Below are 140402 nucleotides of genomic sequence, written 5' to 3' on the forward strand. Positions count from 1 at the left end.
TTGCAAAATGTTTTTGCTATGAAAGATCTAGGCAATCTTGGCTACTTCCTAGGGATGCAAGCCACTCGTGATTCTACTAGGTTACATATCCGGCAGTCCAAATACATCATGGACTTATTGCACAAGTCAAAAATGATGGGTGCTAAGCCATATGCTGCACCTACTATTTTTGGTTCTAAACTCTCGGCAACAAATGGTGATCCACTCCTTGAGGCTGACGCCGCCATCTATCGCCAAGTCATTGGTGCCTTACAATACTGCACTATCACTATACCAGATCTCTTACCCAGTAAATCAACTATGTCAATTCATGCACTCACCAACCACTGTTCACTAGGTGGCAGCTAAGAGGGTTTTACGCTATCTTAAAGGAAGTGTGGATCATGGTTTGTATTTCCAAAAGGGTTCTCTTTGCTTAGAGGTATTCTGTGACTCGGATTGGGCTGGTGATCCCGAAAGTTGTCGTTCTACTACAGGCTTTGGTATTTTTCTTGGTCCTTGTCTAGTGTCTTGGTGTGCCAAGAAACAATCAGTGGTTGCTTGTTCCAGTTCCAGAGGCTGAGTATCGTGCTATGGTGATTGCCACTGCTGAGGTCTATTGGCTCCGAATGTTGCTCAAGGATCTTCGTATTTCACTTCCAGCTCCTCCTACATTGTGGTGTGACAACATAGGCGCTTTTGCTCTCGCATCTAATTCGGTCTATCAAGGTCGTATGAAGCATATCTAAATCGATTATCACTTCACTTGTGAAAAGGTAGTAAACAAGGATATTCTTGTTTAGTATCTCTCCACACATCATCAACTAGCCGATGTCTTCACCAAAGGTCTCACATCAGCTCGATTTTGCATGCTGCGTGACAAGCTAACGGTGATTGCACCTCTCCTAAGCTTGAGGGGGGCTGTTAAAGATAAAGATCAGAGTCATGTACAAGATAAACCACAAGAGGAATCTAGATATAGAAGGAGATAATATTTATCTCATAAGAGTTTACATTGTATTATAATTCTTAGACTAGTTCATATCTGTTAGCTAGATTAGATATAGTTTAAATATTATATTATCTACTCCTAGAGTTAGAGACGTAGTCATTGTATAGATACCAAGATAATTACAAACTCTATACTCTATAAATAATATACGTATGATGTGCTGCTAGGTATTGAAAACCTAAGCACTTTCACATATATTTACAAGTGAGACAGAGCTACTTCAGTGGAGTCTTTTGGTCGGACAGAGTTAGTTGTTGTGGTCGGAAAATTGAAGCATTTGACTGCTTATTAATAAACATCAATTGCTTCATCTGTTTGCAATTGAGTTTGCTTTGGAAGGAAGAAAGGATGGTATTCTTTTCTTTTCTTTTCTCTCAGTTTTTATTCTTATGCAATGTTCATCATGAAGGAAAAGACTATGTAAGTCTGTAAGATAACGATATTCAAATTGAAGGAAGTATAGTACTACAAATGGTAGATGCACTTTAATCAAATTGATAACATTCTTTATGGTAGAAGGGTGTTCAATCCAAACATGGATTTAATTTCCTTATAATCAAAGAAATATGAACATAATTTAGATAAACATAGTCATAACAAATAGATAATCTTAAAAAACATGACATCACATGTTTTCACCCTTTTTTTTTTTTTGCTTACCCTTTACTGTTCTTCTGAAATTAATTCCTTCACTTTTTAAAAGTTCGGGATTTTTTTCCTTTCATTTCAGTTTTCTCTCTTTGTGCCCTCACTTATTCATTTTTTTTTTCACTGTCTAAGCCTCTCATGTGTGGTTCCCAGCGAATATGTGTTATTATGATTATGTTCAGGTAAAATAATTACAGTTGATCACTCTGCATGCCTATTCTGAATTTTTTTGATTCAATGTCTTTTTTCCTTTCAAATTAATTCTTTTCTTCACAACTAAGGTGTTAGAAGAAGGGGAATATTAAATAATAATATGGAGGCATTCATGGTTTGAAGTATCAGCTGCTTTGCATTCTTGTCAATGAGTAGTACAATAGATGCTTTACTAAGCAATACTTTTCTCAACTTTATAAAAAGCATTTGTATTTTTATATGCATTGATTCTTCCAAGCTAATGCAAAGCAAAACCCTTGCTTATCCGATATATTGCTCCTATTGTTTCAGATAGATGCTTTACTACCTTATCCTTATAGAACCATCTATATTTATTATTACTTTATTCTTCCTACCTAAAGCAAAACCCTTGCCTAGGTGCACGATTCCTTGCTCTAATTCCGCCTTGTTAAAATATTAATTAAATGATTAAACTAATTATTTATTTATAAATTTAAGTTTTATGGAAAAATGGGTGATTTATAGAATTGCGTTCGAAAATAGAGCTTTTAAAGTCAAAAATAGTTTTTTTTTTTTTTTAAAAAAAAGCTTCATTTTTATAGCATGTTTGGAATTGCGTTAGGGTGGTAAAAAGTACTTTTAATGCATAGAAAGTTATGTGCAATGCTATGGGTACCAAAATTTTTACAAGATGCTTACTAAACTGATGTGTATGAAGAAATTCATAATCAAATGGAAAAATAAAATAATAGCGGAATTTAAATAAAAGAGACACAAAGATTTTAACTTGGTTCGGTCAACGACCTACATCCATAGATAAAGCCCAAAGGGCTACATTAAGCTCTTATTTAATGATTTGTTTACAATCCATAATGCTCTATTTATAGATTTCACACATAAATGTAATTTTAATCAAATCCCCTAATTTAGGGTGATCAAATCATAATCAAATCCCCTAAATTAGGCTAATCTAATCTTCATCAATCATAATCAAATCTCTAACTTTAGAGTCATTCAAATATACTCTAACATCCTCCCTCAAACTCAAGGTAGAAAATCCTGAAACCTTGAGTTTGACTTTTTTTCTTTTTTTTTTTGGAGATAACAAAACAATACAAAAAAGGGTCATCTATGAGCCAAAAAAGAGAGCCAACTTTGGGCTAAAATGAGAGCGAACTATGGGCTGAAGAGGGCCTAGGTTTTAAACAATACCATAGAGCTAAATAAAAAGATAGCCAACTTTGGGCTGAAGAAAGAGCCAACTATGGGCTGAAATAGTCTAGGTTTTAAACAATACCACAAAGCCGAGCAAAAATAGGCCAACTATAGGCCAATGGATGGACAACTTTGCCTCTTTTGATTTTTGATTTTTGATTTTTTTATGGGCAGCTTGGCCTCTTTTGAATTTTGATGGGCAACTTGGCCTCTTTTCATTTTTTTTTCTTCAACCGAGATTCTTTTCATTTCATTTTTTTTTCTCGGTTTTTTTTTTTTTTTTTTTTTTTTTTTTTTTTCAAGAATATCCTGTTCACAGATTACATAAACAGGGATAAGGAATACCTTAATCCCGTAACCAAACAGAACTAGGTTAAAAACCTAAACCAAGATAACATATTCCTAAAACTAGAATAAGAGAATCTACAAACTCGAATAAGGTTAAATGAAACTTGTAGCCAAACACACGTCTTCTTCTACAAAATCTTCTCAGCACACACCAACACCTCTAGCGATGGGCTTTGGACAACCAATGGAGGAAGCTGCAGATCGAAGACACGAACAATGCTTAGAGCGATGGAAGTCGGCGCTTGGAAGGCTGCAGATGGAATGAGGACGGCAACAGAGAAATCCAACCCGGCTGGACTCGACATTGGTGGATCGCCGGTGAAGAAATCCATTGAAACAGGAGGTTGAGGCTGAGAGAAACACTGCCAGCGCGGGCGCTGGGATGAGATCGGATGTTCTAAACGGCGCGGAGGTTCACGGTGATGGATATGTTCGTGAGATGAGGTGGACAGTGGCTGGATGGTGCAGGTTCGACCTTGCGGAGAATGACGTTGCTGAATACGCTGAATTTTTTATTTCACAAGAAGCAAGAAGCAAAAAGAAATTGAAGAAAAAAAAAGAAAAGAAATACATAGGACCATTGGATCGTATAATGGCATTAGACTATCGCTATGATACCATGAAGAAATTCATAATCAAATGAAAAAAATAAAATAATAGCGGAATTTAAATAAAAGAGACACAAAGATTTTAACGGATAAAGCCCAAAGGGCTACATTAAGCTCTTATTTTTAATGATTTGTTTACAATACAGAATGCTCTATTTATAGATTTTATACATAAATGTAATCTTAATCAAATCCCCTAATTTAGGGTGATCAAATCATAATCAAATTAGTCCTTCCTAAGGTTTCTCTCGTGAAACCCTTAGCGGTAAGGGGAAGTCTTCGGCCGGTGTACCGGACGTGGAGAGCTAGGCAGAAAGAGAATGGCAAATGATCTGGAAGATTTGTGTGGCCGAATATCACTCACAGGAGGAGAGAAGGAAGGCATCACAATCACTGAAGGAGAAATAGCGGACGGGCGTGAGCGTGGGGAAAGGTGCTTAATCGGGAAGATTGGTGGGGAAAGGAAAGTAAACAAAGAAGCTTTCCAAACTGTCTTATCCAGAATCTGGAGAATCGTAGGGAGTGTTGTGTTCAAGGAGGTGCAGGATAATGTATGGATCTTTGAATTCTCTGAAGTGGATGATAAGCGACGGATTATGGAAGGAAGGCCTTGGTCTTTTGACAGACAAATATTGATCCTTAACAATCTGGAGGGCAGTCTACCACCTTCACAGATTCAGTTCACTCATTCTCCTTTTTGGGTCCAAGTTCATGATATGCCTCTTCTATGTATGACGAAGGGTATAGGGTGGTGCTTGACCTGCGTGAACCTCTCGAACGTGGACGTGCTCTGATTTTGAACGGGATCTCTCATTGGGTCACGTTCAAATATGAAAACTACCGATGCTATGTTTTGATTGCGGCAGGTTCCTTCATGGTGCAAAAGGATGTCCCATCACTCTCGACTTCTGGAGGAATAATGACAAAGGGGTCAAAGATTGGGGAGTCTGGCTTCGAGCAGATTCAGGCAGGTGCCAAAACAACGTCGACAAGCACACCAAGGAGGAAACGGAGGGGTGGTGGAAGTCGTCGGAGGATGACGACAAGAGGGGACATGAGAAAGAGCTCAGTAAAGAAACTAGCGGAACTCTAGGAAAACCTAACCAGGTGGACCAATCGCGAAAATCTGCTAGTAACGGACATTCGGGCACTTACCTTTCTGAGGGTCAGGGCGCTTCCACCAAAATAGCAGCTGTTAACAAAGGAGATATCTTTCCATTTGCAGATGTGGACGTTTTGGAGTCTAATGAGTATATTCCTTCTGGAAGGGTGGATGCTGACACGAATATGGAAGGTGCTACATCTCACGTGCATGGAAAGTCTAAGCAAGGAAAGACTCCAGCTCTTGAGGAGCATGTCAGTAACAAGCAGGGGGAATTAAATGACATGTTCGAGAATATCCCAGGTGGGCCCTTCTCCATTGGGCCCAAATCACGTATGGGGACTGAAGCTGACGTAAATAGGGCCCCACTGAAGCCCGTAAAGACAACCTGCATGGATTATGCCCTTAGTTCTATGGGTGAGGTACAGGAAGGCTCATGCCCAACTAATATCCCCATTCGGAATTTGAAGAAATGGAAACGAGCAACTCGGAATAAGCCTCCTGAGGATGGTGCGCTTAATCATGAGGACCCGCATTCTAGAAAGAGGAAGGGTAACATCGAAAAGGGACAGTACGATATAGACGGCAGGCAGGGAAAGAAGCAGAGACAAGCAGAGGAGTCTTTCAGCTCTGAATACCAAATGGCGAAGGCTGGTACACAGCCTCGCCAGTCCCCATGATTCTCCTCAGTTTGAATTGTCGGGGGCTTGGGAACCCTCGTGCAATTCGGGACCTTTGCCGCTTGGTGAAGGAGAAGAGACCCACCATTTTCTTTCTCATGGAAACAAAATGTAGCAAACACAAGATGGAACGAGTGCGCCTAAGATTGGGCTTTGAAGGCCTTTTTGTTGTTGACCCAGTTGGACGAAGTGGTGGATTAGAGCTTTTATGAAAGGAGAAAGATGAGATTGATATACAAAATTATACTCGTAGGCATATTAACGCCGTGGTTAAGGAAACAGGCAGCACCTTTCATTGGAGACTTACGGGTTTTTACGGGCACCCAAATTGGACAAAACGTCATGAATCATGGTCTCTCCTCAACCATCTCAAATGTTTTGGTCCGCAACCCTGGCTTTGCATTGGAGATTTTAACGAGGTGATTGATCAATCTGAGAAGTATAGAGGGGCTTTGAGACGAGAGGGGCAGATGCTACAGTTCCGCAATGCACTTATGGAGTGTGGTTTGAGTGACATTGGCTTCAAGGGTCCACGCTTTACATGGACAAACTGCCATCACGATGGAAGCTTCATTAAGGCGAGGTTGGATCGAGCTGTTGCCAATGCAGATTGGTGTCGCATGCACCAGACAGCTGAAGTCAGTGTTCCTGCGGCTGTTTCCTCGGATCACAAGCCGCTCATGTTGAATTCTGGTGGTTTAGCACCTGCACGAGTTCGTTTTTAAAAAAGCTTCAAAGTAGAAGCCAGCTGGATGCATGATGATGATTACAACAAAGTTGTGGAGGAGGCGTGGCTGGAAGAAGAGCATGATGACCCAGAGGCAGTCTCGGTGCTACACAAGCTTGCCAGGTGCCAACGTTAGCTCACCAATTGAAGCAACAGGAAATTTCAGGGTGCTGATAAGGAACTTAAAAAGAAAACAAAGCTCCTTGAGGAGCTCCAGAGGCAAGAAGGGATTGAAAGTTGAGAGGATATCAAGAGATTGCAGGGAGAAATCGACTCCATTCTAGAACAAGAAGACATAAAATGGAAGCAAAGAGCGAAGCAGAATTGGTACCAAAACGGAGACCGCAATACGCCTTTTTTCCACGCCTGGGCTGATCACAGACGGAGAATTAATCACATTCGCCAGATTAAGGATGAGGCGGGCACGGAGTTGAAGCACATTGAAGAAATCAGCAATGCTTTCATAGGTTTTTATCAAAACCGTTTTACGGCTGAGTTCATTTCTGGGGTGGACATTTGTTTGGCAGACATGGGGAGGCGTGTCACAGATGCGATGAATGTTGATTTGTTGAAACCTTTTGTGGCTGAAGAGATTGTAGTAGCTCTTGGGCAAATGCATCCACTTAAGTCTCCTGGTCCGGATGGTTTCTCCGCTTGCTTTTATCAACAATCTTGGGACACGGTGAAAAATGAGGTATGTCAATCTGTTCTTGATTTTTTAAATCATGGCATTTTTTATCCTTCTATCAACTCTACTTATATTGCTTTAATCCCTAAAGTTAAAGCTCCTTCCTCCCTGACTGACTATCGCCCCATTAGCCTCTATAATGTGCTCTACAAATTAAGTGCTAAGGTCTTAGCAAATAGGCTTAAGAAGGTGTTGCCCCACATAATCTCCCTTAACCAAAGTGCATTTGTTCCTGGGTGACTTATCACTGACAACATACTGGTGGCTTTTGAGGCTATGCACACCATGGACAAAAAAATGAAAGGTAGAGAGGGGTACATGGCCATGAAACTGGACATGAGTAAGGCTTTTGATAGAGTTGAATGGGACTTTCTGGAGGTAGTTATGCAGAAATTGGGGTTTGAGGCCAGGTGGATTCACTTGCTCATGACGTGTGTCCGTACAGTGACTTATTCCATTCTTATTAATGGGCAGCCTTATGGTAACATCACCCCCTCACGAGGAATTCGCCAAGGGGACCCGCTTTCTCCTTATTTCTTCATCCTATGCGCGGAGGGGCTTAGTTCCCTTCTACATAAGGCTGAAAGCGATGGGAGGATCTCGGGGATTCCAATTGTACGAGGGGGAATGCGGTTGAACCACCTTTTCTTTGCAGATGATAGCCTCCTTTTCTGCATAGCTAATATTCCTGAATGGCTCAATATCCAAGGTATCCTCACAATGTATGAACATGCTTCGGGCCAAAAGATCAATAAAGAAAAGACTTCCATATTCTTTAGCAGCAATACAAAGCCAGAAACAAAAAACCACATTCTCTCAGTGGTTGGGGTGTCCTTGACTACTCACTTTGAGAAATACCTTGGGTTGCCTGTTTTGATTGGAAAATCGAAGGTTGCAGCTTTCTCAGGGTTACAAGGCAAAATCTGGGGTGGATTAAATGGCTGGAAAGAAAACATTTTATCTCAAGCAAGGAAAGAGGTGCTCTTGAAGGCGGTCATCCAATCCATACCCACATATACGATGAGTGTATTTCAACTGCCTAAAGCGGTGTGCAAAGAAATTAATTCTATGATGTCAAATTTCTGGTGGGGGAAAAAAGACAAGGAAGCAAGAATTACGTGGATGAGCTGGGAAAGATTGGGTAGGGCCAAAGAACAAGGCGGAATGGGCTATCATGACTTGGAAATTTTTAATCAGGCTCTACTTGCCAAGCAGGGATGGAGATTATTAAAATTTCCTTACTCTTTGATGGCGAAGGTTTTTCAGCAAAAATATTATCCACATGACTCTTTCCTCAATTCTACGTTGGGTCGCGCTCCCTCCTATGCTTGGCGCAGCATTTGGAATGCTAAGAAATTACTCGATGAAGGTTTGCTATGGAGAGTGGGGGATGGGAGAACTATTAACATTTGGGGGGACTGCTAGATACCATCCCCATCAACTTATGCCATTCAAACACCCAACCGACTCCTGGATACAAGCTCAAAAGTCAGCTCTTTAATAGATGAAAACACAAACTGGTGGAAGCTTTCCCTGATCAAAGAGCTCTTTAGTGCGGAAGAAGCCGCCCTCATCGGGAATATTCCAATTTGTCTAGCAGGGCAGTAGGATACACTGGTATGGCTGGGAACTAAGAATGGGACTTTCACAGTCCGGAGTGCCTACCACATGGCTAGAGCTAGTATGGAGGAGGATAGCGGCAGAGGCTCCAACCCAACCAAATGCAAAAGTTTCTGGAAGGAGGTCTGGAAAATTAAGGTTCCGGCAGTTGTAAGGGTCTTTCTTTGGAAGGCCTGTAACAACATTCTACCAACACAGCTCAATCTTCGGAGGAAAGGTGTTGTGGAGGACTCTTTATGTCCTATTTGCAGGTTGGAAGAGGAATCAGTGGAACATATTGTATGGAACTGCGAATCGGCGCGAGACATGTGGGCTGCTTGCAACAGGAAAATCCAAAAAACTCCTAATATGGAGATGACTTTTCCCAGCATTTTTTCATCACTGATTGAACGACTGGAAGAGGAGGAACTGCAGTTGGTGGCTACTATGGCTAGATGTTTGTGGCTGCAGAGAAACAGTGTAGTTTTTGGTGGTGCCTTCACATCGCCATCCCATGTTATTGAAACTGCAACATCCCAACTTGAAAATTTCCATAAGGCAGAGAGAGGAAGAAGAATGGAGAGCCCACCGCGTGCAGAGCAACCAATCAAGAAATGGGAAAAGCCTCCCCTAGGTATAGTGAAGCTTAACTGGGACGCGGCCATTGACGTTGGGAAGCAGAAAATGGGAGTTGGAATCATAGCACGTGACCATACTGGTAATGTCCTGGCAGTTTTATGTGCATCGAGACCTCTAGTCACATACCCAGCCGTCGTAGAAGCCATAGCCGCATGGAAAGCCACGGATGTCTGCATGATCATGGGATTCTCCAAGGTCATCCTTGAAGGAGACTCACTTGAAGTGGTTAAAGCTTTGTAAGGAGATGATTGGTGTTGGAGCAGATTTGGCTCTCTAATTAATGGTGCAAAGTTTACTCTCAATAGTTTTCAAGGCTGGCATGTTTGCCACACAAAGCGCTTGGCCAATTCTACAGCTCACTTGCTAGCTAAGCACAGACTCACAGTATCGGAAGACCAGCTCTGGCGGGATGATTTCCCTCTTTGTATTCAACATTCTGTTCTCCTTGACAAAGGTCTTCCTTGAGTTTTGAGTAATGGAATACCAATTCAAAAAAAGAAAAAAAAAATCATAATCAAATCCCTAAATTAGGCTAATCTAATCTTCATCAATCATAATCAAATCCTTAACTTTAAAGTCATTCAAATATACTCTAACAGTGTAACTCATTCATTGGAGAGAAACAAAATAATTAATTAAAAGAAATATAACGGGTACCAATGAATGAACTACACATCAGTTTGATAAGACTCTTGATCAAATATTTAGTACCCCTAGCATTTTTCTTTCCCAAAAGCGAGTTTCGATCTTCTTTTTTTTAGTGTAAAAAAGTCTAAAAAATACGTTTGAAATTTTTTACCAAACAAACTAATTTTTGTTTGACACAGGTTTTTAGGTATTAAAAATACATTTTTAAGTTTCCTAACACAATTTTAAGCAGCTCTAACATGGTATCATTGCCAAAGTTTATGAATTCGAACCTTAACTTCACATTTTACCCCTTATTTTAATTAAATATTCTATGTGTTAGGTTTCATTTATAAGTTCCCACAACGATTTAACATGATATGTTGAGAGCCAAAATCATAAATCCAAACTTTGTCTATTGGGCCTCACTTTATTAAAGTGATGATTTAAAGCCTATGAGAAGATGTTCCTCGTACTATGCTTTGATTCATAGTAAAAATTCCCTTTGTTGGAGAACACAAGTGCGGTTATGACCATCCTCTTTGGAATAAATGCAAATATTGCATTATCTTTTTCAAAAATCGTTGGTGCCATTCATGTACATATTCGATTCTTCTAATTGAAAAAGGATCAAATGTCATGCTCAAGGCTGATTTTGTATCTGCCAGATATCAGAGAAAGCAATGAGGAAGTTCGGTCCTCTTTTTTTTTTTTCTTTTTTTTTTTTCTTAAAAAAAAATAAAAAATTATTTTAAAGGTGTGAAATATAATTTTAAAATAAAATGTAAAAATATATTTTTAACGCTTTATTAGATTTGTTGTTTTTTAATGTTTTGCTTAAAAATAACGAAAAATAGTTTATGTAGGCCTTTTGTTTTCTTTTGGTTCTTTTTTGAGTTCAAACTATTGACTGATAGCGAATGAGTTATTAAGTTTATGGAAGAATTGTCATTGATGAAAGAGACAGAAACCAAAGACGTGATTCGACAATTTATACTGCAGATTTATATACTGATTGTGATGATAACATTTATAAGGTGTTGTTTTGTAATGGCCCTACAGGCTATTGGATATGTCATAGACAGTACTAAGGCCGTAGGGTTTTCCATTTGTATCTTTGGTATTGTATGATGGAACATTTTGCTCCATATTGATTTTGCTTCATATTGATTTCGCTTTATCAGGTTTGGGGGTGGCTGAAACCACCCCCAAACCCACTGGGAGTGGTTTCAGCCACCCCCTGGGCTCGAGCTACCCCCATCCGGCCAAGCCACCCCCAAACCAGCCAGATGGGGGTGGCCTGGCCACCACCATGGCCAAAGGGGGTGGCCATCCACCCCGCCAAATGGCCAAGCGGGTGGCAACAACCACCCCCAAATTTTTTAATTTATGTTATTATTTTTTTAAAAATATATATAATTTTTTAATATTTTTAATTCTTTTTTTTCTTTTTAAATTAAAATTAATTATAGGACACGTGATGCAATTTGGTTGGTGTTGACGTAGCGTTTTGTTAAGTTTTGGACGGAATTTTAACGGAGGTACCATCTCTGTCTTTATGAAAACCACAGGTACCTCCTATGATAAAAATGAAAACCTAGGGGGCAAAAAATAAAGAGTTCAAACCTTAATGGGTTTTTAGTATTTAACCGTACTACTTAACATTTCAGCTAACAAAGTAACAACTTTGAAGAAAAACCGAGTTCACCAACCGCCATGGGAGTAGGGAATTTTGGTTCCCTCCTCCTCCCCCTTCCCCCCTACTCCCATTTTTTCTTCCACCTCCTTCCCTTCTCACCTCTTATGATGCTCAAACCACCTCTTTGGAGGCCCTATCTACTTCTTTGGAGACCCTATCAAACGCCCTTGACGTTTTATCCGTGTTCAACAGCTTAGTCGTCTCCTCCTCTACCGTCAACCAGTTCACTTCCTCCTCCAGTCATTCACAACCTCAGATCTTCCCCATTTTTAAAATTTTGAGATTTGATTTTTTCAAAACCATATCTATTCATTTCAAGAAGCCCCAACCATGCACCCGCCACCCCATCAAGCTCCTAGGTCTTGTAGCTACAAGATGCCTCCAACCGCCTTCATCCGGCCACCATGCGCTAGAGCGTGTTCAACATGCGCCGACGCATGAAGACTGCATCTTGGCGTCCATTGCTGGTGCGTGGCTCACACATGTCACCACGGGTTTCTCGTATTCTATTATCTCTAGTGAACTCCTTGCTATGTTGCTAGAATCTCAAGATTGCATTTATGTCTTTTCTATTTCGTTTGTTATTTGCTTTAATTATAGTGCATTTTATTGTGCACAATGTGTAATTAAATGGACCGCTTCTAACCTTGTGTTCGAAAGTATTTTTGACTGGTCTCTCATTATCTCTTTCTTTCGGATAAAAAATGAGAACAACCCCCTTTGTAACATTTTCCATATTTGCTTTTAAAAAAAAAAAAAAAAACTCTGAAATCGGTGTAACTATCATTCTTTTTTCTAAGCCAACGAGAAAAGTTTAGGAAATCTAAGTATTACTTGAATGAACCTAGCTCTCAATTAACCTGATAATAGCAAATGGGCTTCAACTACTCAGCCAAAATACCTATACTAGACTAAAATGAATGGGCTCCAAATCGGAGATGAGCCACTCCTCTTGGTTAACTTTGGGTTAACACCAAATATGCAACTTAAACTTGCATGTAAAAGGAAAAAAAAAATAATGAGAAAGAACAACAAAGGAACAAACCATTCAAGTTCATCCATCATCCATCAACCATCATCCATGCAAGAAAAATAAAGGCAAAAGCCATAATTAGAAACATCGAACTCCATAAGATATATTCTCAATAGACTAATGTTTGCATGTTCCTGACTCATTATTGTCTCCCATGTTCTGACAAATTTTAAGCTGTGAAATTTGATCTGGTTGCCTTTTTCTTGAGAACAATGGCCAAACAAGTGTCTCCTACTAGTTCATCTGTGCCAATTCCTTCACGGTGTTGGCAAGATGTTCCTCTTTCTGAACACTTAAAACCCAATTTGCATTAATGGAAACCCGCTCAATGCTCTGCCTCAAGTTTCTAGCCATCGACGGCTTAGTACGGCTTGCAAAAAACTCCTCTATTTCTCTGGCCTTCTCAAATGAAGTAAACTGGGGGGAGGGATGAAACAAAAAAAACCATAAGCATCAACAATGACTAACTAATTGCATGTGAATTAAAATTCAGGCACAACATTTTATGATACAAAGACAAAAATTGATACTTGTGGAACCAACAACACAAAGAAGGATTTTGTAATAGGTGTTCATTTGTTGATCAATAAAATTCTAATCATTCATCAAACCAAAAAAGAAAAAAGAAAAAAAACAACAGAAGAAGAAAGAGGGAGGGAGAGAGTGAGAGAGACAAACCGGCGAGACAATTGCACTGACAAAACGAGTTATTAGATATCCGGAACCCCAGGTTTTGAAAATATGCTCCCACTTATCCTGTATTTTAATCATATATAAGAAGAAAAAACTAAGGCATTAGATAACAAAAGTGGTTTGTTGCCCATCCCTCGATAGTTTCTTAAAACCAACCCTGTGGGAGATTATAATTATGATGAATACAAGAATAGACTAACAGGGGCTAACTGCCACAGAAAATCAAAAAACAAGTTTCTCTTCCCTTCATGTTATAAATAAAAAGAGAAAATGCACTTTATCCTCTGAAGTTTGATAAATTTTTCAATTTGAACCCTAATATATAGAAATTTGTAATGTACCCTCATAAAATTACAAAATTTTGCAATTCAAACAATCCATTAATTAATTCGGTTTGAGAAGACGAAAAGTTAACCACGTGATTCTAGTCATTCACCTTAAGCATACGATATTCTAGTCGAACTTCATCTTCTTAGGAACTCAGTTATCTGATTTTGATCAGTCATATGATATTTCACAAATACTCGAAGTTCATAGCAACGCTTCCAAAACTTGTCTTCTTGGGAGTCGTGGAAAATGTCTAAGGTCTACATGTTACCTTTGTGTAAAACCCACTTTTTCTCTACCAGATTAACGTACATGCTACAAAATACATGAGAAGCACCATGATGCTAGTTTTTCTTTTTAAGGAAAGAACGTGAGTGCCATGTCCCCTGTATCTAGATAAGTGATCTCGGACCATTTCGCTTAATTGTGCATGAAATGTTTGCTTTTTACATAGCTAAATTGAGTCTTACCTTCAGCCATGTCCAAGCTGTTTCACGTCCTTCTCTACTAACAGCAAGTCCAAGAACAGCATCCTGGCTACGAACCTAGATCAAATGGGAAATAAAGCCAGCATCAGTGGCCCAAGCCAAATCAGACCATAATAAAAATGTTTTGACCTCCACAGTCATAAAATTCAGATACCTCAGAAGACAACAAAAAGTTAAGAGCTTCAAGAATTATCTTGGGATCAGGAGAAGATGCTAATGAACCTACAACCACACAAAGATACATGATTCCAATATACCAAAGATACTCAGATGCTTTGCATCAATTTAAAATAATGATATGTTGTTACTTAGAATGCGTGTTTTCTCCTGGCTCAAATCAGTCTCCCGGTAAACTCTTAGAAGAGATTCATAACCCAGTCTGTTTGAGCTGGTGACTCTTTGCATTACAGCCACATAAGCTGCCTGCAACCACAGTTCTTTATAAATTTCAGTAGGGATTGTATATGGAGAAATGTTAGCAATTGTGCAATGCTTCTTTTACCAACCTTTCTTAAGTCAGGAGGGAGGAGTGGTGTATTTCTGTCATCTAAGAATGCAAGAAAACGCCTATTTGCCTCATTTAGTGTCAGTTCATGTCCAAACACAGCAAGCGCAGTCAAAATCTCTCCTCTCAACATTGCATCTAGATGGTTCTCACCTTGCTTAGGCTCCCATCCGAGCTTTCTGAAAAGAATTCAGATAGAATATATATAAACAAATCGAAGAATGATAAAGAACCACTATCTGCTATTTATTAGCCCTTAGCAGCTCTATTTAGGAAAGAAAAAAATTGACATAATTCAGAATATATATAATTCATAGGAGCATCATAATCACTATTTTCATTATATAAGAAATGACAATCTCGTGCTCTGTAGTTGTATTTTGACTATTTTTCATACCTTCAGTACCTTAAATTGCATAAAAATAATACTTTCCAAATCAAGTAGAATATAATTGACATCAAAGAGATCATTTAGACTCCGTTTACTTCGACGTCAAATGGTTTTTAGAAAATGATTTATGTATTTTACGGTGTTTACTTCGACGTAAAATAGTGGTCAATGGAAAATATTTTCCGTTTAACCGAAAATTCTTCTTTAATTTTCGGAAAATGGTTTACGGTTTTGAAAATCATAAACCATTTTCCGACTATGAGCATCTTATTCTTAAATCGATGGACCTTGCCAAGACCCACCCAAAACCTCGCCGGGACTTGTCCGGGACCCGCCCGGGACTTGCTCGGGACCCTCTCGGGACTTGATCGGGACCTGCCCGGGACTCGCCCCGGACCTGCCCGGGGCTTGCCCGGGACTTAACTGGGACTTGCCCGGGACCTGACCGCAACCCCCCGGTACTTGATCGGGACCTGCCCGGGACATGACCGGGACCCGCCCAGGACATGCCCGAGACTTGACCGGGACCCGCTCGGGACTTGCTCGGGACCCCGACGAAACCTGCCCGAGACTTGACCGGGATCCGCCTAGAACCTAACCGGGACTTGCCCGGGACTTGACTGGGACCCTCCCGGGATTTGACCGGGACCCGCCCGGGACTTGACTTGGACCCGCTCGGGACCTGACCGGGACCCACCCGGGACCCCAGCGGGACTTGCCTGGGGCTTGCCCTGGACCTGACAGGGACTTGCCCGAGACCTGCCGGGGACTTGACCGGGACCCGCCCGAAACTTGCTCGGGAACCCGGCAGGACCCGCCCTGGACTTGATCGAGACCCGCTCGGGACTTGATTGAACCTGCCCGGGACCTAACTGAGACCCGCCGGGACTTGATCGGGACCTCGCTAGGACTCGCTCGAGACTTGACCAGACTTGCCCAAGACCCGCCCGGAACTTGCCCGGTTGAGTCCCGATCAAGTTCCGTCAGGGTCCCGGGCGGATCCCGTCGGGGTCCCGGGCAGGTCCCAGTCAAGTCCCAGGTAGGTCCCGGGCGGGTCCCGGTCAAGTCCCATGCGGGTCCCAGTCAAGTCCCGGGCGGGTCCCGATCAAGTCCCGGTTAGGTTCCGAGCAGGTCCCGGTCAAGTCTCGGGCAGGTCTCGCCAGGGTCCTGGCTAAGTTCCAGCGGAGTCCCGGGCAGGTCTCTGCGGGGTCTCGAACAAGTCCTGTGCAAGTCCGGGTGGGGACCTTATTGGAAAAAATATATATAAAAAAAGATATTAAAAAAAAAATTATTTTCCGTGTGCAAGGTAAACGCCATAAAATGTTTTCAACGGAAAATATTTTTAGGAAAAATGGCTTTCCTGAAAATATTTACGAAGGAAACAATTTTACGTTGAAGTAAACGGAGCCTAAATTGCAAAAGAAAAGTAGATAGACTAGATCCAATGGCTTATAAACAAAGACCAACCTAGGAGTTTCAATTATTTATTTATAAGATTACTTACTCCGCAGAATACTGGAAAAGGCTAATAAAAAACTGTTTAACGTAGTCCAGTAACTCAGGGGTCGCATCGGCTGCAATTGTTGCAACTTTTTGACTCATCTGTGAATAGAGGGACTAGGATTAGGCCTAAGATCATAACTGAAATTAACTTAGACAAGATAAGGATGTGAAAATTACACTAATCAAATTAGATAGCACGATATATTCAGTCTCCTCCCTGTAAGCACCCATCAAGGTAAGCAATGTGCATAAAGACTGCTGGCGAGCCATACAAAGTGCAAATGAATCATCCAGAATTCCTGTTAAAGGAAGACGTTGTTAACTGCTCTTTTTTTGCTGTCAATAGGAAAATGCAAGTATGAATGAGTACTAATATCCCAATTACCAAATCTGTCTGTTGCAGATAAGAATTTGTTCTCTATTGCATATCTAAGTCTGGCTGCCAGGTCCTCATCATATTTCACCCTATAGAAACCAGTCTGATCCACATTAAGTTTTATCCAAGTAAATGTGGCTTCCATTTTATCACCCAGGATTTCCTTGATATCAAGAGTTTCAGACTTTGTTTGCAATAGAAAATCCTTTTGCAAATCATATGCGCCACAACACAATGTTATCGGGATACTCCACTGTCCATCCCCGTGGGAACCACTTGACAAAAATTGTGACTGCCATTATTATATTTATCTCATTAAGTTCTCAAAATATTGTTAAGTGAAATATTACAAAATGAAACAACTAACGATGCAATCGAGTTAACATATGTTAGTTCAAGATAAAATAGGTGGAAAAGATAAGACACAAGAAACCTGTTCGAACTCCAATTTGTTTTCTTTGACTTTGACAGAGACAACGGGGTATCCTTTTTGCTTTGTCCACGAATTCATTAGCCTTTTCACAGGCTCACCAGATCCCTCCTCAAGGACAGCCCATAAATCTTCTGTCTTTGCATTCGAGCAAGCATATTTTTTGATATACGAAGCAAGGGACCTCTGATTGCATAAATGAATTAGAAAAAAAGAAACTAGCAAAAACAGCCAATTAAAAACAAGGAAAAAAAAACAAATTTAGAAATGTTAGAAAAAATATAATTAACTGACTGACAGTTACATCAGAAATATTTCTCAAATGAGGAAGCCATATTGTGTTTCTTAATTTCTTTTCATAATTATCTGTAGAACAACTACTTATCACAATAACTATCAGATCTCAAAGTCCAGCTTTGCACAGACCTTATATTTTCTTACCAAGCCATCCAAAGACAAAAATGAGATACTTTCTCTCTGTCCCCCACAGAATTGATCCCATGTTCGCAAATACTGATGTCATCTTACCTTATGATATGAATTCATAGTGGTGATCTCAATTATTCAAATAAAAAACCATCATATTCAACTCAAATAAGCATTATCAAGTAGAAATACTTTCTACTAATTTCTTATCAAGATGAGTATCACAATTTTTTCTATATATGTAGAATTGATTACTTCATCAAATAATTAATTGCTAGCATCCAACACATTAATCAATATCTCCTAAACCTCTTTCATGAACTATATTTCTATAATTCGACATCACCATCCAACTATTTTATAAGTGAAACCTGTCTAACCTCTTCAGAACACACAAAAATATTGTCTATTTTTTATTTTTTTTTATTTTTTATGTTTGGAAGTATTAGTTTTTGATGGTTTTCTATGACATAAATTTCACGTGAATTTTGTTAATCAACTTCGGACAGCAGCAACAGCTTCCATGACAGTAGCAACTACTTCCACTTCAAAATTCAGCAACAACAGTTTCAAGTTCCAAATCCTCTGCCAAAGATCAAGTTTATTCAAATGAGGGCTCTCAGTCAAAGAACCAGAATGATTCAAGAGCTGAACAACAGCCCCAGTTGTAGCCTTGTAATCTTGTTATCGTTATACCTTTTCAATTTAAAATTTGCCACTAAAACTCCATGATATGTGGAGATTGTTTTGTAAACAGTTCTTTATATATACAGTAATACTCAGCTTGGTATGGTATTGAGCAACCAAACCATTCTTTTCACAAAGGATAGATTTCATACAAATTTGATGCAGAGAAAAAGGAAGTTAAAACCACACACATAGTTTTCTTCAATCATAGGAAAAGTCTCATCTTGTACAAAAAACATTACAAGTAACAAACCTAACAACCAACCTGAAAGCATTCAGCACCGAGATAGCTTTGCAACATCCGAATGACAGATGCACCTTTTCTGTAACTTATTGCATCAAAAATCTCATTGGTCTCGGCAGCATGATTTATCTCCACCTAGAAAAGGTAAACTTAAATTGGGATAAACTCAAACAAGTACTAAGGCTAATTCCTCAAAGAAGATTATAACAGGGAAAAAAACTTAACCCATGAAAAATTACCTCAATGGGATGGGACTCTGCAAGCCCATCCAGCTTAAGACCCTCTGTAAGTTCATCAAGAAACTGAGTCCATATATTCCATTCTGGGAACAAGCTATCAGTTGCTAAATAAGAAACCTGCGCAAATGCCATAATCGGTATATAATTTTAGAATAAAGTGGCGCAATTAGGTACAATAATATATAGACATGTGACCAATGCTACATACCCATGTTGCAAACCCCTCATTCAGCCACAGATGTGTCCACCATTCCATTGTTACAAGATTGCCAAACCACTGGTGTGCCAGTTCATGGGCTACGACAATCACAACCTTTACAGTGGCCAAAAATAATGATTAAACAATTTGTGGGGGATTATTATTAGAACAATAGCTCCTTATAACATTACCCCCACTAAATTATACCAAAAAGAGCAATATTCACAAGTGCACATTACCCTCTGTTTATTGGATGCCGCGGAATGCTGATCATCATAGAGCAATGCTGTTTCACGGTATGTGACTAAACCATAATTCTCCATGGCCCCAAAAGCAAAATCAGGGATTGCAACCATATCCAATTTGGGCAGAGTGTAAGCCACAGCAAAGTAACTGTAGAAGTTATCATGATCAATCCAAATTCCAGATAATGCAGCATAGACACTAAAATAATGCAAATTAAGGAATCACTAGTAACCACAATCCAGTGTCCAATTAGATGTTCTGTTAAGGTAAAGAATCGTAATTATGTGATTAGTGATCAATAATTTGGCGGTGATTGACTGTAAAACTTACTTTTTGTATAATTCAAGTGTCCTGACGGCAACACCCAGAGCAAATTTCCCTTGATTTGCCTTACCAACCTGACAGTATACTCGAACTTTGACCCCTGTATGGAGATGTAGGATTGATTACACTTTCAAGAACAAGGGTCGTATCACCACAAGAAACAATGGGCGTAGAGTATGATTTTACCATCAGATGTACGATCTTCCACATAATCAAACAAACCGACAACAACTGCCACCAAATATGTGGACATTATTGGCGATTCTTGATATGAAACTGTCTTCAGATGCCCATCAACTTTTTCTTCAATAATAGGCATGTTGGAAAGAGCTACTAGTTCAGATGGCACATCCAATGTAATTTTGAATGTAGCCTGCAACTCTCAATGCCAGAAAAAAGAAGGGCCGAATAAGCTTTTGCTTGCATTCATTTGAAAACACAATTACATCTGCATGAGAAGCAGATACTTCCTTTTTTTTTTTGTGGACTTTCTCAAACATGCATTATTAAAGTTCATTTTTTTTCTAGGTTTTCTCAAACATGCATTTAGGAATTAAGAAATGATTTCAGCAAAAGATGAAAAGACGTATAATATCGTAAATCAGCTAAACGAGAGAGAGAGAGAGAGAGGGAGAGGGAGATTGCAAACACCTTGCAAGCAGGTTCATCCCAACACGGAAAGCATCGCCGAGCATCAGCCGATTCAAATTGTGTAACGGCCATGTTCTTCTTCTCACCATCATGCTCATATGTGCTGGAAAGCAAAACAACTACTTCAGTACATAGAAGTAACTGATAAAATTGTCACTTAACAGAAAACACAAGAAATTTAGCTCCATTTAATAGCTGTGGAAAACCAGGTAAAACAAGTTGCAAATGGCGACTTCGAAAATCTTTTATTCCAGGCCCATTGGACTGAAAGCTACGCCATCAAAGTTGTATCACTGATCACACAATATTAACTGAAAATTCTAATTGATTATATCATTCAGCATTGGAAATAAGAATTCAATCATTTTAAGAGTATTTGATTACATCTCAGAAAGGGTAAACTGTGTCTCATCTTTTGCGAAACACAAAAGATTGTTCAAACCTAGCTAGTACTTATGTTGGACTCAAATTTATTCCAAAATTTTCTTTAATTTATTTTAATAAGTGCAAAGTGGCATCTAAGATGTTTAGGCTTTTTCAAAAATTAACGTTTGGATTTCTAGATTCTATACAATAAATAATTGTTAAGAATATTAAAAAAAACATGTAAGAAATGACACTTATAAAGATTTTGTTTTTGGTTTTTTTTTTTTTTTGTGAAAATTCTTATGACGGCCAACCTAAGACCGAGTCCATGACAGTTTGTCTATACTTTGAGGATGTAAGTAAAATTTTTTCTACACTTGTGGACATTAAAAAAAAAAAAAAATTCCAAAAAGAAAAAGATGTAATTTCCTTTTCTTTTTTCTGCTGCCTCTTTAAAGTTTTTATAAGAACATTGTCAGCAGACTCCCTAAAAGGGGAGTCTGTCCCCTATGTATAGGGAGTATGTCTTAAAAATCACAAAAAATGTTCCACAGTAGACTCCCTAAATAAGCCTCAATCATCAGGATTACTACAGTAGAACCCAAAGTATAGAGTTCCTCTATTGCAATCCTTATGATTATTAAAATAAAATAAAAAATAACGTTTCTCTCTCTTCTCTACTCTCTCCTTTCTCCTCTCATATATATATATATATATATATATATATATATATATATATAATTAAAAAAATATTAAAATAAGGAATGATTAAGGAAAGTTATTAGGGTGTATTTTGACATAGAAAAATACAAAATAGTTTAGATTCTTAAATGTAGAAAAAATGATGAAAAAACTACTGAAAATGCTGCAAGTATTGCAGTTTTGTCTTCAGATTGATGTGGATTCCCCCTTCCAGTTAGTTCCAGTGCGGCTTGTTCTGATGCGTCGGGTCAAGATTTTTATTAGGCTGGGCCTTTGGCCCATTTCCATTGTTTTCACCGGCACTATTCATGCTAGATTTGTGTTATCGATAGGGTTTACCTTTATTGTATTTTTTTGTGTGTATTTTGTCTTGCTTATTGTTTTGTTTGTTCTGCAGTTAGTGTAATCTTATCTTACACAAAAACACACACCAAAAAAAGAAAAAAAAAAATTGTGAATTTAAACAACGGTTTCTGTTAATTAAATAAAACTTTACATGTCCTATTATTCTTTCGTTTCATTGGAGAGTACGGTATTGTCAATTAGGCTTTACTTAGCTTTTCTTATCCCACTATGCATAAATGTAGAGAAATGTTATAAACAATCTTACTTCTATATTCTTAAGCACACACATGGTACTAAATTTTGGATGACACAATATTAAATTTTGAATTTAGTGTCACGTAAAGAAATGTGCATTTGAAAATAAATGAATGAGAGTGCATGTAATGTTTCTTTAGCATTGTTAACTAACTGAGACTGGGCAAATTATTCATCACCGCAACAACAAATGCTTATAACTTTTGCACTATGATTCAGCTTTACTGTCGTTTTAGTTGTTATATATATCAGATAATCTTTCTCATCAACTTAAAAATTAATATATATATATTCTACCTTCTGTAGAATCCCTTCATTTTGTCGTTCAAAGTTCCTTCAAACCCGATTTTCAGAACTCCGATACCAATCGGAAGTGTTTTAGCGAACGCCAAAACCAAAATGTCGTCGTTTTCAACCAAATCAATGTTTAAAGGCCTCAACACCTGCCCAAAATTTCACTCATTATTAAGCATCAACGGCAGTGCGTTTGGACGCAGACGAAAACTCAGCCTCGCAGAAAAAGGTGGGGAATTAAGCAAAATGGCTGTGAATGATCAATATATAGTATCCACTTTTTCTTAGTAATTTTGATAAATTCCAGCAACCAAATCAAGTTCAATTAGACAGATAGGGGATACCTTAGAGAAGCCCTGGTTCGTGAACGAAACGGAGCCGTTGGTGATGGAGAGCTCGGCCGCATTGAGGACGATGAACTTGGTGTTGGCGACGATGTCGAGGTCGATGGAGACAAAGCCGGCGAACTTGCAGGCGGAGAGGTCCGGTTTGAGGCGTATGTCGTAGTGTTTCGGGACGGCGAATTTAGGGAGGCGAGGTTGGCCCATGAACTGCTCCATAGCGTTTCTCTGGTACGTGTTGTAAAGATCATGAGATGAGTGAGAGTGATATGCAGAAAGGACTAGAGCTCAGCAATGGGTTATATAAGTGGCTTATCAGTAATGACTTTCAAGAGAATTTTATTTTAATTATTAAGAAAAAAGAAAGAAAGTATTATTCACTTAAAACACATCATATTAGCTCATGGAAAGTTTGTGTAAAAATTTAGTGTGAAAAGTAGCTTTACTCTGTTTTTATTAGAAATGAATATAGTAAGTGACATGGCATTTTCTTTTTTATAACATTTATATTATACCGAATGGTGTGACATGTTTTAAGTGATTTTTTATGTTATATACTTAAAACAAATAAAAGTATAAAAATATTAGGGGTCAATAAGTTCTCTATATTTGAACCATAATTCTCTTATAAATTCAATAGATCAACTATTAGATTTGTAGAGTCATTATTGACTTATGTGGGGTCTTGAATCTAACTCACTTAACTCATGAATGATCCGTTTGACTTGTATAATTATAAAATTAGATTTTTGTAATCCTATTTGCAAAAAAATAACCTAAACTTTCTTTCTTAGAGTCTTCCAAAGAATTAATGTTGTGAAACTTGATTTAATTTTTTTTTTTCCTTTTATTTATTAGTGATATGGTTATTCATTTATATGAATTAGTATCAAATAACAAGTCAAATAAGTTGTGTTTAGGTTAACCCAACATGACTTATTTATTAAATAGGTTATGTGGATCGGGTTAGTCAACTCAACACTAACTTTTTATCAAACAAGTCAATTTCATATTGTGTCAAAATTGACCCATAACAGGTTGTCAAATTGGTCGACCCGACACAACAACCTAAATTGCTAGTCATACCTGACACAAACCCCATCTTCTCAAAATTTCCTTGCCAAGCTACATGAAAATGATGTACAGTTTTGTAGAGTGGCAATAAGGGTGACTAAACGTGGCTCTATCACTTATTTTGAATCGGGACTTCTAGTAATATGGGCAATATTTGTGAGAAAGCTCATATGAAATTTATAAGTAGAGATAAATTTTATATTTGTTGTAAGAAAAAGTGAAAAAGTTATGTTTTGTATTGTGTTTTTTGTTTGAATAATAATAAAAAGTGATTGATATGATATAAAAAAAAAAATATTTTAAAGTTGACTTTTAAAAAAAAAAAAAAATTGAATTTCCCGTCAAAAGGAGCCACCGATCTATAAAGTCTCTTTCACAATTATTGTGTAAAAGCAAAATTAGTGGCTCTTTCTTTCCACTTATTTTGTAGAGAAAAATGTTTGTTAAAAATTGTGGAACAGATAGCAAGAAATAACTTTCATACCAAACTACGACGACGCTTGGATTGGATAGTTGTATAAGAGACAAGAGCGACGATGGACCCAATAACGAGGGCGCCGGCGCCGACAAGCAAAGCCACATAGGTTGACATCTTCTACAAATTTCAGAAATGATATTTTCCGCAAATAGGAAACAACTGCACGTGAGTAAGACAGAGCTACTTCAGTGGTGTCTTTTGGTCGGACAAAGTTAGTTGCTGTGGTCAGAAAATTGTATGGGCGGCGGGCGAGTGAATGAAGAGAGAATGAAGCATTTGACTGCTTATTAATAAACATCAATTGCTTCATCTGTTTGCAATTGAGTTTGCTTTGGAAGGAAGAAAAGATGGTATTCTTTTCTTTTCTTTCCTTTTCTTTTCTCTCAGTTTTTATTCTTATGCAATGTTCATTATGAAGGAGAACACTGTGTAAGTCTGTAAGATAACGAGATTCAAATTGAAGGAAGTATAGTACTGCAAATGGCAGATGCACTTCAATCAAATTGATAACATTCTTTATGGTAAAATGGTATTCAATCCAAACATGGATTTAATTTCCTTATAATCAAAGAAATCTGAACATAATTTAGATAAACATAGTCATAACAAATAGATAATCTTAAAAAACATGACATCACATGTTTTCACCCTCTTCTTTTTTTTTGGCTTATCATTTACTGTTCTTCTGAAATTAATTTCTTCACTTTTTAAAAGTTCAAGATTTTTTTCCTTTCATTTCAGTTTTCTCTCTTTGTGTCATCACTTATTCATTTTCTTCTTTTTCATTTCACTGTCTAAGCTTCTCATGTGTGGTTCCCAGCGAATATATGTTATTATGGTTATGTACAGGTAAAATAGTTACAATTGATCACTCTGTATGCCTATTATGAATTTTTTTGATTCAATATGTCTTTTTTCCTTTCAAATTAATTATTTTCTTCACAACTAAGGTGTTAGAAGAAGGGGAATATTAAATAATAATATGGAGGCATTCATGGTTTGAGGTATCAGCTGCTTTGCATTCTTGTCAATGAGTAGTACAATAGATGCTTTACTAAGCAATACTTTTCTCAACTTTATAAAAAGCATTTGTATTTTTATAAAGTTGATTCTTCCAAGCTAATGCAAAGCAAAACCCTTGCTTATCCCATATATTGCTCCTATTGTTTCGGGTAGATGCTTTACTACCTTATCCTTATAGAACCATCTATATTTATTAATACTTTGTTCTTCCTACCTAAAGCAAAACCCTTGACTAGGTGTGTGATACCTTGCTCTATTCCGTATTGTTAAAATATTAATTAAATGATTAAATTAATTATTTATTTATAAATTTAAGTTTCATGGAAAAGTGGGTGATTTATAGAATTGCATTCAGCTTTTAAAGTAAAAAATAATATATATATATATATATATATATATATATATATATATATATATATATATAAATGCTTCATTTTTATAGCATGTTTGGAATTACCTTAGGGTGGTAAAAAATATTTTTAACGCTTAGAAAGTTATGGGCAATGCTAGGGGTACCAAATTTTTTACAAGATGTTTACTAAACTGATGTGTAACTCATTCATTCGGGAGAAACAAAACAATTAATTAAAAGAAATGTAACGGGTACCAATGAATAAAATACACATTAGTTTAATAAGACTCTTGATAAAATATTTAGTACCCCTAGCTTTTTTCTTTCCTAAAAGCGAGTTTTGATCTTCAATTTTTTTAGTGTAAAAAAGTCTAAAAAATATGTTTGAAATTTTTTACTAAACAAACTAGTTTTTGTTTGGCACAACTTTTTAATTATTAAAAATACATTTTTAAGCTTCCTAACACAATTTCAAGCAGGCTCTAATATGGTATCATGGCAAAAGTTTATGAATTAAATATTCTATAGGTTAGGTCTCATTTATAAGTTCCCACAACGATTTAACATGATATGTTGAGAGCCAAAATCATAAATCCAAACTTTGTCTATTGGGCCTCACTTTATTAAAGTGATGATTTAAAGCCTATGAGAAGATTTCCTCGTACTATGTTTTGATGCATAGTAAAAATTCCTTTTGTTGGAGAACACACGTGCCGTTATGACCATCCTCTTTGGAATAAATGCAAATATGGCATTTTCTTTTTCAAAAATCATTGGTTGCATTCGTGTACATATTCGATTCTTGTAAGTGAAAAAGGATCAAATGTCATGTTCAAGGCTGATTTTGTATCTGCCAGATATCAGAGAAAGCAGTGAGGAAGTTCGGTCTTTTTTTTTTCTTTTTTTTTTTTAAGGTGTGAGATATAATTTTAAAATAAAATATAAAAATATATTTTTAACGCTTTATTGGATTTGTTGTTTTTTTATGTTTTGCTTAAGAATAATGAAAAATAGTTTCTGGTAGGCCTTTTGTTTTCTTCTGGTTCTTTTCTGGGTGCAAACTATTAACTGATGGCAAATGAGTTATTAAGTTTATGGAAGAATTGTCATTGATGAAAGAGATAACAACCATAGACGTGATTCGGTAGTTTATACTACAGATCTATATACTGATTGTGATGATAACATTTATAAGGTGTTATTTTGTAATGGCCCTAAAGACTATTGGGTATGTCATAGATAGAGTTGAGGCCGTAGGGTTTTCCATTTGTATTTTTGATATTGTATGATGGAACATTTTGTTCCATATTGATTTCGCTTTATCTAGTTTGGGGGTGGCCGAAACCACCACCAGTGGGTTTGGGGGTGGTTTCGGTCACCCCCAAATCGGCCAGATGGGGGTGGTCCGGCCACTGCCATGGCCAAAAGGGGTGGCCAGCCACCCCCCAAATGGCCAAGAGGATGGCTACGGCTAGCCCCAAAGTTTTAATTTTTAATTTTTTGAAAAAATATGATTTTTTAATATTTTTAATTCTTCTTTTTAAAAAAATAATAATTATAGGACACATGGCGTAATTTGATTGATGCTAACGTGGCGTTTCGTTAAGTTTTGAACAGAATTTTAACGGAGGTACCATCTCTATCTTTATGAAAACCACAAATGATAAAAATGAAAACATAGGGGCCAAAAAAAAAAAAAAAGAGTTCAAACCTTATGGGGGTTTTTAGTATTTAACCATACTACTTAACATTTCAGCTAACAAAGTAACAATTCTGAAGAAAAACCGAGTTCACCAACCGCCATGGGAGGCGGGAATTTTGGTTCCCTCCTCCTCCCCCTTCCCCCCTACTCCCATTTTTTCTTCTTCCTCCTTCCTTTCTCGCCTCTTATGATGCTCAAACCACCTCTTTGGAGGCCCTATCTACTTTTTTGGAGACCCAATCCAACGCCCTTGACGTTTTATCCGTGTTCAACAGCTTAGTCGTCTCCTCCTCTACTGTCAACCGTCTGTTCACTGCCTCCTCCAGCCATTCACAACCTCAGATCCTCCCCTTCTTTAAATTTTAAGATTTGATTTTTTTCAAAACCATATGTATTCATTTCAAGAAGCCCTAACCCTGCACGCGCCACCCCATCAAGCTTTTGGGTCTTGTAGCTACAAGATGCCTCCAACCACCTTCATCCGACCACCATGCGCTAGAGCGTGTTCAACACGTGCCAATGCATGAAGACTGCATCCTGGCGTCCATTGGCTCACACCCAACCGCTTCCTTGCCGCCTTCCTCCGCCCCGCCCTCCAATGATGTTGCGGTTTTTGTGTATTTTTTTAGTTTTCTTGTTGTTGTCTTGTTTTAGTGCTCAAATTCAATCAGTTTCAATGCTAATTTCGCCGCTGTGTTTTGCTGTTGTGGTTAAGAAAAGTCTCTCAATTGCAATTGTAGTTCTTAAATTCTCTAATGATAAAATTATTCACAATGTCACCACGGGTTTCTCGTATTCTATTATCTCTAGTGAAGTCCCTGCTATGTTGCTAGAATCTCAAGATTGGATTTATGTATTTTCTATTTCATTTGTTATTTGCTTTAATTATAGTGCATTTTATTGTGCACAATGTGTAATTAAATAGACCGCTTCTAACCTTGTGTTCGAAAGTATTTTTGACTGGTCTCTCATTATCTCTTTCTTTCAGATCAAGAATGGGAACAACCCCCTTTGTAACATTTTCCATTTTTGCTTTAAAAAAAAAAAAAATCAAACAAAAAAAATCTCTGAAATCAGTGTAACTATCATTCTTTTTTCTAAGCCAACGAGAAAAGGTTAGGGAATCTAAGTATTACTTGAATGAACCTAGCTCTCAATTAACCTGATAATAGCAAATGGGCTTCAACTACTCAGCCCAAATACCTATACTAGACTGAAATGAATGGGCTCCAAATCGGAGATGAGCCACTCCTCTTGGTTAACTTTGGGTTAACACCAAATATGCAACTTTTTTTTTTTCTTTTTTTTTCTTTTTTTTTTTTTAAATTGAAAAGGGGAAAATGTTACAAGGGGGGATCTTTACCACTCTTGATCCGTATGGATGAGAGAATGGATGATCTTATGGGAATGCTTCCAAACACTAGGTGGGAAGCGGCCCATTTAGCCAAACAATGTGCTCTAAAGTTAGCACTCCTAGAAACTTTCTCAGCCTTTCAGCTAAACTTGAATGAAAAAGGAAAAAAAAAATAATGAGAAAGAACAAGAAAAGAACAAACCATTCAAGTTTCATCCATCATCCATCAACCATCATGCATGCAAGAAAAATAAAGGCAAAAGCCATAATTAGAAACATCAAACTCCATAAGATATATTCTCAATAGACTAATGTTCGCATGTCCCTGACTCACTATTGTCTCCCATGTTCTGACAAATTTTAAGCTGTGAAATTTGATCTAGTTGCCTTTTTCTTGAGAACAATGGCCAAACAAGTGTCTCCTACTAGTTCATCTGTGCCAATTCCTTCACGGTATTGGCAAGATGTTCCTCTTTCTGAACACTTAAAACCCAATTTGCATTAATGGAAACCCGCTCAATGCTCTGCCTCAAGTTTCTAGCCATCGACGGCTTAGTACGGCTTGCAAAAAACTCCTCTATTTCTCTGGCCTTCTCAAATGAAGTAAACTGGGAGGAGGGATGAAACAGAAAAAACCATAAGCATCAACAATGACTAACTAATTGCATGTGAATTAAAATTCAGGCACAACATTTTATGATACAAAGACGGAAATTGATACTTGTGGAACCAACAACACAAAGAAGGATTTTGTAATAGGTATTCATTTGTTGATCAATAAAATTCTAATCATTCATCAAACCAAAAAAGAAAAAAGAAAAAAACAACAGAAGAAGAAAGAGGGAGGGAGAGAAAGAGAGAGAGACAAACCGGCGAGACAATTGCACTGACAAAACGAGTTATTAGATATCCGGAACCCCAGGTTTTGAAAATATGCTCCCAGTTATCCTGTATTTTTATCATATATAAGAAGAAAAAACTAAGGCATTAGATAACAAAATGGTTTGTTGCCCATCCCTCAGTAGTTTCTTAAAACCAACCCTGTGGGAGATTATAGTTATAATGAACACAAGAATAGGCTAACAGGGGCTTAGTGCCACAGAAAATCAAAAAACAAGTTTCTCTTCCCTTCATGTTATAAATAAAAAGGGAAAATGCACTTTATCCTCCGAAGTTTGACAAATTTTTCAATTTGAACCCCAATATTTAAAAATTTGTAATGTACCCTCATAAAGTTACAAAATTTTGCAATTCAAACAATCCATTAATTAATTCTGTCTGAGAAGACGGAAAGTTAACAACGTGATTCTAGTCATTCACCTTAAGCATACGATATTCTGGTCGAACCTCATCTTCTCAGGAACTCAGTTATCTGATTTCGATCGGTCATATGATATTTCACAAATACTCGAGGTTCATAACAACTCTTCCAAAACTCGTCTTCTTGGGAGTCGTGGAAAATGTCTAAGGTCTACATGTTACCTTTGTGTAAAACCCACTTTTCCCTACCAGATTAACGTACATGCTACAAAATACATGAGATGCACCATGATGCCAGTTTTTCTTTCAGGAAAGTAGGTGAGAGCCATGTCCCCTGTATCTAGATAAGTGATCTCGGACCATTTCGCTTAATTGTGCATGAAATGTTTGCTTTTTACATAGCTAAATTGAGTCTTACCTTCAGCCACGTCCAAGCTGTTTCACGTCCTTCTCTACTAACAGCAAGTCCAAGAACAGCATCTTGGCTACGAACCTAGATCAAATGGGAAATAAAGCCAGCATCAGTGTCCCAAGCCCAATCAGACCATAATAAAAATGTTTTGACTTCCAGAGTCATAAAATTCAGATACCTCAGAAGACAACAAAAAGTTAAGAGCTTCAAGAATTATCTTGGGATCAGGAGAAGATGCTAATGAACCTACAACCACACAAAGATACATGATTCCAATATACCAAAGATACTCAGATGCTTTGCATCAATTTAAAATAATGATATGTTGTTACTTAGAATGCGTGTTTTCTCCTGGCTCAAATCAGTCTCCCAGTAAACTCTTAGAAGAGATTCATAACCCAGTCTGTTTGAGCTGGTGACTCTTTGCATTACAGCCACATAAGCTGCCTGCAACCACAGTTCTTTATAAATTTTAGTAGGGATTGTAAATGGAGAAATGCTAGCAATTGTGCAATGCTTCTTTTACCAACCTTTCTTAAGTCAGGAGGGAGGAGTGGTGTATTTCTGTCATCTAAGAATGCAAGAAAACGCCTATTTGCCTCATTTAGTGTCAGTCCATGTCCAAACACAGCAAGCGCAGTCAAAATCTCTCCTCTCAACATTGCATCTAGATGGTTCTCCCCTTGCTTAGGCTCCCATCCGAGCTTTCTGAAAAGAATTCAGATAGAATATATATAAACAAATCGAAGAATGATAAAGTACCACTATCTGCTATTTATTAGCCGTTAGCAGCTCTATTGAAGAAAGAAAAAAATTGACTTAATTCAGAATATATATATAATTCATAGGAGCATCATAATCACTTTTTTCATTATATAAGAAATGACAATCTCGTGCTCTGTAGTTGTATTTTGACTATTTTGCATACCTTCAATACCTTAAATTGCATAAAAATAATACTTTCCAAATCAAGTAGAATATAATTGACATCAAAGAGATCATTTAATTGCAAAAAAAAAGTAGATAAACTAGATCCAATGGCTTATAAACAAAGACCAACCTAGGAGTTTCAATTATTTATTTATAAGATTACTTACTCCGCAGAATACTGGAAAAGGCTAATAAAAAACTGTTTAACGTAGTCCAATAACTCAGGGGTCGCATCAGCTGCAATTGTTGCAACTTTATGACTCATCTGTGAATTGAGGGACTAGGATTAGGCCTAAGATCATAACTGAAATTAACTTAGACCAGATAAGGATGTGAAAATTACACCAATCAAATTAGACAGCACGGTATATTCAGATTCCTCCCTGTAAGAACCCATCAAGGTAAGCAATGTGCATAAAGACTGCTGGCGAGCCATACAAAGTGCAAATGAATCATCCAGAATTCCTGTTAAAGGAAGATGTTGTTAACTGCTTTTTTTTGGTCGTCAATAGGAAAATGCAAGTATGAATGAGTACTAATATCCCAATTACCAAATCTGTCTGTTGCTGATAAGAATTTGTTCTCTATTGCATATCTAAGTCTAGCTGCCAGGTCCTCATCATATTTCACCCTATAGAAACCAGTCTGATCCACATTAAGTTTTATCCAAGCAGACGTGGCATCCGTTTTATCACCCAGGACTTCCTTGATATCAAGAGTTTCAGACTTTGTTTGCAGTAGAAAATTCTTGCACACATCATATGCGCCACAGCACAATGTTATTGGGATAATCCACCGTCCATCGCCATGGGAACCACTTGACAAAAATTGTGACTGCCATTATTATATTTATCTCATTAAGTTGTCAAAATATTGTTAAGTGAAATATTACAAAATGAAACAGCTGACTATGCATCTAAGTTAACATATGCTAGTTCAAGATAAAATAGGTGAAAGAGATAAGACACAAGAAACCTGTTCGAACACCAATTTGTTTTCTTTGACTTTGACAGAGACAACTGGGTATCCTTTTTGCTTTGTCCACAAATTCATTAGTTTTTTCACAGGCTCACCAGATCCCTCCTCAAGGACAGCCCATAAATCTTCTGTCTTTGCATTCGAGCAAGCATATTTTTTGATATACGAAGCAAGTGACCTCTGATTGCATAAATGAATTAGACAAAAAAGAAAATAGCAAAAATAGCCAATTAAAACCAAGGGGAAAAAAAAAACAAATTTAGAAATGTTAGAAAAAATATAATTAACTGACTGACAGTTACATCAGAAATATTTCTCAAATGAGGAAGCCACATTGTGCTTCTTAATTTCTTTTCATAATTATCCGTAGAACAACTACTTATCACAATAACTATCAGATCTCAAAGTCCAGCTTTGCACAAACCTTATATTTCCTTACCGAGCCATCCAAAGACAAAAATGATATACTTTCTCTCTGTCCTCCACAGAATTGATCCCATGTTCGCAAATACTGATGTCATCTTACCTTATGATATGAATTCATAGTGGTGATCTCGATTATTCAAATCAAAAACCATCGTATTCAACTCAGATAAGCATTATCAAGTAGAAATACTTTCTACTAATTTCTTATCAAGATACGAGTATCACAATTTTTTCTATATATGTAGAATTGATTACTTCATCAAATAATTAATTACTACCATAATAATAATAATAATAATAATTAATTACTAGCATCCCACACATTAATCAATATCTCCTAAACCTCTTTCATGAACTATTTCTATAATTCGACATCACCATCCAACTATTTTATAAGTGAAACCTGTCTAACCTCTTCAGAACACACAAAAATATTGTTTTTTTTTTTTTTTTTATGTTTAGAAGTATTAGTTTTTGATGGTTTTCTATGACATAAATTTCACGTGAATTTTGTTAATCAACTTCGGACAGCAGCAACAGCTTCCATGACAGTAGCAACTACTTCCACTTCAAAATTCAGCAACAACAGTTTCAAGTTCCAAATCCTCTGCCAAAGATCAAGTTTATTCAAATGAGGGCTCTCAGTCAAACAACCAGAATGATTCAAGAGCTGAACAACAGCCCCAGTTGTAGCCTTGTAATCTTGTTATCGTTATACCTTTTCAATTTAAAATTTGCCACTAAAACTCCATGATATGTGGAGATTGTTTTGTAAACAGTTCTTTATATATACAGTAATACTCAGCTTGGTATGGTATTGACCAACCAAACCATTCTTTTCACAAAGGATAGATTTCATACAAATTTGATGCAGAGAAAAAGGAAGTTAAAACCACACACATAGTAAAAAGGAAGTTAAAACCACACACATAGTTTTCTTCAATCATAGGAAAAGTCTCATCTTGTACAAAAAACATTACAAGTAACAAACCTAACAACCAACCTGAAAGCATTCAGCACCGAGATAGCTTTGCAACATCCGAATGACAGATGCACCTTTTCTGTAACTTATTGCATCAAAAATTTCATTGGTCTCGGCAGCATGATTTATCTCCACCTAGAAAAGGTAAGCTTAAATTGGGATAAACTCAAACAAGTAATAAGGCTAATTCCTCAAAGATGATTATAACAGGGAAAAAAACTTAACCCATGAATAATTACCTCAATGGGATGGGACTCTGCAAGCCCATCCAGCTTAAGACCCTCTGTAAGTTCATCAAGAAACTGAGTCCATATATTCCATTCTGGGAACAAGCTATCAGTTGCTAAATAGCTAACCTGTACAAATATAATTACAGATACATAATCTCCAAGCACGTGGTCATTAGGTATGATAATATAAAGAGATATGACCAATGCAATATACCCATGTTGCAAACCCCTCATTCAGCCACAAATGAGTCCACCATTCCATTGTTACAAGATTGCCAAACCACTGGTGTGCCAGTTCATGAGCTACGACCGTAGTAACCTTTTCAGTAGCCAAAAATAACGATTAAACAATTTGTGGGGGATTATTAGAACAATAGCTCCTTATAACATTACCCACACTAAATTATACCGAAAAGAGCAATATTCACAAGTGCACATTACCCTCTGTTTATTGGATGCCGCGGAATGCTGATCATCATAGAGCAATGCTGTTTCACGGTATGTGACTAAACCATAATTCTCCATGGCCCCATAAGCAAAATCAGGGATTGCAACCATATCCAATTTGGGCAGAGTGTAAGCCAGAGCAAAGTAACTGTAGAACTTATCATGGTCAATCCAAATTCCATATAATGCAGGATAGGCACTAAAATATTGCAAATTATGGAATCACTAGTAACCACAATCCAGTATCCAATTAGATGTTCTGTTAGGCAAAAGAATTGTAATTCTGTGACTAGTGATCAATAATTTGGCAGTGATTGACTGTAAAACTTACTTTTTGTATAATTCAAGTGTCCTGACGGCAACACCCAGAGCAAATTTCCCTTGATTTGCCTTACCAACCTGACAGTATACTCGAACTTTGACCCCTGTATGGAGATGTAGGATTGATTACACTTTCAAGAACTAGGGTCGTATCACCACAAGAAACAATGGGCATAGTGTATGATTTTACCGTCAGATGTTTGATCTTCCACATAATCAAACAAACCAACAACAACTGCCACCAAATATGTGGACATTATTGGTGATTCTTGATATGAAACTGTCTTCAGATGCCCATCCACTTTTTCTTCAATAATAGGCATGTTGGAAAGAGCTACTAGTTCAGATGGCACATCCAATATTGTAATTTTGAATGTAGCCTGCAACTCTCAATGCCAGAAAAAAGAAGGGCCAAATAAGCTTTTGCTTGCATTCATTTGAAAACACAATTACATCGTCATGAGAAGCAGAGACTTCCTTTTTTTCTGGATTTTCTCAAACATGCATTATTAAAGTTCTTTTTTTTTCTTTTCTTTTTTTTCTGGGTTTTCTCAAAGATGCATTATAAATTGTGTTAGTAATTAAGAAATGATTTCAGCAAAAGATGAAAAGACGTATAATATCGTAAATCAGCTAAACGAGAGAGAGAGAGATTGCAAACACCTTGCAAGCAGGTTCATCCCAACACGGAAAGCATCGCCGAGCATCAGCCGGTTCAAATTGCGTAACGGCCATGTTCTTCTTCTCACCATCATGTTCATATGTACTGGCAAGCAAAACAACTTCAGTACATAGAAGTAACTGATAAAATTGTCACTTATCAGAAAACACAAGAAATTTAGCTCCATTTAATAGCTGTGGAAAACAAGTTGCAAATGGCGACTTCGAAAATCGTATATTCCAGGTCCTTGGACTGAAGCTACGCCATCAACATTGCATCACACAATATTAACTGAAAATTCTAATTGATTATATCATTCAGCATTGGAAATGAGAATTCAATCATTTTAAGAGTATTTGATTACATCTCAGAAAGGGTAAATTGTGTCTCAACTTTTGCAAAACACAAAAGATTGTTCAAACCAACTAGTACATTAAGTTCTCTCATCGTTTTTGTGACACAAATTTCTTCCAACCGGCTCGGTGGATATACTCTAATAAGTGCCAAATATCATCTCACATGTTCGAATTTTTTCAAAAATCAATGTTTGGGTTTATAGGTCATACTCTGTTTAGTTCCAGTGCGGCTTGTTCTAATGCGTCTTGATCCTCGGGTTCAAGATTTTTATAAGACTGGGCCTTTTGCCCATTTCCATTGTTTTCACCGGCACTATTCATGCTAGATTTGTGCTGTCTATAGGGTTTATCTTCATTGTCTTTTTTTTTCTTTTTTTTTTTTTTTGGGTGTGCGTGTATTTTGTCTTGTTTATATTGTTTTGTTTGTTCTTTAGTTAATGTAATCTGATCTTACACAAATACACACCAAAAATTAAAAAAAATAATAATAAAAATTTGTAAATTTAAATAAAACTTTACATGTAATATTATTCTTTCGTTTCAGTTTTAGTGAGTATTGTCAAATTTGGCTTTTCTTAGCTTTTCTTATCCCACCATGCATAAATGTTGAGAAATGTTATAAAAAAATCTTACACATTTTTTTTAATGGGGGCACTAAAACCCAGCACTAGCTTTTTTATGAATCAATATTAAATTTTGAATGTAATGATAATTTTTAGTGCCTCGTAAAGAAGTGTGCACTTGTATAGTTGTATATAACGAAACGAGAGTGCATATAACATTTCTTTAGCACTGTTAACTAACCGAGAGTGGGGAAATTATTCATCCCCGCAACAATAATGCTTATAATTTCTGCACTATGATTCAGCTTTGAGATTTTTCGTGCTGAATTCCAATTTAGGAATGACATAAATTTTCTCCAAATTATATTATTTCAACCCAGTTTATAAAGTTGGCATGTATCTTTAGAGCTTGTGAAGAAAGTTAGAAACACATATTTTTTAACATGCTAATCAAAAAAGGGACATAAATTTTTTATTAATTGGGTTGGAGAAATTTTCTAAAAGTGACATGTGTCGTTTCAATATAAGAGAAGCACAATTTTTTTTTTTAAAAAAAAAATGATTCTATTAAAAAAAAAAAAATGCAAGAAATATATGCTATTAAAAAAAAAAATTGCATTTCTCACATGTTAAGTGATTAGTCACTTTTAAAGACTGAGTTTGAGAAAAATTTATTTAAAGCAATTTGTAAGAAATTTATGTCCTTAAAAAACTATATGCTACGTGGCAAATTTATAGACGGGATTGGTGAAACCTTGTCTTTTCTTTCCTTACCTCGTCCCATGAACACAACAGACCTAATCTGATTAACAAACACAGCAAATGGATTATTGTCCAAATATAAGGGTTCACTGTCGTTTTAGTTTTTATATCAGCTGATAATCTTTCCCATCAATGAAAAATATAAAAAAAAAATTATACCTTCTGTAGAACCCCTTCATTTTGTCGTTCAAAGTTCCTTCAAATCCGATCGTCAGAACTCCTATCCCAATCGGAAGTGTTTCAGCGAACTCTAAAACCAAAATCTCGTCGTTTTCAACCAAATCAATGTTTGAAGGCCTCAACACCTGCCCAAAATTTCACTCATTATTAAGCATCAACGGCAGTGCGTTTGGACGCCTCAAACGAAAACTCAGCCTCGCATAAAAAGGTGGGGAATTAAGCAAAATGGCTGTGATTGTGAATGATCAATATATAGTATCCACTCTTTCTTAGTAATTTTGATAAATTCCAGCAACCAAATCAAGTTTAATTAGACAGATATATAGGGGATACCGTAGAGAAGCCTTGGTTGGTGAACGAAACGGAGCCGTTGGTGACGGAGAGCTCGGCCGCATTGAGGACGATGAACTTGGTGTTGGCGACGATGTCGAGGTCGATGGAGACAAAGCCGGCGAACTTGCAGGCGGAGAGGTCCGGTTTGAGGCGTATGTCGTAGCGTTTCGGGACGGCGAATTTGGGGAGGCGGGGTTGGCCCTTGAACTGCTCCATACCGTTTCTCTGGTACGTGTTGTAAAGATCATGAGATGAGTGAGAGTGATACGCAGAAAGGAGTAGAGCTCAGCTATGGGTTATATATATAAGTCGCTTATCAGTTATCACTTTGAAGAGAATTTTATTTTAATTATTAAGAAAAAAAAAAGTATTATTCACATAAAAGACATTATTTTAATTACTAAAAGTTTTTTTTTTTTTTTAGTAAGCGATGTTACTCTTTACATTTTTTTTATTTTTTTATCACATTTATATTATACGAGATGGTGTGACATATTTTAAGTAATTTTTTTTTATTATTATTATTTTATTTTTTATTTATGTTATATACTTAAAGCAAATAAAAGTATGAGAAATGCTAGTGGTCAATAAGTTTTTTATATTTGACCCATATTTTATTATAAATTCAATAGATCAACCATTAGATTTGTGGAGTCATCATTGACTTATGTGAGGTCTCAAATCTAACTCACTTAACTCATGAATGACCCATTTGACTTGTATAATTATAAAATTAGGTTTTTGTAATCCTATTTGCAAAAAAAATAACCAAAACTATCTTTCTTAGAGTCTTCCAAAGAATTTATGTTGTGAAACTTGATTTAATTTTTTTTTCTTTTATTTATAAGTGACATGGTTATTCATTTATATGAATTAGTATCAAATAACAAGTCAAATAAGTTATATTTAGGTCAACCCTCGATAAACAAGTCAATTTCATGTCGTGTCAGAGTTGACCCATAACAAGTTGTCAAGTTGGTCGACCAGACAACAACCCAAATTGCTAGTCATACTTGACACAGTTTTGTAGAGTGGCAATAAGGGTGGCTTAACGTGGCTCCATCACTTATTTTGAATTGGGACTTCTAGTAATATGGCAATATTTGTGAGAAAGCCCATATGAGATTCAGAGGTAGAGATAAATTTTATATTTGTTGTAGGAAAAAGTGAAAAAAGTTATGTTTTGTATTGTGTTTTTTTGTTTGAATAGTAATAAAAAGTGATTGATAAGATATAAAAAATAAGAATATTTTAAAATTGAATTTTTAAAAATAAAAATAAAAATTGAATTGTCTGCCAAAAGGAGCCACCGATCTATAAAGACTCTTTCACATTTATTGTGTAAAAGCAAAATTAGCAGCTCTTTCTTTCCACTTATTTTGTAGAGACAAATGTTTGTTAAAAATTGTGGAACAGATAGCAAGAAATAACTTTCATACCAAACTGCGACGACGCTTGGATTGGATAGTCGTATAAGAGACAAGAGCGACGATGGACCCAATAACGAGGGCGCCGGCGCCAACAAGCAAAGCCACGTAGGTTGACATCTTGTTCAAATTTCAAAAATGATATTTTCCTCAAATAGGAAACAACTGTACGTGAGTGAGACAGAGCTACTTCAGTGGTATCTTTTGGTCGGTTAGTTGTTGCGGTCGGAAAATTGTATGGGCGGCTGGCGAGTGAATGAAGAGAGAATGAAGCATTTGACTGCTTATTAATAAACATCAATTGCTTCATCTGTTTGCAATTGAGTTTGCTTTGGAAGGAAGAAAGGATGGTATTCTTTTCTTTTCTTTTCTTTTCTTTTCTTTCTCTCAGTTTTTATTCTTATGCAATGTTCATCATGAAGGAGAAGACTGTGTAAGTTTGTAAGATAACGAGATTCAAATTGAAGGAAGTATAGTACTGCAAATGGCCAATGCATTTTAATCAAATTGATAACATTCTTTATGGTAGAAGGGTGTTCAATCCAAACATGGATTTAATTTCCTTATAATCAAATAAATCTGAACGTATAGATAAACATAGTCATAACAAATAGATAATCTTAAAAAACATGACATCCCATGTTTTCACCCTTTTTTTTTTCTTACCCTTTACTGTTCTTCTGAAATTAATTCCTTCACTTTTTAAAAGTTCGGGATATTTTTCCTTTCATTTCAGTTTTCTCTCTTTGTGCCCTCACTTATTCATTTGTTTTTTCTCATTGTTTAAGCCTCTCAGGTGTGGTTCCCAACGAACATGTGTTATTATAGTTATGTTTAGGTAAAATAGTTACAGTTGATCACTCTGTATGCCTATTATGAATTTTTTGATTTAATATGTCTTTTTCCTTTCGAATTAATTTTTTTTCTTCACAACTAAGGTGTTAGGAGAAGGGGAATATTAAATAATAATATGGAGGCATTCATGGTTTGAGGTATCATGTGCTTTGCATTCTTGTCAATGAGTAGTACAATAGATGCTTTACTAAGCAATACTTTTCTCAACTTTATAAAAAGCATTTGTATTTTTATAAAGTTGATTCTTCCAAGCTAATGCAAAGCAAAACCCTTGCTTATCCCATATATTGCTCCTATTGTTTCGGGTAGATGCTTTACTACCTTATCCTTATAGAACCGTCTATATTTATTATTACTTTATTCTTCCTACCTAAAGCAAAACCCTTGCCTAGGTGCGCGAGACCTTGCTCTAATTTCGTCTTGTTAAAATATTAATTAAATGATTAAACCAATTATTTATTTATAAATTTAAGTTTTATGAAAAAGTGGGTGATTTATAGAATTGTGTTTGGAAATAGAGCTTTTAAAGTCAAAAATAATGTTTTTTTTAAAAAAAAAAAAAAAAAAAAAGCTTCATTTTTATAGCATGTTTGGAATTTCGTTAGGGAGTAAAAAGTACTTTTTACGCTTAGAAATTTATGCCCAATGCTATGGGTACCAAATTTTTTACAAGATGCTTACTAAACTGATGTGTAACTCATTTATTGGAGAGAAACAAAATAATTAATTAAAAGAAATGTAACAGGTACCAATAAATGAGTTTAGTAAGACTCTTGATAAAATATTTAGTACCCCTAACATTTTTTTTTCCCAAAAGCGAGTTTTGATCTTCTTCTTTTTTAGTGTAAAAAAGTCTAAAAAACTACATTTGAAATTTTTTACCAAACAAACTAATTTTTGTTTGACACAACTTTTTAGGTACTAAAAATACATTTTTAAGCTTCCTAACACATTTCAAGTAGGCTCTAACATGGTTTCATGGCCAAAGTTTATGAATTCGAACCTTAACTTTGCATTTTATTCATTCTTTTAATTAAATATTATATGTGTTAGGTCTCATTTATGAGTTCACGCAATGATTGAACATGATATGTTGAGAGCCAAAATTATGGGTGTGTTTGGCAAAGGGCCGGACCGGACCCAAAAATCAAAACAATTCTTGTCAAAATCAACTTCAAGATTTTTACTTTTTACATCATATCAATCAATTTTTATTACTATTTAAATAAAAAAAATCACTACAAAACAAAATTTTTTACTTTTTTCTAGAAAATATTCTTACTTTTTCTCTCGTATCAATTAAATTTGTTACAGTACCGTCATACTCCATTTTTTCGATCCATGGCCAAACAAAGCAGACTTTCTATTGGGCCTCACTTTATTAAAGTGATGATTTAAAGCCTATGAGAAGATGTTCCTCGTACTATGTTTTGATGCATAGTAAAAATTCCTTTTGTTGGAGAACACACGTGCGGTTATGACCATCCTCTTTGTAATAAATGCAAATAAATATTGCATCATCTTTTTCAAAAATCGTTTGTGCCATTCATGTACATATTCGATTCTTCTAATTGAAAAAGGATCAAATGTCATGTTCAAGGCTGGTTTTGTATCTGCCAGATATCAGAGAAAGCAGTGAGGAAGTTAGGTCTTTTTTTTTACTTTTTTTCTTTTTCTTTTTAAAGGTGTGAGATATAATTTTAAAATAAAATATAAAAATATATTTTTAACACTTTATTGGATTTGTTGTTTTTTTAAGTTTTACTTAAGAATAACGAAATAGTTTCTAGTAAGCCTTCTATTTTCTTCTAGATCTTTTCTAGAAGCAAACTATTTACTGATAGCGAATGAGCTATTAAGTTACAACAACCAGAGACGTGATTCGACAGTTTATATTGCAGATCTATATACTGATTGTGATGATAACATTTATAAGGTGTTGTTTTGTAGGGCTATTGGGTATGTCATAGATAGTGTTGGGGTCGTAAGGTTTTCCATTTGTATCTTTGGTATTGTATGATGGAACATTTTGCTCCACATTGATTTTGCTTCATAACGGCTTTATCTCCCAACATATTAATATTATTTTTTTCAGAAATCTCCTTCTCAATGTAGACAACCAAATAGTATTCAAGAAAGCCATTTTCCATTCTTCCAACCCTCCCCCACCCAAAAAAAAAAAATGGTTGGAACTGTTACATAAGCATTGTAAGATAGTTGTAGAATAAAAATATAGTTTATTTAATATTACTCTTCTAATTAATCTTTTCACATCTGCAAATGCTTTTGTTAGTTCATTAATTTGATGAATGTTAATGCCTTAAGGATGAATTAGCGTTTAACATATTTAATTTAAGAAAGATTAATGTATAATTCAAAACAAATGAAGAACGCGACATAATTTTATAAAAATCTCAAGAGAGAGTATGTAATTTCTCCCAATAAGAATGAAATATATTGTACAAGATATAGGCTACATTTACTGATATTTCAAAGAATATCAAAATATAAAATAGAAATATCATATTGATAAAATAAACAAGTACTAATAACTGCCGTGAAAAATATTAATCAATACCAATAGCTATTAAACTCTGCCACATTAGCTTTATAGATATGCGTAGAATGTGTGTGATATATAGTATTATTTAAATTTTTTATTTAGAAAGGAAAAAAAAACGTATTAATATTAATTTTATATACACGATTAAATATATCAATTTTAAATTTTGATAATAAAATAAATATTTTTCGTTTTATTTAAAATGGAATCCTTTTCTAGTTGAGCAAAGGCTCTCAATAAAAGATCGAGTTTTGAAAGAAACATAGTTGTAGATTTAGTAGACAAATCGGGGGCCCATGGATAACATCCCATTCCGAAGGGCCCAACTCCTAGGCTAGGAGTATTATACAAGTGGAACAGAGCTTATACAAATGTCTAAATTTATATTTAATATGTTCCTCGACAATTTGGTTTTTTTTTTTTATAGCCCTACTACTTCTATCTAAATCAAATAGAAAGAAAAGTTAGTTGTTTTGAATTCTCATAGATGATCTGGTGGAGTTAGGTCAGGTTATGATTTAGTTGAACTTGAGGGAGTGTCTGCAGTTTTTACCGTATAGGCTCCTCCTATACGGTTCTCAGCAGGTATGTGCTATTATAGTCACACCCAAGTAAAATATCCACAATTGATTTTTTCAACCTACCATTTTTTGCTTAAAAAAAAAAAAAAAGTGAGGAAAGATATGTAGAAATCAAGTCAACAGAGGCATATATTGGCTTAATATCTGTTGATGTCTCCAATCGGACATTTTTGTGCATCTCAAATTCAGCACAAAATTACTTGAACCAACAATTTTTTACATGAATCCCAAATTCGGCATAAAATTAGCGAGTTAAAGCTAAAAAATTTGATCAATTTAAATAAATAGGTTATGTTAGAAATTATCTATATAATTTTATACTAATATGCTGACACAATTTGAACATGACACATAATATTTAAGATTGACAATTCTTTACACGATTCACAAATTTAACACGAAATTAGCGTATTAAGATTAAAAGGTGTAATCCGTTAAATGATATGTGTGAATTATAATTAACCTATAATCTTATTATCATTTCTTAAAACGACTACAATCCAACGGCCACAGATCCTTTGCACCCAAAAATTACTACAAAAGTTCCAAACAATTCCGGTGTCTGATATACAGAACTCTTCCTCATGCGTTTGAATAGAGATTTCCGGCTGCCATGAGACAACCAAGCATCAGACAATTTATCTTTTTTTTTTTTTTTTTTTCTTTTTTAAAATTAAAGAAAATAGATATTAATAGGGAATTTAAATTTGAAATATTAGCACCAAATTTAAGATATTAGCATCAAATTTGAAGTATTAGTATCAAATTTAGGATAATCAAATCCCTTTTGGGTGATACCATCTTTAAATGGTTAACCTTCTACTCCTAGATTTTTGTTTAATATCAAAAAAAAAAAAAAAAAAAAAAAGTTTTGGAGTATTAAAAATTAAATATTAACTTATAGAAATTTAACTAAAAACGCGCGGCTGAGCAGGACTCCATGCGTTTCGGTACGGAACGAAACGTTGGACAGGAAAACCCTACATCAGGAAAACTGTAGCGCACAGGCGACAAGTTTCGGCAGCAATCTCCCTTTTCTTCCGATTGGGCAAAATCCGTCTTGGTGTGATCAGAAACACAGAAATAGTTGAAAACAGAAGGCTCCCTGAAAATGCAATTGTAAACAGAAGGCTCCCAGAATGGGGCTTAAGAGAGATTCGTCAACGTCCCCTTGTGCCCATCTCCGAGCTGCCTACAACAACTGCTTCAACAGGTACCAAAACTTTCCATTTTTGTTTTCTGGGTTTTGGGTCTCCAGGGCAAAAGGGTTTTTTTTTTTTTTTTTTTTTTAACTGATTCCGCTTAGACCCTTCTTAAGCCTCTCTTTCTAAGCAAGTTTTTTCTTCAAAATTCTATGTACAGATGGTATTCAGAGAAGTTCGTGAAGGGGCAGTGGGAGAAAGTGGAATGTGTTTCAGAGTGGCAAAAATACAGAGCTTGCCTTTCTGTATGTTCCTTGATTCTTCTTCTTCTAAACACCATTTTCCTTTTTCTTTAAAATTTCCCATTTTATGTAAAAATCTATATACTTTGGTGTTTCTAGCTCTTAATAATAATGAAGGCACAAATTTTAATGGTTCTATATTCATCTAAATATGCAATTCTCTTCCTCTCTTCAACGATTTTGTTGCCAGCAACATTTGGATGATAAGCATCTGAGTCGATTCTTGGAAGCCGAGGCTGTTGTCGATCCAACCATTCAAGATGAATCCGGAAACCCAGTTGATGGTGCAGCTTCTGGCGTTCCTCAGTAATATACGTTCTTACTTTCATTACACTCGGAGAATAACAAAAGTAAAGGTAATTATTGGGAGATCGATTTACCTATTCATCCAAATGAATATATATATATATATATATATATATATATATATATATATATATATATATATATATATATATATTACATTGTTGCTTTAGTTGTGTATACTGGTTAGCACTTTGGCATTCGGAGATTTGGTTTCTTTGAAAGTTTGAAGTGTATCTGATCAAATGGACTGCAAAGAGTTCTTTAACTATAAAATTTGTGTTTCAATGGCATATACTTTGTTTACCTGGTATTGAAGAAGAATGAGGGACCGGGAAATAGTGGTAATTGAGGTGGATGGTAAAAGGATTTTAAAGGGTCAGAAGTATGGATAAGAGATTTGAAGTATCAGAAAACAATGTTATTACCTGGAACAATGATTTTATGTCATGCGTACAACAAAAACAGGCACTATGATTTCATCTTTAGCGCATACATTATTATATAAATCCTTTGGGGGTGCTTGATGCCCTCTTATTTCACTTGATTTCGGTTTTCCTTTGGGGTTTTGCTTTCTGTGATATATTCCTGACTGTAGTGGGTTGTAGCAATGCAGAACTTGCTTTTCTAGGGTGCCCCAGAGGACCAACTGGATCTTACATTAAAGGTATTATCATTATCACCAACATCCTTGTGTTTCATTGAAAAAACCTCATCTTTGATAATCCTAGCTTTTGGTGCATCATACTATTTATTAGACCTCTTCTTATGATGCATATGCTTGTGGCATACAATTAATAGCTAATGTTGGGGAACTAGCTTTTGGTTGGATATGTGGGACTTCATGAATGATGGGAGACCCCTTCGATTCTAACCATCAAGAAGTGGGCTGCAACTGTAGATGGCAATAGAATTTCCTTTCATGGTTTACTAGAAAGGTATCTACTAATTTTACTTTCTAGGATAAATTTTAATTGGACTTCATTCCAACCCTTATCCTGTCATGCACTTCTTTCAAAGATTTTAATCAACTTCTTCTGATGATCGAATTTGGTTCATGTGTGGTGTCCAGTGTATAGGATCTCTTCACATGATAGAGGTTAAATCACTATTCAGCCAAATTTTTTGAAACTTAGCCATTAGATTGGTGCAGCTTGAGCCGCTGAATCCAACATGTATACGCTTGAGCATAATACATATTATATCATAATAGGCCATGCTTAGCTAGTTCAGAAAATTGCAACTTCTAGTTGTGTTAGCAGATGCCAGCGTTGCTTCTGTAGGATTTTAAATTCTAGTTGTAGGCTCAATGGGTTTCTTTCCCACTGCAGTTTTATACACTTGAAGTAGCATGTTTGGCACTTGGAGCTGCATTTCTGCTTCAAGTAATGATATAAAGAAGACTAGAGTTCTCCTAAATGTGACGTGGCTTTTAAAATCATCATTGAATTTGAGATAATCATTATTGAATTTTAATCTATTGGTGATTTTAAATGCTACATTACAATTGGGAAGACTTTAACTTTAAGGAGTAGTCCTCCTTATATCATTACTCTTTTGCTTCACTTCTTGTACCTTTTGTCATTTGTCATCTTTTATGACCCAATTGGAGCTCCATGTCAGTGTTCCCCTTAGGAAAAGCCCTCAAGTTGTGTTGCAAAACTTGCGCACTCTGGTTATAATCTACTGTCTAGCAGAGGATATTATCACATTAACTCCATTTAAACAAAGTGTGAACACTTTCTCATGTGCTTATATCTGAGAACATCACCAACTCGAGAGCAATTTTTGTTTCTTAAGATTATAATTTATTAATTCATGCATATATTCAAACTGCAATAATACTCAACTGCTAATAGTAGTGATATTTTTTTTGTCCAGGCAAATCAACAAGCTTATGGTTGTTGTAGAGATGAAAGAAGAGTTGGAATCTAGGGTTTATCAAGGGTGATTGTCGAGGCAAATCAATATGAGGACCATTGGTTTCTGCTATAGAAAACTCGTTTGTATTTGTTAATGAGGCCCTTCATTCGACATTGAGTTGTTTAATGTTGTGGCTCAGGGAAAGAAAAAAAAAAGGTCAATGTTGTGGTTTGAAACATCCTTGTTATGCAGAACTTAGTAAATTGGTTTCCACTTAAAATGAGTGGCTACATTTTTTATTCCTTCGGATGCCAAACTTGCGCACTAGCTAAAATGCATTCACACATGAAACAGCTGCCAATATTATGGCAGTAATTGCATGCAGGCTCATTGGGAAGAAGCTTTGGCTTTGGCTTTTTATTTCTTTTTGAATAAGAAATGTGCAACCATCCATTCTTCTCCATCATTGTAATTAAAGAGTTCTGCGACAGCAATGAAGAATGTTCTCCAGTAGACAGTCCACTTGACAGCAGAATCCTTGCCGTAGGTTGACTCCATAATTGGCTTGATGGAAGCAGACTTCTGGTCCATTCTTTTCAGCCACTCTTCGCTGCAAAATAAAGTGTTCTCATTTTTTTTGTTCTTAGGGTATTGGGATTAACAGCTATACAAATCAGTAGGGGAGCAATGGATATTAGAGCTCAAATTTTCTGTTGGGCCTTGTTTGGTAAGGGTTTTAAATACACTTTTTATTTTCAAAAACAAAAAAGCATTTTTTTCTCAAAACCATTTAACAAATAATTCAAAACACAAGACACTTTCAAATGTGGACCCTTCTAAAAAAAAACTTATCACTTTTATATCACATCAAAACACTTTTTTAAATTAAAATCATAAGACACTTTGCAAAACCATTATCAAATGTATCGAAGTGCTTAATGATTCTTAACGAAGCACCCTCGCTATCATTACACATCAATATAGCAGAGTTAGAATTACAGAATGTTCGCCCTTACCTTGTCTGTGCGTAATGCTTCCCATTCACAAGCCAATGATTAACAACTGAAACATCATCCTGCATATAAACCATTGCCAAGAAGCCATTCACAAGTGAAACTAACTCTTTAACTTATCTTTTGGTTTTAATATGATCATGTAACTGCATTATTGACATTATGTAATAGCCTAGATCTATTGAGTCATAAACTATGGTACAATTTATGGGCTTTCTGAAGACAGGGAAAAATATCACAAGTTTGAGGGACGAAGTATACAGAGCTCACCTGAAAATATAGAAGAAGATTTGCTGAAGGCATTGTACCTCCAGTAAAGAAGAATCTAGTAATCCAGTCATCATCATTTATGTCCTACCCAAAAAAGTAGCCAGAGAGTATCATTAACCGTTACATACTAGAAACTGTATCTTAAGCAATGCCAAAACTAGAAGTGGCAATGTAGTCCAGTGTCTACAGTCCTACAAATAAAGTCAACATACCTCAAAGTGGTATGCAAATGCTTTGTGGCAGAAATGGTGAACAAAGAGAAGGCTATCCTGTTTCATCCACTTGGATATCTTCGTTAGAAGATCCTTATAGTTCTTCATATGCTGTGTCAAAGAGCAAAGCTAAATCTTGAACCATTTCTCAACAGTAAACATCATGTCTATGGCAATGGCTTTAAAACGAACTGACCTCAAACATTTCGATGGTAAATAATCGATCATAGGATGCTTCCATTTCGAATGTGCTAATATCTGAAACAATGATCTCTACATTCTGCAGCTGAAGATCCCTACAGAAAAGAGTCAAAGGAGTGGTTTAGAAAATTACTATAGCATGTAGTTTGCCAACTAATCATAATAAAAAACACCATATTAATCAACCTGGTCTAAACACAAAACAGTTAAAGTAAGCATCTGAATTTGTCAGAATTCTCAGGATATCTTGTTTCATTAGTTTAAGTCACATGTTAATATCCTGATGATCTACTGTTAATCATGTTATAATTTCCATGATGCTATTTTCCTATTGTATCTGTCCTACACAATCAGTTTTAATTGATTCATAAATACTAAATAGTAGTCTTTTTCTATATTCTCATCGTCTTTCTTTCTTTCTTTCTCTCTTTAACATAATCATAAGGCAAATGGGTAGAGTAGCATACCTACACTGCTGATCAATATGTGCTTTCTGGGTTGTTGAATTGCAAATCCCTGTAACCTTGCAGTTACTATACTTCTGTGCAATGTATAAAGAGAGTGACCCCCAGCCACATCCAATATCAAGAACAGAGTGACCATCTTTTAACTGTGACCTCTCACAGTAAAGCTCCAACATTGCTACTTCAGCGTCCTCTAGGGTATTAGACTTGTCAGAGAAGTAACAACAACTGCACAAAGACCCCATCAGCTTTATACACTGTAAAAGTAGGATCAAGAGCTTTTGACTAAAAAATCCTTCAATAAATATGTTATATATTTTGAATACCCATGAAATTAACAATCTTCTATTACAAAACCCACACAGTAAAACTCAAGATCCAGGTAATTGTTATCCAAATGATGAATTCCAGATTTCGGCGAAGGAAGTTACCTGTATTTAAGATTCTTTCCAAGGACGAGTTTGAAGAAAGAGGTTGGGAGCTCGTAATGTTGAGCCTTCGGCTCGTCAGTCTTGATGGCTATGGGCATCTCCCTTAGAGCTGCAAGCAGAATTAGGAAAGTTTTAACTTGCAAATTCAACAGCCCAAAAACAGTAAACAAAAAGGCTGATTTAGAGCCTGACGGAGAAAGAGAGAGGATTACAAAGTACGAATTGGAGGAGGTCGGACAGCTGGAGTTCGGAAGACGGCTTGTAACCGGAGCGAAGCCGGCCGGCCAGCAGCAGCCGTGTGAGCTTCCGTATCACAGCGTCTGGTAGCAAATTGCGCTCCAGTGTAGATAGCATCAGCCTCACTGTGGCGTCGTAGGGTACCTGCATAAGCCCAACCATCGCTCTCTCTCTCTCTCTCTCTCTCTCTCTGGCTCTGTGATTTCAACCCCACGTAGTCTTATCTTTGTGGCAGGCTGTAATTCCCGAGTAATGTTAAGAATAGTTTATTTGACTTTTAAATTCTCCGATTGGATATCAGATCTGTTAGGACTCAGGTGATCCAGGTTTGGACGTCGTTATCATCGAAGCTAGTTTTTATTATAATCGAACCAAAAAAACAGCGGCCGTCCGATTAACTAACCTACCCTCCGACCAAAACATACACAAAAATATCTCGCAAACAAAATATCTACTGACCTTAATATTTACTTTTTTACATTTACAGGTAATTTTAACTTATAAGGGTGAAAAAGTAAGAGTAAAAAAATAGAGTATATATAGCGTTACTTGTATAATATAATAAATTTGTATCTCCGCTTGCCGGGTTTTTTCCGCATCTGCTCTTTATATAGGAGTCAAGAATTAAGGGAAACATTTTTTTATATTGAAATTAATTAATAAAAGACCGAGAAAAATGATTTTCCTTTTTTTAATTAGTTATCTTGGCTTAAACCTTGTAAATGTAATCCATGGACAGTAGGCTCAATTCCCCTTAGTCACACAATATTTGGGATGAATCATATATAGTATCATATATATCAAGTGAAAAATTAAAATCTTTGATATATTTATCTTTGGATGAACATGATAATTAAGTTTTTTTATTTTTTTATTTTACCATATCTAGAAATTGTAGATGTAATAAATAGCTGAACGTTTAATTTAAAAACAAGAATAATTAGGATTTGAACAAATCTAATTTTCCAAATAATAGAATTTTCTAGCTAGAAATTCTAGAAACCTAGCTAAGAGGATAGTTTGATCCAATTTTCTTCATGCTTAACAAAAGAAAAGAAAACAAATGCCTTGTAATTAATATAGCAGCACCAATTTGATTGGGTCTACTCGCTTTAACTGAATTTAAGCTAATGTCGGTTCAAATTAAATAAATAAATAGATATATGTATTTTTAGGTTTAGAAAAAGAAATTGAGACTATATAAGTAGAAACTCTGCATATAATAATTTATTATCTTCAATGTACATGAGCAGAAGATCATGGTACAAACCATGTCCACATCACTTGTCCTGACATTGACAAAACACCTTATAACTACAAGGATCGCAAGGATACTATATAACGTTAGAAATCATGCTCTTAATTATTTTACAATCATCACCATACAATATTGATAAAACAATCTCAATCGATTCTTGGCATTTTCTTTTAAGAAGAATTAGTCTAGAAATCGATCGAAACTATCACGTCAACGTCGTGAAATAGACGTAAAATAATAGCATTACTTGTCTACTAAATCTAGTACCGGAGTTGTTGTACCATGTAGTACATTACAGTGTGCAGCAGCAGCAGGCTCTAGTGCGATGCACTTACGATGAAGAAGAAGAACTAGAAAGAGCTCTGGTGGTTATGGACGCCTTCGTATGTTGTAATCACACACCTTGGATCCTCGTTATCTCTCTCAACTCTTTTCTTCACAGGGCATCCGTCAACGGAACATCTGTAGTAGTTTCTGTAATCACATGTATATATATATATAATATGGTCGTTATGGTATATATATACATTTTTGGAATTATAAAATCATGAATTTTGTTAATATTGTAGCTATATATTAATTACCTGGGATTTGCGCTGTTCTTGACCATTTTCTTCCCATACTTCCTCCACTTGAACCCGTCGTCCAGAACTTCAACCTCTGATATTGTTCTAAACGCAACTCTTTCTCTCACTTCCCTTCTCTCGTTGTCATTCTCACGCTCTCTCGCTGCAAGATTTAAACATTCAGACACAGAGAGAGAGAGAGAGAGAGAGAGAGAGAGATGCTATTCAATGACTAGAGAGTAATATTAATGTTTAAATTGTTTGGAAGCAAAGAAACAATATTAGCTAGGCATGACAAACATCAGATTCTTAGAGAAGAGAAAATAGTTTTGCAAGTCAAATGGGAATTAAGTTAGATCATGGGCTATTGGAGGGTATGAAGAAGTTTGTGGTGGCTGGGGGCATATACAAGAAAAGATTTGCTGGTTGATTCTTGTAAAGTGCTTAGAGATGAGTGTACAGTGTTTTCTGCATAATTGGTGGGTTTTGTATAAAAAATTCATTCATGGGAAGAACAAAAAAAACAAGAAGAAGAAGAAGAAGAAGAAAAGAAATATTGGTTATGAATGATTTTGCTTACTTCTACTAGACCCATCAGGGTGGCTGCTGCGACTCCCACCAGACTCGACGACTTCATTTGCTTGATAAACAGGATTCTGAACAGACCCAGAAGCATCAGACGGCGGATCCTCCTCCACCCAGCAGTCATCGAACATCAAGTACTGATCGGCCGGAAGCTCCAAAATGGAGTGCTCGGCAAACTGATCTCTCTCATGAAAATCCGAGGGTACTCTATAATTGTTGCCAGCAGCCATTTCTGAGTGGTAGTAGTGTCGAAAAAAGCTTGAAAGCATTTGCTATGTTGTTGTTTTTTTCTTTTGAATTATCAAACAGAATGTTTACGGCATACATATAAAAAACCTCCATGGCTCCCGCGAGCGAGGGGGCTTCATCGTGAGCTTCCTGTGAAAGAGCAGGAAGTTTCAAAGGTAATTCTAAGTAGAAGTGCCGCATAGCCAAAATTAAACTCATGGAGGTGAACAGAAGGAGAGAGTGGGGCATGCCAAGGATGACTTGGGGGAGACTTTTACACTCTCTCTCTCGTAAGCTTTGATTGTGTGAAATTGGGTGCAGGGACGGAGGGGATCTCGTGCTTGGACCAACCCCTTCACAACGGAGAAGAATCCAAGTCAAATGGAGTTCGATCGATAGTGATTGGAGTGATCTTTATAGCTAGGTTGCTTCCTTGCAAAACAATCCTACAATCCAGCAGCCGAGCTCATGACAAACTTTACTTGGCCTTCCTCTTTGAAGTCGTTGCACGTTGTGAAATCAGCTGGCTGTTGAATAATATTATAGAAAAATGCTTGGCTTTATTAAAAATGTCATCTTTTGGTCATTTTAATCCTATATGGCATCACTCATTTTAAAATTAATAGATTTTAAATAATAAATTAATAGATTTTTGAAAAATGGGTCATGCTACCTAAGATTAAAATAGCCAAAAGATGAACTTTTTAATGAAGTCAAGCATTTTTCAATATTATATGCTAGGGATAAAAAGACCATTTTTTGTCCATAAAAGTCCTAGGTGGCAAGAGGCCACAGGCCCGATCAGTGGGTGGGGCCATAGCAACTATGGATGGGGCTTGTAGCCTCTTGCCACCTAAAACTTTTATCGGTTAAAAATGATATTTTTAATTATTGCACTATAACATTCCCATTATTATATTATGAGATTTTTTTTTTTTTTTTTTAGAAACTTAACTTTAAACTCCTGAACTACCATGCGTTTTTAGAAACCCCAAATTTCAAAAACTCTCAATTTAACCCCTTAAACTTTCAATTTGATTCAATTGATCTCCCTCTGTCAAATTCAGCCGAAATGACTAAAAAGACCAAATTACTCTTTGATTTTTATTTTTATTTTTTTAAAAAAAAAAATTTAATATTAAGGGTAAATTTAAAATTTTATAAAAAAATCTAGTGATATAAAGGTTATTTTATCACTTTTAACGTTTAAAATCGGATGGAGAAAGTATATTGCATCAAATTGAAAATTCAGGAGGTGAAATTGAGATTTTTTTTTTTTTTTTTTTCATTTCCAGCTGACGTGGCATGCTCAGTTTATCTTTATTAATTTTATTTTTATGCTAAGAAAATGTTAAATAACATATCTTTTCACGATAATTGTTTAAATTACTGAAAATTTAGACAACAAATAACTCATCATTGGAACTTCATAGTATGAAGCTACCGATCTTGTACTTGTATTTATTTATTTTTATTGGAGGTCGGGAGGTCCATTAATGGGAACCCTTTATAGTTTACACATTTGTTTTTTTTTTGACAACGTTGACTTAAATAAGCTAGAGAAGAGAATGTGAATGGTTGAAATTACAAACATATCTAATTTGGTTCGTTGGAAATTTGTTAAATCATTGTTACTTTTGATTATGACGAGTAGAAAAATTAAAAAAAGTTAAAGGAAGCCAGTTGAGTTACCGTCAATTCCATCCAATTTGTGGTTTACATTTTGTCAAGCCAGCTGCTAATTGAAATCTAAAATAGTGGAGAACAGTTTAGTCTATTGATACTAAATCTTATCAACCACACCATTTTTTCTCCTTCTTGACGCCTAATTCCCACCACCATAATAGTCGTCGTCACTAGCACTGTTCCCACCGTTGACCGCCATAGATTATAGCTATCATTAACCTTCACTTTGTCTCAGCATGTCGCCATTTGAAACCCTAACTGCATCGTCTTCTCCCACTCAAATGACATTCTCGCTCAAGCTTAAATTTCATTTAACAAGATTTAAACTACAAATAGAAAGAAATTGAAGCTAACTCAACTTGGAGGTGAGCCACTCCAATAATTTAATGTTCTGCATTACCATAATTATTTTAGGGTTCAAAGGTTAGAATGTATTTTCACTATTTGGAATTTGAAGTCAAGAAAGACTTGATTTTAGACTATAATTGAATCCTCACAGATTGTTGGTTTATATCAAAATAAGCTTGAATGAATCAACCGTACTTGAGTATATTGTTAGCTTTGTTATGACTTCAAATATTATTTGTCTCTATTTTGATCCAATAAGAGTAGGGGCGGAAATTTGTGTTCTCGTGTTAGGTTTGAGTCGTGTCAAGGCATGGGTATAAAATTACATAAGCCAATGCTAACCCGACACATTTAGGCCCCGTTTGGTTTGCGGAATAGACCCTTGGATTGGACTAGCTAACACTAGGTATAGCTAGTCCTTTGTTTGGTAACACTCTATTCCTGAGAATAGTCTATTTCCATGAGACTACTAATACCATACACAGGATTAGCTAAGCCACTAAAAAATGAGTGGCTTAGCTAATCATTTCTTGTGGGATTAAATTAATTGTGTAAATTGCCACAAAAAACCTCACTTATGGGATTAAATTCCGTTATCTCTCTCTCTCTCTAATTCTTCTATATTTCTCTCTCTCTCTCTCTCTCTCTCTATATATATATATATATGTCTTTATATTTCGTTCTCTCTTTTTTTATTTTTTCTCTGATTCTTCTGGTACAGTTTTTCTGCAAGTACAAACGAATTTTTTTTTTTTTTCTATGCCGTCTCCCTTCTCAGTACCGTTTCTCAGTTTTTTTTTTTTTTTTTAATTCTGTTTTTTTTTTATTTCTTTTGATTCTCTGTACTATTTCTCTTTGATTTTCTTTTATCCGTTTCTTTGTTTTTTTGTTTATGTACCCCTTTTTTTTTTTTAATTCTATTTCTCTGAATCTCTGTTTTATCAGTTTTTTCTTTTCTTTGACGGAGAAACAAAATCTGCAAGGTTTTTATAAAATACAAATATATAATATATATATTTTTTTATTTCTTTTGATTCTCTGTACATTCTCCAACTATATTTTTTTGATTTCTAGATTGAGTTTGATTATGTTTTCTCCAACTATATATTTTTTTTATATAAATAATTTTGTAGCATAATTGCAAAAAAAAAGGCCACATACCTAACATGATTAAAAACAAAAAAAGAAAAAGAAATTATAGTAAAGTTGTTTATGTTTAAAAAAAAAAAAAAAAAGAATGAAAGTCCTTAATAATATAAATTATATTTGTATTATAAGGGTATTTTAGGAAATTTGATCACAATATGATTCCATTCACCAACATATTGTATTGTACCAAACGAAGGAATATGATTAGCTAGTCTATTCCAACGTTACAACCAAACAAATGAATATGAATAGTTAATCTATTTTATACTCTTCTATTCTCAGTGGCAGCTAATCCTTTTCCAATGGACTAGACATTCCGCGAACCAAACGAGGTCTTAATAAAATGAGTAAAACCACTCAATCATAACCCTCTAATTTTATATTAGGTTTGTGTTAGATTTGCGGGTTACATTAAAAATTGTCATGCGTGTCGGATTCAGTTTGTATCGAAACATGGGTATAAAACTATATATGTCAATCATAATCCGATCCATTTAATTAAACAAATCAGCCTCCTCAACCCTAACCCTTTAATTTTATATTGAGTTTGTATAGTTTAAAAATTGACTATCCTAATAATAGTTCTAGAGTATGTTGTCTATTATTTTTATTTTCCTTGAATATTTTACTATTCTTCTTTCTCTATGGATATTCTACTATATTTGATATACAACTAAACATTTCAGTTCAGTGGAATTAAAAAAAAAAAAAAAAATGCTGAGACCGATCAAAATCCGTACGTCAACGTCAAATAGTCAAACAGACAAAAAAGGAACTCCCTGCGCACGTCTTAACACGGAAGTTTTGAGGCAACTTCTTACGTTGTTCGTCGCTTGATGGGCCCGCCCTTATCTTTGAAATCTTCTTCCATTTTAAGACTTCTAATGATGTTTAATTTTTTAATTTGGGACTAAAACTGGGGTTAACTTCACAATATGACGTAGTATTATCCCAACTGCTTGGCGTCACAATTAGGCACACGTCAAATCAAAATCCATCTTCTTAGCTTATCCTTTTTCTTCGAAGGCCGAAGGTTCTTTAGCAAGCAGCACCAAGAATTTTCTTGAACTCAATTTATAAATTTATTTTGCATTTTTTTAATGTATAAATTGTATATAGTTTTTTAATTAATATGTGAATAGTTACATAAATATATCACAATATTATCGTAACAGTTTCAATCAATACTGAAATCAGTCGTTATTTATAAAATTGTCACCCGATAGTATTGTGAGATACTTGTAATTTAAAATATCATTTTTATTAAAAACAAAAATGCACTTTTTAGTTTTTTAAAAGACTTGTGATAATTTTTTAAATTGAGTGGAAGAAATTTTTTTTAATCCAATTAGGAGAAAATTGGTGTCCTTTCTTAGAAGCTTCGTTCCATGGAATGCTCCAATGGACTTTATAGATTAGCTTAATTGAAGGCAATTCTTGGGCCCCACAAGTTCAGGTGAGGAATTATCACCCACTCAAGGTTTCGAAGATATCGGTATTGCATAGATTCTTCTTTCGGTCATTAATTTTTATTTTCTGTAAACATTTATTGATCCAATTTTGTTATATTTGTTTTATCTGTGTCGTGCAATTTGCTGTGAATAATCAAATGGTGTCATAATTTTCAAAAAATGGTGTGAAAATTGAAAGTGGATCGTACTTCTTTGGTCGCCATGTTGAATTGAAAGTTTTCATCAGATACGATTGATTGGTCAGATCTCTTGCAAAATTCCCAATCTCCATTATTGACTTTCTTTTTTACCTAATATTATTTTATAGGGAAAGATACAGTTTATCTCCCTCAAGTTTCAGGAGTTTTTTAATTTTAACTCTAAAGTTCAAAAATTGGCAATCTACCCTCTAAAGTTTCAAAAATTGACAATTTAAACTTTTTGTTTAATTTTTCCGTTAAATTGGACGGAAATTGGATGTAATTTCATAGATTTCTGTCCATTTTGAAGGAAAAATTAAACGGAGAGTTTAAATTGCCAATTTTTGAACTTTGGGGTTGAAATTGAAAAACCCTTAAAACTTCAGGAGGGTAAACTGCATTTTCTCCTATTTTCTATTTTGTGGTGTGGACTTATTTATATGACTCTCAATATACTTGAAAATGTTAGGTGGTTGACAATAACATTAAAATGCAGCCAATGGTCGTTATTTTTATTTTTATTATTATTTTGTAATGATCGGCGCGACTTTAATCACATGCTAATATGTGTCAACAAGTTATAAAATAGTTGCAAGTATAACATTAATATAACATATATAATAACGAACAAACAAAAAAAGCCCAATAAACTTATAAGCAGGTTATAAATATAGGAGCAATATGATTACACTTAATATTTGTAACATTTTCATTGGATGTCTTTGATTGTTGCATGCTTGACTCTTCTTGTGCTTTCTCATCTCCTATGCTTTCAGTAATTAAATTTTCATCTTAATCTTCAGCACATTATTAAAACTCAAAATCTTTTAATGCATAATTTCAAATGAGATTATGAATAGCGATAGCTGTCACCTCAATTTTTACTTGTTTGAATATAGCATATGATTCAATATCTTCCACGTACTTGTTCAAATCAGGCGTTTCTGCAAAAGCTCTAGATTAGAGTAAAAAAAATGTTTATTTTATTTTATTTCAAAATATGTAATTTGAAAATTCAATTTTTTAAAATATAGCTAACATTTGGTAAAATCACAATTTAACTTTTAAAATGCACTACAAAAAATTTTAACAATTAATGACTCCTTTATAATGACGTTTTCGCCCCCAAAAAGGTCATTGTTAAGCTAGTGACATTCAAATAGTATATTTTTCAAGATGACAGAAATTGCATAGACATGAATTTTGATTAAAGTCATTTGAATAGTAAAAATGTAGGAAAAAAAGGCTAAAATGGCACCTTTAGAAGGTGACATGTGAACAGTGCACATCACCTTCTTCTCTGTTGTTTCTCTATTCATACATCACCTTCTAAAATGTGGCGTTTTCACTATTCAAACGTCACTACCTTTTAAAAAATTATTAAACAAATTTTTTTTACCATATATATATATATATATATATATGTGTGTGTGTTGGGGGGGGGGGGGGGGTGTGTGGAGTGCCGTGTGGAACTTGGGAGAAAAACAACAATTTTTTTTAAAGCCTCAAGTGGCTCCACCACTGGGTGGCCAGAAAGGCACCCCTAGCCTTGAGGGTGACTCGTGGGCCACCCCTTCCCCCCAGGTGTGGCTACCGGTTTGACACCTGTGTTTTTTATTTTTTTATTTTAAGAAAAAAGTTTTGTGTGTGTGAAAGTGGAAATTTTTTTAAGTTTTTGGGTGTGGGTGATTGTTTTAAATGTAAACTTTGAGTGCCAATATTTTCAAACTTTGAAACTGTTCACACGTCACTATTCACAAGCGAATAGTGACGTGTTACTATTCATACGTCGCTATTCGCATGTGAATGGTAACATGATTGGGGGCTTCGCAAGGTAGTTAGTTTGTTCATCAAACATGCATGATTCAATTGCTGCAAACTAGTTAGTTTGTTCATCAAATTAGTGCTGCATGGCTATACTATACACTATAAATAGAGGGTCTGCAACAGATGCCATAAGCCTTCATGCTCTAAAAGAAAATCAAAACAATTTTGGAGGTTGCTGAACTATGTCTATGGCTATGGCACGGCTATGGCACAAAGGCTTGCTAAACTTGGAGAAGAAATCGAACGCGTCGAGAACCAGCCTTTGTGCCATGGTCATAAACATAGTTTAGATCTTTGTGCCCGAAAGAAAGTAAGAAAAAACTTGCTTTTAGGCAGAATAATTTATGCTGCTTTTTCATTGAACTTAAATAGAGAAGAGTTACAATTGTAGTTGATCACATCAAGCTAACAAGCTAATCTTGATGTGATAAGATAATAAACTAAGAGGGTTGATACAAAAGAGAGACCAATTACAAAAGAGAATCATCCACAAGAAGTTTGGTAGAATTGATCTGTTTGCATTTAATAACAATACTATAAATAGAAGTTTCTGTAGAATTAGATAACTCATAGCCTCCAGAGAGGCTCGTTTGCAATCTCGTCCATACAGGATTGCAGACGAGAGCAACCAAAGAGGCTCGTCCATAATCTCATCCAGACTAGATTGCAAACGAGAGGATCACTAGGAGTTACAGAGAGGCTCGTTTGCAATGTTAAGGAAGAGCATTATAATATTACATAGTAGAAGTGCCAAGTCAATCAGCATCATATCGCGCGTCTGCAATCTCGTCTGAACGGGATTGCAGACGAGCCTCTCTGTGACTCCGAGTGATCCTCTCGTCTGCAATCTCGTCTGGATGGGATTGTGGACAAGCCTCTCTGGACGCTATGAGTTATCTAATTCTACATAAATTCCTACTTATGGTATTGTTATTAAATGCAAACAGATCAATTCTATCAAACCTCTTATGGATAATTCTCTTTTGTAATTAGTCTTCCTTTTGTATTAAGTTATTAACCCTCTTAGTTTATTATCTTATTACATCAATATTAGCTTGTTAGCTTGATGTGATCAACTATAATTGTAACTCTTCTCTATTTTGCGCATTTGCAATGTAATGTTATAAGGTTCTTCCTTAACAATGCCATGGTTTGGAGGTTAGATATTTTGTTTTTTTTTTGATAAAGAGGTTAGATATTTTATATCTACTGCAACTTCTCCACCCACACAAGCAACGTGCCACTCTTCCGACCATCTCTTTTCTCACTGACCCTATCCAGGGGTGGAATTAAGATTGTTTTTGGGGTCCGAACTTTTACACATATATATAATCCCTTTACGTGTGTTCACGTATTTATGTAAAATTAAATTAGCCAAAAAAATATAATAATCAAAGTAAATATTCAAAATATTAATATAACGACATTACAAATACATAATAATATAAACTAATGGCAAAATAAAATATGCATAATTAATAGGGTCTAAGAAAAATGGGTAACTTTTTAGGAATCGGCATTATCTTGAGGGATTTCTTAGAAACAAACCGAACACAATCAGGTGTTAGTCGAATGCTGCAAAACAAAAAATAAATTAGAAGAAGAAATGAAATAACACAATAAAAAAGAAGTTATCTAATTTTTTTTTTTTTAAAAAAAAAAAAAAAAATTAAAGGTGTTGCATTTTAATTAACACATCGACTAAAAAGGAATGAATAGCTCTCACGCTGCCAAATAAATTTCAATAGTACTACACTAATAAATTTTATGCCTACCACTTAAACAAACTAATTAATTTCAATTATTATCTTTTGTTTGTCATTTTTTTTTTGTTTTTTGTTTTTTGTTTTTTCTCTTGTAAAGTCTTTGTGTTGCTAGTTTCTATAAAAAGTTTTTGGGTGCTTCTTAACTAACCAATTCCACTATGGCGTCCTCAAGAGGTAGCTTAATTGGTTGGGCTACGTTTAATAAAGTGGAGGTCTCTAGTTCGAATTTTCCTTTCTTTCTTGTGCGGACATGTCAAAAAAAAAAAAAAAAAAAAAATCCACTATGGTCCAATTTCAAAAAAAAAATTCACTATGGCCCACTACCACCGAAACTGTTGGCAGCTTTCTCTTTTAGAGTATTTTTAGTATGTTAAATGACTATTCTATTAAAAAAGAAGAAGAGATAACCTTGATTAAGAATGAAAGAATGTGAATAAATCAAATTTGGTGTTAATATATATATATATATATATATATATATATATATGTGTGTGTGTGTGTGTGTGCTATCACACTTGGAATAGACACTCCGGGCCTTGTGAATGGTTATTATAAGGCTATTTTGTTCTACATTCTTCAATTTATAATAAAAGCTATTTTTTTTTTCTTCTAATGGAATAGCCTTTCCTCATGCCAAACGTAAAAGCACTCTTTCCATCTCAAGGTTTCTCTCAAGGGCTATGGAGTGGATTACTACAATAAATCGTATTATTTTTTTGCCTTGTTTTTGGTTATTTATATATATATGTCATTGATGGTTTGTCTAAACAAGAAATATTGAATAAAATGAATCACATGTCTATAGTTGCCAATGCTTATGTTACGAATCACAATTTAAGCCAATAAGAAATTATTGATTTGCTTTCTACAGGTTTCTCTGGAACTCTTCAGAATTGGTGAGATAAACACCTCACTGAAGAATCTCGAGAAACAATTACAAAAGATGTCAAGAAAGATGAAGATGGCTTACCAATATTTGATGAGCAACATGGCACTGGTGAACCCGATAGTGTTAACACATTGATTTACACCATCATTAAGCATTTTATTGGAACACCTTCTAACATCACTTCTCGCATTTCTGATTTCCTGAATAATCTTCGTTGTCCTACTATGTCTGATTATAGATGGTATCAATATGTTTTTCTTTCTTGCGTTATGGTTAGATCTGATAGTCAAAAGCCTTAATGGAAAGAAAAATTTATTGATGGATTACCTTCATTATTTGCTCACAAAGTTAAAGATGAACTCATCAACTCTAACACTGGATTAATTGAATATGAAAACTTAACTTATGGCGATTTGTTTTCTACCGTTAAAAAACTTGGTATAAAAATATGCATCGATCAAAAAATGATAAGACAACAGTTGAAAAATAAAAAGAAAGTTAAATATGAAATGGGTAATTTTTGCGAACAATTTGGGTTACCTCCTATGGCTCCCTCCTAGAGAAATAGAAAGAAACCCGATAAAATTTTTAAGAAAAGACCTGCTCCATATTACAATAGTTACAAGAAAAGAAAATTTAATAAACCAATTAAAAAATCTTCAACAGCTAACAAATCCAAAAGGAATAACTCAAAATTTGATAAATATTTTTTCAAAGGAAAATGCTTTAATTGTGGGAAATTAGGACATTTTGCTGATAAGTGTCTTGAACCACCCAAAAATTTGAAGAAAGAAATTAATGCTTTGAAAATATATGACAATAAAAAAGACAGTCTTTTTAGAATCCTACATTTAGAATCCTACAATCAATAAGTTCTTCTGATTCATCTGATTGTGATTTTTTAACAACTTCAAGTGACTTTGATTACCCTTCTACCAGTGAATTTTCTAATAATGATTTTAAAATTGGTTGTAATGATTCTTGCTACAAAAATGTCAAAACTTGCAATGTTCTCACAAAAACTGAAGAACAAGAAAATTTGCTAATTACTTTAATTTCAAAAATTGAAAATCCTGAATTAAAAGAAGACTACCTTAAAAAACTCAAGAATACATTGGTTAAAAATACTAATAAACCTAACAATACAAAAATCTCTCTTGATGAAACTTTGGAACGATTTTCTAAACAAAAATCCAAAGAGATTACTATCTTAGATTTGCAGCATGAGATTAGTAATATCAAGAAAGAAATTGCAGATTTAAAAAATGACCTTTTTACTATTAAATCTGATAATAATGATTTAAAACAACAACTATTAATACTGAAAATCCAAAATTGTTTTCAAGATCACGATTCTGATAATGAAAATGATAAGCAATCTGAGCATTCTGATGAAGCATAATCCAGCAATAAAGTGATTGCCAATGAAGTCAACAATGAAGTCAAGATTATCAGTCTTATTAACAAGATTGTTCCGCCTAAATGGTATTCTAAAGTTCATATTGTCATTGCTCCTGATTATGCCTTTGATACCATTGCTTTGATTGATTCTGGTGCTGATTTAAATTGCATTCAAGAAGGAATAGTGCCTAGCAAATATTTTGAAAAATTTACTAAAAGGTTGAATTCTACCAGTGAAAGCCGTTTGCAAAACAAATATAAATTAAATAGTATACATGTTTGTCAGGGTAATATTTGTTTTAATACTCCTGCTGTTCTTGTTAAAAACATATATGAAAAAGTTATTCTTGGTCTTCCTTTCATTTGTATGCTTTATCATTTTTCTGTTGATGAAACTGGCGTTTCAACTATTAAAATGGGTGTTGAAGTAAAATTTTATTTTGCTAACAAATTTAAAATTGATATTAGCCATTTTAACATTATCTCTGCTAAAACTAAACATTTAAATTTTTTAAAACAATAAGTTAAATACAAAAAGATTGCTGAACAACTTTCTGATAAGTTATTACAATCTAAAATTGCCTTTTTCAATACCCACATCATTGATCTTGTTTGTTCTGATCTTCCTACTGCTTTTTGGCATAGGAAACATAGGAAGAAACACATTGTTTCTTTACCCTACATTAAAAATTTTTCTGAAAATAAAATTCCCACTAAAACCAGACCCATTCAAATGAATGCTGAAACTTTAGATTTTTGCCAAAAAGAGATTGTTGATTTACTTGCCAAAGGTATCATTCGTAAGAGTAAAGCTCCTTGGTCTTGTGCTGCTTTTTATATCATGAAAAATGTTGAAGTCGAAAGGGGAACCCTTAGGCTTGTAATCAATTACAAACCACTCAATGATGTACTAGAATGGATCAGGTACCCCATTCCAGATAGGAAGGATTTAGTTAGTCGTATCCGTGAGGCTATAGTTTTCTCTAAGTTAGATATGAAGTCAGGATTTTGGCAAACCCAAATTGATGATAAAGATAGGAATAAGACTGCTTTTACTACCCTGTTTGGGCATTATGAGTGGAATGTAATGCCTTTTGGTCTAAAGAATGCTCCTAGTGAATTCCAAAATATCATGAATGATATTTTCAATCCTTTCAGTCGCTTTACTATCGTTTACATTGATGATGTTTTGATTTATTCTAAATCTATTGATGAACACTGGAAACATTTGAATTCGTTTCTAGAAACAGTCAAGCACAATGGACTTGTTGTTTATGCTAAAAAGATCAAGCTTTTCCAAACCAAAATTAGATTCCTTGGTTTTGATATTTTTGAAGGTCGGATAAGACCCATTGACAGAGCCATTCAATTTGCCGATAAATTTCCTTATATCATCATTGATAAAAATGAGCTCCAAAGATTCTTAGGTTCTTTAAATTATATTGCAGACTTCTACAAAGATCTTAGAAAACACTGTAAACCTTTGTTCGATCGTTTGCTAAGCAATCCACCCCCCTGGATTGACACTCATACTTCTCTTGTTAGAGAAACTAAAGCCCATGTTAAGGCCTTACCCTGTCTAGGAATTCCTTCGGACAATGCATTCAAAATCGTTGAAACTGATGCTTCTGAAATTGGCTTCGGAGGTATTCTGAAACAAATTGTTTCTCCAGGATCTCCCGAACAAATTGTTCGATTCCATTTTGAATCTTGGAATAAGGCTCAAGCTAACTATAGTACTATTAAGAAAGAAATTATTTCTGTAGTTTTATGCATTACTAAATTTCAATCTGATCTACTAAAACAAAAGTTTTTATTACGCATTGATTGTAAATCTGCTAAATACATTTTGCAAAAGGATGTTGAAAATATTGCATCAAAACAAATTTTCGCCTGATGGCAAGCCATTTTAAGTGTTTTTGATTTTGATATTGAATACATTAAAGGTTCTAATAATTCTATTCCAGATTTTCTCATTTATGAATTTTTGCAGTGCCAGAATGGCAAGCAAAAAGGACAAAGAGAAGATTGAATCCAAGCCTTTGGTTTTGAAACCAAAGATTGCCATTTCTCCTCCAACTACCAATTCATCTATTGCTCTGGCCAATCGTTTCTCAGCCTTCAATCCTGGATCACTGGCCATTTACTCCAGTGCTCTTATTTCAGATTATGACCCTTTTGTCATCACTTCTCAAAAAACCTCTGCTCCTTTCATTAAATACGATAAAACCTCAGCTTATATCATTCTTCCTCATTCTGAATATTTATTTCATATTGAATTAAACCGATCTCACATTAAATTTCCTGCCCAAATTGCTACTTCCTACTTTCCTCCTCAATTTCATTGGATTCCTGAACATCCTCAAAAAACTCTTTCCTATTTTGCCAATATCTTACTCCAGACAAAGTCTGTCCATTTCAAACCTATTTACAGTAAGACTGATCCCCAAAAGCTCATTTATAATAGTGTCTATTTTAATAAAATCATTCTTGAAAAAGATTGGGGAAAACATCTCTCGCAACTCAAAAAATTAGATGATTTTCCAATACTTTTTTGCTATTACGATTATGTCAATGCTTGGTTCAAATTCATGCTCTTCCAAAATTCCAAATTTGACCACTCCTGATTCTTAAGCTTTGATAAAGAATTTGGAGGCATTCTCCCCCTCTGGTTTTCCAACTGGTGGAAAAAATTTGGTCTTATTCATGATATTCTCCCATTAAAAATTGTTGAGGCTTTTAAATCATTTAAAAATCTTTACAGTACTGATGAACATGGGGCCAAGTTTCCCCACACTCTCCATTTTGCTAAAAAATTCAAAATTTCCTGGATCATCAAGTGGCAATATGTTATTTTTGATGACAAGCTTGAACGCCATTGGTATATTAAATGGTGGGATAATTACACACGAACTGATAATATAGTTGATAATGTCAAAGCTCTGGTCCAGTTACCAAAAATTCAAGCTCCTCCAATTCCTAAACAATTAACCATTGACAATCCTGCCCACTTGATAACCCCCAGCACTTTCCTTTCTCCTCCCAAAGAGGCCGCTGCCCTCGCTACTTCTTCTGGTTCTTCCAAGAAAAAATCATCTTCGAAGAAAAAAGAGAATAAGGACATTTTAAAAGTATTACTCAAGTCTCTCGATGACAGCTCTAGTTTTGATGAAGATAAAAAATCTGATGCATCTTCTAAAGCTACATTTAACCCTATGCGAGAATGGTATGAGAATTCTGGTTTTTCTGGTGACAGTCCCGATAATTATTATCCAGGAATTGAAGATTTATAGTTCATTTGCCCTCCTCATGGCACCAATAATTCACATCATTTGCCCTTTAGTGGCACTGTTTACAGATCATTTGCCCTCCTCAGTGACACTGTTTACAGTTCATTTGCCCTCCGTGGCACCGTTCAAATCATTTACCCTCTGTGGCACCATTTACAGTTCATTTGCTCCCCGTGGCACCGTTTACCATTCATTGACATTTGCCAGGTCATCATGGCACAGTTCTACTACAGTCCCTATCGACATTACAGTACTTGCTACAGTGCCTGCCGACACTATAATATTTTCTTTTACTGTTAAATTTTCTTATGTAATTTTATTTACCCGCTGGACTTTGTCTATAAAAGGACAAGTCCCCTTCATTGTAAGGCAAAAGCTTTCAGCCTAAACACTTGAAATTCATCTGCAACCATTCTGCTGCTTTACTTGTAATCCTTTCTGCTTTTGTGTAATCTCACTATTTCTTTGAATTTGTAAGTACTTTTGTTAATCAAATCTTTTAATATCTTTCCATTATTTATTTGTTTTATTTTTCTTTTACCCTTTTATACGCTCTAATTTCGCACTTACTCTGAAAAATCTTGCATCATTTTTATTTTAATTGCATATACCTCCAACATGGATGGTTCTATTGTTTTATTTTCATTTATTTTTAATTAGTTTGTTTCATTTATCTTTTGATATCTCTCCCCTCCTTGGATATATATAACGTAATTATATATACGTAATTATCTGTTACGTACATAAAGACAACGTCGTCGTCTGTTGTTCGCCCGTAATTATCTTGGAATATATATTTGCATGTTAATTCCGTAATTATCTGTTGTTCGCCCGTTTTGTGTTTTGCTGGGTTCTAAAGACAACGTCGTCGTTTAAAACGCAATGAAAAAGCCCAAAACCCCTAAAACCCATTTGTGTCTCTCTTTCTCTTCGAGTTTTGAGTAATGGCGCGTGGCAAGAAGGCGAAGCCTATAACGGCAGCACCGAGAGCGGCGGAGAAACCGGAAACCAAGCGGCTGAGCAACGCCGAGCGGTCGGCTTACTTCTCGAGGAGAGAGGCGGCGAAGGTATTACGAACCGTACTCGAAGGCGACGCCCGGCGCCGAGCCGTCGGCTCCATCAAATCGCTCATTTATCGACCTTCTATCAGGAACAAGAAGGGCACGTTCGCTCTGGTCTGTGAAACACTCAAGCGTAAGTTTCCACCGACCAAACCCCTTAAAAATATTACTCCACTGGTAAATTAGTGCAACTTGATGTGTTGGATTTGGTGTTGCTTTCAGATCTTCCCATTATCAAGGACGTCTTGGAGGCTGCTGGCTTGCTGAAAGGCAAGTGGAAGGTATAATAACAGCACCTTCTTCTCTATGTGGGTTTTGCTTGTAAGCTGACAATAATTCAGTAACGCTAATAATCTGCTGATTCTGTTGCTGTAGAGGCAAGAGGAATTAATTTACATAATCACATATGACATTCTTTTTGGGAAGGTAAGTTCCGCGATTACCCTCTTTCTGTTTTTGTTTTTGGAGCAAATAAACTTCTCATCATATTATCGAAGAGTGCATAGTGTCAACCCAATGTTTGTGCCTCTGCTCTGTCATTTGAATATGTGAGATAATCCTTAACATGGATTCTTGTCTCCAGGCTGTTTCGTTAGTTGGGGATGCCGAGGTGTTTCTCATGCACCGGAAAGATGCTCTACAGGCAGCTTTGGCGCAGCTGTTAGTTAAGAAAAAAGTGAAGACCGCTCAAGATTTGGTCCAACTTTATCAAATACCTGGTGTGTGTGTGTGTGTGTGTGGGCGCACACGTTTACAATTGTTGATTTCATGTAAAGCTTCAAGTAATAGAGATGGAAATTATTTGGCTTCATTCACTATTTGTGTTCTTTTCCCCTTAGCAAAATGAAGAGAGAAGCTTAGCTTTATAACTTGACCATTGAAAACACTCCGCATATGTCATAAAATGCCTGCTTAGGTTTTTGAGAGATAGAATGCGTGTGGTGGGGGGGATGACTGGTGGTGAGAAAGTGGTGGTGGGGGCAGTTGGGGAATTCAGCCATGGGTGGCTGCAGGTGTGGTGCCAGTGATGGACGTTTCTAGTGTAAAAGAAGAGGGGTTCTTTAAATCTATATATATATATATATATATATATATATATATATATATATATATAGAGAGAGAGAGAGAGAGAGAGAGAGAGAGAGAGAGAGAGAGCTGCAGGTGTGGTGCCAGTGTTGGAGGTTTCTAGTGTAAAAGAAGAGGGGTTCTTTAAATCTATATATATATATATATAGAGAGAGAGAGAGAGAGAGAGAGAGAGAGAGAGAGAGAGCTGCAGGTGTGGTGCCAGTGATGGAGGTTTCTAGTGTAAAAGGAGAGGGGTTCTTTAAATCTCTCTCTCTCTATATATATATATATATAGAGAGAGAGAGAGAGAGAGAGAGAGAGGCTGAAAATGGTTTCTGCCTTTTGAAAGCAGAACCCATTTGCTGCCCTTTAGCCTTAGTTTTCCTTTGACCAGGAAATTGTTTTCCCATTAACTTCCATTTTCAGGCTGAGCCAAACATCAGAAAATGTGATAAATACTTTTGCGAAAACATTATACATCAAAACAGTCTTACCTTCGATTCGTCCGTAACCCCCCCCCCCCCCCCCCCACTCCACATTTTCAGTCTTACTAGATTATATGTCTCCCCCCCCCTACTCCACATTTTCAGTCTTACTAGATTATTTGTCTCTATTGATTTTAGGCATGGAGATGCCATATTAGTTTTTGCCTTGTAAAACGCAATGTCTAAACCCGGTTTTCTAATTTATGATGCAGAAGTTTCAAAACCTCGTCATGTTCGTGTAAATACTCTGAAAATGGATGTTGATTCTGCCTTACTCGAATTAGGGCGAGGATACATGGTACTTTCAGCAAACTTTTTGAACTTTTGTGGAATATGATTTAGAATATGTTTTTCATTTATGAACTAATCTTACAGTGAAGTGAAGAAAATATCTGGGGATACCATCAGCTACAGAAATATTTGGAACTAACAATGATGACCTTGTTTATTGCTGCTTGTTCAATGCAATAATACTTGGAGAAAGTCTCATAACATTCCTTTAGTCTTAGCCTTTCTAAAATTTTCTCTTTATCTCATAGAGCTTGGTACACCACTAGAGAGAAAAAAAAGTGACTGTTAGGCAAAATATTTAAAAACTCTTTTCACTTTTCAAACACTGGAAAACATTTTTCAGTTACCAAGCGGATTTTCAGATGTGGTTTCCACCACTAACACTTTTTCAAAACAAAATATAGAACACTTATAAAAAAAAAAAAAAAAAAAAAACACCAAACACAAAACATTTCTTAAAAAACAAAACACAACACACTTTTACCCCTAGTTGGGAATGTTTTGATAATATATGTTCATTTTTCAGGAAAGGAGTATTGTTACCCATAAAAAAAATTAAAAATATTAAAAAAGTGGAGGCCGCCCCCATTTCCACCTCCGATGTCCACCCTCATTTGCCCGCGTAGGGGAGAGGGCAGAGATCCATCCCCTCAAGGTGCGGGGATAGATCATCCACCCTCTGCGAGCCTCTCGCAAAGGAGGAGAGGGGAAGACCCACCTCCCCCACTCTAGTGAATGGGTGGCAACTGCCATCCGTGAGGTCAGGCTCAGACAATTTTTCTTTTGGTTTTGTTTCTTTTATCTTTTGAAAACATTTCTTAGTTTTTTGCTTTTGAGAAGCACTTTTTAGTTTATCAAACAAAATTTCTTTTGTGGACCCTACAAATTTCAAATGTGACCTCCACCGAAAACACTTCTCAATTTTTTTGTTTTCTCAAAACCCAAAACTGTTTTTTTTTAAAAAAGAAAAATACTTTTCATCTTTTCACTGTTTGACTCATAAATGAGGAGAAAAAAATGAGAGTAGAGAGTGCATGTGAAATTATTTTACTCAGGCCTGCAAAAGTTGTCTCAGAAGTGATGTCACTTGGGGAGGAAGTTAGTATAAGGAGGAAAGGCAAAAAAACTTCATCATATTCTTTTGGTGAAATTGAGCCAGAGCATATACTTTGTTAATATTGTTGGCATTGTTCCTTTTCCAGAGTTGACTGGTTCGTTTTTCTTTCTTGTCTATTTTGTGTGAAATAGGTTCAAAAGGATAACTTGGTTCCTGACTTGTTGATACTCCCACCAGGTGCTGACTTACATAACCATCCTCTAGTCATGAATGGAAGTGTTTTTATGCAAGTAAGATTAGCTTGTTTTCCCTTGAAAAATTACCATGACTTGGTAGTGATAGTAGTTTAAACTTTAGTATGTCTTCTGTTTGACTGATATTATGGTCTTCTTTTGCATAGGGGAAGGCAAGTTCTATGGTGGCAGCAGCTCTTGATCCTAAACCCGGATGGGAGGTGAGTAATGCTTATCTCATTTCTATTGGTGATTGAGTTTTTTCACTTGAGGAAAGCAGTTATCTCATCTTTCTCATACTCCTAGTTTTAATATTGTTATCTCATCCATCATTGACATTTCACATTCTCATTAGGAACCTACAATTTCAGTTGTACTTTACATTTTTTTTTCCTTTTCTTTTTTAATTGAGAAGCCAGGAAATATCTATTCGTATTTAAGCACATGATTTGAAAACGTTGCTTATCTTGAGAAAGCTAGACAACTTTATCATTTAGAGTGGATTGGTTAAAGCTATTTACTAGGGTTGTAATCGAACATTTCATCTAATTTTGTTTTGAACACGAGTTGAGCTTGAACTTATCACCGAGCTAGATAACATGTTCAAACTCGTTTTATTTATTTTTTTTGAACAAACTCAATTTTGTTCAAAAGCTGTTCAATTAACTTATTAATTCATTATATAAGGTAAGCACTGTTATTGTTTATATTTTTTCATAAATCCATGCTAATACTTAGTTAATTATTGTTAAGATTTTATCATTCGGGTTAGTTAGATAAATTAATTTTTATATATAAACATATAAAATTAACTTGACATAGAAATCATATATAGTTTTTTTTAATCATGAAATAGTCTGTTTATATTATATCTTATAGCCTCCTGGGTATGAGGATAAACTGCTTAGCCCGTCAGGAGTGAAAGCTCTTGGATTACTTGGTAACTGATTCTGGCGGGTGGGGTTAGTTACCCATAGGAGTTTGATTAACGGTGAGGATTGTTGTACAGTATGCGTTTGCGAAGTGCAATTAATCTGAGTAAAGTTCTCCTACGTTATCAAATATATATATATATATATATATATATATATATATATATATATAATCCCGACCAATTAGATTCTTAAATAATACAATCTCGAGTTTATGAATGTTTTACAATATATATATATATATATACACACACACATATATGCATGGTTTGCCAATGCTTTTAGCTTTGGGATTGAGATATATGAGATTTCTTTTGATTATTAATTTTGTTAGTCAATGCTCTGTTTATATCTTCTTTGAAGGTTCTTGATGCATGCGCTGCCCCAGGAAACAAAACTGTCCACCTAGCTGCTCTTATGAGAGGAAAGGGGAAGATTATAGCGTGTGAGCTGAATAAGGAAAGGGTTAATCGTCTAAAAGAGACTATTAGCCTCTCTGGTGCCACTAGTATCCTTCCTATAATTTTTCTAATCTCTTAAATGTCATCCTTATTATTTTTTTTATTTATTTTTGATGAATAAAATATCAACAAATGGCCCATGCAGGTCTCGAACCTGTGACCTTTGTGTTATTAGCATGAGGCTCTACCCAACTGAGCACGAGGCTCTAACTAACTGAGCTAATATGCCGGCTGCATCCTTTTTATTTTATTTATTGCCACACATCTTTTCCATTTCGTGATTGTTTAATAATCAGCAATCTACCTATTGCTATACTTAGGAAACAAAAATCTACCTATTGCTATGTCTATTTGTGATCCTTGATATTCATGTCTTATATGCTATTCTACTTTGTTTATACTTTTTTCTGGGTGGTTTCTGATCCACTCCCACATGTCTACCTATAGTTTGTCATGAAACGGCATTTTAAGCTTAACCTGGTTTCCAGATATCAAAGTTCTGCATGGAGATTTCTTAAAATTCAACCCAAAAGATCCGTCATTCTCCAAGGTAAAGCAGAATGTGCTGTCTTTTCACTTTTATGGTCTTTGTGTTCTACATGACCTATTGTGGATATGTGAATATAAGTTTTGCCCCCAGTATTCACCTTTAGTCATTTGAATTGCCTTCTCAAATCAACCTTTAGATATAATAGTCTTGGTTATAACCCAAACATGGGGACCGGACCAGTCATTCAACAGAAGTTTGTGCCATCAACAAACACTGTAACTGGGTTGGAAACCCAACAATTTGGTTAAGCATAGTTATTTGGCTTATGCTTTATCCCAAAAGAGCAGTTTGGAGTCTGAAAAAGTCGGTACATGTTACTGCTTTATTATTGGTTTTCACTTCTAATGGTCAGTTGGGTTTTTATTACAAAATACAAAAAATCTGGCCTCCTTTCTTTCTGAAATTCCCCAAAGCCCCTTGACTGATCTATCAGATCTCACTGTATTCTGTGTATGGTTTACACTTACAAGCTAATTCAACTCCACAGTTCAATGCTATTCTTTTGGATCCTTCATGCTCTGGCTCTGGGACAGCCTCTTCGAGATTGGACCATCTGCTCCCATCTTATGCTACGGGTAAGTTTTTAGCTTCTCTCTGTATTTTTATATTGTGATGCATAAACCTTTAACAGACTGTTGTTGTAGGTCAGGAGATTCCTTTATGTAAAACTTGATATATTTTATGTAAGGTGCTAATAGTAATGGCCTTTAAAAAGTCATTCTAATAGTGAACGATAAAACTTCTTGGTGCCCTTATCCAAGCAATCAGGACTTAATGTTGCTTTTGTGTGAGCCAAGATAAAAGGCTTAGTATCTTTTGGAGCTCAATTGGCCTATCCCTGTGAGAGTCAAGATAAAAGGCCTAGTATCTTTTGGAGTTCAGTTGGCCCGATCCCCACCAAATTTGCTTCATATTTCTTACCTAATCCCTCTCCTTATGACACAGGACCAGGGCGAGAGAGAGAGAGAGAGAGAGAGAGATTTGGGCTGCGGTCAGGGGCATGTTGCTCACTTTTGGACTTTCTGCAAGCTGACCATCGTTGACGACTCTTATGGTCAGGGTCACCCAATGAAGCCTCACTGAATCCACATGGTCCACAACTTCATTGTCCACTACACCCTTCACTGTTGGTGAGGATTGCCCCGTGTTGATCTCACTCATACATTTATTATTTATAGAAGGAATACGATACAAGATCAAACGTAGCTAACCATATCTATCAAAGATAAACACAACACAACAAACCTTGATAAGATAAACTACCGCCAAACACTTAGATAAAAAACTATCACAACTAGATGAAAGAGAAAAATACTCTTTAACACTTTCCCTCATGTTGGAGATTATTATATAATACCAACTTTAAGCAAATAAATGCAACTCGTCCATGACCAAGAGTTTTGGTGAATAAATTTGCTAATTGATTTTCTAACTTTGCGTAGGGATTAATAATCTCTTTATTATTAAACATGTCACGAATCAAATGATAACCCACTTCTACTGAACCAGACTTGGTTTCCATATGAAACACCAAACCCATTCAGCACTGAGAAGAAAAATCAACAATTGAGTGACTACAACCAACATTGGCATTCATAGGATATTCCTTTCTTTGTGGGAATAATGATTTTAAAATGTTTTCTCATATTTTCTCCTTCAGATGTTATCTCATGGAAATAAAAAGGAAATGCAGAACAATATTTATATTTTATGCCCCATTTTTTTGCTTGCTGCACTCCACTTTGTTTGTTAGAGAATATATAATGAGTACCATCCGATAAGGATGAAAAGATAATGCTTTCTATTTCAGTAGTGCACTAGAGAAAACAAAGTCATATTTATTGCTTGATTTTAAAAATCAGGAGCACACTGCTACACTCCGTTTTTTGAATCATAACTCCCCTTTTTTTTCTTTTAATTTCCATAGGTCGTGGTGCTGATGTTATGGACACCGAAAGATTGAACAAACTTGCGGCCTTCCAGAGAAAAGCTCTCACACATGCCCTGTCTTGTAAGTTTGTTCTCTGTGCTGGGAAGCTATAAAGTGTTTTCCTTTTCTCTTGTTTCTTTTTTCCCCAAAGTTCGGTCATTAGATCAGTATAATGATGATCATAAGAACTTGTTTAACCACAAATCTGTGTCCTTCCCTTAATCAAACCGTCCACAGAAAGCAACTCTCACTTGGTAATAAGACTATTGAGATCGGAGGAACTTCTGCATAATGATGAGTTCTGTTTGCCACGAGTTTCCTACATTTCCATTGTAAAATGCAGTGTTTAAACATAAATCTCTGGTTTCTTGGACTGAACTTGCAAATGGACCGGATAATCTGACAAGGTTTTATGAAGAAAATTATATTTTTAAATTTGATCTTCAAATATTCAGTAAATCTTGTATTCTTTGAATATTCATAGAAGGCTTAGATTATTTAATGCATAAATCATCTTTAAAAGTAAATGAACTATATTGTACTAATGCATCTTTTGTTTGTTTCATTCAAATATAGTAAATGCTTTCCAATTAAACCAGTTGAACAGGTGCCTTTTCTGGTTAGCTTGTTACAGGTAGACATGAGCAAAATGTTGGGTTGAGTTTAGACGACCGAAATCTTTTGAATCTTCATACAGTCTTTCTTTTTTCTTTCCTCCGTTCAATAGCACTTTGAAATGTTTCTGTAAAAGGGCATTATATGAAGACGAGTAATCTGTTGCGCAGTTGTTGCAGTGGAGAGAGTGGTGTACAGCACATGCTCCATTCACCAAATTGAAAATGAAGATGTTATCAGTTCTGTTCTTCCTCTTGCTGCCTCCTATGGCTTTCAACTTTCAACTCCCTTCCCCGGGTGGCGGCGCCGTGGCCTCCCAGTCTTTGAAGGCTGTAAGTGCCACTCCGCTCCCTAGAAAGCAACTTGTGAAGTTTCCAGAAAATGAATTCTGATAGCATTTTTGGTAAAAAAGAAACTAAAAAAGCAACCCATATATCTATATGCTTGTTTCTTTTTTGTGCAGCACAACATTTACTTCGGACAGATCCTGTTGAGGATGGAGAAGGCTTCTTCATTGCTTTGTTCACCAAGAGCAACGCCGTCAATTACCCAGAAAAGCAAGCAACCTGCAACAACACTCCCACAGCTCTCCTCCCTAACCGATTACAAAACGTGAAGAAAAAGTTTGTAATATCGTGTACCCGTACTAAATTGTTCCAGACATGGTTGCATACAAAACAGAGTAGGCGGAAGCGGCCAAAAACATTTTTGGAAGCGAATGATTTGAATGAATCGCAAAGCACCGAATGCTTTACGATTTGAATTCTATTTTTTTTTTTTTCTTTTTCACCAAAATGAAGAATTTTCTCCTACGGAGCATTCTCAGTGAACTGGTTAATTCTTTAGTTAAAATTTGGCTAGAAAAGTAGAATTATCTTGTGAGCAGTTCAGGCAACCACGTTCAGAAGAAAGAGATCAGAAATTACTTGCTAGAAATAGATGAATAGTTCTTTATCAGAGAAATCGGTAGAGAACGCAACGCAGTCCGTTTCATTCTTGTCGACATTACAAAGAAAACAGGGGGAAGAGATCTGAATAGCTCCAGCTCTCTGATATTATAATATCATCTACTTCATTCGTAACAACCATAACACACCACACTGAAAACGAAAAACAGAGCACACGCAACAACACTGAAAATGCTAATTAATTATTCCCATAATCCACCAAAATCCATATCACGGTGGCACTAATCCATTCTTCAACCAATCTTGACTTCGATGGTCTTGGGCTTCTTGGGCTGCGGAGGAGGCAGCTTCTGCACAGTGACAGTCAGCACGCCGTCCTGGCAAACCGCAGAGATGGCGTCGGTGTTGGCATTCTCCGGCAGCGAGAACTTCCTCATCAACTTACCGACCCTCCTCTCCATCCTCACGTACTTGGCCCCCTCTTTCTCCTCCTCCCTCTTCCTCTCGCCGCTTATCACGAGCATATTGTCGTCCTCCACCTGCACCTTGATATCCCCGGACTTGAGCCCCGGCATGTCGATGACGAAGACGTAGGAGTTCGGGTACTCCTTCACGTCGGCCGGAGTGGCCGCCATCGCCTTGGCGTCGCGCACGTATGAGCGGGTCGGGGCGTGGGAGGACTTGTCGCCGTCGTCGGCCAGGTCGATCATGTGCTGCAGGGTGGAGAACAATGGAGAATCCAGGTTAACGACTCTGAAATCCATTTTCCTCTTCTTGCTCGGATCAATCTTTGTCAAGGGAAATTGGTGTTTTCACCGAGAGATGAAATGCAGACAGCTGTTAGATGCTTATGAGTGCTCAATTGTATTGCTATGGAAGAGAAGGGGAGAGGTTGTGGGCATTTATAGTTGTGGGAGGAAAGGGAGCGGTGTGGATAGAAAAGGAATGTTCTAGAGGGACCTTGGAGACAGAGAAAGCTTCCAGGAGGTTCGACAACATAGTCCTTACTTCTTACACGAGCCCAGAATGTTGTGGAAGGTTTTACAAAGTTTATTGATACTCTGGAAAGAATGGGTCATTTTCAACTTTCCTTTTTAAAGTTTTTATTTTTTATTTTTATTTTATTTTTTATTCTAAAATACCTAGTAAAAAAATGCAACTCTATATTTTAAATTTTATTTTTTTATACGGATTAATAAACTTTTTATTTTATTTTATATTTACTTTAAAATATTCTTTGTTATTCTTTTAAAATTATATTTTATTTCTCAGAGAAAGGAATGGTGAATAACAAGAAGTTACTATTTATAAGACCAAATGTATTTTAGCTCAGCTCTAACTAATCTCCAAGAGGTGTAAAGGGAGCAATATTAAAAATTTTTAAAATACATACTATATATAATATTAAAAGTCTATTTTGCATCTTGTCTTTTAGTCAAAATTTAATAGTAATTAATTACAAACCCAACGATAATACTAAAAGATGACACCAAAAAAAAAAAAAACACACACATAAAAAAATAACTTTTAGCATTAATTACGATACTATAAAAAAAGTTAGGTAAAAGGCACACATAGACACATGCAATATTCTTGAGTTAAAATAGAGTAATTAGAAGAGTTGACACTTACTTGAAAAGTTCACTCTCAAGAGACAAACAAACAAAAGGCCATATAAGACTACCTTCAAAAACAAAGGGATACTCCCCCTTAAGCACAGACACATAGGGACACAAGTGACACACGCTACACACAAACAAAAGGGATCGACAACAACAACGTTAACGCACATGCTCTCTTTAGGCAACTTGGACCTCAATTGTCTTCGACTTCTTCGGCTCCGGGGGCGGCTTCTTCGCCACCGTCACCGACAACACCCCGTCCTGATACACCGCCGATATCTTCTCGCAGTCGGCATTCTCCGGCAACGCAAACTTCTTCAAGTACTTGCCCAGCCTCCTCTCCATTTTTATGTACCTGACGCCTTGATCCTTCTCTTTCTCTCTCCTCCTCTCTCCGCTCACAACCAACATGTTGTCCTCCTCCAAGTGGACCTTGATTTGGTCCGACTTCAGCCCCGGCATATCTACGACGAAAACATACGAGTCCGGTAACTCCTTCATATCGGCCGGCGTGGCCGTCATGGCCTTGGCGTCACGGACGTAGGCGCGCGAAGGGCGTGGTGGAACGACTTGTCGGTCTCGTCGGTGAAATCCAGGAGCTCGTGGAGGGTGTCCACGACGGCTCGAAACCCATCACCCTTAGGTCCATTTTCTTCTCTAGAATTGAAAGAAAGTTTTGACGACAAAATATTTTCGATTTGTTTGCTCTTAATTTATGGGATGATGATGAATCTGTGAGGAGTGGGTTGGTTTATATAGCGGTGAGGTGATGACTCAAAAATGCGAAGCGGTTTCGGTTTGGAACGCCTACATGCGCTAAAAGTATTCGGTGTCGACGTTTGTCCTCACGCCTCCAACGTGGCTGTCCACGAGGAGGTTCTGGTTCCACCTGGCTTTTTTCTCGTGTTTTTTTGTAAAACTACCGAAACGGACGTGGCAATCCTAGGAAAATCGTATGCATGTTTCGTGCAATGATATCTTTCTTCTTTTTTTTTTTTGCCGTACGGTCTGAATTTATTTTCCGTGGCTTCTTCTGCTACAATACATTGAATATATGCCTCGACGAAGTATGGTGCCATTTACTGTGAATTTATCCTTTTCAAACAAAAATTTCGAGGGTCAAAAGACTGTACATCATGAAAGAAACTAATAATGCAAAGAGAGGATGGCCGGAAACTAGTTGAAGTTGGTGGCGGTCAAGGAAGGTGAGTAAAAAAAGAAAAAAAACTAAAAGAACAACCCATATGTCTCAATATGCTTGTTTCTTTTTTGTACAGAACAAGATTTACTTCGGACAGATCCTGTTGAGGATGGAGAAGGCTTCTTCATTGCTTTGTTCACCAAGAACAACACCGTCAATTACTCAGAAAAGCAAGCGACCTGCAAAATCACTCCCAGAGCTCTCCGCCATAACAGATTACAAAACGTGAAGAAAAAATTTGTAATATCGTGTTCCCGTACAAAATTGTTCCAGACGGGGTTGCATGCAAAACAGAGTAGGCGTAGGCGGCCAAACACATTTTTGGAAGCGAGTGGTTTGAATGAATCGCAAAGCACCGAATGCTTTAGGATTTGAATTCTATTTTTTCTTTTACACCAAAATGAAGAATTTTCTCTTACCGGAGCATTCTCAGTGAACTGGTTAATTCTTTAGTTCAAATTTGGCTAGAAAAGTAGATTTATCCTGTGAGCAGTTTAGGCAGCCACATTCAGAAGAAAGAGATCAGAAATTACTTGCTGGAAATGGATGAATAGTTCTTTATGAGAGAAATCGGTTAAGAACGCAACGCAATCCGTTTCATTCTTGTCGACATTACAAAGAAAACAGGGGAGAAGAGATCTGAATAGCTCCAGCTCTCTGATATTATAATATCATCTGCTTCATTCATAACAACCATAACATACCACACTGAAAACCAAAAACAGAGCACACGCAACAACACTGAAAATGCTAATTAATTATTCTTATAATCCACCAAAATCCATATCACGGTGGCACTAATCCATTCTTCATCCAATCTTAACTTCGATGGTCTTGGGCTTCTTGGGCTCCGGAGGAGGCAGCTTCTGCACAGTGACAGTCAGCACGCCGTCCTGGCAAACCGCAGAGATGGCGTCCGTGTTGGCATTCTCCGGCAGCGAAAACTTCCTCATCAACTTACCGACCCTCCTCTCCATCCTCACGTACTTGGCCCCCTCTTCCTCCTCCTCCCTCTTCCTCTCGCCGCTTATCACGAGCACATTGTCGTCCTGCACCTGCACCTTGATATCCCCGGACTTGAGCCCCGGCATGTCGATGATGAAGACATAGGAGTTCGGGTACTCCTTCACGTCAGCCGGAGTGGCCGCCATCGCCTTGGCGTCGCGCACGTATGAGCGGGTCGGGGCGTGGGTGGACTTGTCGCCGTCGTCGGCCAGGTCGATCATGTGCTGCAGCGTGGAGAACAGTGGGGAATCCAGGTTAACGACTCTGAAATCCATTTTCCTCTTCTTGCTCTGACCAATCTTTGTCAAGGGAAGTAGGTTTTCTCACCGAGAAATGAAATGCAGACAGCTGTTAGATGCTTGTGAGTGCTCAATTGTATTGCTATGGAAGAGAAAGGGAGAGGTTGTGGGCATTTATAGTTGTGGGAGGAAAGGGAACAGAGTGGGTAGAAAAGGAATGTTCTAGAGGGACCTTGGAGACAAAGAAAGCTTCCAGGAGGTTCGACAACATGGTCCATACTTCTTACACGAGTCCAGAATGTTGTGGAAGGTTTTACCAAGTTTCCTGGTCATTTTCAACTTTCCTTTTTACAGTTTTTTTTTTTTTTTTTTTAATATATGCTGCAATAAAAACTAAAATACCTAGTAAAAAAATGTAACGCTCTATTTTAAATTTATTTTTTTATACGGACTTTAATAAATTTTTTATTTTATTTTATTTTATATTTACTTTAAAATATTCTTGTTATTTTTTAAAAAATTATATTTTATATCTCAGAGAAAGGAATGGTGAATAACAAGAAGTTACTATTAACCACATGTATTTTAGCTCAACTCTAACCAATCTCAGGTAATCTCCAAGAGGTGTAAAGGGAGCAATATTAGTTAAATTTGGCCAACATTGACAATTTAGTTAGTCTGTTGAACATTCATATATCTTATTTGATTAAGTGCTTAATTGCTAAACCAAAAAACAAATGGGTGGTTGGCTAATCTAAGAGGATTGAGTTTCAATTCGGGGTAACTATCTTACCCGAAGTGAATAAAGATTTATAACAATTATCCATCTCAATTGTTTCGAATTAAAAGAACATATAAAACCCACCTGCCAAATAGGTAATTGAAACTTAAAATTTATTTAAACAAATAAGTCTCACATCAGTCTCGTAAAGTCTCTCGTATTGAGGTCTACTAACCCTTTAAACAAATAATTATTGTAAATTCTTGTCCACTGCACGGACCCTCTTTCCGTGGTGAGCATTATCATTTGGGCTTGGAAGTGGGAACAACCCATCATAGTTTATTATTATTATTATTATTATTATTATTAATTCAAAGGGGAAGAAGGAACAGAAAAATTACAAAGAAATAAGCAGAAAATGGGTCGGGAACCCAAACAACAACCCCAAAACAACCAGAAAACAACCCAGCTAACAAAGAACCAAGTAACTAGCGAGAATGGGTCAATAAATTGACCCGGCCCATTAAGAGAACCAAGCGGCCACTGAGGGTTACAACTGAGAGCAACGCAAAAGCCTTCAAAAGGAAAATTTCCAACAATCTTGTAAGAAGAACCATAACCAACCAGGCACTGAGAAAGGCTGAATCAAAGCCGCCAACAAGCAGCCCATCGTAGTTACCAATTCACTAGATTGAGCAATTTGAGCTGGATTGTCTTTGGATAAAAAATGATGTCCTTGTTTGTTAAAGGACATCAACTTTGCAAGGCATTGTTCATAATAAAAATTGGTATAGAAAAGTAAAAAAATAGTATTAAAAGTGGAAAAATTTTATTTTGTAGTGGTTTTTTTTATTTTAATAGTAGTAAAAAGTAAATGATATAATATAAGAGCATTCCTTGTAGCCTCACCAAAACCATTTTTTGGTTATTTTGGTGAGACAATTTAACCAAAATAGTATAAATGTCCACTTTTCAGCCAAAACAAAAAAAAACAAAAAAAGTAGTTAGGTGAACAGTATTCACCAAATTTAAAAATTACTATTCACTCAATTAAACAATTCATTTCCCTCTCTTTTTGCTTTTCGTTTCTCTCTTCCTTTAATAATTAAAAAAAAAAAAAAACAAATCTTTGCAAAAGAATATTTAAATTTTAAATGAAATAGTGAAAATGAATTGTTAAAATAGTAAGGCTGCTAAGGTATTATAAAAAAATGAGTTGTTAAAATAACTAAAAGTGTACTTTTGGTTATTTTGGTGAGTAAAATTTGGTGAGGCTGCTAGAAATGTTTTAAAAAGTAAATGATGTGATATAAAAGTGAGTATTTTGATGTTGATTTTTTTTAAAAAAAATGAAGTGAATATTGTGCGGAAGTGTAGTGTTGTTTAACAAACAATACCGATATATAGTACTGATCCACATAAGTAAATCAGCAAAGTCAGCCTTTAAAAAAATTTAAAAATACATCCTATATATAATATTATAAGTCTCTTTTGCATGGTCAAAATTTAATAGTAATCGATGACAAACCCAACGATAATATTAAAAAAAAAAAAAAAAAAACAAACTTTTAGCATTAATTACGATACTATAAAAAAAGGGTAGGTAAAAGGCACACACATAGACACATGCAATATTCTTGAGTTAAAATAGAGTAATTAGAAGAGTTGACACTTGCCTGAAAAGTTCACTCTCAAGACACAAACAAACAAAAGGCCATATAAGACTACCTTCAAAAACAAAGGGATACTCCCCCTTAAGCGCACACACACATAGGGACACAAGTCACACAACACACAAAGAAAAGGGATCGACAACAACAACGTTAACGCACATGCTCTCTTTAGGCAACTTGGACCTCAATTGTCTTCGACTTCTTCGGCTCCGGGGGCGGCTTCTTCGCCACCGTCACCGTCAACACCCCATCCTGATACACCGCTGATATCTTCTCGCAGTCGGCATTCTCCGGCAACGCAAACTTCTTCAAGTACTTGCCCAGCCTCCTCTCCATTTTTATGTACCTGACGCCTTGATCCTTCTCTTTCTCTCGTCTCCTCTCTCCGCTCACAACCAGCATGTTGTCCTCCTCCACGTGGACCTTGATTTGGTCCGACTTCTGCCCCGGCATGTCGACGACGAAAACATACGAGTCCAGTAACTCCTTCACGTCCGCCGGCGTGGCCGCCATGGCCTTGGCGTCACGGACGTAGGCGCTTGACGGGGCGTGGTGGAACGACTTGTCGGTCTCGTCGGTGAAGTCCAGGAGCTCGTGGAGGGTGTCCACGACGGCGGGGTCGAAACCCATCACCCTTAGGTCCATTTTCTTCTCTAGAATTGAAAGAAAGTTTTGACGACAAAATATTTTCGATTTGTTTGCTCTTAATTTATGGGATGATGATGAATCTGTGAGGAGTGGGTTGGTTTATATAGCGGTGAGGTGATGACTCAAAAATGCGAAGCGGTTTCGGTTTGGAACGCCTGCATGCGCTAAAAGTATTCGGTGTCGACGTTTGTCCTCACGCCTCCAACGTGGCTGTCCACGAGGAGGTTCTGGTTCCACCTGGCTTTTTTCTCGTGTTTTTTTGTAAAACTACCGAAACGGACGTGGCAATCCTAGGAAAATCGTATGCATGTTTCGTGCAATGATATCTTTCTTCTTTTTTTTTTTGCCTTACTGTCTGAATTTATTTTCCGTGGCTTCTTCTGCTACAATACATTGAATATATGCCTCGACGAAGTATGGTGCCATTTACTGTGAATTTATCCTTTTCAAACAAAAATTTCGAGGGTCAAAAGACTGTACATCATGAAAGAAACTAATAATGCCTCAGATGGTGGCCGGAGACTCATTAGAGTTGGGAGGTGAGTGGGTTGATGACGCCGGATTGAAACATTTTTGGCAAGTAGACAGACAATTTTAGATAAAAACAAGACAACGAGAAAATCCTCAATAAAAACATGAACAAAACCCTTGATAAAAACGAGGCAATGAAAAATCTGGGATAAAAACAAAGCAGGAAAAAGCCCTCTTTAAAAACAAAATATAGAGAACCCTGATAAAAGACAAAACAGGGAGAAACTCTGAAGGAAAGCAAGGAGATAGGAGACAACTTTGGATAATCGGATGCTCTTGAACTTGAACTTGAACTTTGACTATTCTTGCTGGGATTTAAACTTCAGCAATTTTTGGTCAGCATGTTCCAAGTGTTGCTGAAATGAGCATGAATTTTAAACAATATTACAAATGCCAAATAAATTGGGCAAACAAAGGGCCCAAAAAAAAAAAAAAAAAGAGTCTAGGTTAGCAAAAGACCAACAAAAAATCAAATAATTAGGTAGCCGGCAACTTAATTCGACCTCTTTTGATTTTTTTTTTAAGGTTTTTGAGTCTCATATATATTCACGTCCATGATATACTCTTAACACATCAAAGCTAAAAAAATATAATATAAGTTTGGATAACTTCTATTTAAAGTTTGTATCATTTGGTATTAAAGTTAATTATCACACTAAGTATGAGATCGAATGAATCCCAACTCTATGGTCGACTCACAAAGCAAGCGGCCTATAGCCTGGATTAACAAAGCTTCTGAAAATTTCCTTCATTGATCAAAACGCACAAACCAGCATTACAACAATATTAAGAGGTAAGTTTTTTCACTTTCTGCACTATATATCATCCACCTTTCAGAGTTCATCATTCTCATCATCATCGACATAATCTGTTCCATCTTTTGGTTTCTCATCAACGTATCCATACTTCCTAAGCAACCACAAAACGATCCTAAAAAAGTTACCAATAAACACAAGCCCCATCAGCACCAGCCATACGTACCCAGAAGTTCTTGTCACAAGATAGAGCACACACTTCACATTGTCGGGTGTCACGTTTGTCAATCCAACAAAATATGTACATGTTAGCGCCGTAATTGCAATCCACATAGTCCCCATCTGAATCCACATCCATCTGCGTCGCTTCATAGGCAATCCACTAACCACCAATATTAATATTATGCTCATCGATGCAAGGAAAGCAATGGTGTTAAAAATCACAAATTTCCCATATCCTTCTATGAATGTATAAGCCATCACTGCCTTGCCGTCAAAATCCGCTAAATAGTTATCTTGCCAAACACTGCCTGGCGGGGATATTACTGCTTGAAACGCCACCGTCGCAAGCAGCGATGCCACCACCATTAATGCGCTCGTTTCCTTCCCAACCACCACCATAATCCTTATAATCATAAGGATTATGGGTGCTCGATGGGGCCTCATTGATCCTTGAAGCTCCAGCTTTTCTTAAAGACGCTATAATTTCCATGTCTCTTATGTCTCTTGAACCATGGGATAAGATGTCCAATGCAGTGAAGCCATTCGAATTTTGGGCATGTACTTCTATCTTTGTCTGGTTGAGCAAAAATTTTATGATCTGCGCCAACAAGTGCAACGTGCTATGTCACTATTCAAATATCACTAATTAATCAAGAGTATCAATTTTTGAACGAAAATTTGTAACTTTTATTGATGAAATATCTCGAGCATAAAGCTAATTCTTACATTACAGAGCATAAAGCTCTGAAAAATCATAGTCAAATGCTATGAAGTTACAAAGTCATAAAAATGACTTCAAACTTCCGCTAACTCATATACAATTACATTGAAAGAACATATCTGTTTCATGCAAATTAGATTTAGGATATGAATAGCTCAAATACGAAAAAACAAAAATTAAAACAACAAAAAACTAAAAATTTGGCCGTGAGCAATAAACCCCCACACCGATTTACTCCTCCTCAACATTTTTAAGAGCCGTGATACAGACTAGCACGCCGTGAAGGAAATTTTTTTAAAAAAATATTTTAATGCAAAAAAAAAAAAAAAAAATTTGCACGCCCGGCGTGCTATTTTACTTCACCCTATTTTTAATATAATGCTGTTTAGCAAGCATGACCATTCAAATGTCATTAAATGAATAGTGTCATTTTTAGAACTAAAGCGCCGCTATTTATGTGTCACTAAAGTTTTTTTTTTTTTTTTTAATAGTGTGACCCATTTCATCAACATGTTCCTATTTATAAAATATTAGAATAAAACAAAGAGCATAACCATAAAGTCAAGAAACATTGAACAATAGGCTCTAGAAAAAATGGCTACCTAAAATTAGGTCAAGTTGAAGGCAACCTGGAGGCACAGTGGTGGAGAAGTCAACTTAGAGCAAAAAGCACATTCACATTACACAAGCCTAAGACAGAGCCACCCAAAACATTGTACTGTGTATACTAGCTATAGGTTCCTAGAAGCATCAACTATAGAGTTGTTTCCCACACCCAATGGCTAAATAAGCAATTTATAAATTACAAAATAGCCAAACAATCTCACACCTAGAATAAATAATAAATAATATCGTGTTATTTTCAACCCTGTATTTCTACAGGGGCTGAATCAGTTTTGATCATCATAATTTGGGAAAAGAAAATTAAAAAATATACCTCTAGTTGTTTCCTAGCTAGCAACAGCAGCATGTAAGACTGTTACCATCAGAATCCCTCCAATTTACAAACTCATCATCTCCCCCAACGCATTCCACCAAAACTTTCAAAGCCTTCAACCTGTTTTGCTTCACACACAAGTGTAGCCCACTCTCCCCGCCGCCGGCGAAAACCTGAGTCGCCTGCGGGCTGACTCGGGCCAGCTCAGCCAACACCCCAACTCGTCCCTTGATCGCCGCAAGATGCAGAGGCGTCCTTCCCCCGCGATCCCGTACCAAACACATGTCGGGGTTGACCAGGACCAAGTCTCTCGCGATTTCCACGGACCCTTTTGCTGCTGCCAATTGAAGAGGCGAAGCGCCGTGCTCCGCCGCGAGCTCCGGCTTCCGAGCCAGGATTTCTTTGGCAAAAGCAGAGTGACCCAGCAGAGAGGCTACCTGTAAGGGCGTGTCCGAGAGAAATGGGGTGGTTTTGTTGAGGATTTGAGGGTCTTCTTGGAGTAGTTGGAGGAGAGATGGTACTGATCCTTTCATGGCCGCTTCTTGAATCCTATTTCCATTGCTTTTTCCCTTTGTTTTGCCTCTTCTTCTTTCTCATCCTCCAACAGGCTCCGCAACCTCATTCCCTCTCTCTCTCTCTCTCTCTAAACGAATTTGCTGGCAACATCGTATTTCCATTTTCATTTCTTCTGGAGTCTGCCGCCGCCGTTTTAGACCTTCGCGTTATGGTGGTGGTCTGGTCAAATTTACGCTCTTGTCCACGCTGTTATCACTTGATAAAGAAATCTTTCGTTGGTTCCCATCGGAGGATCTGTCCTCTTCATGGGTCAAATGTCATTGTTATTTCATCATTACATATTATTTCTTTATATATTTTTCTATCGTCAAAGAAGAGAGAAAATCATATTCAATTTTTTTTTGTTAATGTAAATTATAAATTGTCGAGCTATATATAGTCTTGAACAAATTTGGTGAGTCGTATAGTAATTTAACAAATCTTTAATTATTTTGTTGAACTAAATGCGGAACATTCATAGAACTAGCCAATCTTAGCTATTTTAATTAGTCCAATGTGAACTCTCTAACCACCTATGGAGCATTGACGAGTTAAGTCGTCACGTAGAATAATTACATTATGTGATTTCTATTTGATCTTGTTTCCGGTCCATGAGAAGTACCGAAATTTATATTACAACTATCACTTTTTACTACTATTTAAATAAAAATATCACTACAAAATAATTTTTATTTTTTATTTTATTTTATTTTTTTTACTTTTTTATACTAAACATTCTCACTTTTTTTTTTTCCTCACATCAATCAATTTTTGCTATAGCTCATATCCACTAAACAGCAGTCGTTCGTTGCTAAGATCCGGTTGGAACCTACTCCTTCAAGACGTCAATTAAACTTTTTATGGCTGCAAGGTAGAGGGGTTTCTCCCATCTTGATCACAAGCAAAAGCACATATTAGGGTTCGCATTTAATAATTTTTTGGGTCAATAATTTTTTTAGTACCTGGGTTATAAGGTTTTTTAATTTTTTCCTTAGGTTTTAAAACATGACGAAACTAGTACCTCAGATTTTGGAAAAGATTGAATCACCACCTTCAGTTTGAAAAATTCTATGAGGGTGGCCGAATCACCCCCAAGGGGTAGCCGGCCACCCCTAGTTTGACCTTAAGGGCCTTTGGGGATTGTTTCGGCCACCCCCCAAAGAGTTTTTCAAACTGGAAGTGGTGATTCAGTCTTTTTCAAAATCTGAAGTATTAGTTTTATCATGTTTAGGTTTACTCTGTAGGAGTGGGTCCGAAGGACCTTGCCTTGGAGAGGTTCCCTGACATAAAAATTAAAAAATTTAAAAAAAATTTAAAAAAAAATTCTAGGGGGATAAATTAAAAAACCTCAAAACCCAAGTAACAAAAAATTTATTAACCCTAATTTTTTTTTACAATTCCCATTTCCAACATACCCTTGTGCGTATGCTAAGTGAAGAGCTGATGAAAGAAAAATCATTCTAAGCTATAAGGAAATAGCTTAACCCACAAGAAAAGATCCAAATTCCAAGGATTGGATAATCTTTTAAAATTGACAAAAATGTCATCAAAATTATTCTTAAGTAACTTATAATACCCTAAAACGACTCTGAGCTACAACCACTCAATTAATTAACATAATGTTTGAATGACGTTTCCCAATTATATATCATTTTCGTGGTCATATTATATTTAATATAGTGTCATTTTTAATAAATAAATACTCAACGAAGTAAGGAAAGCGAAAAGTCACCGATATATATATTTTTTTTTGGAGATATGCTCTAGTGTAAGAGAAAGACCATTTTTAGCTTATAAAAGTCTTAGGTAGCAAGAGACCATAGGCCCATCAGTGGGTGGGGCCATAACAACTACGGATGGAACCTATGACTTCTTGTCACATAAGTCTTTTATGGGCAAAAAATAGTCTTTATATTGCACTAAAACATTTCTCTATTTTTTTTTTTTTGGTTCTTTCTCAAGGATGTTTTTTTTTTTTTTTTTTTGACATGTCCGCACAATAGGGGGGAGGAAGATTCAAACTAGTAGCTTCCGCTACATTAGGCGTGATCCCAACCGATTAAACTACTTCTTGGAGACCTTTCTCAAGGATTTGGTAATCCATTAGATATGCTCTTTTGTTTACCTATATGAGCATTTCAACGGATATAATTAAGGTAGGAGAAATTTTAGACAATTTTTTTTTTTTTTTTTTTTAAATATGGTTTTTAAAATTATTATTAAATTTATAATAAATTTACTATTAAATTTTAGATTTAATGATAATTTTAAAAGTTAAATGTAAGTGAGAGGATGTGTGTAACATTTCTCATTCATTCTCTTTGTTTTATTCCTTTTTTAGAGCACTCACAATAGCTTAGCCATTTCTTACTTTTATCTAAAATAGATAAGCAAAATACTAAAAAATCCTCTACATCAAATTATGCATCTCAAATGCAAAATACATTTTAGTTACATTTGTAAACAGTACATCGCTACATGTATTGTTCACATATCTATCTCATTAATATATTATTTCTCCCTTCACATCTCTCTTTTTCCATAATTTTCTCCTACTATTTTTCTTCCACATCTCTTTTTCCAAAATTTTCTCTTACTATTTCTCTCTCTATATCTCTTTTTTTCCAAAAATTAAAAATATGATCTTTAGGAAAAATACCATCGTTATTAAAAAAAAAAAAAAATTAAATGATACAGATAAAAAAAAAATATATAATTGGATGTATGATGTTTTTTAAAACGTATTATTTAAACTAGATAAAGTTTTTTTGTTTACATAAAAAAAAAAAAAAAAGATAAGATGGGTTTTGATAGGCCATTTTGCATAAAAATATACATAAACCATTGGTGATGAATATGCCTCCAAGTAGGTAGATAAAGCCTTTAAGGATGTGAGAAAGGGTGGGGGAAGGAGGAAATGGGGACTAGAGGGGAGGGGGTTGGCGGCCGGAGACTCAAAGAGGTGGAATAATTTTTTTTCTTGGAGGAGAGAGAGGATTTGTATTGCTTTAGTGATTTTTTTTTTTTATATTTGTGTTTCTATTTGTGTCTATTTTGCTTTAATATTCACTTGACTAATTTTTACTAGTTAATTCTACTTCTTTACTGTTATTTTCGTTTTGATTTTATATAACCATTTTTCAATTTGATTATAAAATAAATAATAATAATAATAATAATAATAATAAGAATGATGGATACTCTCCATTTCTTATTCCTTTATTCAAGCAAGTGCTATTTTTGTACACATCTGACATCACCCACAGAAACGAAGGAAATCAGAGGGAGCAACAAATTCGTCAGCCATAGACACGGCTAATATCTCGAAAGCTCATCGAGATGCTAATAGACACGTGTCCTTCTTCCTCGATCCGCCAAACCCTCACTAAAGTCCATTATCCTCCCATCAAAACGCCCCTTTCTCTCTGTCTCTCTCTCTCTGGCTCTCTGCTTCGCCGCTTCAGCCCTTGATACCATTTTCTGAGTGTCTTCCTCTTTCTCTCATCCAGGATTTCCAGTCAAGTTGATTTTCTCAGAGGTGAAGTGGATAGAAGATGATCAAGGTTCATCACGATTCATGAATCTCCGGTAAGCAACTGCGGTTTCTGAATCGATCGGCTTCTTCTATACACAGATGTTCGACCCACTTATGGTAATTAATCTACGCTCCCTCTCAAATCTCGTTGCCTAAAAAGAAAAAGATACCCATATCCTTAATTAGCTTCACGACACCATAAATCCACCTCAGTTGTACTGTAACCACAGTTGGTGCTTCATTTTCTTCACCCTGGTTTTATTTTTTTGATTGCTTAGCAAAACAGTAGTATAGTATAGGGAATAGATTCGCCTCTAGCTTTTGAGCCCAGTTGACCAAATACTGATTTTGGTACTTCAAAGTGGCGAAGATGAGCTTGGGCGCAGCCGAGGATGATCCGGCTTCAGAGATTCATATTCCGGCTGATATAGATTGGCATATGCTCGACAAATCCAGATTCTTCTTGCTCGGTGCCGCCTTGTTTTCCGGCGTATCGGCCGCTCTTTATCCAATCGTCGTTTTGAAGACACGGCAACAGGTTTCTTCTTCTCAGATTTCTTGTTTCAAAATGTCGTTTGCCATGATGCGCCACGAGGGTTTAAGAGGGTTCTACAGGGGTTTCGGCACCTCGTTGATGGGCACGATCCCTGCTCGAGCGCTTTACATGACGGCGCTTGAGGTCACCAAGAGTAATGTCGGGACTGCCACCGTCAGGTTAGGTTTTTCCGATACTACGGCCACCGCCATAGCTAGCGCCGCCGCTGGGTTGAGCTCTGCCATGGCTGCGCAGTTGGTGTGGACCCCAATTGATGTTGTGAGTCAGAGACTGATGGTGCAGGGCTGCCACAACTGCAGCAAGAACATCCTTCCCCATGTGAATTCTGGCAAATATAGCAATGGGATTGATGCGTTTAGGAAGATTCTCTACGCCGACGGTCCAAGAGGACTGTACAGGGGATTTGGGATTTCCATATTAACGTACGCGCCATCGAATGCGGTTTGGTGGGCTTCTTACTCTGTCGCTCAAAGGCTTATGTGGGGCGGTTTTGGTTGCTACATGGGTAAAAAGGATAAGGTTGATCATGGCTTGACGAATGGCTGCAATTATCGGCCGGATTCCATGGCGACGGTTGCAGTGCAGGGAGTGTGTGCTGCTATGGCGAGTGGGGTTTCGGCAGTAATTACAATGCCGCTCGATACAATTAAGACAAGATTGCAGGTTTTGGATGCGGAGGAAAATGGGCGGAGAAGGCCGCTGACGACTGTGCAGGCGGTGAGGAACTTGGTGAAGGAAGCTGGGTTGAGTGCTTGTTATAGGGGGTTGGGGCCGAGGTGGGTTTCAATGTCGATGTCTGCGACAACCATGATCACTACCTATGAGTTTTTGAAGCGGATGTCTACCAAGAGGCAAGAGACCTTCACTTCATAATTTTTTTTTTTTTTTCAAATCCTCTCAAGTTTTTCTGAAGTTTGGCTATGTTAGATTTTGCTTGTCACTAGAAACTTGTATAGTCTTGGTCCAATTCCCCTTTTTTCTTCCTATGAATATTATAAATTTAATCTTTTTTAATTTTAATTTTCTTATCTATCCATGGGTGAAGAGGGATGCAATGAATCCTATATATATAGTACTCGTTTATCATATCAAAGTCCTATTACCTTAAATTTAGAATAATCCAATCATCATTTATGATAAGAATTTGAGTAATAATCCAATCACCATTTATGATAAGAATTTGAGTAATGCTGGGGGACATTTATTTTTCCGAATCAATCTGTATGGAAAATTTTTTCCTTACAAAAAGTGGATGAAGACCACTTTCATTTTGGTGGTCCACTTTTTTGAGCAATTTTAATATATATATATATATATATATATATATATATATATTTTTTTTTTTTTTTACGTGTCCATACCAAATTAGGATGCTCTTGACTTCATTTGAAGTTGAATATATATATTTAGTTATATTTTAAAAGCATTTTTGTCTCTTTAAAAAGTAAAAAAAAAAAAAAAATACATTTTCAATATAATTAACTGGATATTATCCAATTCAAATGAACTTGAGAGAATCTTGTTCCTACACAAAATGGGAGAGAGAATCTTGTTTCCATCAAAAAAAATTGTGTACCACAACGTCATGGTGAATTTAGTATTGGATGGAAATTTACTTCAACCTACTTCAATAGGTGAGAAGTGTATCTTTCACATATTTTTTTTTACGGTTCAAATATATTCGGTTAGTCATATGTGAGTGGTATTTTTGTCTTTTCACTTTTTAAGGGAATAAAAATATCCATCTAATATAACTAACAGAATATTCTCCAGTTCATTTAAACTGAAAATGATCATAATTCTTAACTAGAAATCTAAACATTAATTTTTGAGAAACTCAAAAATGTTGAATGACACTTTTTACTTATTGAAATAGATTGGAGGAAACTAATTTGAAGGAAATTTGTGTCCCTATTGGATTTGTCTTTCTCTAAGCAAGTGGATTCAGACTTTCAGTACACGTTAAGAAAAAAATGTGGATTTTTTTTTTTTTTTTTTTTTTTCTTGCTTTACGGTTCACCAAATCAGAGTATACGATAATAATAAAAAGAGTAATATTACTGAACATTTATTTTTTCCATAATTCATGTTGAAATTTTTTCACTTGCAAAAAGTTGAATAATGTTACAGATCAAAATAATGCTATCCATATCCAGATATAGTTGGCGCTAATGGTTTTTAACAGAAAACACGTAAGCGACAAAACACATAAAAAAACAAAATAAAAAAACAAAAGTAACAGCACCAAGAAAGTAATAATGGAGGTATTGGGACATGGAGAATAGGAGAGGGCAGATCAGCGGATCCATACATTCATTATCAGAACCAAGAAAGACAGAAAGAAAGAAAGCTTATGGTATTGTTTTGTTGTGGACAAGAAGCCCACAGGTTGATATGCAAACCCATTTGCCAAAGGATCACACACGTTTCTATGACCATTTTGCCAACAACCCCCTCCAATGAATACATCCTGAATCCTGATGATTCATGGGTGGTTTGAGCATTCGGGTAATGCCGGCCGCCGGAATTTCTTAATGCTGCGAAATAGGAGGGACCCCTCGTCCCTCGTACTCCTAGGCTGCTGCAACTTGACGATCCCCAGTAGTACACTACTACAGGCTACAGCGCATGATTGCGATCACTAGAAAGAAAGGGGACAACAATAATTTTAGGATAAGGATAAGCTGCAATTATTTATTCGATTATTAATAATTTAAATAGATTATATGTGTAAGAGATTTTATATGAGATTTATTTGTTTAAATAAGTGGTTGGGTAACTTTAAATTTATTTAGGTAAACTTAAACTATTAACAATTTAAGCAAATAATTAGTGTGAATTTTCATCTATAATTTTAGGCAACTGGAGTCCAAAGCATTTGCCACGTTTCATGAAATACATATTGTGTGTTTGATGAATGCAATGCATCGCTTTGTGTTTATTTGCTACTAATTTGATTGGTAATATTTGAACCTTGCGTTATATTCCAAGGTTTTACCATGTTTTGTTGTTCGTGGAATCATTTGCAGAGGCCAATGCATGCCCTTCTTTTTCATGGCACGATCCCCCACAACCTGGCAACATGGGTTAAAGGTTTTACCAGCTACCATTATAAGGATCAAGACACGCCAGTCCATCAGCCATAAAAGGTCAAGACAGTTCTTCATAGTGGCAGCTTCTGAACGGGTGGTTTGGCCGAATACTGTCAAATCATTGAGGAGATGGGCCTCTTCTTTTTCTTTTTTGTTTTTTTTGGGAGGGGGGAGTTGGCAACTTCAGTTCTAAAAGTGATCATGTCAATACGGTTCAGCCTCCTACGAACAATGGTAGAAAGATATATATATTCTTCCCCTTCTTCCCCTCCAACAAGAGCATTGAAGAGGCATCCAAATTCATGAACTCGAAAAGCTTGTTTTTGGTAGTTTACTAAAAAAAAAGAGGCTCAACTCTAATTATCAAGCACTTTTAATAAACAACCCAAGAGTTACAAGCGTGACTCAAATTAGGCTCAGGAAAAAGGATTTTGAGAGAAGTCCGAAACATCCACAGGCTACAGCAATTTTGATAATCTAAGGAGGACATTTATGAATGCAAATAATAAGACTTTAGCAATCATATAAGAACATAAGGCATACTAAATGCACTTTTAAACTTCCAAGAGTGTGTAAACATACCTTTTAGACTTCAAATCAAGCTCAAGCTTGAACATCAGAGATTAACTCAATAGTATAAGGTTGAATATAAGGTACAATATAAGCTTAAAGACAAGAAGAACACAGTAATCCAATAAACATATGTTAATTCAAGCAATCACATAACAAGTAAATGATTCCCTACTCAATCATAAATACCCTAATTTATAATCGATTAAACAGCATACTTGCGACCTGCACATTATATTCGAGATAGATTTCCTAAAACTAGGAATACACAACTTAACGAATTAACCTGATCTACCAGAGTAGCATTAGCTGTCAACTATAGATGAACACAGCTACCATCAAGGGCGGGCTCTCTTGTTGGTGCAAGATGGGCATTTATACTGCTTAATATGCTCAGCCCTTGCTGGGGTGATCTTAACACACTTCCCATGGAACCACTTCTCACAGATGTCACAGCAAATCCAAAACTCATCAGCAGCATAATTCTCTCCACAAGCCCCGCAACATGCGTCTCCATGCTCGTCCTCATCTTCCTCCTCCAAGCCTTCCTCATCCTCATCCTTTGACTGTATTCCCTTTGTATACTTGACCTGAGATTCAGAACCTCGCTGCATATGCCAAGCCAACAAAAGAATAATAAAATCGATTGCAAGATTGCAAGGTAATTGTTCTCAAGTACATAACCTACAACAAAATGGAAATTTATTTCCTCTTTGCCATTTGGCATGTTATAAATGAAGTGCTGGATTGTGACTCAACTACTGGATGATGAGATTCGACAAGACAAAGTCAAAATTCTCTCTTGCCAATAGCCAACATGCTAAAAGTTTTCATATTCTGACATTCAAAGGAAATCCATAATTTTCCAATGGCGAGATTAGACTAGGCCATAACATGTCTGCAGTCTCAAGAGAAAAGTGTACACACCAAACAGTAGTCACCCATACAATTATTTAGTTTACATAACAACATTGAAAAACAAAGCAAGTAGAAGTCATTTCATACCTTAGAGTTTGATTTAGATTTGTTGCTGCTGTGATTTGAAACTGATGACTTCTCCTTTACTTGTTTCTTGGCTGTCCCTGTCACAACCTCGAATATTGTTGGAAGATCACTTATCATGTTAAAAAGGCGTTTCCTGCACCACAAATAACAAGAAGCTACCATTAAGAAGTGATGAAACCTCCAAGGTAGCAACTACTGAAATACTGAAACCATAAAAGGTCACAAGAAAATGAAGTGTGGGCAATTGTTAGCCAACTTCAGCGCAAACCAATGTTAGCAAGACTAAGTTTCCCATCCTGGAGACTAAAGTTATTTATAAGACCAGTCCCCTTTTTCTGGCCTTCAACCTTGATGAAATACAGTATTCCTGTCAATATAATACAACTGCTGCAAGCATGACTAGAGATTCATTAAATGGAATCTACACATTGATTCTCTTTATAATTTTATTTTATTTTATTTTTTTGCCTCAATTCTCTTTATAATTTATGTTAAAAAACAAAGAAAATAAAAAAAACTAGCATAAACTTTTCAGCAAAAATAAAGTTTTTTCCCATAAGATAAATGGAGGTTAAATAATTTTGAGAAATTCAAATGCACAAAGGAAATTCAGACAGGCAATTGTAGCAAGTGAAGGACATGAAGAAAGTTAAAAAAGAAAAAAAAAATTGTGTTCCTACTCAAACATATAGGATAATCACGAGGGTAAGCCCCAATGAGCTGAAAAAGAAATTAAACCACATAGAGCATACTGTGTCATTTGCAATTTTCTATCATTGTTTACCCTCCCCAAATGAATTTTAGCAAGAAGTATAGAAGATCTTCTTGACACTTACATTGCATTATTTTCAGTAAAAAAAAAAAAAGGTCTGATAAAAAAAAAATGGAACATGATTAATAAAATCTGGAAAAGAAAAACACTAATTGTATGAGTTTTTAACCACCTTACTTTTGCGAGGAAGAATAAAATCAATCAGTTAAAATCAGCTGTTGACTAATCTCTCAAGGTATTTAACCTAAAAGCAGCTAATGAAATGTTTGAAGATTTTTTTTTTTTTCTTCTCCAATTATACAATTTGACATTTGCAAAGCACAGATATTTGTCAGATTATAATGCTTTACCACCCAATTACTCACTCTACATCAACATAATCCCCAATTAGCCAATTTATGTTCCTAAAAACAGGACAATTCATCATTAAATTAGCTATTAAAGCATGATTAATAATATTCAAAATTAAAAATTAAAAAAAATAATACAAGTGCAACTCAATAGTATAAAGTAAAACATGAAAAAGAATTAGAAATTTAGACATTTTATTTTTAGTATCTGATTTGTGAAGTGGGAAAGAAGGTCAGAACAAGGTTTTCAAGCTCCTTGGGAGACTGGCTGCAGGCCTGGGTCAAAATCAACATCAGATTTCATTTCCAAATTAAACATCCTAACCTGTTTACACATAAAAGTTGTTTTATAAAGCCAAACCATACATCCAAAAGAGGATGAAGAGAAACACATACCTATCAGCTTTATCAAATCCAAACCTAGCACCAAAATAAAAGGCCACAGAAAGTAACCAAGCATCACTGTGGACAGCTACCAACGATAACCAGTCCTTTTCTTGCATCCCATCTCTGGCAAAGTTAATGCCTAGTGCAGGTTCTGGAAGCTCTGGAGGTACCTCTTCAGCAGGTAAATTGACTTCCCACTGCTCACTGGGAAATCCATAAAGGCTAAGATTTTCTTTCTCTGTAATAAAAAAAAAAAAGAAAAGAAAAGAACACTTGCATATATTCACTTATTTTCTCAGGATAAAATTTCCATCAATGAAATGGAAATGGTTGCGTGCAATATAAATATATAGATAATCAGGGCACAGCATGGGTGTATGGCACAATGATAAATTGGGAATGAAAGCTTATATATGCGTTGCTTAGAGAAAAAGAAAATCAAAGCAATCAACAAACAAAGAATATAAAATTGAAAAAGGCCATACAGTATTCACCTAAAGAAAAAAAAAACCTTAGTTCATGAAAAGGCAACATTACTATCCATGCCCTTTCATATGTTTTCCTTTATGAGTTCTGAAGTTTCATCCAGTACCCAGGGGATTCAAAACATTGTTTAACAGAAAATTTTATGCTATCCAACATCCTTCAAATTATACTACTCAAACTTTGTTGGATAAAAATCCAATAACACTTATATGGTTGGCGAAGATATAAAGAGTTTGATCAACTCAAAGTTCTGACTTTTAAGCAAGTAGCACATAATTCCATGGTAAAACTAATGCACAATATTATTCACTTATAACAATTATAGAAAGGCTTACGCGTATTGCAATTTAAAAAAAAAAAAAAAAAAAAAAGATATAAGAAAAAGAAGTTTAGGTTCATTAATAAAAAATAAAAACAATTATAATTTACACAATGATTTGGCATTAACAAGCAGAAGCAAGAACTCTTACAACTGATAAACATGCACTTCACCAAAAGTGTTCACAAAAAAAAGCACATATGTGCAACCAGCCAAAACTGAATGAAAAACAAAGCCCTAACTACTGCTTTCCATAAGTTCACTCAACATATTGAAACAAACCAAGCAGATGGGAATCAGAAACAAACTACAGATTGTTGGTGCTTTCATTCAATTAATTTTGAATCAAATCTCTCCAATATAGAGTGGTAGGTGCCTTTGAACCGTAATGGAAGGGCATGATTGAGATGTGCTGTCGCAATGGCAGATATTTGTTTCAATGGCGGGTTCAGTTCTCTGTTTTTCATGTTGGGGTGCTGCGATGGGTATTTCTAGACGGTTCTTTGTAGAAACAAAATCATTCGAGTTTGCAATGGAAAAGGGTGTCTTAGTTTCACGTGTTTTCAAAGGAGTAGGACATTATGCACTCTATAGCCATGGGTAAAGTTATTGTGCCATGATTGTTGGCTATCTTGGAGGAGATGCTTAAAGCAGAGGCTTCAAAGGTGTTTTTGAAGTCCTCCAAAGTGGGCTCTAGAGCATATATTGTCCCAGAGGTGTGCAAATATATTTGGTCACTATTTGGCCGTCGTAGAATATGGTAATGGTGGCCAGAAGGGCTTCGTGGTTGTCCCAGAAGGAGAAGGTAAGGGGTGGTCAGGCTTTGTTCACGAGTTAAGGAAGACCATAGAATTGTCTCAGACATCCTCCGATGAAGGCCAAAGAGCTTCATCATCTCCCTCGATCGCTTCCCCATCAGCGTCGGTAGGATTGTTGGAGCGAGTATTGGCAAAGGATGTTGGGAAATTGACATTTGTTGAGGTGCTGCTTGGTTCGGGGCATTGTACGACAGGCACAACGCTTCCTATGGAGGGCCATGTCAATCCTGAAGCTGTAGTACTGCAAGTTCTGACAGGCAGTAGTTGAGGTGGGCCTACAGATGCACCGGATCCCTAGTTTCACACTGAAAGAGGGAACATGGTAGTGCATGGTAGTGGAACGAGGGGTGTCTATGGGGTCCTCTGTGATTTGAGAAAACAACTAGAGCGCCTAAAGGGGGAAGTGGATAGGGTGATTTCGATTTTGGATGTGGGTTGAGAGTCATTTGGGCAAGTGAAAGTCAATAATTCAAAAGCACGTTGTAAGAGAAATGGTGGAACCCAGTTAGCCAATGAGGGCCCAACCCTCTAAGAAGCCTTTTGAAGATTGACGCCCAATATCAATGGATCAAGATGAATGTGCATTAAATAAGTAATAACCCCGCCCATCCCCAAGTGAAATGCACGTTTTGGTCAAAGTTTAAACCCACCTTTAAGTGGGTGGCGAAGACACAGGTCATACCCACTAATAAGCGGGTAGCAAAGATACGGTCATTTTTTATTTGGGCAAGGGTTTGGGTGCGGACTCAAGTTAAGTGGGCTCGAGCTCTACCCAACCCAATGGACCTCCGCTGGCTCCTACGGCTTGCCAAGATGAAATGGGTGTTCGTCTAGGAGTTTTGCATGAAGGGAATCAGAGCTTATCGAGGGTCGCAAGTTCGAATCTCTTATCAATGGACCTCTAACTACGGTGGAGACCTCGAATAGCCCATTGCATTCTTTATCACCCTCCCCACCATTGGATTTCACTGACGATGTGACTATGTTGGTTTCCCACTGAGTTGGACTTCCTGATATGGGCGATAGAGGTAATGTTTTCAAATCTGTAGAGAGGTCTCATGTATTTCGGCATTTGGGGCAGTTTTGCTAACTCTAGATACTTAAGTATCGGTGGAGTGGAGGTTTTGTAGAGTTGGTTGAAATCCCTATTACCGGTCTGGGCCCTTCGGGTGTTTCCATAACAACTAATCCTCAAAGTAGGCTTTGGTGGTTAAAAGGGGGAAGCGGATTCCTTTACCGGACTTCCCTCCTTTCTCCCTTAACTGCCGCACCCTGAGGAGTTTCAAGAGAGGGAGGGGGGGAGCAATAACTATGTGGATAAGGAAAGGGTATTGTATCCTCTAAGGTTGGTGGTTGTGATATGGCTTGTGTGGATGGGTTCAGTTCTTGTGCTTCTTTGAGCTCACCTTGTATGGATTTGAAATTGTACTATGGGGGGAAGCCTTTGCCATTGGGATCTTGCCCCCAGTAGCAAGCGAGATAATTCTTGGTGCAGGATCAAAGTCTTCAGCTTGGCCATTGCAGAAAGGGAAGGAAATTTGTCTGCTTGTTAATGCCAAATCATTGTATAAATTATCATTTTAAAAACAAATTATTAATGAATCTAGACTGCTTTTCTTTTATCTTTTTCTAATTGCAATACACATAGGCCTTTGTATAATTCTTATAACTGAATAATATTATGCATCAGTTTTGACCGTGGAATTATATGCTACTTTCTTAAAAGCAGAATTTTGAGTTGATCAAACTCTTTATATCTTCACCAACCATTTTTATATAGGTGTCATTGGATTCTCATCCAACATAAGTAGGATAATTTGTGAGGTGGGCTATACCTTGTTCTTCAATTTGTTGTACTCCTCTAAATTGAGACCGGGTGGTTGAAGATAAGCTTTGCTAGGTATCTTCCTAGAAAGAATTGTTCGATGGTAAATCTTACTACGATGCCCTTTCTCCTCATGATAGCACTCACTTCTCTTGGAAGAATATTTGGCGGAATAAGGCGCGTATGAGAGTTCTGTTCTTTCTTGGTCGGCTGCCTTAGGGAAGGTACTCACTATGGATAATCTAAGAAAGCGGCATGTCATGGTAGTTGATTGGTGTTATATATGTAAGAAGAGTACGGAGTCACTGGATCACCTTTTACTCTATTGTGAGATGGCTAGTGCTCTTTGGAATATCATCTTTGGCCTTGTAAGGTTGGCTTGGGATATGTTTAGTAGAGAAGTAGACCTTTTTTCCTGCTAGAAAGGGCAAATTTGGTAGGCTTCAAAATACTGCAATGTGGAAGATGGCTTCATCTTGCCTTATGTGGTGTCTCTGAAGGGAAAGCAATGATTGGAGTTTTGAAAACCACAAATGGACAATTGAGAAATTAAAGGATTTTTTCTTCACGACTCTTTATCACTAGATGGATGCCTTTGACTCGAATATATTTTTAGCTTCTATGTTTTTCTTATCTTTTGCTTCTTCTAGTTAGGTGCTCGTCTTGTATTCTTCTTGTGTACTTAGGTTAAGCCGTTAGCACTTTTTAATAAATTGCGACAAAAAATCACATTATGGCCATAATATTGAATGGCCTGAACAAAATAAATACCAAAAGATAATGTGAGAGAGGTAAAAGAATATAAAATGCTTACATGTTTATTCCATTGTCAGTTGAGACAAAAAAATAAAATAAAATAAAAAATTTTAAAAAAAATTAAAAAAAATACCACTATACCAAATAATCATATTAAAATCAGTTGAATTTAGAGATTTATTCTAGTAATTTTTTAAGATTTTCATGCGCAAAGTCCTACTTCATTTTCTTTCCCTACAATTTCTTTGCAAACAAACAGAGCATAAACCACAAACAGCTAACTCAACATAAATGGAAAGAGAAGAACCCTAACCAGGATCACACTGCTGATAAAACTCTTCAACATCTGCAGCCACATAACAACAAAAAAAAAAAAATCCCAATCTTCGAAATATATAGAGAAAACAAAGCACGTAATTAAAGTAGTACAAAATTTACAGAAAAAATAGTACCGGTGGTGAGGGCTTTAATCATGCCGGCTCTGCGGCCCTTGAAATCCCTAAAGACCTCCTCGACCGTACGTGGATTGTACGCTGCACCGCCATCCATGTCTTCTATGAAACTTTGCGCTAATTAGAAAATAGAAAGAGAGTTATAGAGTGAGAGACACTGAGAGGCTTTTGGAGGGAGAGACGAAAGATCGAAAATCAGAGAGCGAGTGTGCCTGTGTGTGTGTATGAGTACGCGAGAGAGAGAGAGAGAAGAATGTATGTGTAAAAGGAGGGAAAGACAAGAGGGGCTTTGCGGATTTGAATCGGATTGAACGAGTCTGATTAACTGGATTTGATATAAGGGGAAGAGTCCGAGAAGAACCCGATGAGACTTGTTTTGGCCCGTATAAGACGTTGGGGGAAGAGTAACCTATTAGAAATAATTTAGAAGTAACTATTATAATGTAGAATTAACTCTGAGAGTATTCTTAGCCAATTCTTTTATATGCAAAATGACTCTTTAAAATTCAATTTCTCGGATTGGCTTTCATGTTGTTATTAAAATCACAGCATGTATGCTGTAGTTTAATCAACGGTCAAGATTAAATTTCTAAAAAATAAGTCAATTTTAAAAGCTTTTAAAAGTAAGTCACTTTAAGATTAAATCTTGACCGTTGATTAAACTACAGCATACATGCTGTTATTTTAATAACAACATGTAAGCCGGATCTCACTTTATCTAGTTGAATTTTTAAATACCTCCTACATCCGATTAGTTATATTTTTATATGTATCATTTAAATATTATTATTATTATTATTATTATTATTATTATTATATATATATATATATATATATATATATAAGGATTGTATTTTTCTTAAATATCCTATTTTTCAACTTTTGGGAAAAAATAGATGTGGAGAGAGAGAAATAGTAGGAGAAAAGTTTGGAAAAAGAGAGATGTGGACAAGAAATAACAGGAAAAAATTTTGAGAAAAGAGAAAACATGTAAGAGAAACAATAAAAAAAATAAAATGACTCACGAGAAAATTGCCGCTACATGCAGCATTTTTTTTTTGCTAATCTAATAAAATACCCATTTTGCATTTTTTTTTTTGCTAATCCAATGGGGGGAGTTTTTTACAAATCTTATTAGTCATTTTAGATAAAAGTACAATTTAGCTCCTCCATTGAGAATGCTCTTAGCGGGTAAATGTTATTAGAGGTCACGTTCATGTAAAATGATTATAATTGGTCTTTTCTGTTTACTTTTTTGGCTCAAGAAAAAGTAAAATAATCACTATTGATCTCTTCGGCCGGCTGACCTTTTTTTTTTTAACCTAGGTTAAAAAAAAAAAAAATGGTAAAATTTTGGAAATGTTATGTTAAATACCACATTTTTACTTCATTAATATCTCATAATACGGACGTAAAAATCTTAATCAACTCTTAAATCAATCATTGTTAAAAAAAAAAAAAAAAAAAAAAATTAATGATTAGTTAAGTATGTCGCATAAGCATTGTTTGATGATTACGTGATAAAAATATGTTTTATTTATAGCCTAACTTTGAATGAGATTCCACAACCGTCTTAAACTATCCAAGGGGGACGGGCTCTTCAAACAGTCCTCAGTAATCATGGATTCTATACTTTTGACTTTTATTTATTTTTTGTATGTCCGCAGAAGGGAGGAGGAAACATGCTGCTGTTGCACAAGAGGGTTTCCTTCTTTCCCATGGAGCAGCCATACGAAGATGAAAACACAAGGATCAGAATTTTCGTTGAAAGAGAATATCAAATTTTCTTGGCTCCAGTTGGAAGTGCTATCAGATTCTAACCGTTAGTTTAAAAGAACAAAAAATTAGCAGACAATTCTAGTGCTGGACAAGAGTCCAGTGTTCTGCATCCTCAACAATTTCACCCTCAGCTGTACTCATTCTGGCGTAGCACTCCATTCGAATGCTGGTGGTCGATCATTCAATTCTCTGCATATAAAGACAAGTGCTTCTCTAAAACCCTTCTGTAACTATTTACATCAAGAACAGAGCATCTCCTACACAAATCCTCAAAAATCCTCTTGGCCTCAATGACCTTCCCCTTCGCACACAATTCCTTGACTAAGATTGAAAAGCTCTCCACACTAACGACATAATTCTTATCAATTGTCTCATAGAGAACCCGCATTGCCGTTTGCTCATTTCCGTCCCCACAATATCCCATAATCAAGCAATTATACATTGTGGCATCCATGACATGACCGTTTTGAAGCAAGTCGCTGACAAGCTCTCCAACTTCTTGCATTCTACCTCTCATCCTACAGAGACTACATATCACTGTGTTATACGATAAGAAGTTCGGACAGCAACCCATTTGTGGCATCAACTTTAAAAGAAGAACAGCCCTTTCAAGATCTCCATTTTCTACAAGAACCCTAGACACTACATTAAAACTTGAGACACTTGGCTTTAAGTCTCTTGCCATCATTTCTTTCAAAAGGGAAATTGCTTCAACTGGTTTCTTCATTTTGCATAACTCATTAACAACAACACCAAAAGCCTGCACATCTGGTTTAATCCCAAGAGCAACCATCTGCTTAAGATGTTTAATAGCTTCATCAGATTTCCCAACGACGCAAAGCCCCTTTAATATACTCGTGTGCGTTGCAACATTATCCTTCAACCCATTTAACCTCATCTTGGTCATCATCCTCTTTGCTTCATCAACATTACCCCTCAAACACAAGCCATTAATTAACGCATTGTACGTCAGCAGATTCGGATCACAACCCCAATTCACCATGTTACCGAAGCACTTTATTGCCTCATTCAATTCACCTTTCTTACAATACCCATCAATCAAAGTGGTACAAGTCACCGTATCAGGCAAGCAATCCTTATTCTCCGTCATTCGATCAAACACTTCCTGTGCACTCTCCATATCACCCTTCTTACAAAACCCACTAACCACAGTATTGTAAGTAACCAAATTTGGCTCACAATCCATTTCATCAAATATCATCTTCGCATTTTCAATCATACCCAATTTACAAAACCCCCTAATCATCGTCGTGTAAGTATAAACATCGGGTTTCACCACGCCTTCCTTCACAATTTGATCATAGCATGCTTTAGCTAAACTAACCCTATTTGCTCTCACCAACACACCCAGTATCGCGTTATATGAAAACAAACACCGCCCATTCTCCATCAATTTCGCTGTATGAAACCAATGCATTGCGCCCCTAATATCGCCACGATCCCCATAGGCCTTGATCAACTTACCGACCACAAAGTCCGAGATTTTGTGGTACTTCTGAAGGAGCGAGACAGCAGTGGAGAAGAGGGAGTGAGAGAGGAGGACATCAGTGATGGCCAGGTAACATTCGTGGGTGTGGAAATAGTTTTTAGGGTTAGGTATAGGGTTGGAGGCCCAGTTGAAAAAGAAGAGGGCATGGTAAGGGTTTGTCTGGTTCTTGATGACTTTGATGACTAACTTTGGGTTAAGGTCAGGTGAAAACTGATTCAGAGGGATTGAACTGAGATTTGAGGGGTTGGGGTTTGGGGGGTTTAGGGTTTGTAGAAGTGACGATATGGAGTTCACAAGGGAGACATTGGGATTCGTTTGAGAAGAGTTGGCTAGGGCGTTTCTAAATGGCATTGCCACTGAACTGGCTTTCAAGAACCTTGGCAAGCTGATGTATCTGTTTAGTTGCAACTCGAACAGACAATTCCTTAGGTATTGGGCTCCTGAGTTGGATACACAGTGGCTCACTTGGATTTGGATCCGCTAATCTTATTAAAAAAAAAAAAAAAAATCTCGTGTTCTAAAATTTAAGCTCTTAATTTCGGATGTGGCTTGCATGCGGTAGTGGAAAACGGTACCGTTTCCACTTAACGGTACCATTTTCCACTCTTACAAAGTAGTTTTAAAATGCAAATAATATAAAATTCATTAAAACTTAAAAATCATAAAACAATAATAATTAAAAAACTAAAAAATGTTAAAAAAAAAGGAGAACCAGACAGATTTCAGAAAGAGAAGGAGGCGGAGATTGAGAGAACCGGAGGCAGAGAGAGAGAGGAAGAGGTGGCGCCGTGGGCAGTGTTGAGCGGCTGTGATCAGCCCCGTTCCGGCAGGAAATGGAGGGATTTGCAGGCGTGCTCCGGTGAACTATTACCGGAGGCCGGTGAACTATTGCCGGAGACCGGAGGCCTCTAAACTCCAAACTCCATTTCAATTGGTATAAATTCTGGGTCCTATTTCAAATGGGTATTGAATTTAGGGGTTTCCTTCTATTGATTTTCTGGATTTAGCTTGAGTTTGTGGATATTTTGTTTGGTTGCTGAGAAAATGTTGGGGAATGGAAATAAAATGTGTTTTGGAAAGATTGAGAGTTTTAATGGGGTCCTGCTCTTGTTTGATTTCTGGGTAATTCTCAGTGTTAAGGAAGAATGAATTAGTGCTCAATTTTGGGTAATTCTTTGTGTTTTCCTCCAGTTTTCCACCAACCAAACGAAAAAAACAGAGCATAACCAAAACCCAAACGACAAGAAAAAAAACCCAGAATACCAACATACCCAAAAGAGAAGAGAATAAGCCTGGTGCAAATCCTGGTTATCCACATGATCTTGGACCTCCACCTAGGCATGGGGCTCTGCCTGCCTTCCAGCCTTGTAGAGCCACCTTCGTCGCTAGAAACCCCAACACCAAGGACACCCCGAAGAGCACGAGGTGAGGAGAGATCACGGTCCTCCATAGCTGGGGGATTGTGGAGGGACGAAAGTTCACTCTTCAGTAGAAATGGGAGCTAAAATGATTGGTGGGATTTGCCTTTGGGACCATCCCAAGGCCTTTGGGGGTGGCCCGGCCACCCCCAACGGCCATGGGGTGCCCAAATGGGGTGGCCGGCCACCACATTTGGGCAAGGGGTGGCTTTGGGTTTTATATTTTCTTTCTTCATTTTATTTTATTTTTGTTTTAATTTTTTAATATTTTTAGTTTTTTAATGATTGATTTTTTTTATAATTTTTATTTTTTAATGATTTATTTATTATTTTTTAAAAGAAAAGCACTTTTTAGTGCCCAAAACGTTGCCGTTTTGGGCAACCGCATGCATACGGTAGTTTTGACTACCACATGCAAGCCGGATCCCTTAATTTCATTTAAGGATTAGTAAAAATTTGTGTTACCAAGGTAAATAAATTTGGCATACTAAAAACTAAAATTAATTATCTGGGTTGCACACAAACTTCTACATTTATTTAGACCGTTTGATGAAATAGAAGTTCAAATTTTAGAATATATGAGTATCATATTTTAAGAAATATGAATGGGTTTTCAATCCCGCTCAAAGCTAAAATTCAGTCCCACTCAAACTCAACTACTAAAGATAATGTTGAAGTCAAAATCAATGATAAGCAGGAAGTAACGTGAAGAGCTTAAGGCTATGCAATTCAAATATTAGATTAGATGTTATCTTGTAACAAAATGAGGTTATGGATTTCAAATACTAGATTAGAGTTTATCTTGTAAACAAACATCTTCTAAGATAAGTAGAAAAGAGGTTATGAATTTCAAATGCTAGATTAGAGTTTACCTTGTAAACAAATCTCTCCTATGTAAAGCTTATATATATCAATGGAAACTCGATAGATGCGTTGATTCAACACACAAACGTGAGACTTTATATGGTATCCGAGCAAACCTAAGACTAAATGTCTATCTCGATCCTCAAATACAACTGGCGATCGATCAATCCTCCTTCAGTTCCATCACACTTTCCAGTATCCAAAATTTCATCAAACTCACCAAAGACAACTATCCTACGTGGCGAACTATCATGCTTCCAATTTGTTGATTGCTCATTACCGCACCCTCCTTCCACCATTCCCCATCCCACATACACCATTGCCGATCCTATCCGCAACCCCGAGTATTGCTTCTAGTGGTTGCAAGACCAAATGGTCCTCATTCTTCTCATCACCACACTTACGAAATCACTTGTATGTCATGCTATTGGATGTACCGCTTCAAACCGTATATTTGGAAGCATTCCCTCTCACTCTCCAAGAATTTGAAGCTTAAAAGATCCTCTTTGTAACCCTATTTTCCCCAATTGAATAGAATAAAAAAATTAATTAATTAAAAAAAAAAAAAAAAAAAAACACTTGAATCATACATACCATTAATTTCCGCTGATTATTCATTCCCCAACTCATCTGGCTATATACATTTTACAAGGTTTTCTCCATTGACTGTGGGAGCCCCAAGTAATTTATTGCTGCAAACAATTCTCAAATTTAACATGGTTTGTAAGGCAACACTCTTATGGAGGCCGGAGCTTTGCAGCAGCCGTCGATTGTGTAGCGCCGGGACATGTTGGATTCCGCCAGGCCATGGTGTGAAGTTCAATTATACCCATTTGGGCGATTGCTGAAGTGAGGGTGTCCCTAATTTCGTTGCGATCACAACAATGTAAAAGCCCATCGGAGCATGCATTTGACGGCGTAAGACTTTTGCCTTCCAATCGAGATATCACGAGAAGGTATCCCGTTGCAATTGCTTCTTCACGTAGTTGCCCAAGCCCAGCGCGGTCAGCAGCTAAACCTTTTGTAACCGAGTAAATATAGAAAAAGCCCTGTAGATATATATATGTTTAAAACATAGAAGAATTAATCACATTTTATTTTATTTTATTTTATTGAGAAAAATACACTTTAGCTTAGGGCTGACAATTTAATTTTTGATACGGCACGAACTCAAAATGAAATTAGAGGGTTAAAGTTGATGAGTCTGACTCGTTTAATTAAATGGATTGTCATATATAATCTTATACCCATATTTTGATACGATTGCAAACTCAACAGAAACCCAATACCAAATTAGAGGGTTAGGAATTAAGGGATTTGACTTGTTTAATTAAATAGATTAGATTATGGTTGATAATATATAGTCTTATAGATATGCATCAACCTGATTCGAACCCGATACGCAAACACAAATTGACACCCCTACTCTAGCCTAATGAACTATCACCCATTTTGCACTTATATCTCAAAACTTTGAAAAGTGACATTGAAGCCTCCCATACTACCATTGCATGTCAAATTAGACACTTTCGCATATATATATATATATATATATATATATATATATATATATATTTTCAAATGGTTATTTTTATATACTTTTTAATAACTTCATAAGTATTTTGGGAGAAAAAAAAAATTACAAATGTGTCTAATTTGGAGGCGTAATTGCAAAATGAATGATAGTTTGGAGGGACAGAATATATATTTTTTCCTATTTTATTTTAGAGCCAATCTTGAGATTTGAAGGTGCAATGATATATTACCTCTTCTGTTCGTTTAATATCCATTCCGAACCTTACTTCTCCTTGTTGAGGAACCAATTCACGGCAAACTTCAGCAACTCCAGGTAGAAACCATAGTCTTATACCTTGAACTACTTGGACGTTTGTGTTGTTTTGTTGCTTACACCAACTTGTTTCTCTCCCTGTGGAATTAATTTTCTCCTTCAAAGGAAAAACATATTGTTTAGTACTAGAGATTATTCAATTAATTCCTTACAAAAATTAAGCTCAAGGATAAAACAATTATACTATCTGCTCTGTTTGGATATTGACAAAGACCAGAGGAGCCCCAGAAGAAACTGCTGCAGAAAACCAGGCCATGCATCTGACTGTAGTGGCCTCAATGCAGTGCTCGTTTTGCAGGGGCATGAACAGGATGGAGCTGACAATTGAAGCATTTTGGTCTGGCATGTAGCTTCCCACTTTCATTAACCAATTGTACTTGACTCCCCTTTTGTTGAATCCCCAACAGTCCACATTTACCACCCTTCTGTTCTTTTCTGCAACATCAGACAAAACAATCATCATAAATTGCAAAAGAAAAAAACAAAAGAAAAGGGTCGACACTAGAGCCTGTTTTGTCATGGGATCCAACAGCCCTCTGTATTCTATCATTGCAATTTATGATATATACCATACCATTATCACAATAAATGGAATGGAGGATTACGTTTCTATCTTCAACTTAATTTTCATTGGCCTATATAATTAAGTAGTAATCTTCGTTTCATGAGACGTAGTCTCCAACCGATTAAGCTATCTCTTGAAAACGATGCACATGTTATTAAAGAGGTAGCAAATCCACATTATTATGAAACAACAAATCCTAAAGAAGGAAAGAACGCCCACAAAAAAGAATCACCTAAAATAAAAATGCTCCCCAAAGGCAAAGATACTCATATGAAAAGTGAATGCTAAAGGAAACTTACAACGTGATAAAAGGCCCAATCACCCAAATAAATCAGATACTTGCCTTACCCGGTCATTCAATTAAACCAATACCACATCCATATAAGGTTGACCAATGCTTTTATGCCCTAATCTCTACCTATTTTTCTAATTCTTTTATGGACAGAAATTTTCTCCAAACTAGTTTGAAGAAAATATTCTTCAACCCATTTAAAATAGTGGTAAGTGTCTATAAACATTTAAAATACACATTAAATTTAGTTTAAGTTAATAAATTGCTATTAATGACGTTAAGAATTTAAGGAAAAAATGCAAAATTAGTCCTTATAGTTTACCTCATTTGCAATTAACTCATTGTGGTATCAAAATAAACTCAAAGGCCCCTGAGGTATGCCAAAAAAATAATTAAGTCCCTACTATACAGTCAAATTTTGTTTAGTGATTTAACAAATTCTAATAGCGTGAAATATTAGAGTCAATAAAATTGTAATACTTGTCCTATTTAATTTAGTGTCACACTAACAAAATCTGTTAAATTAGTGGACGAAATTTGACTGTAGGGACTAAATTATTTTTTTGGCATATCTCAGGGACTTTTGAGTTCATTTTGATATCATATGGAGCTAATTGTAAATTAGTTAAACCACATGGATTAATTTTGTATTTTAATATGCATTTTAAATGTTTATAGACACTTTGCATTATTTTAAATGGGTTGAAAGATATTTTTTTCAGACTGATTTGGAGGAAATTTCTGTCATTCTCTTATTATCTTACATTTGCACATTTACTAACTTAAGTATAAGATCGAGATGGTACCGCCGGTCCGCCATCCCCCTCCTCCCTTTGCACCGCACTACTTTGACGTTCGGTTATCTTGTGGGAATCCCATATATATCGAAGATTTTGGCTGTGTGCATGGTGACTATATTAACAAAAAACATGAAGTAAAATTGGTGAATAATTGTGATGAGAAGAAGAAGCTACCTTGCAATTCCGTGCATTGTTCTGCGGTCAAGTCCCCTAAAACGGCAACATGTCTGTCATCTTCAGCCGCTCTAATGGTATACTTCTTATGGAGCACTGAGAACTTCTCTTGCACAATACGTGCCCGGAGCTTCATTGCTCTGTCACCCCTTCTAACCTTCACCCATATTACCTCCTGCTGTTTAATCTTACCAAGCTGTGAGCTGAGCTCTGACTTGGCCTTGGCCGGCACGAACAACTCGTCGGAATCATCCTTAGCAAATCCTTCAATGACGTCGCCGGGCAGAGGCATGCTTTCGTCCCACTCTTCCGGTGCCTCCTGCTTCACTTGTTTCACACACACCCGTGTCGTCTGGGGGCTTCCCATGTCCTTCTGGAAACTCAGACCACACTTCTCCATGGAATGTACCTACGAAAACTTCAATGATGTAATTATTTAGGTCGATCTCTATCTCCATCATATATATATATATATATATATATATATGATAACACCAAGGCAGGCGGCAATTCCTAGGTTCTTGTCATATATACTTCACGACCTTATCCAAGGAAACATAGAAGTTGACAACTGAAGGGCAAATGAAAGTCCGTAGATGAGGTGTGACGAGCAAAAAAAAAAACATTGGAATTTAGCAAAATGCCAAGATGGCCTACGTGTTTCTTTTCTTAAATTGTGACTTCAAATGGTATTTAGCTGTATGAAAACTTGGCATATATTTTTTATATTTTTATATAAATATGATGAGTTGTGAAGAAGGGAGAGACAACAAAGAACAGGTCATGAAGAAGAGAACGTATAAGAATAAAAGATCTTCAAGTGCATGTAGTATTAGATCCAGAGCAATTCTTGTAGAGCCCACTACAATTCCAAAGCAATTCGGTAGCTAGGTGTTCAGGCAGTTCAAGACTTGTATTGATAAGTAGACCCCATGAGAGACGTACACTCTTCACAATTACCTTGCTGGCTAGGGTTGTAGGAGAGCAGTGAAAAATTATTTACTTAATTAGATAATAAGAGTAAACCATTTTATGTATCATGTATTAAAGCACAAGATAAGTAGACAAATAAGATTTTGGATAAGGATTCTCAAAACGGTTTTAAACCCACCATGATATTCTCAACAACAATTGTATTTGTTGTGATATTATTTAGCTTTCATTTAAATTGGTTCAAATTCAAATTGTATCTATCTTGTCTTTGTAATGTTTCCTATAAATAGAAAGCATACCCAAACGTTGAAGTTGGGATTGTTAATTAACCGTAAATTTATCTAGTTCAGAATATCATTGTGGGTTTAAAACTGTTTGAGAATCCTTATCCGAAATCTTATTCTGTCTCCTTGTCTTGTGCTTCAATATCAGGAATGCTTTCGGGACCAATATTATTCCGCACCAAACATTCAAAAATAATAAAAAAAACCTTACATTGAAACATACGAAACAAGTGCATTTAGTTTCTTGATAAAAATATCCAACAATATTGTGAATGAATACGTACACCACTCGTAAAGTGTTATATATATATATCAACACTAGAATTACTGGCCTCAAGACAAAAATTATGGGCTCAAAAACACAAAATTGGAAGGGAAGAAACTAGTCAGCCATAGCTCAAAGCACATAATTACGTTCTTAAGATAATCCTGATCTTGATGTAATAGGTATGGTGAGCTAGATTATAAGTTGGGTTGGACAGTTGTTAGTCAGTTGAGGCTGGAGTTGTTAATCAGTTGGGTTGGACAGTTATTAGTTAGTTGGGCTTGACAGCTGGTATATAAACCAAAAGTCAGTAGAAGCCTATTATCGAATATCTTGTATTGTAGAAGTCCATTATCGAATATCTTGTATTGTGGAACCTGTAGTTGTAGTTCTTGATAGTTTAGTCTTAATTAAGTCTTGTAAGAGGAGTCCGATCAAACTCGAATTGATCCTTATCTGTAATTCGTTCAATTCAATTCCATTTTCAATCCATTGTTTTACAAATCATTCAATCATCCATCATTAATCCATACAGCAATTCCCAAATCAATAATATGTGTGTTACAAGAGACCACCCGGCTGGTACAAACATTGGACAGCTCTTGTTGAAGTTTGTCGATTTCAGCTTGAGCATTTGTGCGCCCTAGCTTGCCCCTACGTTATTTGAATCTAGGCTTGCCATCAAACTTGATATTTACCTTTGAATGCTTTTTGCCTACATCTATCCGGCCAAAAATATACACCATAAATTGTATGCAATATATATATGAAAAAAAAGAAGAAAAAAAAAAAACATTATTTTAGGCCAATACACTAGTATTTGGAGCGCATGCAGATCGGTCCTATTTGTCATGATGATGATGATGATAAGATCCAAGTGAAGCTTGTTCAGTTTCTTTATGTTGACAGGTTCCTTGAAGATGATGTAAGTTGCATTCAACCTGTCCGTAACAGTATTCATGAATCTCCCAATAGATACTTAATTTTGTCTATGAAGAAAATATTTAGAGGAAACTTCACTTTAAACTCCTAAGCTACCAAGCATTTTGAGAAGACTGCTCCAAAATTCAAAAACTCTCAATTTACACCACTGAACTTTCAGTTTCAATCAATTTACCCACTTCATTAGTTTTAGTTGTTAACTTCTAATAAAAATGCTTAAAAGGATCAAATTACACTTCGATTTTCATTTTTTATTTTTATTTTTAATTTGAAATTAAGGGTAAATTTAGAATTGTATAAAAAAATTCAAGGGTATAAACGCCATTTTATCACTTTTAACGTTTGAAATCCGACGGAAGGGTAAATTGATTGAAATTGAAAGTTCAATTGGTTAAATTGAGAATTGTTGAAATTTAAGGGATCTTCTCAAAATGTGCGGTAGTTCAAGGGTTTGAAGTGAAGTTTCTCCAAATATTAATTATTATGAAAAAGATGTGGAGCGGTTAATTTGGCTGAAAAAGTGGAGCTGCCGTCAGAGAAATAATTTGTGCAGTAATAACTATTTGTTGCAATGACTACACTAGTGAAAAAACACCCACCACTTCCTCTGCCACAAGTGCAACTCACCAGGATGATCACCACGAAAATTGTGATTCTTTTTAAGAAAACGATGAACTTGAAGATAACACCTAAGAAGAAATCATTAGAGAAATTTTTGTGGAAGTAGATGAAAATGAAAACTACGTGTTTTGATTCTACCACAATTACAGCAGCTGTATATGGACATATATAGGCCTATAATTGTTGAGTTCCTCCCAAAAAGTTTTAAGCCTTGTAAAATATTGACTTACAAAGGAGTTTTCTTGAGTAATGGCTACAATTGCCTTATGCAGTTGGAAAACTCTTGGGCCATTCCTTTGTGAGTAACAATCATTCAGATCTTCCCACATGTCTTTGCCTTATGTGATGTAGATGATGCTAGAAGAAATATCTTTCGATATAGAATGAAGAATCCATGACACTACCATGTCATTACAGCGAGTCCAAGCTTGAAGAAGACTATCATGATCTAATGGCTTAAGCATTAAGCCATCAACAAAACAAATTTTGTTCTTGGCACTCAAAGAAAAAAGCATGGAGCGACTCCATGTGTTGTAGTTCTCTCCTGTCAGTGACCGGCCAACAAGTAAGATGGCTGGATTTTCACCACTGTTAAGGAAACGAGGATTAGATGGATCAATGGAACAATTAGTTGGAATGGTGTTTGGAAGAGTGGAAGAAGAAGTAGCAAATTCTTCTGCCATTGAAAGAAAAACATATGAGCTTCACAAAATTGTGAAAGGCTCTCATACCATGTCAAGCAGAGCTTGCTCTGTAGAATCAAGCGTGAAATAGAGCAATGCACAACAGAAGAAAGAAAGAAGAACGAAGGTAAAAGGTTGAGCAAGTTGACAGAGAATGAGAAAGCTTTATTCTCTGTATAATCAACCTTAATGGCAATAATGAATGAATGAATACTACTTATATATTATGTTACATTGATGACAAGAATTGAGAATTAACTAACTAAACTAACTGACTTCAACTTTGACTAAAAAACATAATAAACAAAATTAACTGATTTACAACTAAATAAGTTCAAACTGAAACTGAAAAAGTTTATTTAGTACACGTGCAATTAACTTTAACCAAAAGTCTTCAAGTTGTCTGATATTCTGTTCAAGTCGCTCCCGAAAACGTGACAATGCAACTCCCACAACAAAATCACACCGTTTTTCCACAAAAACTACCAAGGGTCACTAAACAACAAGCACCAAAAATCAAAGAAAAGCAGTTCCCACAATCATATGCCAGTTTTTAACCAAGATTAACCATAACGGGGATTACGTTTTGACCCCAAAATATCCAGAATCATATATAGCCAAATTAAAACTGTATGTGTTAAGTAAGATTCTATGTATGATGCAACAGATATTCAAACACATCAATCACAACAAAGCGGAGATAATATTGGGAATTCAAATGTATAGATTAGATTTTATATGTATTTGAATTTTGAATATTTGAATTTTGTATTTCAGTTTTCTAGATAGAACTAACTCCATGTATTAAGGAGTTCAGTTTTGATTGTATTCTATTTAGACTCACGTACATACTCAGTAAAGGTCACTCAATATTTTACTGATTTATTGAAGTCTTATATGGTATCAGAGCTTTTTTTTGCTCACGCTATTAGAATTCGATCCTTTTTTTGTTTTAATGGCCTCTACCTATAACTTTCCCAATGTTTCTAATTTGATGACAGCCAAACTTTCTGAGACCACCCATCTCTCCTGGCTTTCCCAGTTTCTTCCTACTCTTCGTAGTGTTAATTTATTAGGCATTGTCGATGGGTCTGAAGCTTGTCCTACTAAATTTCTTACTGATGCTACTGGGGCTGCTACTACAGAAGTGAACCCAGCTTTCACGCTGTGGAACACAAAAGATCAATTCTTGTCGAGTTGGATTAATTCTACTCTTAGTAATGTTATTCTATCAACTGCTTATGGTATGAATACCTCACGTCAGGTATGGGATTTTCTGGCTAATCGTTTGCGTCCAAATCTCCTTCATGGATTGCTGTTCTTAAGTGGCATCTACAGAGCATACATCAAGGTTCTCAGTCTTGCTTGGAGTATCTTCAAACAGCAAAATCTTTTGCTGATCAACTGGTAGTTGTTGGTAAGCCAGTGGCGGATGTTGATCTCATTTCCTCATTTGCTCCGTTCATTTCATCATTCTCGTTTGCTACACGAGATCGTGCTCTGTCCTTTGATGACTTTCAGTCAGAATTGTTAAATTTTGAGAGTATCATTGCTGCCCATCAACCTTCTGTTCAACCAGATTCTAACGCCTTTGTGTTATACTCTGCCAAGCCACATTCAGTTGGTCCATATCGCAAGCAGAAATTCTCTCCTCATCACAAGTTTCCCAATCATAGGTCCAACCGACAAAAGAAAAACAACATAGCCAATAACAAGAAGCACACAAACGGGAGTGAAACATGCTCCTCGGAAACAGCTAGCATATAGCTAGCCACCAGCTCCTCACGGCATCTTGCCTTCCTCCCCATCATCTGATCGAAAGCTGGGAGAAGACAGTCGACCAAAAATATTCCTCAGCGAGATCCTTCTTGATCGCCCTGGCCACTTCACCCTCCAGGTGTCCTAGAGCGCGCCCACGGTTGAAAGCACGAGACTCCCTCCCCTTCATAGACCGCCCGGACTCTTGTAACATCGCAACCTCCAGACGAGCCTCTTGCAATTGCCGATGGTTTCCATCCCAAGTGTCCCCTGTACTAGCCCCACCAACATCCCTGCTATCTCCGGAAAATGAGCTTCTCTCCTCAGAATCAGATGATAAAGTGACCGGATTAGAATTCCTAGGCCAAGAGTGACGGAAAGGCCTGCTCTCCTCTTCAGGCGAGAAGCGCTGAGCTCGAAGACGAGCACTTTGGCAGATAACGGTAGAGGGAGTTACCTTATCGAGGCGCCATTTTTGCCCACCATCAGCCTCGGCTTCCCTCTCCGACCTTACGCTCTTCTTTTTTATTACTCTGTGCAGGTCCTTCCTAGTTGCCGGGCTTGAGGCCATTGTTATTCAGCCATCCAAGTGAGGCGCCACTCAAGCGCTGAGTTCTAATTAATTAGCTTCTCCTCTCAAGACCTATATATATATATAAAATATGATAACACCAAGGCAGCCGACAATTCCTAGTTTCTTGTCTGTCATATATCCTTCGCGATCTTATCGAAGGAAACATAAAAGTTGATCACTGAAGGGCAAATGAAAGTCCGTACATGAGGTGTGACAAACGAAAAAACCATTGGAATTTAGCAAATTGCCAAAATGGCCTACATGTTTCTTTTCTTAAATTTTGACTTCAAATAGTATTTATTTTAGGCCTTTTTTCTTTTTTTTTGGTGTATGAAAACTTGCCGTATAGGTTTTATATTTTTATATAATATGATGAGTTGCAAAGAAGGGAGAGACAACAAAAACACAGACAATGAAGAAGAGAATGTGTAAGAATAAAATATCTTCAAGTGTTGTATTAGATCCAGATCAATTCTTGTAGCTAGAGCCCACTTATCTTGGTAAGTGTTCAGGTAGTTTGAAACGGACCCGGCTTGCATGCGGTAGTGAAAACTACCGCATGCCTGCGGTTTGTGGAAAAAGGTACCGTTTTCCACTTTAAAAAACTATGTTTAAAATATAAATAATATAAAATTCATTAAAATTAAAAAATTAAAAAACAATAATAATTAAAAAACTATAAAAAGAAGGGAGAACCAGAAACAGATTTGAGGGAGAGAGAAGGAGGCGGAGAGAGAGAGAGAGTGAACCGAGAGGCAGATAGAGAGGAAGAGGTGGCGCCGTGGGCAGTGTAGGCGTGCTCTAGTGAACCATTGCCGGAGCCCGGAGGCCTCTAAACTCAAAACTCCATTTCAATTGGTATAAATTTTGGGTCCTATTTCATATGGGTATTGAATTTGGGGGTTTATTTTCTATTGATTTTCTGGATTTAGCTTGAGTTTGTGGATATTCTGTTTCGTTACTGAGAAAAGTTGGGGAATGGAAAGAAAATGTCGGTTTTGGAATGATTGTGAGTTTTATTGGGTCCTGCTCTTGTTTGATTTCTGGGTAACTGGCATGGGGTAGTTTTATATGCTTTTGTATCAGAGCAAAAAACTTTCCCTAAAGCTTCGTATCAGAGTAAAAAACTTCTCCATCTTCACCTCCTCTTCTTCTTCTTCTTCTTCTTCTTCATCTCCAACAACTCTCACACTTTTTCCTTTAAGGATTAAAAAAAAAAAAAAGGTCCATCCATGGCTGTTTTATATAAAAATGAATTTTATATGCTTTTGTCATTTTCCATGGATGAAGCATGGAAAATTATGCTTGCCTTAAAAAAACGGTCTGCAAATTGGGGGAGATGAAGAAGAAGAGGAAGAAAAGAAGAAAAGAAATGAACGAGCTGGAGAAGAAGAAGTGGAGCAACAAGAAGATGAAGATGATGTGCAGTGGAGTTTTTTAGTTTTTTAATATTTTTATTTTTTAAATTATTGAATTTTTTAATATTAACTGAATTTTATATTATTTCTTTTAAAAAATTATTTTTTTATTGCCCAAAACGACCCCTCGTTTTGTGCTACCGCATGGTGCGGTAGTTTTTCACTACCGCAAACTTGTTCGGATAGACGCTCTTCACAATTGCCTTGCTGGCTCGGGGTGTGGGAGAAGCAGTTAAAAATTGTTTACTCATCAGATAATAAGGGTAAACCATTAAATGTTGTTTTTCTTGGCTAACTAAAAATATATTTAGGTTCATGACCAATATTATTCGCATGCACCGCACCAAGCATTCAAAATTAATAAAAAAACCTTTTGGTTGAAACAAACTACATTTAATTTATTGATAAAAATATCCAACAATGTATTATTGTGAATGAATACGTACACCACTCGTAAAGTCTACTATATATATATATATATATATATATATATATATATCAACACTAGAATTACCAGTCTCAATTGAGATAAAAATTATGGTCTCAAAAACTCAAAATTGGAAGGGAATAAGCTAGTCAGCCCTAGCTCTAAGCACATAATTACGCTCTTCAGTTAATCCTGATCTTGAGACCACCCGGCCGGTACAAATGTTGGTTAGCTCGATCTTGTTGAAGTCTGTCGATCTCAGCTTGAGCATTTGCCCTTGCTCAAGTTATTATGTGTTCTTGTGACTAGCTATTTGTTGTTTTTCATAGATCAATAATTCAATGTCAATAATAATTTTAATTTGAAAGCAGTTTCTTGAGAACAACATGAAAGTTTAAGAGAAACTGTTTTTGGTTTTGCTTAACCAACAATAGCAAGTGTATTAAGTATTTATAGCGATAGGCTCAAGAGTAATTACAAGGTATGTTGATTACAAGAGGAAAGACTAAACAAAACTTTACAAGATTGATAAACCACGAAATGACTAAAATGGTAGAGAAAGGAAATTGAGGAACTCAAAGGTGTGCTGAGTTGATGGCATTGCTCGGAGGAAAATCAACAATAACTTAAGGAGTTGGATTTGCAGCAAGAAATGGGGATGACAGGCTGCTGCAGGTCAGCAGGGATAGGCTGTTGTTGTAGTCTACTGGTGTTTGCAGAAGTGGGGAACAAGTTTCCATGAATTGAGGAAGAAAAGTTCCTGTGATGTAAAGTCCTTCTAGTGGCTGCTGTAGGTGTCAAGGTTGCATGAAAACTATGGTGTTTGTCACGTGTATTAGATGCAGTTTCTTGATTATCCTTGGACTTCATTTGATCTTCTGGTTTACTCTTAACACCCCCTGCAAACTCATGGGAGGGAGGACCATGAGTTTGTCACTGAGAAAGCAGAACCTTGCAACAGTGTGACCTTTGGTGAAGATATCTGCAACTTGGTCAAGAGTGGAGAGATAATGGATTTGAATGTCAAGGTTGAGCACTTTCTCTTGGACAAAGTGGACATCTACCTCAATATGTTTGGTGCGTGCATGAAAAACTGGATTAGAGGCCAAAGCAAGAGCTCCTGAGTTATCACACCAGAGAGTGGGAGGAGAAGGGAGAATGATGTGGAGTTCCTTGAGTAGCATGCGAAGCCAGAACATTTCAGCTGTTGCAAGGGAAAGTGATCGATATTCTGCTTCAGTACTGGACCTAGAGACCACATGCTGCTTCTTGGCTGACCAGGAGATTAAATTTGGGCCAAAGAAAATACCAAAACTAGTGGTGAATCTCTTGTCATCAGGGTTACCAGCCCAATCAGAATCACAGTAGGTGGTAATAGTGAGAGGACCTTTGCCATATTGAAGACCAAAATTAACAGAACCCTTGAGATATCTGAGGACTCGTTTGGCTGCTGTGAGATGAACTGAAGTTGAAGCATGCATGTGTTGAAAAAGTTGGTTTACTGAGTATGCAATGTTTGGTCTGGTGAGAGTCACATACTGCAGAGCACCTACAATATGTCTATATTCAGCAGGGTTAAAGAGAGGTTCTCCATCAAACTTGGACATCTTGGAACCAGCACTGCAGGGAGCTAAATAAGGTTTGCATTCTTTCATTTGAGCTCTGTCAAGAAGATCAAGAATGTACTTGGATTGTCGAAGGTGAAGGCCTGTAGAATCTCGAGTGGCTTGAATTCCAAGGAAGTAAGTGAGGGAACCAAGGTCTTTCATGGCAAAGTCAGCATGCAACTTGTTGATAATGACAGTGAGAGTTTCTGAGTGATTGCCTGTGAGAATGATGTCATCCACATAGACTAGAAGAAAGATGTGGATAGGTCTAGCATGATAAGTAAAGAGGGAGGGATCAACTTGTGAACCAGAGAAGCCTATATCCAACAAGGCCTGGGAGAGACGAGTGAACCAGGCTCTAGGTGCCTGCTTTAACCCATAGAGAGAATTATTCAATTTCCAGACATGATCAGGGTATAAAGGATGAACAAAGCCTGGAGGTTGCTCCATGTACACCTCCTCAGTCAGTATGCCATGAAGGAAGGCATTTGAAACATCAAGTTGTTTGATATTCCAATCGAATTGGACTGCCAAAGCCAAAACCAAACGAATGGTGGCAGGTTTCACAACAGGGCTAAAGGTCTCATAGTAGTCCACACCACTCAACTGATCAAATCCTTTAGCAACTAAACGTGCCTTGAATCTATCCACAGTGCCATTTGGTTTTTGTTTGATTTTGAAGACCCATTTGTTTCTGACCACATTTTGATGAGAAGGCCTAGGGCAAAGGGTCCAGGTTTGATTGGAGAGAAGAGTATTATACTCAAGAGACATGGCATCCCTCCATTCTGGTTTGGCAGCAGCTTGTTTGTAAGTGGATGGTTCTGAGGGTAGCAGATTGGCTTGAAAGACCACCAAGGGGTGTTTGATATGTTGGAACAATTTGAAACCAGGGAACTCTTTTGGTTTGAGATGACCTGTTTGGGATCTGGTAATCATTCTAGGAGCTGGGATAATAGGTGGAGGGTGATGAAAGGAAAGAGTGGAGGAGGCAGAGGCTGGTTTTAGGTGACAAGGTGAGAGAGGAGATGGGTCAGTAGGTGAGGATTCAATGAGATTGGTTTGGAGTTGGTCAGAAGGAGGTGAGGATGGAGATTGTGTAGCTGAATGGAGTTCAGGTGGCATATAAGGTGCAGTAGGTAAATGAGAGGGTATCATGACTAAAGAGTTACCTAGAGAGGCAGTGATCTTGTAGGAGCCTTGTGAGAAAGACATACCTTTGGCTGGAAATTGTGTTTCATTGAAAACAACATGTCTAGAGAGGTAGACTTTGTGAGTTTGAGGGTCAAGACAGCGGTAGCCACGTTGATTACCACCATAACCAATGAAAATGCATGGTTTACTCCTAAAGGATAACTTGTGATTTGCATAAGGCCTTAAAAGAGGGTAACACAGACACCCAAAGGTTCTTAGGTTGGTGTAGTCGGGAGATTTCTTGAAAAGTTAAGAGAATGGTGATTCATTCTTGAGGACAGGTGATGGCAGCCTATTGATTAGGAAGATGGCTGTCAAAAATGAATCAACCCAGTACTTTGGAGAGAGTCTTGATTAAGCTAAGAGTGTAAGTCCCATTTCCATGATGTGCCTATGTTTCCTCTCAGCAATTCCATTTTGCTGAGATGTATGGGGGCAAGTTAATCTGTGAAGGATTCCATGTTGAGTGAGAAATTGTTTGAAGAGGGTTGAGGTATACTCACCATCATTGTCAGATTGGAATTGTTTAATTTTAGTGGAGAAGAGGTTTTCAACAAGTAAAGTAAATTTAACAAAACATTGATAAACATCACTTTTATTTAGCAAAGGATATAGACAAGTAAACTTGCTATAGTCATCTACAAAAAGGACATAATACTTGCAGCCACTCAAAGATGAGACTGGAGAAGTCCAAACATCTGAGTGGATGATTTCTAAGGGACTAGTAGAAATCCTGGTAGATTCACAAAAGGGGAGTTGCTTGGACTTGCCAAGCTGACAAGACTCACATATCCTAGTTTTGTCTACTGAACCAGAGAGAGGAAGGTTCTGGTTTTTCAAAAGCTGCTGAAACACTGAGGAAGAGGGATGTCCAAGTCTTTGGTGCCAAACTACATCAGTGGTTTTGACTCCAAGATGAGCAGTAAGCCTCTTCCACTTATTTAGGAATTTTTGATGCAAGGGAATGGGGTACAATCCATTCTCACTGGGCCCCTGGAGCAGCACCTCCCCTGTCAGGTTGTCCTTCACAGTGAAACTTGAACCAGTGAGTGCAAACCAACAATTGTTATCAAGACAAAATTTGTTAATGGAGAGTAAATTGGCAGAAGCATTAGGGCAGTGTAATATGTCTTTGAGCAAGAAGTGAGATTTATGAGGGGATTTGCAATGAAGAATGGATGAGCCAAAGTTTTTGATATGCAAACCTGCACCATTGCCTACACCAACAATGTCTATTCCATTAAAAGGTTGAGGATTGGTGATGTTGGAGGCCTCAGCAGTGATGTGAGTGTTAGCCCCAGAATCTGCCAGCCAGTCCTGTGTTTCAAATTCTGCATTGACTTGGGCCACGATTCCTGCTAGCTGTGGAGGAGGATGCCAGCCTTGGTAGGTGTAGTCCATTCTGTGGTAGCAATCAAGAGCACTGTGATTGCTTTTGCCACATATTTGGCATGGTGGATGAGGAGTCTGGTTGGTGGTCACATTGGAGTTAGCTTGCTGGTTTGAGTTGCCTTGGTTGATGTTCTTAAAGGGACCAGGCTGATTGGAGGAAGGATAACCATTATTACTTCTTGGAGAGAAGCCAGTGTTGTTCTTGGCAGCAAAATGTTGGCTGCGTGGATTGAGTCTTGGAGGAAACCTTGGCCTCTTGGAGTTGGGGGAGTTTTGATGGTTGAAGTTTGAAGGTCCTTTTTTGTTGGTGTACAAGGCAAAGCTACCAGTTTCTGGTGTGAGAGCTTGGTGTTGCTGGCTCTAAATGAGAATCTCATGGCTTAGCAACTCAGCTTGGAAGTTGGCAAAGGTCATAGTACAATCATGAACATGAAATGAGAATGTAGCAACAAAGGAATTGTACATTGGGTTTAAACCACTGATAGTAAAGGAGATGAGATCATCATCCTCAACAGGTTTCCCTACTGCAGAGAGTTGATCAGCCCATTGTTTGGCTGTGTTGAGGTACTCAGTGCATGATTTGCTCCCTTGCTGCAAGCTTTGTAACTACCGCTTAAGCTGGGAGATATGAGACCTTGATTGAGAAGCATACCTTTCAGCAAGATATTTCCAAGCTTGGTGTGATGTTTTCATACCATACATCGAAGCCACCAAGGGTGGGGATAGGGAGCAGACGATCCAGCTCAGAAGATGTTGGTCTCTTTTCTGCCATAAAGTGTAGGCAGGGTTAAGGACTTGTTCAGTGCCATCACTGCTGGGGATGAGCTGATCGGGGCAGATGTCAGTGCCATCAACCATTCCCTCGAGGTCATTAGCCTTGAGGATAGGCTGGAACTGAGCAACCCAGCCTAGGTAGTTAGGACCTTCCAATTTGAACAGTTGTGAGAAGTTTGGTGTGAGTGAAAGGGGTGAGGTGGTTTCAGTTGGTGGATTAGCAGAGGAGGAGATCGAAGAGCCAGAAGCAGCCATTGGTGAGTGTTGACTCTTAATGCTCTGATACCATGAAAGTTTAAGAGAAACTGTTTTTGGTTTTGCTTAACTAACAACAACAAGTGTATTAAGTATTTATAGCCATAGGCTCAAGAGTAATTACAAGGTATGGTGATTACAAGAGGAAAGACTAAACAAAACTTTACAAGATTGATAAACCACAATATGACAAAAATGGTAGAGAAAGGAAATTGAGGAACTCAAAGGTGTGCTAAGTTGATGGCATTGCTTGGAGGAAAATCAGCAATAACTTAAGGAGTTGGATTTGCAGCAAGAAATAGGGATGACAGGCTGCTGCAAGTCAGCAGGGATAGGCTGCTGTTGTAGTCTATTGGTGTGTGTAGAAGTGGGGAACAAGTTTCCATGAATTGAGGAAGAAAAGTTGCTGTGATGTGAAGTCCTTTTAGTGGCTGCTGTAGGTGTCAAGGTTGCATGAAAACTATGGTGTTTGTCACGTGTATTAGATGCATTTTCTTGATTATCCTTGGACTTCATTTGATCTTCTGGTTTACTCTTAACACAACATTTATTTTGAAAAAATCGTTTATATCAAATGCTTATTTGATTTGATTTGTTATAATTTGAATTTATAATAAATGCTTAATTTATTTTGTGTTATATGTTATCACAATCAAATTCTTAATTAAACAATATTCAATTTATTTTAATTATTTAATGAGTGCTTTATTGCTTTATCTTCTGATTAGGAGAATTGATTTCTACCTAGTTGAGTTATAATTATATGTCTCGAGAATACGTAATATAATGCTATGTGGATTCTTGAAACCCTGATGCTTCCCATAAATTTTCTCCTACGCCAATTTATTTATATTTATAGTTTCGTAATTTAATTTTAGTTTACATCCTAATCTATTGCTCCACTTTATAGTAGAAAACCAAAATCAACTCTTTTTACTTTTCTGCATAATAATAGGAATCTTGCTTTAGTGTTTTAGCATTTCCTGTGGATCAACCTTGTACTTACCGAGAAATTATTACTTACGATAGCTTGTACTTGGGTTTGCACTCTGTTTGGCACAACATTGTAGCTACTTAGTCTTCCGCTACGTCAGTTAGTATCAGAGCAGACTTTATCATGATCATGGCCAATCAACGCAACTGTGACAATCTTCTCCAACAACCCCTCTTATAGAGGATGGGCTATTTAAAGAGCCAAATTCATGGGGTATTTGAGCCAGCGTTATCCGGATTCAATAGCCAACTTGTACTACAACAACATCTATAATGATGCCGTTCGTGAGAGAGATGTTGTTTCGAGAGCCGAATTTTAAGAGTTCCAGCAGATGACGTAACAATCGATATGCCAGTTGCAAGAGATGATGGAGTGCATGCAAATGGGTCCTGTTTGTCATAATGACAATAAGATTCAAGTGAGGCCCATTCAGTTTCTTTATGTCGACATGTTCCTTTAAGATGACATAAATCAATGATTCTTTTCAAGAAAACGATGAAGTTGAAGATAACAACCCAAGAAGAAATCGTTAGAGAAATTTTTGTAAAAGTAGATGAAAAGGAAAAATCATGTTTTGATGTTATCTATGTGGATTTCTCCAAGTACCTTTCTTCTAAGAAGCTGTGCATGCTATCTCCCAAACAAAACTAGAGGATGAGTTTTTTTTTCAAGTGGAGGTGTTTGATGTAGAACGGCATTTACCTATATTTTCGGTAAAAACAAAAATAACAAAAATAACAAAATTAATACTGGAACAACGTAGCTTGATCAAAATTTTACCAATTCTCAGATAATGGAAGTATAAAAAGAAAGATTTGTCAAAATTCAAGTTGATTGTCAATTATATTTAATTTTCTATTTTATATTAGGATTTTATTTTATTTGATTAGGATCTTATTTACTGAAGAGCTTATTTATTTTATTTGGACTTTATTTCCTTTTCTTACTAAGATTATATTTGTTTTAATTATTTTTCTTTTCTTATTAGGATTATGTTTACTTTTTCTACAAGTATATATATATAAAGTATTCGTTTGGTAAAAAAATTAAAAACGCTTTTATGGGTCCAAAAAACCTAAAAATAGCTCAAACGCACTTTTGGCAGAAACTTAAAAATGAAACTTTTGTCAAAAAGCTATTTTTTACTTAAAAGCTCTATTTCTCAAATACAATCTCAAATATGCTCTTAGTCTTATGCTATGTCAGCACCCGTCTTCGTCCTAGTCCATGTCTAGTCCCTACCACCACCAGGGAGGTCCCGCCCCACCTCACCCCATCACTGGCCTCAACCTCTTCATCGGAAGTCCTAGCCAACAAGCGACGCCACAACTCCTTCATCTGAAAACGACCCTTTGCTCACAACACCGGCAAAACGGCTACTGTCTTCATCTTTGCTGCTACTCATATCGCACAACCCACATGAAGACCTCGCCAAAAAAAAAGAAAGAAAGAGAATCAAAATGACGAGAAGAAAAAAGAAAGATAGAAGAATGGAGGACAAACCCTTAATTCCCAATATCAACCCCTCCGTACCTCGCTATAAAAGAGCAGAGGGAAGTGACACGTCGATGAAGTCCCGCAACCTCGAAAAAGTAACCATGCTATCAAAATCTGTCACTTTGTCAAGTCACTCATGGAAATGCGACAATGCAACTCCCACAACAAAATCACATTGTTTTTTCCACAAAAGCTACCAATGGTCACCTTGCGTGTCTGATCTTAATTATTACCATTATTAAAGTGGTAAATGCCATAAAAAAGTAGAAGATAGAGATCTCCTAAAATTTTCATTAAATTTGAGATTTTTAAATTCATAAATCTCAACCGTTCATCTCATTTAAGTGTCTAAAATAAGTCATGTTTCAGCATTTAATAAAGAAGCTACTCTCAAAGAATTTAATAAGTCATGTTTTCTTATTAAATGTTAAAACATGATTTATTGTAAACGCTTAAATGAAATGAATAACTGATATTTATAAATTTACAAATTTCAAATTTAAAGAAAATTATAGGAAATTTCAATTCAAAAGAAGAAAGCATCCGCACACAAAACTACAAGCAACAAAAATCAAAGAAAAGCAGTTCCCACAATTACATGCCAGTTTTAAACCAAGAACCATAACGAGGATTATGTTTCCCCAAAATATCCAGAATCACAAAGCCAAATTAAAACTGATCAGGCAAAAGAAAAACAACAAGAAGCACACAAACGGGAGTAAAACATGCACCTCGGAAACAGCATAGCCACCAGCTCCTCACGGCATCTTGCCTTCCTCCCCATCATCTGAAAGCTGAGAGAAGACAGTCGACCAACCATATTCATTGGTAAGATCCTTCTTCGCCCTGGCCACTTCACCCTCCAGGTGTCCTAAAGCGTGCCCACGATTGAAAGCACGAGACTCCTTCCCCTTTATAGACAGCTCGGACTCTTTCAGGCGCCACTCAAGCTTCGCAACCTCCAGACGAGCCTCCTGCAATTGCCAATGGTTTCCATCCGAAGCGTCCCCTTGACTCATACTCCTCGTTGCACCCGCTTCGGTGTTCCATTGTTCGCATAACCAGTCACTGAAACCGGAAAATGAGCTTCTCTCCTCAGAATCAAATGATAAAGTGACCGGATTGGAATTCCCAGGTGAAGAGTGACGGAAAGGCCTGCTCTCCTCTTTAGGCGAGAAGCGCGGAGCCCGAAGACGAGCACTTTGGCGGATAACGGTAGAAGGAGTTACCTTCACGCTTTGCGGCGGACGACCACCATCGAGGCGCCCTTTTAGTGATGAGGCGGACCCAGGTGCCTTAGTGGGGGAAACGTACGCTTGCAGTTCACCATCAGCCGTGGCCAGGAAGAACGAATTCTCCCCAGCCTCGGCTTCCCTCTCCGAGCTTACCCTCTTCTTTTTTATTACTCTGTGCAGGTCCTTCCTGGTTGGTGGGCTTGAGGCCATTGTTATTCAGCCATCCAAGTTTGGCATTAACACTATCATTTCCCAATAGTTCTTAGGTTCTTCTCAAGACCAAGGCAGCCTATATATATATATATACATATATATATATATATATATATATATATATATATATATGATAACACCAAGGCAGCCGGAAATTCCTAGGTTCTTGTCATATATACTTCGCAGGAAACTTATAGAAGTTGATCACTGAAGGGCAAATGAAAGTCTGTACATGAGGTGTGACAAACGAAAAAACATTCGAATTTAGCAAAATGCCAAAATGGCCTACGTGTTTCTTTTCTTAAATTTTGACATCAAATAGTATTTTAGGCCTAAAATTTGTTTTTGGTGTTTAGCTTAATGAAAACTAGCTTGCCATATATTTTTTATATTTTTATATAATATGATGAGTTGCGAAGAAGGGAGAGACAACAAAAAAACAGATCATGAAGAAGATAATGTGTCTTCAAGTGTTGTATTAGATCCAGATCAATTCTTGTAGCTAGAGCCCACTTATCAGGGTAAGTGTTCAGGCATGCAGTTTGAAACTTGTTCGGATAAACGCTCTTTGCAATTACCTTGCTGGCACGGGGTGTGGGAGAAGCAGTGAAAATTGTTTACTCAGATAATAAGGGTAAACCATTAAATGTTGTTTTTCTTGGCTAACTAAAAATATATTTAGGTTCATGACCAATATTATTCGCACCGCATCGAGCATTCAAAAATAATAAAAAAACCATATGGTTGAAACAAACTGCATTTAATTTATTGATCAAAATATCCAACAATATATTATTGTGAATGAATACTTACACCACTCGTAAAGTCTACTATATATATATATATATATATATATATCAACACTAGAATTACCAGCCTCAAGACAAAAATTATGGGCTCAGAAACGTAAAATTGGAAGGGAATATGCTAGTCAGCCCTAGCTCTAAGCGCATAATTACGTTCTTCAGTTAATCCTGATCTTGAGACCACCCGGCCGGCACAAACGTTGGTCAGCTCTTGTTGAAGTCTGTCGATCTCAGCTTGAGCATTTGCCCTTGCCTCTGCGTTGTTTGAATCTAGGCTTGCTGTCAAGCTTGATATTTGCCTTTGAATGCTTTTAACCTGCATCTACCAAGAAATATACACCATAAATTGTATGCTTTGCCAATATATATGGATATGAAAAAGAAAAGGAAAAAAAAAAAGAACCTTTCTGTGGGGCCATCGATTCATCCCATCTCTTCGGCAAATCTTCTTGAGAACAGTGGGGCATAATTTCATCCTCCTAGCAGCCTCTTCAATAGGAAGATGGAAGTAATGGCTGACGTCTTTCAAAGTCAACTTTCCTGCTCTTTCCCTCTGCACTACTCCACAGCGCAATACAATTAACTATGTTAAACAAATTAAATCGAATTAGCAATACTATCAGTGTGCCCAAAGGGTTAAAAAAAAAAGGCTGGCAGATTATTATTAAAGGCTCTAATTTATATTAAAAATGGTCTTTTATATTTAAAAGACTTTAAGAAATATAAAATGAGAATATATAGGTAATTTGACATGCTACAAGGGTTTAGAAAAGAAGTGAAAAAATAAGTGATGTAGCATGCATGTTTAAAAAATTATAGTATATGATATGTAATGTATATGTATATATTAAAAAAAAGGTGGGGGGAGTAGCAACAACCTGTGCAGCAAGGGAAACCTTAGTTGTCCTCCCTTTCTCATGCTCGGCATCTAGTTCAATGTCCATTTGACGTGCTCCTTCTGCAATTTTAACATTCAGGTCTCATAAAACATAGTATTTCCGACATATATATATATTCAAATGATCATAGAGGAGGAAGAAACCAATTAACCTGAATTCGCTGGGGATTGTTGAAAAAAGTCATCAGCAAGCGGGTCTTCGTCCCAGTCCAGTCCAACACAGAGGGCTTCATAAAAAAATGCAAGCGGATCTTGCACCATTACATACCCCGCAAGCTTTTGCTCTACACAATAGGTCACTAAAAACTGCTTCACATCTTCTATGCTTTTCTTGCAAAAACTGAATTAAATTTAATGACCGGAAACCAAGAAAAAAAAAAAAAATCAACCCATTATTTAGTTGATATTAATTGTTATTTTTTAATTCAAAAGTTTTTTTTTTCTTTTTTAAAAAGGCCATTTTTTCATGGCTTGTTTTTTTTTTTATTTATTTACACATTCTTCATTGATTTTAAGGAAAAAAAAGAAAAAAGAAAAAAAAGAAGGAAAATCTTACTCAAACATTTGATATTGATTGCTTGAAGAATTCACATTGACATTTTGCAGATTCTGAAGAATAGCATGGCAGATCATACCGAGTCTGCCGTGAATCTCAAGTTTCTTGGTAATGGTCCCTACCACCATGCATGGATATGAACAAAAATACAGTGATCAAATTACTGGATCAAAAATGTCGAAAACCCCTACGCAAAACAAATTAATTACTACCATTTGTATAAATTATTTCCCTGAGCACTTGGCAACAACTACAATTAAATGGGGTCGGTGCCACCGGCCAAAATGAAAGCGGCCTCATGTTCCAATCACGTGCGCTCTGTGGGTCAAAATACGGGCCCTCTGTATTTCTAGTTCCGGCGCGAACCTCCGACGGACCCGCCTGAGAAGTTCCGGCTTCGTTATTAGAGTCATTACAGATATCCCACATAACCGGATCCTCTAAGGGATTGAAATCAGACGGAGGCAATGTCGGATGAGAGTAGGATACGTCGGCAAGTGTGGGATTTGCGTCATCCATGAAAGTGAGAATGTTTTCGGGGAGTGGACCGTCGTATGGGTCATGATAAGGCACGAAAGCGCGAGGATCTGCCATGTTTGAGAGTTTTCGGTGTGGATATTTTGCGGCGCCGGAGGGTAAGCGCCGCTCCGGGAGAGAGAGTGCGCCGTGTTGGGGTCGAAAGCACCAATTGCGTTGGTTGGTGGGGTGCTTGAGAAAGAGTGAGAGGACGGAAAATTTAGTGAAAGGGTTTAATGTTTGAATCGGATGAATCATGGGGAGTTTTGAAGGGGTGGCAATTCCCAGGAGGCGCGAGGGCCGGGCAGTTAATGACCGTTGGAATGGAGTCGGTTGGTGGTTTTGAAGGAGAAAATGTGAGCGGGGATTTGGTGGTTAGAGCTACAAGGTAAGGAGCCTAGACCACCACCTCCTGTTGATATCAAGGAATGGCTTGCTAGCGTGGTGGTCCGAATGCACATAATCCAGTAGAGTAACGGTAGATGGCGCTATCAACTAACTCTTAATATTAATTATTGTTAAATAAAAAAAATCAATAATTAATTAAAATATTAAATGAAATTTGAATAAAATTAAGGAAAAAATCTACTTTACCCCCTCTCAAGTTTCAGGAGTTTTTCAATTTGAACCCCAAAGTTTAAAAATTGGCAATGTACCCCCTAATGTTTCAAAAATTTTCAATTTAAACCTTCCGTTACTAATTTTCGTTAAATTGGACTAGAATCTATGAAATTACGTAATTATTCTCAGGCCTTTTTCTTTTTTAATTTCCGTCCAACTTAACATAAATTAGTAACGGAAGGTTTAAATTGAAAATGTTTGAAACATTAGCGGGGTACATTGCCAATTTTTAAACTTTGGGGTTCAAATTGAAAAACTTCTGAAATTTCAGGGGGTAAAGTTGATTTTCTCCTAAAATTATAATATCTAACATTTATCAGTTAAGTATTATTGGGTTCACAGCTTCTTCAATTTGCAACGGGATGAACCAATTGAATTCCTAGAAGCTAGACTTGGATATGATGGTGCTAGAGTTGTCTTAAAAGTACGAGCTTAACTATCCATACGACTGGGACATGATGTGATAATAAAAATTAGCCCTTAATTTTTTTTTTTTTTTCTTATAAGTCATTGTTGATTCAAAAGTTGATTTTCATTGCCATGTTATCCTAGTTGTATGTCAATTGCATAACGTACAGTTTACTAAATTACATTAATCTTTCAAAAGTCCCAATGATATTTTGTGTTAGAGATAGTGCCTTAAAAACCAATTTGCATGACATTTTTATTTAATAAGTGTTTTATTTTCTTAGAACTATTTGAGCATTTAGACATTGCATATTCATTTGATAAATGTAGTTCTTAGGTTACATTGTATGTGATTTAAGTGTATTAGTACAATTAATGAATAGAAGATTTAAATCACAAATTCTTTGTAACTTACTAAAATTAGTTCGTAGTAGTCATGATGAAATTGTGCATTTCATTTGATAAGACTCTAATATATTAGGGAAAATTACAGTTTACCCGCTTAAACTTGACAGCATTTTTCAATTCGAACACTAAAGTTTCAATTTTTGCAATCCACCCTCACAAAGTTTCAATTTTTTTTTCAATTCAACCAATATTATCCCTGAATTCCCATACTGCCCCTAATTTGTTTTTTTATTTTTATTTTTTATGGAAAAAAAAAACAAATTTGGGGATGCAAAAATGGCCAAATGGCCAAAGGGGTGGCTACGGCCACCTTGAATTTTTTTTAAAATTTTTTATAAAAAATAAAAATAATAAAAATTAGGGGCAATACGAGAAGTTTTAAATACAATTGATCAAATTGCAAAAAATTAGAACTTGGAGGGGGGGGGGGTGGATTGCAAAAATTGAAACTTTGGTGTTCGAATTGAAAAATTCTGTCAACTTTAGGGGGGTAAACTGTAATTTTCCCAATATATTATTTATGGTGAATTTGTCTTGATTATGAAAATTGAGACTTCTATTTGATATGTTGGTGTGTTTGAAATATATTGAATTGAATTACTGTGAATTATTATTCTAAAAACACAGTCAATTGAATAATTAAACTCACAAGTGCTAATATTTTCCGTCGTGTATTATGTTATGTATATGTGATGTATGTAATTGTCCTACAACATGAATTTCCATTCCATGTAGAAAAAAAGAAAAAGAAAAGAAAACAAATAGTTAAGGATCACTCCTTTATAATAGCCATCATTTCTTATGTTTTAAATATTGAAAGTTTTGTTTTGTTTTGTTTTTTTGTTTTTGTTTTTTAAGGAAAGATCAATATAATCCATAGAATCACTTGTTGGATAAAGAAAATATCTTTATGAAAATTACATTACAGATACATTCGGGAGTTTCCTCCGCTTAGTTTCTATCTTCAAAAAGAAAATTGTGAACAAATTAGTGACCAGTCTTTACAAATTATATTGTTGCCATTAATTTAGTGAATGTAACCCTTTTATGGGCTTGAAGAGACTCTATGTGCCTCCATATCCCACCAAATGGAGTCCGAAAGGTCAAAATTTAGATATATATATATAAAGGTAAAAAAATTTTATAAGATACTGGCTCCTAATAACAAATATTTTTGCCTCATATCCACAATAATTTATAGCTCCGTTCCTGCATGGGACCCATGCGTGGTCTACTCGACCTATGAGGCAGGCGTGTTTCCCTTCTCGTAATATTTAATTGTGGGATATAAATGCGGTATGCATTTTTCCTTTGTTTTTATAACAAATTGTGTTGCTTAAAAGTTCTAATCGAAGAGTAGTTCAATATCACGTTTTATGAAGTGAAAGTTATTAGTTTAAATTTTCTTACATTTTTTTCTCTTTTTTTGCAAACATGTCATAAAAAATTCAGGTCAATATATATATTTTTAATTTTTTTTCATCTCATCTCATGTTAATTATTAGATTTGTGAAATTATGTTGACCGCATACAAATTCAATAATAGATCCATATATCTAATTGACCTATTAAATTTAAAAAAATAAAAACAAATTATTGATATAAATCATTCCTTAAAATAAAAAATATATATATAAAAAAAAAACACGTCAAAAACTTACAGTCGAGAGTAGGGTGGACGGTGGGTGGACCAACTCCAAGCCGAGCGTGTGCCAATCCAAGCCGGAGAAAGGGAAATGAAAGCAGCATTATCATCCTTGCTCACCTCCAAATCTCTGAGTCTCCACCACTCCCCCTCCTCTCTCTCTCGCTCCATTTTCCACTCCAAATTCCTCTCTACCCCTCCGATTTCCCTCTACCCTAAACACCACGCTAATTCCACCAATTTCACCCGAATCCACACCGGCTTCTCTCCGATAATGGCCGCCTCTTACAAGCCCGAACAGGCCAGGGCCCCGCCTGCCCTTCCCCTGCCCACTCCCCCTCTCACCAAGGCAAGCCTCTTTCTCTCCTTTATCCTTAATTTCTGTTTCTTATTTTACATAAACGAAAAACGTCAATTCTGTTTTCTGGTGCGCTGTCGTTTCAGTTCAAGATTGGGCTGTGCCAAATATCGGTGACGCCCGATAAGCAGAGGAATATCGCGCACGCTCGCAAGGCGATCGAGGAGGCCGCTTCAAAGGGCGCCCAGCTTGTTCTCTTACCCGTGAGTTCACGCCCAGATTTTGAAACTTCAGAACTTTCAAATCTTTTGTTATTTTTTTTTGACATGAAAGAATCTGATAAATTCTTGTTGAACATACGTAGCATTTAGCAAGATATTCCCTGAAATTGGAAATTTGAGATTATGACTGGGTTTTGTCGTGTCAGGAAATATGGAATAGCCCGTATTCGAATGATTGCTTCCCAGTCTACGCTGAGGACATTGATGCTGGCGGTGATGCATCTCCTTCGACAGCCATGCTGTCTGAAGTTTCTCGTCTTCTGAAGATCACAATAGTTGGTGGTTCCATACCAGAACGTTCTGGGGATCGAGTGTATAATACTTGTTGCGTCTTTGGTACTAATGGAGAGCTGAAAGCTAAGCACCGGAAGGTACTTGTTGCGTAAACTTCTGCTCAACAAGTGAAGTCCAATTAAAATGGGGTAAATTGTAGAGTCAAGTTAAAACTCAAAAGCTGAAACCACGTTAAATTACCAATTATTATAAAAGTTAAGTTGATGAAAACGTTGAATTTAATCATTTAACTAACATTCCAACAATTCCCTTTCAAAAAATTTGATGTCACACTTAGACTATGACGCTGGTATTGGATAATACTTTGCACCCCAAATTTAAAAATAGTTATGTAAATTGTACTAAGCTAAGCTAAGTTACTTTTTCTTGTTATTTTGTGATAAAATAAGATGTAGTTTGGAGTTTACTTGTAGATGCCTGATATTGTTAGACTTATTTTAGGATTATGGATGATCTCATAATTTATGCATATTTCTTTTTCTTTAAAAGAAGAAAGGAACCTAAGTTGTGTTTATATAGCAAAACTACTTGTTCCTTGGCCAGATGTTGAGATATTGTGTCTACAAGTCAATACTTCATGTTTTGTGGAATGAAAATGCCTCGAGTACCATGAACTTAACCTTGTAGAGAATATTTCATATCCTGGGTAGTGTTATTTCTCGGACCTTTTTGTTTCTGGCTGCGACATAATTTTAATTTCTTATGTACATGTTCTGATTGCAGGTACACCTTTTTGATATTGATATTCCTGGGAAGATTACCTTCATTGAGTCAAAGACTCTCACAGCAGGAGAGAGTCCTACCATTGTGGACACAGGTAATATCTACAATTGAAATTAATATAATGACCTAGACAAGGCTCTTTTTTATGCCACCTACTTGCTTTAAGTTTCTTGGTAACTTACTGAGTTTGAAAGAGATGGCGTGTGGTAATATTTCTGAATTGGCCTCCTGGAGATCTGCTTCATGCATAATTTGATCACATTACTCTCTGGAGTTTTTGACTGGACAACCCTGCTGTGACTTAATGGTTGGTTGTGGTATATGACCTTTAAATGCCGAGTTCGGTCTACACAATACGTTGGCAACTTATATGATAATTCTAGTATGATATTCATTCTTTTCCATAGCCTTTTATCCATCATTCAGGAAGTTCTCACTTCTTCATGGATCATCGTAATTGTTATTCTCTCATGCAGATGTTGGGCGTATTGGTATAGGCATCTGTTATGACCTTCGGTTTCAGGAGCTGGCAATGATATATGCAGCAAGAGGTTTGTTTATTCCTTCCATCGACCTATGAAAAGTTAAAAGTTTCGCACTACTGGTGGAGTTTATTATTACCAACTGATTGTCAATGACTAGTAGCCAGTTAGCAAAGTTTTGGTAATTATTTTGGTTTATCTACCATTTATATCTGTGAAGCAAAACTTTGGTAATTCTTTTGATTTGTCGTCTATTTATATCTGTAATAAAGAAGATGATATTTCTAGACTATTGTACTCAAAACGATAGTTTTAATCCCAACTACATGGGATCTGCTATGAGTATTATTCTTTCTTCTTTTCCACACATCTTGGTCACGATCCATTTATTTGTTTTCGGATATGGTGGTATCACTATTTTAAGTTCTATAATCGCATTTTTCAAATATAATTTCATTATTCAGAAAATTAATACAAATGAAACACATGAAACTGTTAATAGAAAAGGTCCCCCACCCCCGCCCAAAGAAAAAAGAAAGAAAAGAAAAAGAATATGTTACTGAGTTATACAATCCCATTCTATGCCTCATAGTCATTCTTATGATTGTATGAAAGACGTCACATAAAGATGGAACTGCTTCTATACAGTTGTGAGATTGTGCTTAATTTTTTATGTTTCTCTGTTTGGGTTCTGTTATCCTTGTTTCTCCTCTGTTCATTAGTGTAAGGCACAACCTATATTCCTTTAGGTTGTGATTTATCATAGCAAGTACTGTTTTGTACTGATCAATAGTCTCTAGCACGAAATTTTATGACATCTTTTAACCATTCTAAAATCGGTATTTAAGGTGCATTGACAGAATCAAGTTTTTGACACAGGTGCTCACTTGCTATGCTATCCTGGGGCGTTTAACATGACAACTGGACCATTGCATTGGGAGTTATTGCAGAGGGCAAGGTAGTGATAAATTTCACTTAAAGCACAAACTTATATCCCCCGAAAAGTTCTACTATTGTAAATCAATATGATAGTTTGAGATATCTTGAGCCTCTTTCTCAATGTCAACTATGTGCGTGTGAGGTGGGGGGGGGGGGGGGGGGGGGGTGGTTGTTATCTGGCTGTTATTTGGTCTGGTGCTGTAAAATCTAAATAGCATGGAAAACCAGACCATGTGTACCTGTTATTTGATCTTATAATAACATGCAAACTGCTTGAATCTTCCTTTCAACAACTACAACGAGACCTTTTTTGTTGTTGTGATGAATAACACGCACAATGAGACTTCACAAATTAGTTTTCAGCTGTGTATAAACTTGAATTTATGTGGATCATTTTTTTTGTGTGTTGGGGGTGTTGGGGGGGGGGGGGGGGGGGGGGGGGAGGAACGAAATATTGTTTTTGGTTTTTGAACAGAAGAAGAAAATATCTTCCCCTTTACTGCAAATCGCTGCATGGATAATGCTCATCTTTGTAGACGTTGTTCTTCTTTTAGTATCCCCCTTTATTCATTCCCCCCATTACCATTCTGTGATTTCCTGTAATTTTATGCGTAGAAGTGTAATTTATGCTATCTTTAGCTTTACATGATAATTGTAGTAATTCTTTTACTCATGTACCCTGCTTTTCCATGTGTAGGGCTACTGACAATCAGGTATGCTAACAAAATCCAATTTTCTTGTTTTGTATGGTAAGTCTTGTGGTATTTGGACAGAGAAGGTTTGTTGTTTTCTCAGTCCCCGTCTCTGAAGTTTGCATCTTTTTGAATGATTCCATGCCACTTTATTGATACTTTTCAGTTGCTGTATTCTCCATTTTAAAAGATGGATCTCAACATATAAGAGAATCAAGATCGTTTAATGATGGTATTGGCAAAGATAATACAATTTTTATTTTTTATTTTTAATGGAAAGAATATATATTGATATTCTGGACAATAGTAGCAGATTAGGGTGCCCACACCATACAGCTAGGACTTGAGTTCTTGGCAGTATTCTTTGGGACAAATTCTGTAATTGTGTCTTACATGCATTTCTCTTCAAAATTTGGTCAAAGTTGGCAAGTTTACTGAGGAAATTTGGTGACTATTAAGTAGTTTCTTCATAAACTTCACAGCTGATGTCTTGGCCAATAAACATGATTCAGCATTTCTTTAGAGTCATAGAAAAGTCTTGCTGCTTCACATGTAATCAAATGACCAGTAATCTCTTGGGAGACTCAAAATTGATTGCGAGCATGTCTTTTTATTTTTTATAAACTGATGAAGAGTGTCTCATGCGTGTTTTTGTTTTGGTTGAAAACTTAAATCACAGTTATATGTGGCAACCTGTTCACCTGCCCGAGATGCTGGAGCTGGTTATGTGGCTTGGGGCCACTCCACTCTTGTTGGTCCAGTAAGTGGATATTGACATATTGCTTTTCTTTGTACAAATAGCCATTTACTTGGCAGATTGATGTGTACTATATGCAGAATACAAAGTAATTTTTCTTCAAAGTTGATTTCACACTTTATTATGTGCTTAGCCTGGTGAATAAGATAGGATTAGAATTAATAATCCAATTAGGGATAGGTGATTAGATTAGGAGAAATAATTTGAGTAGGGTGATTAATGATTATTGTATCTTGATAGGGTTTGGTAGTTGGATTAATTTTATCTTATTTTATTTTCAAGTCCATTTATAGACTTGTTTGAGATCGATAAGGTATGCTGGAGAATTTTTATAAACAAATTCCTTGTTGTGAGGCCCAAGTTCCCGCTGAAGAACCTGCCCCAAGTAATCCCGCTACACACTTTCATGCAAGCACCTAACAAAAGGATATAAGAGCTGGTTATGTTGGATCCATGTTTAGAGCACAAAGAGCAAGAGCTGGATTATGCCAAAACTACCATGGAGCCGAATGAGCAAAAAATTTGAAGAAATGATCCTTGCTATCAATGCTTTCATCGACAATATTTTTATTGCAAGGGCAATGGGACAGAAGCTGATGAAGGGTCGTCTGCTTAATGATCTGAAGACCAATTTAGATCTGACAAGGACGCACAGTATTTTTGTGCGTAACTACTAGAGTCAGTTTGAGAAGTTTCACAACCACGTGGGTTAACTGTCGACCAGGCATTAGATAAATTGTTCTGAATGGCTTGAAGGACTCTGTTAGAACAGATGTGCAAGCCACCAGGCGAAGCATGCTGACTTCATCGATGGGTCTTGCACGTGTGTACGAATCATGCCTACTCTTTATTGAGCCACTGCTTCCCTTGCATTATCACCCTCACACATCCTGTCTGATGCCGCCCTTCTCGGCAGCCACCATCAATGTCACCCCCGAACCTATTGCAACCATTTGAACCAAAGACACCAACCATCTTTTGCCATAGCTCCACCGAACTGTAGGACCAACACAACCATGGATTTTGCTCCAATTGCGATGTGCAGATTGAAAATGGCCACCTCTGCGGCAATTTGTTCTTCAGGGAAGGGGAACACGCAGGAAACAGGGAGGTCAAGAGGGAGACCCAGATGCAGAGGGATCATCACAGTGCGCCGCCGTTCGTAATGGAGTGGAACTGTACAACGTTGTCTGCCTGTGACTGTACGTACTTGTGTGTTGTCAACTTGGGAGCTCCATCTTCGCATACTCGTTCGCCTTGTCACTACAGTGCAACGTCGAGTGAGAAGCAGACCAGTGTTCGTAGATCACTGGAGATGAGTGGGTTGCGTGAGGCAATCTACTGAGCATTGAAGAGGACTCATGAGTTGTGATCTGCGCTACACCGGCCATATGCTAAACAATGGGTGTGGTGCGAGTTTCTTTCATAGAGCACCCGTGTGCTGCAACCTGCTCTACACCAGCCACTTGCATAGATCTGGGCACGACGTGCGTTGCGCCAAACACTCACGAAGATCTTGGAGGGAATAGAGGCGTCGATAGAGATCCAACTGCGGGAAAAACATATGCAGCTTGCGGAGACAGAAGAGAAGCTGCTGGAGAGTCAGCTGTGACAAAAGTGTCAGAAGTGCCTGAAACCCATAGCGGAGAAAGGGGAGTCGACGAAGATGCAGTGGGAGAAGAAGAGGACTTTGGGGGATGAAGCAGTGAAGGACGAAAAGGAAATCGATGTGGAAGAGCCACCATGAGAGGACGCCAAGCCGATTGACAAGCCGGCATGTTTATTTGGGAGAGGGAGAGATTGGAGGAGCTACGGCAATGCATGATAGTAACTTGCCAGTGGTTTTATTGGCCTGAAGAGGCAAAACGACAAGACGGTGGAAACTGGGAGTCACGTAATACAAGAGAGCTATTTTATAGTTTTCATTGGATGATGTCCATGCCGAGTCTGTAATGCACAAGTGTGTGGTGCATTTTGTTTCGCTATACAAGCAACTACCAAGTCGTACAGAACACTTTGGTTTTATTGTACAAAAAATTTACGACAATGTCTAAATGAAACTGTGGGAACCAACTGATAACGACTATGAAGAAAACAAGCAGCTAGAGATTTGAGCTTCTTCAGAAAACGTTCTCTCATTTTGGGACTCTTCTTAACATTAAGATGAAAGCGCATAACGGGTTTATTTAGGGTAGGTTTTTCAGAGAGAACCTGACCCTCACAACAAAGAACTCATTAATAAAATTTCTCCGACATGCTTTATTGATCTCAAACG

General features: G+C 36.5%; 15 protein-coding genes and 2 pseudogenes across 20 annotated transcripts in view; 4 read left to right on the forward strand and 13 right to left on the reverse strand.

The window, feature by feature from the left end:
- Positions 1-12840: 12840 nt before the first annotated feature.
- Positions 12841-23051, reverse strand: LOC132184634 (aminopeptidase M1-like). Of its 2 annotated transcripts, XM_059598342.2 has the most exons (19): positions 22814-23051; positions 22473-22618; positions 20508-20610; positions 20043-20229; positions 19863-19956; positions 19526-19679; positions 19296-19400; positions 19088-19204; positions 18870-18983; positions 17495-17677; positions 17071-17353; positions 16863-16984; positions 16687-16784; positions 14793-14970; positions 14595-14709; positions 14441-14508; positions 14269-14343; positions 13457-13534; positions 12841-13195 (listed from the first exon to the last, which is right to left on the reverse strand). In XM_059598342.2, the coding sequence occupies exons 1-19, from the start codon at positions 23027-23029 to the stop codon at positions 13013-13015; spliced, it is 2619 nt and encodes an 872-aa protein (XP_059454325.2). In that variant the 5' UTR covers positions 23030-23051; the 3' UTR covers positions 12841-13012. The 2 variants fall into 2 exon arrangements, with proteins under 2 accessions (XP_059454325.2, XP_088374500.1); XM_088518374.1 differs by lacking the exons at positions 22473-22618; positions 22814-23051 and adding an exon at positions 20714-20790.
- A 5987-nt stretch (positions 23052-29038) lies between these two features.
- Positions 29039-37914, reverse strand: LOC132184631 (aminopeptidase M1). Of its 2 annotated transcripts, XM_059598334.2 has the most exons (19): positions 37635-37914; positions 37281-37426; positions 35443-35545; positions 34970-35159; positions 34790-34883; positions 34453-34606; positions 34226-34330; positions 34021-34137; positions 33803-33916; positions 32371-32553; positions 31947-32229; positions 31739-31860; positions 31563-31660; positions 30996-31173; positions 30798-30912; positions 30644-30711; positions 30472-30546; positions 29664-29741; positions 29039-29401 (listed from the first exon to the last, which is right to left on the reverse strand). In XM_059598334.2, exons 1-19 carry the CDS (start codon positions 37848-37850, stop codon positions 29219-29221), a joined length of 2622 nt encoding a protein of 873 aa, XP_059454317.2. In that variant the 5' UTR covers positions 37851-37914; the 3' UTR covers positions 29039-29218. The 2 variants fall into 2 exon arrangements, with proteins under 2 accessions (XP_059454317.2, XP_059454318.2); XM_059598335.2 differs by lacking the exons at positions 29039-29401; positions 29664-29741; positions 30472-30546; positions 30644-30711 and having other exon boundaries at positions 30829-30926.
- Positions 37915-43997: 6083 nt separating this feature from the next.
- On the forward strand, positions 43998-46953 carry LOC132183750 (protein phosphatase). 4 transcript variants are annotated; one of them, XM_088518376.1, is made up of 6 exons: positions 43998-44273; positions 44423-44507; positions 44695-44860; positions 45416-45474; positions 45609-45745; positions 46689-46953. In XM_088518376.1, the coding sequence occupies exons 1-3, from the start codon at positions 44200-44202 to the stop codon at positions 44812-44814; spliced, it is 279 nt and encodes a 92-aa protein (XP_088374502.1). In that variant the 5' UTR covers positions 43998-44199; the 3' UTR covers positions 44815-44860; positions 45416-45474; positions 45609-45745; positions 46689-46953. The 4 variants fall into 4 exon arrangements, with proteins under 4 accessions (XP_088374502.1, XP_088374503.1, XP_088374504.1 ...); XM_088518377.1 differs by having other exon boundaries at positions 45424-45474; XM_088518378.1 differs by lacking the exon at positions 45609-45745.
- A 39-nt stretch (positions 46954-46992) lies between these two features.
- Positions 46993-49806, reverse strand: LOC132183749 (S-adenosyl-L-methionine-dependent methyltransferases superfamily protein). The gene is made up of 8 exons (XM_059597157.2): positions 49474-49806; positions 49262-49370; positions 48834-49058; positions 48362-48461; positions 48166-48276; positions 47954-48037; positions 47687-47745; positions 46993-47280 (listed from the first exon to the last, which is right to left on the reverse strand). The coding sequence occupies exons 1-8, from the start codon at positions 49658-49660 to the stop codon at positions 47088-47090; spliced, it is 1068 nt and encodes a 355-aa protein (XP_059453140.2). The 5' UTR covers positions 49661-49806; the 3' UTR covers positions 46993-47087.
- A 1031-nt stretch (positions 49807-50837) lies between these two features.
- LOC132185737 (putative WRKY transcription factor 50) lies at positions 50838-52288 on the reverse strand. Its single transcript, XM_059599514.2, has 3 exons — positions 51903-52288; positions 51341-51485; positions 50838-51230 (listed from the first exon to the last, which is right to left on the reverse strand). Exons 1-3 carry the CDS (start codon positions 52174-52176, stop codon positions 51107-51109), a joined length of 543 nt encoding a protein of 180 aa, XP_059455497.1. The 5' UTR covers positions 52177-52288; the 3' UTR covers positions 50838-51106.
- A 14755-nt stretch (positions 52289-67043) lies between these two features.
- LOC132183724 (S-adenosyl-L-methionine-dependent methyltransferases superfamily protein) lies at positions 67044-75637 on the forward strand. The gene is made up of 13 exons (XM_059597120.2): positions 67044-67336; positions 67426-67484; positions 67579-67629; positions 67787-67922; positions 68969-69054; positions 70296-70394; positions 70505-70558; positions 71633-71777; positions 72219-72280; positions 72768-72855; positions 74208-74291; positions 74996-75157; positions 75289-75637. The coding sequence occupies exons 1-13, from the start codon at positions 67087-67089 to the stop codon at positions 75585-75587; spliced, it is 1575 nt and encodes a 524-aa protein (XP_059453103.1). The 5' UTR covers positions 67044-67086; the 3' UTR covers positions 75588-75637.
- Positions 75638-75740: 103 nt separating this feature from the next.
- Positions 75741-76745, reverse strand: LOC132183725 (17.9 kDa class II heat shock protein-like). The gene has a single exon (XM_059597121.2). The coding sequence runs from the start codon at positions 76495-76497 to the stop codon at positions 76027-76029; it is 471 nt and encodes a 156-aa protein (XP_059453104.2). The 5' UTR covers positions 76498-76745; the 3' UTR covers positions 75741-76026.
- A 555-nt stretch (positions 76746-77300) lies between these two features.
- On the reverse strand, positions 77301-78091 carry LOC132185053 (17.9 kDa class II heat shock protein-like; annotated as a pseudogene).
- A 1006-nt stretch (positions 78092-79097) lies between these two features.
- LOC148584654 (17.9 kDa class II heat shock protein-like) lies at positions 79098-80009 on the reverse strand. The gene has a single exon (XM_088518203.1). The coding sequence runs from the start codon at positions 79834-79836 to the stop codon at positions 79366-79368; it is 471 nt and encodes a 156-aa protein (XP_088374329.1). The 5' UTR covers positions 79837-80009; the 3' UTR covers positions 79098-79365.
- A 2058-nt stretch (positions 80010-82067) lies between these two features.
- On the reverse strand, positions 82068-82926 carry LOC132185640 (17.1 kDa class II heat shock protein-like). Its single transcript, XM_059599402.2, has one exon. It carries the CDS (start codon positions 82837-82839, stop codon positions 82363-82365), a length of 477 nt encoding a protein of 158 aa, XP_059455385.2. The 5' UTR covers positions 82840-82926; the 3' UTR covers positions 82068-82362.
- A 1222-nt stretch (positions 82927-84148) lies between these two features.
- On the reverse strand, positions 84149-86763 carry LOC132185115 (uncharacterized; annotated as a pseudogene).
- A 3048-nt stretch (positions 86764-89811) lies between these two features.
- On the forward strand, positions 89812-91670 carry LOC132184272 (uncharacterized). Its single transcript, XM_059597838.2, has one exon. It carries the CDS (start codon positions 90469-90471, stop codon positions 91525-91527), a length of 1059 nt encoding a protein of 352 aa, XP_059453821.2. The 5' UTR covers positions 89812-90468; the 3' UTR covers positions 91528-91670.
- Positions 91671-94491: 2821 nt separating this feature from the next.
- AL4 (alfin-like 4) lies at positions 94492-101805 on the reverse strand. Its single transcript, XM_059597316.2, has 5 exons — positions 101487-101805; positions 101348-101380; positions 96840-97068; positions 95322-95454; positions 94492-94924 (listed from the first exon to the last, which is right to left on the reverse strand). The coding sequence occupies exons 1-5, from the start codon at positions 101581-101583 to the stop codon at positions 94655-94657; spliced, it is 762 nt and encodes a 253-aa protein (XP_059453299.1). The 5' UTR covers positions 101584-101805; the 3' UTR covers positions 94492-94654.
- Positions 101806-103106: 1301 nt separating this feature from the next.
- Positions 103107-105188, reverse strand: LOC132184950 (uncharacterized). Its single transcript, XM_059598746.2, has one exon. It carries the CDS (start codon positions 105124-105126, stop codon positions 103447-103449), a length of 1680 nt encoding a protein of 559 aa, XP_059454729.2. The 5' UTR covers positions 105127-105188; the 3' UTR covers positions 103107-103446.
- A 2477-nt stretch (positions 105189-107665) lies between these two features.
- On the reverse strand, positions 107666-111150 carry LOC132185668 (uncharacterized). Its single transcript, XM_059599434.2, has 4 exons — positions 110738-111150; positions 109091-109341; positions 108824-109003; positions 107666-108106 (listed from the first exon to the last, which is right to left on the reverse strand). Exons 1-4 carry the CDS (start codon positions 111135-111137, stop codon positions 107795-107797), a joined length of 1143 nt encoding a protein of 380 aa, XP_059455417.2. The 5' UTR covers positions 111138-111150; the 3' UTR covers positions 107666-107794.
- A 17580-nt stretch (positions 111151-128730) lies between these two features.
- On the reverse strand, positions 128731-130657 carry LOC148584655 (RWP-RK domain protein). Its single transcript, XM_088518560.1, has 7 exons — positions 130430-130657; positions 130276-130381; positions 130064-130181; positions 129660-129847; positions 129488-129567; positions 129013-129162; positions 128731-128925 (listed from the first exon to the last, which is right to left on the reverse strand). The coding sequence occupies exons 1-7, from the start codon at positions 130655-130657 to the stop codon at positions 128731-128733; spliced, it is 1065 nt and encodes a 354-aa protein (XP_088374686.1).
- Positions 130658-133674: 3017 nt separating this feature from the next.
- The window catches only part of LOC132184328 (Nitrilase/cyanide hydratase and apolipoprotein N-acyltransferase family protein), a 7434-nt gene continuing 706 nt past the window's right edge, over positions 133675-140402 (forward strand). Inside the window, exons 1-8 of the mRNA XM_059597918.2 lie at positions 133675-134010; positions 134106-134222; positions 134387-134611; positions 135258-135351; positions 135734-135808; positions 136619-136697; positions 137376-137391; positions 138050-138130. Of these exons, the coding sequence (XP_059453901.2) occupies positions 133753-134010; positions 134106-134222; positions 134387-134611; positions 135258-135351; positions 135734-135808; positions 136619-136697; positions 137376-137391; positions 138050-138130 (945 nt within the window). The 5' untranslated portion in view covers positions 133675-133752. The remainder of the gene's footprint in view (positions 134011-134105; positions 134223-134386; positions 134612-135257; positions 135352-135733; positions 135809-136618; positions 136698-137375; positions 137392-138049; positions 138131-140402) is intronic.

The sequence above is a fragment of the Corylus avellana genome, chromosome 7, assembly GCF_965113065.1.
Source record: "Corylus avellana chromosome 7, dhCorAvel1.hap1.2, whole genome shotgun sequence".
NCBI lineage: Eukaryota > Viridiplantae > Streptophyta > Magnoliopsida > Fagales > Betulaceae > Corylus > Corylus avellana.

What these genes read in the sequence shown, in the direction of transcription:
- LOC132184634 (XM_059598342.2), bottom strand. Translation starts at nt 23,029, where the DNA reads ATGGAGCAGTTCATGGGCCAACCTCGCCTCCCTAAATTCGCCGTCCCG. An exon ending in ATCTGCAACAGACAGATTTG is followed by an intron (nt 16,985 to 17,070) that starts GTAATTGGGATA and finishes TTCCTTTAACAG; the next exon opens with GAATTCTGGATGATTCATTT. An exon ending in TCAGTGCAATTGTCTCGCCG is followed by an intron (nt 13,196 to 13,456) that starts GTTTGTCTCTCT and finishes CCCTCCCCCCAG; the next exon opens with TTTACTTCATTTGAGAAGGC.
- LOC132184631 (XM_059598334.2), bottom strand. Translation starts at nt 37,850, where the DNA reads ATGGAGCAGTTCAAGGGCCAACCCCGCCTCCCCAAATTCGCCGTCCCG. An exon ending in ATGAAGGGGTTCTACAGAAG is followed by an intron (nt 35,546 to 37,280) that starts GTATAATTTTTT and finishes TTTGCTTGCCAG; the next exon opens with TACATATGAACATGATGGTG. An exon ending in CTTTTCCAGTATTCTGCGGA is followed by an intron (nt 31,174 to 31,562) that starts GTAAGTAATCTT and finishes AATTCTTTTCAG; the next exon opens with AAAGCTCGGATGGGAGCCTA.
- LOC132183750 (XM_088518376.1), top strand. Translation starts at nt 44,200, where the DNA reads ATGGGGCTTAAGAGAGATTCGTCAACGTCCCCTTGTGCCCATCTCCGA. An exon ending in TACAACAACTGCTTCAACAG is followed by an intron (nt 44,274 to 44,422) that starts GTACCAAAACTT and finishes TTCTATGTACAG; the next exon opens with ATGGTATTCAGAGAAGTTCG. An exon ending in AATACAGAGCTTGCCTTTCT is followed by an intron (nt 44,508 to 44,694) that starts GTATGTTCCTTG and finishes TTTTGTTGCCAG; the next exon opens with CAACATTTGGATGATAAGCA.
- LOC132183749 (XM_059597157.2), bottom strand. Translation starts at nt 49,660, where the DNA reads ATGGTTGGGCTTATGCAGGTACCCTACGACGCCACAGTGAGGCTGATG. An exon ending in TTACCATCGAAATGTTTGAG is followed by an intron (nt 48,277 to 48,361) that starts GTCAGTTCGTTT and finishes TCTTTGACACAG; the next exon opens with CATATGAAGAACTATAAGGA. An exon ending in ATCTTCTTCTATATTTTCAG is followed by an intron (nt 47,746 to 47,953) that starts GTGAGCTCTGTA and finishes GTTTATATGCAG; the next exon opens with GATGATGTTTCAGTTGTTAA.
- LOC132185737 (XM_059599514.2), bottom strand. Translation starts at nt 52,176, where the DNA reads ATGCTTTCAAGCTTTTTTCGACACTACTACCACTCAGAAATGGCTGCT. An exon ending in CCCTGATGGGTCTAGTAGAA is followed by an intron (nt 51,486 to 51,902) that starts GTAAGCAAAATC and finishes TAAATCTTGCAG; the next exon opens with CGAGAGAGCGTGAGAATGAC. An exon ending in AAGAACAGCGCAAATCCCAG is followed by an intron (nt 51,231 to 51,340) that starts GTAATTAATATA and finishes ATGTGATTACAG; the next exon opens with AAACTACTACAGATGTTCCG.
- LOC132183724 (XM_059597120.2), top strand. Translation starts at nt 67,087, where the DNA reads ATGGCGCGTGGCAAGAAGGCGAAGCCTATAACGGCAGCACCGAGAGCG. An exon ending in GGTCTGTGAAACACTCAAGC is followed by an intron (nt 67,337 to 67,425) that starts GTAAGTTTCCAC and finishes TGTTGCTTTCAG; the next exon opens with ATCTTCCCATTATCAAGGAC. An exon ending in GCTCCCATCTTATGCTACGG is followed by an intron (nt 72,856 to 74,207) that starts GTAAGTTTTTAG and finishes TAATTTCCATAG; the next exon opens with GTCGTGGTGCTGATGTTATG.
- LOC132183725 (XM_059597121.2), bottom strand. Translation starts at nt 76,497, where the DNA reads ATGGATTTCAGAGTCGTTAACCTGGATTCTCCATTGTTCTCCACCCTG.
- LOC148584654 (XM_088518203.1), bottom strand. Translation starts at nt 79,836, where the DNA reads ATGGATTTCAGAGTCGTTAACCTGGATTCCCCACTGTTCTCCACGCTG.
- LOC132185640 (XM_059599402.2), bottom strand. Translation starts at nt 82,839, where the DNA reads ATGGACCTAAGGGTGATGGGTTTCGACCCCGCCGTCGTGGACACCCTC.
- LOC132184272 (XM_059597838.2), top strand. Translation starts at nt 90,469, where the DNA reads ATGAGCTTGGGCGCAGCCGAGGATGATCCGGCTTCAGAGATTCATATT.
- AL4 (XM_059597316.2), bottom strand. Translation starts at nt 101,583, where the DNA reads ATGGATGGCGGTGCAGCGTACAATCCACGTACGGTCGAGGAGGTCTTT. An exon ending in GATTAAAGCCCTCACCACCG is followed by an intron (nt 101,381 to 101,486) that starts GTACTATTTTTT and finishes ATGTGGCTGCAG; the next exon opens with ATGTTGAAGAGTTTTATCAG. An exon ending in AATCTAAATCAAACTCTAAG is followed by an intron (nt 94,925 to 95,321) that starts GTATGAAATGAC and finishes TGGCATATGCAG; the next exon opens with CGAGGTTCTGAATCTCAGGT.
- LOC132184950 (XM_059598746.2), bottom strand. Translation starts at nt 105,126, where the DNA reads ATGCCATTTAGAAACGCCCTAGCCAACTCTTCTCAAACGAATCCCAAT.
- LOC132185668 (XM_059599434.2), bottom strand. Translation starts at nt 111,137, where the DNA reads ATGGAGAAGTGTGGTCTGAGTTTCCAGAAGGACATGGGAAGCCCCCAG. An exon ending in ACAATGCACGGAATTGCAAG is followed by an intron (nt 109,342 to 110,737) that starts GTAGCTTCTTCT and finishes CTGATGTTGCAG; the next exon opens with AAAAGAACAGAAGGGTGGTA. An exon ending in ATATCCAAACAGAGCAGATA is followed by an intron (nt 109,004 to 109,090) that starts GTATAATTGTTT and finishes TTTCCTTTGAAG; the next exon opens with GAGAAAATTAATTCCACAGG.
- LOC148584655 (XM_088518560.1), bottom strand. Translation starts at nt 130,657, where the DNA reads ATGGCAGATCCTCGCGCTTTCGTGCCTTATCATGACCCATACGACGGT. An exon ending in GGAAATAATTTATACAAATG is followed by an intron (nt 130,182 to 130,275) that starts GTAGTAATTAAT and finishes GCATGGTGGTAG; the next exon opens with GGACCATTACCAAGAAACTT. An exon ending in ATCGATGGCCCCACAGAAAG is followed by an intron (nt 128,926 to 129,012) that starts GTTCTTTTTTTT and finishes TGGTAGATGCAG; the next exon opens with GTTAAAAGCATTCAAAGGCA.